This window comes from Phaseolus vulgaris, chromosome 9, assembly GCF_000499845.2.
Source record: "Phaseolus vulgaris cultivar G19833 chromosome 9, P. vulgaris v2.0, whole genome shotgun sequence".
NCBI lineage: Eukaryota > Viridiplantae > Streptophyta > Magnoliopsida > Fabales > Fabaceae > Phaseolus > Phaseolus vulgaris.
This window is the reverse complement of record NC_023751.2, coordinates 19,951,992-20,095,105: the sequence shown is the minus strand read 5'-3', so window position 1 is coordinate 20,095,105 and position 143,114 is coordinate 19,951,992. Positions and strand designations below refer to the sequence as shown.

General features: G+C 32.1%; 16 protein-coding genes and 1 pseudogene across 23 annotated transcripts; 4 read left to right on the top strand and 13 right to left on the bottom strand.

Annotated features, from left to right (window-relative positions):
- Positions 1–5,177: 5,177 nt before the first annotated feature.
- LOC137822878 (serine/threonine-protein kinase CDG1-like) lies at positions 5,178–9,274 on the bottom strand. 2 transcript variants are annotated; one of them, XM_068627894.1, is made up of 10 exons: positions 8,994–9,274; positions 8,661–8,797; positions 8,412–8,509; positions 7,832–8,181; positions 6,589–7,041; positions 6,349–6,509; positions 6,074–6,147; positions 5,823–5,970; positions 5,547–5,696; positions 5,178–5,393 (listed from the first exon to the last, which is right to left on the bottom strand). In XM_068627894.1, exons 1-10 carry the CDS (start codon positions 9,163–9,165, stop codon positions 5,316–5,318), a joined length of 1,821 nt encoding a protein of 606 aa, XP_068483995.1. In that variant the 5' UTR covers positions 9,166–9,274; the 3' UTR covers positions 5,178–5,315. The 2 variants fall into 2 exon arrangements, with proteins under 2 accessions (XP_068483995.1, XP_068483994.1); XM_068627893.1 differs by having other exon boundaries at positions 5,178–5,408; positions 8,994–9,240.
- A 3,500-nt stretch (positions 9,275–12,774) lies between these two features.
- LOC137821680 (2-oxoisovalerate dehydrogenase subunit alpha 2, mitochondrial-like) lies at positions 12,775–18,792 on the bottom strand. Its single transcript, XM_068626391.1, has 8 exons — positions 18,413–18,792; positions 14,602–14,739; positions 14,177–14,517; positions 13,974–14,073; positions 13,775–13,886; positions 13,462–13,601; positions 13,175–13,360; positions 12,775–13,071 (listed from the first exon to the last, which is right to left on the bottom strand). Exons 1-8 carry the CDS (start codon positions 18,641–18,643, stop codon positions 12,904–12,906), a joined length of 1,416 nt encoding a protein of 471 aa, XP_068482492.1. The 5' UTR covers positions 18,644–18,792; the 3' UTR covers positions 12,775–12,903.
- Positions 18,793–26,546: 7,754 nt separating this feature from the next.
- Positions 26,547–31,475, top strand: LOC137820379 (SWI/SNF complex subunit SWI3A). Of its 2 annotated transcripts, none has more exons than XM_068624444.1 (7): positions 26,547–26,797; positions 26,872–27,410; positions 28,003–28,497; positions 28,798–28,925; positions 29,036–29,082; positions 30,871–31,004; positions 31,117–31,475. In XM_068624444.1, the coding sequence occupies exons 1-7, from the start codon at positions 26,707–26,709 to the stop codon at positions 31,294–31,296; spliced, it is 1,614 nt and encodes a 537-aa protein (XP_068480545.1). In that variant the 5' UTR covers positions 26,547–26,706; the 3' UTR covers positions 31,297–31,475. The 2 variants fall into 2 exon arrangements, with proteins under 2 accessions (XP_068480545.1, XP_068480546.1); XM_068624445.1 differs by having other exon boundaries at positions 26,578–26,797; positions 31,138–31,475.
- A 3,744-nt stretch (positions 31,476–35,219) lies between these two features.
- On the bottom strand, positions 35,220–37,443 carry LOC137822763 (pentatricopeptide repeat-containing protein At1g43980, mitochondrial). Its single transcript, XM_068627756.1, has one exon. It carries the CDS (start codon positions 37,305–37,307, stop codon positions 35,415–35,417), a length of 1,893 nt encoding a protein of 630 aa, XP_068483857.1. The 5' UTR covers positions 37,308–37,443; the 3' UTR covers positions 35,220–35,414.
- A 779-nt stretch (positions 37,444–38,222) lies between these two features.
- LOC137821400 (putative pentatricopeptide repeat-containing protein At1g77010, mitochondrial) lies at positions 38,223–40,990 on the bottom strand. Its single transcript, XM_068625970.1, has 2 exons — positions 38,811–40,990; positions 38,223–38,640 (listed from the first exon to the last, which is right to left on the bottom strand). Exon 1 carries the CDS (start codon positions 40,974–40,976, stop codon positions 38,940–38,942), a length of 2,037 nt encoding a protein of 678 aa, XP_068482071.1. The 5' UTR covers positions 40,977–40,990; the 3' UTR covers positions 38,223–38,640; positions 38,811–38,939.
- Positions 40,991–41,574: 584 nt separating this feature from the next.
- LOC137821399 (pentatricopeptide repeat-containing protein At3g26540) lies at positions 41,575–43,865 on the bottom strand. Its single transcript, XM_068625969.1, has one exon. The coding sequence runs from the start codon at positions 43,771–43,773 to the stop codon at positions 41,692–41,694; it is 2,082 nt and encodes a 693-aa protein (XP_068482070.1). The 5' UTR covers positions 43,774–43,865; the 3' UTR covers positions 41,575–41,691.
- A 9,865-nt stretch (positions 43,866–53,730) lies between these two features.
- Positions 53,731–56,162, top strand: LOC137821193 (uncharacterized). Its single transcript, XM_068625667.1, has 2 exons — positions 53,731–54,767; positions 55,677–56,162. The coding sequence occupies exons 1-2, from the start codon at positions 54,022–54,024 to the stop codon at positions 55,741–55,743; spliced, it is 813 nt and encodes a 270-aa protein (XP_068481768.1). The 5' UTR covers positions 53,731–54,021; the 3' UTR covers positions 55,744–56,162.
- A 5,864-nt stretch (positions 56,163–62,026) lies between these two features.
- LOC137820217 (TOM1-like protein 4) lies at positions 62,027–68,634 on the top strand. 3 transcript variants are annotated; one of them, XM_068624165.1, is made up of 10 exons: positions 62,027–62,219; positions 62,697–62,851; positions 64,269–64,347; positions 64,581–64,679; positions 64,791–64,904; positions 65,350–65,495; positions 66,188–66,269; positions 67,224–67,309; positions 67,394–67,585; positions 67,808–68,634. In XM_068624165.1, exons 2-10 carry the CDS (start codon positions 62,742–62,744, stop codon positions 68,415–68,417), a joined length of 1,518 nt encoding a protein of 505 aa, XP_068480266.1. In that variant the 5' UTR covers positions 62,027–62,219; positions 62,697–62,741; the 3' UTR covers positions 68,418–68,634. The 3 variants fall into 3 exon arrangements, with proteins under 3 accessions (XP_068480266.1, XP_068480267.1, XP_068480268.1); XM_068624166.1 differs by having other exon boundaries at positions 62,069–62,219; positions 62,638–62,851; XM_068624167.1 differs by having other exon boundaries at positions 62,218–62,544.
- Positions 68,635–72,087: 3,453 nt separating this feature from the next.
- LOC137821897 (magnesium dechelatase SGRL, chloroplastic) lies at positions 72,088–75,664 on the bottom strand. The gene is made up of 5 exons (XM_068626691.1): positions 75,315–75,664; positions 73,696–73,872; positions 73,409–73,567; positions 72,785–72,931; positions 72,088–72,420 (listed from the first exon to the last, which is right to left on the bottom strand). Exons 1-5 carry the CDS (start codon positions 75,471–75,473, stop codon positions 72,316–72,318), a joined length of 747 nt encoding a protein of 248 aa, XP_068482792.1. The 5' UTR covers positions 75,474–75,664; the 3' UTR covers positions 72,088–72,315.
- Positions 75,665–79,827: 4,163 nt separating this feature from the next.
- LOC137820259 (probable methyltransferase PMT24) lies at positions 79,828–86,243 on the top strand. 3 transcript variants are annotated; one of them, XM_068624231.1, is made up of 10 exons: positions 79,984–80,167; positions 80,281–80,329; positions 81,105–82,234; positions 82,312–82,461; positions 83,221–83,491; positions 83,578–83,688; positions 83,778–83,952; positions 84,558–84,827; positions 85,499–85,699; positions 85,789–86,243. In XM_068624231.1, exons 3-10 carry the CDS (start codon positions 81,140–81,142, stop codon positions 86,015–86,017), a joined length of 2,502 nt encoding a protein of 833 aa, XP_068480332.1. In that variant the 5' UTR covers positions 79,984–80,167; positions 80,281–80,329; positions 81,105–81,139; the 3' UTR covers positions 86,018–86,243. The 3 variants fall into 3 exon arrangements, with proteins under 3 accessions (XP_068480331.1, XP_068480332.1, XP_068480333.1); XM_068624230.1 differs by lacking the exon at positions 80,281–80,329 and having other exon boundaries at positions 79,828–80,167; XM_068624232.1 differs by lacking the exons at positions 79,984–80,167; positions 80,281–80,329 and adding an exon at positions 80,876–80,988.
- Positions 86,244–86,703: 460 nt separating this feature from the next.
- Positions 86,704–89,884, bottom strand: LOC137820260 (wall-associated receptor kinase 2-like). The gene is made up of 3 exons (XM_068624233.1): positions 88,940–89,884; positions 88,450–88,623; positions 86,704–88,133 (listed from the first exon to the last, which is right to left on the bottom strand). Exons 1-3 carry the CDS (start codon positions 89,811–89,813, stop codon positions 86,929–86,931), a joined length of 2,253 nt encoding a protein of 750 aa, XP_068480334.1. The 5' UTR covers positions 89,814–89,884; the 3' UTR covers positions 86,704–86,928.
- Positions 89,885–93,511: 3,627 nt separating this feature from the next.
- On the bottom strand, positions 93,512–94,172 carry LOC137823137 (uncharacterized). Its single transcript, XM_068628280.1, has 2 exons — positions 93,758–94,172; positions 93,512–93,682 (listed from the first exon to the last, which is right to left on the bottom strand). The coding sequence occupies exons 1-2, from the start codon at positions 94,097–94,099 to the stop codon at positions 93,608–93,610; spliced, it is 417 nt and encodes a 138-aa protein (XP_068484381.1). The 5' UTR covers positions 94,100–94,172; the 3' UTR covers positions 93,512–93,607.
- A 646-nt stretch (positions 94,173–94,818) lies between these two features.
- On the bottom strand, positions 94,819–96,774 carry LOC137822291 (uncharacterized). The gene is made up of 8 exons (XM_068627177.1): positions 96,762–96,774; positions 96,195–96,674; positions 95,946–96,090; positions 95,850–95,904; positions 95,543–95,755; positions 95,371–95,463; positions 95,169–95,270; positions 94,819–94,962 (listed from the first exon to the last, which is right to left on the bottom strand). The coding sequence occupies exons 1-8, from the start codon at positions 96,772–96,774 to the stop codon at positions 94,819–94,821; spliced, it is 1,245 nt and encodes a 414-aa protein (XP_068483278.1).
- Positions 96,775–96,805: 31 nt separating this feature from the next.
- On the bottom strand, positions 96,806–107,238 carry LOC137822290 (uncharacterized). Its single transcript, XM_068627176.1, has 8 exons — positions 107,061–107,238; positions 102,425–102,484; positions 102,245–102,320; positions 100,891–100,967; positions 98,348–100,405; positions 98,139–98,223; positions 97,846–98,056; positions 96,806–97,498 (listed from the first exon to the last, which is right to left on the bottom strand). The coding sequence occupies exons 1-8, from the start codon at positions 107,236–107,238 to the stop codon at positions 96,806–96,808; spliced, it is 3,438 nt and encodes a 1,145-aa protein (XP_068483277.1).
- Positions 107,239–113,110: 5,872 nt separating this feature from the next.
- On the bottom strand, positions 113,111–116,755 carry LOC137820261 (putative wall-associated receptor kinase-like 16). Its single transcript, XM_068624236.1, is given in 4 exon segments — positions 113,111–114,355; positions 114,444–114,626; positions 115,836–115,892; positions 115,895–116,755. Coding segments are annotated over 4 exon segments (2,244 nt in total). The 5' UTR covers positions 116,709–116,755; the 3' UTR covers positions 113,111–113,165.
- Positions 116,756–118,051: 1,296 nt separating this feature from the next.
- On the bottom strand, positions 118,052–120,883 carry LOC137820262 (wall-associated receptor kinase 2-like; annotated as a pseudogene).
- Positions 120,884–131,611: 10,728 nt separating this feature from the next.
- Positions 131,612–135,230, bottom strand: LOC137821483 (gibberellin 20 oxidase 2-like). 2 transcript variants are annotated; one of them, XM_068626094.1, is made up of 4 exons: positions 134,996–135,222; positions 134,440–134,920; positions 133,843–134,164; positions 131,612–132,329 (listed from the first exon to the last, which is right to left on the bottom strand). In XM_068626094.1, exons 2-4 carry the CDS (start codon positions 134,913–134,915, stop codon positions 132,060–132,062), a joined length of 1,068 nt encoding a protein of 355 aa, XP_068482195.1. In that variant the 5' UTR covers positions 134,916–134,920; positions 134,996–135,222; the 3' UTR covers positions 131,612–132,059. The 2 variants fall into 2 exon arrangements, with proteins under 2 accessions (XP_068482195.1, XP_068482194.1); XM_068626093.1 differs by having other exon boundaries at positions 134,440–135,230.
- Between the last annotated feature and the right edge of the window lie 7,884 nt (positions 135,231–143,114).

Here is a 143,114-nt window from a genome sequence, read left to right as displayed (position 1 = left end):
CCAGTTTAACAGTTTCCCTTGAAAAGAACTCAATACCTTTTTATAAAAGATGATAAACTTATTACATATTTTTGGTTATAAAAGATTTTTGAACTGTTATGGTATTACTTTTAATTTTTAGTATGAACTCTGCCATATTAGTTTTTTGCATTAGATTAATGATTCAAGATGGACACAATTATTTGTCATTCTTAGTTCCATGGTGAATACTTACACAAGAGTGAAACAAGAAATATTATGAATCAATATCTAGATTTGTAATGAACTGCTATTGTTTTTTATGGAATAATTGATCAAGGTAAACGAGAAATTTGGGGTTTAGGTTTTTGTTTTCTCTGGGGAAGGGAAGATGGTGATGTCGTTTTCAAGGGTAGAGATGAGGGGAGAAGGAGGAAAAGAGAGACTTCCAATGGTTCAAGAATAAACCAGAAGTGTGTGTCGCTATCTTCACAATCTTGGATCAAGACAGAAGACTAACGATTCCTCTTCTATTTATGCCCAACTTGTGTTCACTCATGTTCCCTTTTTTTTTAAGGATGTTGTTCATCAGTCTCGCTTACGTGCACATGCCTTTTGGAATGACTGTGACACCATTTTCATTCTAATCAGTTGCGTCCTAATTATTAACCTATAAAATAAATTAGTATCCTATTATTCCTTATGTATATTATTCTTAATGCAAATTAAAAATAAATTGAAAGATTCTTCCATGCAAATAAAAAATAAAATTTGCTAGAAGTTAGTAATGGCTTTGGTTGGCACTAACATCAATTATTAGGCTTTGAGCATGAGATAACAACGCAGGAAGATATATTTTTTAAAGGTAAAAGGAAATCGATTTAAGATCTGATGTAAATGATACAAATAAAACAAAAAATAAAAAAATGAATTTATTTTAATAATATGTTTAAAAATAAGAAGCTGTCAATTATAAATTACCGTAAGCAAGTACTTTTCTTTTAATTAAACAAACTTAGTCAAATAAGTTACCTTCAATTTCATATGAAAAAACTTTTTTATTCGGTCATGAGTCCAGCTTATAACTAAGTAGTAAAATCAATTACAAACTGGTTTAAATATCATGCCAAAAGCAAAGTATTATTAATTCTTAAATAAGATTCCGTAAAAAATAATCTTAAATAATATAAGGTGGGGTCAAAATTGTCTTCAAGAGAACTAATTTGGCACGATAGCACGGTGCCTACTTACTCAACTTTTTGGATTTTTTAGTCACAGTTTATTTGATGCAAATTATGCCTATTTGAATATCAATTGAACTCATATAAACTCGCCTTACACTTATTCAATACTTATCTTAATTACTCATACATTATGTATTGAAGAGTATAAACTTTTTGTTCATTGATCAAATTTGTTTCCAAACACACTATAGTGGGTAATGAGAAAGTTGGGTTTATATAGGCAAAAGTCATAGCAATGTTTATTTGTCAATTTCTTTTTCTACCTCCATAATTTTTCTCACACCTCCATAAATCTTTTATTTTAAAAACTACCTTTGGTAAAATATGCAGGGTTTATTTTTTATTTTCGATTTATATAATTTGTAGATCTTTCAAATTCTAGAGTTTGAAAGATATTTTCAAATCCAAAAAATAATTTGGATTACAATTTTGTGTATTCTGAATTCTAGAGTTCAAAAAGGTATTTTTTGAATTCTAGAGTTCTAAAGGTGTTTTCGAACCCAAAATATACATTTCAAACTCTAGAATTTTTGGAATACAATTTTCTATCTCGAATTCTAAAGTTTGGAAGGTATTTTCGAATTCTATTTCAAACTTTAGAATTTGTAATACATTTTGTATTCTAAATTCTAGAGTTCAAAATGTATTTAGAATTCCAAAGTTGAGTTTTAAGTGACTTCAAGTGAATGCGCTTTGGGTCTTTAGGAAGTGACCTTCGCACGCAGTCTTCTACAACCTCCTTGATCATCTTCAACAACCACCACGACACTTTCCCTCACCTTCACTTGTCTGTCAATCTTGCTCGCCACCGCCGCGACTGAGTTTTGGATGGTGGGACTTTTTGTGCATGGAGAAAGCGGAGAAGGGAAGAGACGGTCAGGTGTTGCAGGTTTTTTTTATTAAGGGTCAGATGATAATTTCACAACTCCCATGGAGGTACATAAGAAAACATGGAGGTGAAGGAAGAAGTTGCCTATTTATTTTTGGCAAATTCTCCCTACACCTCAATGGTTTCTTCCTTTATCTCCATAAAATGTTGAAATGTCAAACATACCCTTGACAATATATCTTAGGGTTTTGTTTAAGTGGAGAGTTGTTCTTTGAAGGTTCTGATTCAATGGTGTTTGTGGGTGGTTCTTGGTGGTTGGAGGTGAAGGTGAGTTAATGGTTTCCGTTTTCTTTTTTATTTTCATTTTGTTATTACATACACCTCACTTTTTGAAGCACATACTGGATTGGTCCATTCGACATACAAAACTGAATCTAGTATTGTAAACCGAATGGATCAATCTGGTATGTGTTGTAAATTTACATACCAAATTGTGTTATTAGATATACAATATTGGATCCAATTTTGTATACCGAATGGACCAATTCAGTATGTGTTTAAAAAAATGAGGTGTATAATCTAGTTTGTTTAAAGAAAAATCATACCAAATTGTGCAAATGGGTATGTTTCTCAACAACGTTATATTTTCAGTTTATAGAGTTTGACTTCAACACAACACAACACAATTTTTTTTTACATAAGGTCCAAAAATGGTGGTGTGAAAATAAGGTGCGAAAATGAGATTTAAAAAAGAAAAAACTTAGCTTACCTACTCTTACACTAGTGCAGAAAACGTATATAATAACACCGGTTCTAGGAGACATATAAAACTCGTTTCATCACTAATGTAGATCTCAACGATGTAAAATGTCAACATCGGTTATAAAAATTGTTCTGATATGTACCAAAATCCGAATAAAATATTTAAAAATATGGGCTCTAGAGTCACATATTAAACCCTAAAACCTAAACTCAATACCCAAGAGTTCAACATATAAAAATTAAAAGAACAATTTAAAAATTAAAATATAATACATTATATTTCAAACATAATACACAATACACATTGTCGAGGGTCGATCACCCCCGGACCCAATACCAAGACGTTCAACATATCACAATTATCCAATTTAAAACATAATACAATATATTCCAAATACAATATAATAAAACTAATTATCTATATAAATAATTGTAAACCAAATAATAATTAAAATTAAAATTAAAATATTTAAAAATAAAAGACTAACCTAGAGCGTGAACATTAACGGAGTTGTGGCGACGACAAAGACGACAAGAGCGACGACAAAAGTGGCAACAAAATAACATAGAAGCGTGAATGGAAGAATTATGTTCAGTGTGGATGCTCTCACGACGAAGAGAATGAAATAAGAGAGAAGTAGTGGGGGGAGCAGAGGAGGTAGCGACTGGAAGAAGCAAAATGAACTCTTGAGCAAGAAAACTTAGAATAACACAAATAGAGAGTAAGGGAGCGAACCAAGAAAATAGGGTAAAAACATATATGACACCGATTATGAATAATAACTAGTGTAATATATCTTTTTATTAACTTAAACCTTTTTTTACTCTAAGAATGACATATAACACCGGTTGGATAGAGAAATTGGTGTTATATATCATTTTTAAAACTTCTCATTTTTTTAATCTGAGAATAACATATAACACTAGTTCATCTATCCCACAAATGTTATATATAATCCCAAAGATAAAATTCTTAAAAAAATTCTCTAAGCAGGACATATTACACCGGTTAGATAGTCCAACCGATAACCGATGTAATATGTGTCAAATATATTTTTTTAAAAACATCATTGTATTTTTATTTATACCAATTCTTATTTAATCAACCTAACATGTGAGTTGTAAAAAGTGGTATTTGCACTAGTATTATACAAATACTCTCGTCACATCGACTGCGCTCAAATCCTCTCTCAAATTCACTTTCATTGAAATTATGGAGTTGGAGGAAGAAGGTCTCCATCACAAGAATCAAACCCAAATATTGAGTTCCAGGAAGAAGCTGTCCATCACAAGAATCATAATTGGGTTTGGTGTTTGGGGGTAGTTGATTCAACTTTCTACAGTACCATCTCCCTCCACCAATCCTAATAGACGATGTTCCGTGAAAGCAATTGCATCAATGTTGATAATGGAATCCACAAATTATTCCCAAATGTTTGTAACTTTTGATCTAGTCAATTTTCACACTTCTCCTTCCACTATGCCAACACTCTTCCAAATCCTACAACTTCTCCCATTCCAACTCTCCTTAGAGCTCATATTTATCTCCATAAAAATTATAATAATATTATTAATAATTACAATTTCATTCTCATCTTCCTGCCAAAGTGACTGAACGAACCAAATAATAACTAGTTTTTGTTTCTCTGTCATTTGACTTATATAGAACCTCATCTTCATTTCTAATCAGATAATTAATCAATAAACGTTTTTGTTTTAACCACTCTACCAAAAGTTTCTCTTCCCTTGTGAGATTACAACATTTTCTTACAAACTTGGGTCAAGAATCGAATGAGAACGAAATATTTGATATGAAATATAATCACAATCAAAATGTTTTGTCTCTTTATATGTGTAGTGCAGAGGTCAAAGTATCTTGTCTCTCTAAAATGTGCTGTCTAGAGGTTAGTATCCTATGCACTTATGTTTTTCAAGTGACCAATCCATGGAGTAAAGAAAGCTCTCTTGGTATATATAATAAGAGCATTGATAATTTCACAACCCATTATAAGAAAACAACAATTTGATAAACAGTTATAATAAAATTTTAATTATATTTTTCTATTTTTTTAAATTAAATTCTTGATATACATTATTAAAATAAAACTGTGAAGTGAGTATTTATTCAGTATAAAATTTGAAAATATAATTTTTTATATAATATTAGATCATATAAGAAGTGGGATACCTTCTTTCTATCTCTCAAAATAATGGATGACATCAGTTAAAAATGGTTCTTTTTTTTTATTATTATTATTATGGAAAAATTGTTATCTTAAATAATAATAAAATATTAAATTAATAAGTTATTGAATTAAAGTATTGATTATAAAATTAATAAAATGAGTTGTAAGGTAAATGAGACGAATTAAACACACCACCAATAACATAAAAGACATTAAACTGGCGCATTAAATATCTCCGAAGCACAAAAAAATGGGAGAAACCAAACCAAAGTTTCTGCAAAGTACACAAAAAGAAAAAGAGAATAAAGTGACTACAAACACAGTATGCAGATGAGCTTAGCCGTTAAAATTAGGTACAAATTGTTCTTCCAAGGAGTGGAAGTGGCTACTTTCTCCCTCAAGAAGTCGCACAACCTGATGAAGAACAAGCTGATATTTATTGTAATTTGCAATATATTTGAAAGAGTGTGCAGATCCTCCTCTCTTATGAACATTAATGTTAGATGTTGATGTTGTAAATAAAAACAAAAAAGTTGGTGAAAGTAATAACGAGGTTGAATTAAGTACCTCTCCCATTGATGGACGCATCTCAGGCTTCCTTTGCACACAGAAGTATGCTGCTTTAGCAATGAGGTAGAGTTCATACGTGTCATAAGATTCCCCTAGACGAGTGTCAATCAGTTCATGTAAGGCCAACTTCTCTATCATTGGCTCAGCCTAATGTTTCCACACGTAATATTATTTATCAAGGTCAGTGATTGATGTTGATATTGATACTGCAAACATGTAAAGTTTCTTTCAATGGTTTTGAATATATCTAAAGACGTAAACAATCAAAGATACCCATTGTCGGAGAGATTGTTGTTGTTCTGGATTGTTGGAATTCCCAACCTGGCGTCCCGATATCAATTGTAACAGGATAATGCCATAAGAATACACATCTGTTCCCTCAGAAACAATACCATCCTCAGCATACTCAGGAGCAAGGTATCTACAATCACAAAAAGCATTCTTTCTTTTATTTTTTATGTTTTGAATTCAGAAGCATATGGTCAAGGAAGTTATAGTAAACAAAAACTTGAACAAATTCTCACCCTAATGTGCCCATTATCATTGTTTGAGGACTTTCATTACCAGTCTTCCATTTAGCAAGCCCAAAGTCACCTAGCTGCATTTATAGTCAACACACCACTTAATTGAAAGCTCATGCCATCAAAGCATTTTCAGTCAACATGCCACTTTAATGTGAATACCAAAAGGAAGCCTCTTATAGAAATGATAAAATATGGAATTACTGAGTTATGTGGATGTTGTGAAACCAAAACTTTTTATACACTATCCATGAACCTTCCCTTATATGGTGCCTTACCATGGGAACAATATCGTGGGTGAGAAGTATATTGCTTGGTCGCATGTCCCGATGAATAATAGGACCACCACGGCATTCCTCATGTAGAAAACGCAATCCCTTTGCAATTCCAATGGCAATAGCATACCTCTGGTGCCACTCAAGAACTGCTGCATCATTTTCTACAAAAATGTTCTCATAAAAATTAAACCTCAGGGTATAGAATATATTTTTGAGACTCAGAGTAAGATACAAACTTACCAAATAAATGCCAATGGAGAGACTTGTTGCAAATATATTCATAAATGAGGATGTTTTTCTTTTCTTTGCAACAATAACCCAACAGCATCACTATATTCTTGTGTCGAGCAAAACTTAAGACGTACACCTCAGAATGAAATTCAGAAAATCCTTGTGAACTTTCTTCTTTCCTTACCTTTGCCGCAATTTGCTGTCCATCTTTAAGCACGCCCTTGTATACGTGACCATAGCCACCTTCACCTAATAAGTTATCCTTTGAAAAATCATTTGTTGCAAGTTGTACGTCAGAGTAGCTAAACTTCATTGACTCTTTGATAGATAACTCTGTTCTTGTCCCACAGCCAGTACAAAGAAGCGGTGCATCTGAATGTTTTGGCAGAAAGCCACTTTGGTTTTGCTTTTGGTCAATCTGAGAACTAGTGAGATACCTATATTCTCCTTTAGTGCTTATGTCTGCATCACAGTTAAAACTCCTATTTATTTCAAAGAACTAACTTGAAACATCATAGACCATAAATGCGGTAGGAAAAAAATAATTTAACCAGCAAAAACACCGATCTCTTCTATATTCAACTTTTACACGAGATTTAAAATGGTACAACGAACTTAAAACAAACCAACAAGTTGGTTCATTTGGTATTGGAATCTGTCTTGATAGATAAGGTTTTAGGTTCAAATCTTCTAGATTAACAAATTGGAGAAATACTCTGTACCAATTGTAACATGGTTACTAAACATAAAAATACACAAATTATAAGTTTCTATTGAACAAAACAAAAAGTAATCATACTTAAGCTACAAAAATAAGAAGGATTAGTCCACGACTAATTACTACAGGAAATCATAAACTGCATTGACATTTAATCTGATATATAGCTGAAACAATCTAAATTTCAAACAGTTGTAGTTTTCTTTCCCCAATTTAGGAGTATGACATGCTATTAATTTATTATTCATCTTTCTATCCACTTCTCAGCAAGATTCACCCCGTGTCATATATATCACTTCATGTCGTTCCATTCCACACCATCCCAAGCAACCAAACAGCATATTAAAATATTCAACAAGGAGTGTAAAAAAGACTTTCAGAAAGAATTTTATGATGATCAATTTTCTTGAGAGCCAGTGAAAAATGCTCATTTTCAAACACTATGATTCCATACCACTACAAGAAACGATTGCATGCATAATTCCTAAAACTTGTAAGGCAGGCTTGAAAAAATTAAACAGGCTTCCTGATCACCTGATCTTTCTTGCTTAGAAGAGGATCCAAATTCTGATACGAAATTGTAATCGCGCGACCTGTTACCACTTGAATGCTTCGTAAAGCTCCTAATCGTACCACTGGTATCAGAAGAAACTATAGAATGGGGATAGCTTTTGTAAGAGACAATAGAGTGCTCAATGTCTTCAATGCTATGACAATCTGATAGCGACACAAACTTTGATAAAGAAAATACAAATTTTGTTGCTGTGACCTTTGTGTCTTGTGTATAATGAGATTTCAAAATCTCCAGAGACAAGTCATCTTTAAGCAATGCAACCTTACATGGCAACTTGTTAAGGTGGTATCTCAGGTCGCGCCGAAGATGTCTGTTCGAATTTACCCAATAAAGTTGACAGTCATCAGAGGAAAATAAGCAGGAAACTAAGTAAACTGATCTTTTTTTAAGTTTCAAATGTAAACCTATGCTCTACTAGATATTCCTATTGCCACATTAGGATAGGACAATTTTATTTGTTAATATCCCCATTAACTGATGGAAATCATTAATCTGTCAAATGCAGGATAACGGTTATTCACGAGCAAAGAATAATAATACCTGTCAAGTATTATCCAAGATGCATTGTAGTTTGTAATCTCCTGTAAAACAACCTGTTTAATTGGAAATCCTGCGGTGACTTTAACTTCAATTGTAGCCTGCACATGAATTGTGTAGTTATTATATACTTCAATCTAGAAAACAATATTGGAAACATTGTTCCAATTGCGTATAGTTATGCTACTAATTACAAGCATGCATTTGTTAAGAGTACTTTGGAAGCTCAGTGTAGAACATTTAATAATGTACCCCTTCACTTTGAAAATCTTCATAACTTGATAAAAGCTCACTAGCATATGTATCAACTTTCTTTTTGACTTCTTCCTCCATTGTACGAAAGTTGGTTCCAGCAAAAGACTCGGGACATGCTAACGTCTGGTACCCCACTATTAATCCAAAAGGAGGAACACAATAGTCATGCAATGAGTAATCAGCACATTGAAGGAACAATCTATATATACACACAAACTGATGCAGATCAACAAATGAATGAAGAAATAAAACGAGATAATATCTTCAACACATTAGTAGATCCATTCTCTTTCTCAAACTGATTGAAAAATATGCAATCTTAACACTTACTAGGGTGAGAGACTTTGTGCAATACACAAAGCACAAGCAGCTTGTCACCATTTGAGAGAAAGACACCACTGGACCGAACATGATCAACAACGAGTTTGATCTCGTGTTCAGTGCGGTCCCTTGTGGCATCACATGCAACCACGACGTAAGATGGAATAGGAGGGCTATCCATACTCAAACTATTATTCTATTCCCTAAGCAGCACTGTGATGATTGATGTTGAACCTTGAAGTTTGACACGAAATGTGGTGATGCAGAAAAACACATACTTAATAACATGATAAGTGGAATTGAAGAAACTATCGTCCAATTAATCAAGACAGAAGCATTCTCAAGCCTTGTCTGTCCAAAATAGCAGCACCAGTAATCTTTCTCTCACTGTGAAGGTTGAGACAATACCAAGATAATATGCTTGAGCATATTCGGAGAGAGAGATGAATATAATGATACTATGCCGCCTTGGACAGTGCCAACATGGGGAAGAGTACGAGGAACTTGAAAACAGAATGTGTTTACTGTTTGCTTGGACATGCTTTACAAGATTCTAGATTCTCCACTTTCTTCACTTGTAAACTATTTGAATATCTAATTTCTCAGCTTTATACTAATCCCTATTCCTGTCCTCTTCTTAGTTGATACAATCAGCATTCATTTATAGAAAACCAACGAACATAAACGGGTATTAAACAAATAAAAAAAAAGTAAAACAAGTATTCTTATATTTTATTTTAATATAATAAGAAAGTTATAGCCTTAATATAAAAACTTTAATTTTATTAATTTTATTTCAATTTTGTTAGCAGTTGAGTTAATTGAAAATGTATTTAATATTTAATAATTATTACGTGGGTTTATTATAAAAAATCTACTATTTATCCAATAAAAAGTTATTATAGTTTTACCTATTTCAATAATATTTTTTTTTCACTTTAATCTCATTATTTTTAAAGTTGAATTTAGTTCTAATTTTATTTTTAAAAAAGTCAAGGTAACATGGCAAATGATAATAAATTTTAGTTTCAAATATATTAATGAAATTAGTTATCTTTTTAAGAATCCCAAATATTTTAGATCATCTTTACAATAGTTCATAATTTTTAACATTTGCTTTAGGGATTCTCCCACCCTTTCTCCTTTTTCTTTTGTAATCACTTTTCACGTCATTCAATTCTCTATCAAGCAACTCGGCAATTTACACACCACTTATAATTCTTTGTTAATTTTGTATCTTCATCATAAAGTTATTCACATACAATATAGGATTCTCAAGTGGATCATAATTTGATAAGTTATTAGGATCCCCTGTCTAAGGAAAATCTTCATAAATCTTAACACTCTTATTTGGTTCGCTTTCCTTTTCTCATTCGGATTTTTAGTAAAACATTGTTCAACCTCATCATCTCCACCAAAGACCCTTGTCTAGTCTCATCAACACACCGGTCTCACCAGCTAAAGTCTCATCACTCATTTGGAAATCACCTAAATCATCACCAATTAAACACACATTAACTACACCATCATCTCCTAAACTCACCCCACATTATCTAAATCCACATCACCTAAACCCACCTTAGCTAAATTCACTGGTTCTTACCCATTACTAATTTCTAATGCCATATAGTTCTCTAATAAAATAATGTAATCTGAATCCATAGGCTCATTAACATCTTCTTCATTATATGACCTTGCAAAGGCTCATTCCCAATCTCAGCATATGATATTTATTGCACTTTGTCATTAACCAACAACTGCAACCTATATTGTGACACATCTCCATCAATAGATATCACAAATTCATTGCTGAAACATACTCCATTTCTTTAAGAATCCCTAATGTTTCAAAATAAATCCATTTATCTCGATCACAAGAACATGTAGATGTCTCACCATCATCTTTCATTATGTTCATATTACAAACTTTTCCATGGTAGACCACAACTTCAAAAAAATCTATCTTAAATTGCCAACAATAACTAAATAACCTTATCAAATATGAAAATGTTCAAATAAACTACAAATATTAGAAACAAAACCAATGACACATACACTAACAACACAAATAGTGAGACACTAACCAAAAAACATTTATGTGTGGACCACAATCCTAATTATGTCACAAAATGCACAAATCATAAACTACATCTCAAAACAAACAAAAATCTACCCACACAAGATTTTAATCACATCGTTAAACACTAAACAAACACCACAACATTACTCAGTTAATTACGAAATGTCACTGACTTTATGAAGTAAAGGTAGAACTAGTGAACTCCACCAATCCACACGATTAAAACACAATCTCAAACTTCAAGCAACGACCACCATTGTATTCTCCCAAAATCACGACTCCAAATCTCAGCAACCAACTTCACCCATTGTTTGCCCCTCACAATCTACTTTCAATGTGTAATTAATGTTCAATTAAAAAAGCATTGTCAAATGTCTAATTAATACCTCAATAAACAATGTTAAATCATTATCATGACACATTCTCTTACTCGTTAGCCAATGTAATGACATTAAGAAAATGGACTGCATTAACTATTTCTAAATAAAATTGAAATCAAATTAATATCTTTAAAATTGAATTGAAAAAAATGGACAAATAAAAGCACTAAAAACACTATTAAACATAATAATAATAATAATAATTGCATTTTTAATTCTATAACCAACATGAACTATATAAGAAAAGTGTAAAAAATAAAATTTAAATCTAATTTAACCTTACAAAATTAGCTTATAAGGTGAAGTTTACCCTCACTTATGTACTATGAAATATTCTTATAGTTGATATGAGATCTTCAACACAATTCTCTCTCGCCGGGATCTTTCAACTCGTGTGTATGTTATATATTTATAGGTGATCGATAGCGCGTGACCTGATAAGCATCACAAACCTTGTTATGGTAGACTATAAATGACTTTATACCATATTAAAAAAATAGACTTTAAGTCTAACTCAACCTTATTTTACAAGTTGAGATTTGCACCCACCCACTTATAATTGTTTTTAAAGTTTAATTTGTATTTTTGTTAATATATTTTTTTTTTTGTATTTTTATTAAAAGAATCATCAATTTAAGATTTAAAAAAGAATTATTATGAAATTTAACAGTTTTATTTCATATAGTACTTTTTTATTGGATGATAATCTAAAATATTTTAGCTTGTTTCACATGCTTACCTTTTTTTTCTTAGCATCTTAATACGAATGATGTTTTTATTAGAATATGATTTGCTTAAAAATATAACCAACATCCTAAATTATTATTTTGTTTTCATTATTTTTTATGATTTTGAGTCACTCATTATAAGTTTAAACTTATTTTGTTTTTTAAATAAATGAATATTATAATATTAGAACGAAAATATTATTTTATTTTATTTACTATAACTTTCTTACCATTCTTTACTATTTTCTTATATTTTTATACTTTAATTTTAGACAATAATTAATGAAAACTAGATCATCAATGGATGAACAAATAAATAGCCCAAGAAATCTTCTTTTTCTTATATATAACTAAGAAGTATATGGAATTTGTATAGCATCAACATCCAACTTCCTCCACTAGATTTACTGATTTTAAGATAGTATTACCTCTATATCTCACACTAGGGATTTTGATTCTTAATGCTTATCTACAATGACATAATGACTCATGTCCGTTTACAACGTAAGTTTACCTCCTTATGAATCGTAAGTTTATCTTCAACGATAATGTTATGTTCATTTTTTTTTATTGAGTTGAAAACTTATATTGAAAATTTCATATATTAAACTTAAAATTATATTTGACTTAAAAGTATATTTGACAGGTGTTTGAAAAGATGTAATGGAGTCTTTATTTTACATTTTGACAGTAAGATTTAGAATACAATTCCTTGTTTGAATTGGCCGTATCTACAAAGGAACATCAGAAGGGTAGTCTTTGGGATGCTTCTTGATCGATTTCCTAAGTAATCTCTCTTGCTCCTCAAGGTTTGGTGGCAGTTTGTCATAGACATCATTAAACATGTCCTCAAGTGGAGGTTTTTGTGCTTTCTCTGCCACCTCAATCGCATGTAATAGCTGTACAATAGTAGCATAAATCCCAAAACAAAACAAAAATGTGAGAAAAAGTTGGAGAGTGCAAATGGGACTAAATTTCAATATGCAAAATTAAACTAATAACCTGCTTCCTAATACTGCTTCTAAGCTCCAATTCTTCCTTGTCACTCCACCAACCATTCTTTTCCACCCATCTCTTGAATCTACTCACAGGATTCCTTCTCATCTTCCAATATTCAATCTCATCAATTGCCCGGTACTTAGTTGAATCATCAGATGTAGAGTGATGTCCTACTCTATAAGTGAGAGCCTGAAAGTTATATACCATTATCATAAGATTGGTGGACAATAAAAAAGGTTGTGTTATGGTATCAAACAATGATTATCTTAAGCTTGAAGGGAGCTTAATACCTCAATTAAAACAGGCCTTTTTTCTCTTATAGCGATTTCTCTAGCAGTGTGGACTGCACTATAAACTGCAAGAGCATCATTTCCATCTACTCTGATACCCCAGATGCCATAAGCTTTACCTTTCACTACAACTCCATCACCTAACCAAACAGGGAAAAACATTTTTTTCCATCTGAAATAAATCAAATACTTGAACTTGAAACATTTGATCAAGTAAAAACAGCATACTTGGATACACAATAAATACTTATAGGAAGGAAGAAAATGAAAAGTTTAATGTTTTAATTTATATAATGAATTTAATTAATTTTACTTCGAAATTGTTCTTCTACTGGTGTACTGATGGCCCACCCATTGTTTCGACAGATAAAAATAACAGGGGCGTCCATCACTGCTGCAAAATTCATGCCAGCATGAAAATCTCCCTGCAATTAATGATGCAGTCAGTTAATAGCAATAAACATGGTGGTGTTCCATTTTGGTACTAGTTACCATGGTTCATCACCACTAACCTCACTGGTCCCACCATCCCCACAATAAGTGACTGCACATGCACTCTTGCCATCCATTTTAAGAGAATAAGCAGCTCCCACAGCTTGAGGAAGTTGAGTTCTGGATTTCTTGCCAAACAATATCAACTTGTTCAGAGATCATGTCACCAATGAACAATTTAATCAATTTCAATTATTTAAACATATTGTGGAGTGCATCTTACGCTATGGGGGATGAGATTGTGAAGTAATTGTGCTGGTTTGATCCATAATGTATAGGCATCTGCCTGCCTTTCCCCAGATCATGAGTGTTTCCAAAGCACTGATGAACAAATTGTTGCAGTGTAAAACCACGCCACAGTAGAACTCCAGGTTCTCGGTACTGAGGCAATATGATATCATCGGGAGCAAGTGCAGCTGCAGATGCAATGTTAACTGCTTCTTCCCCCATTTGGGTGACGTAGAAGGAAATTCTACCTTGCCTCTGCACTTCATGGAATATGTTGTCCATAGTTTGAAGAGTGACCATGTCAGAATACATCTTCACACCCATTTCCTTGCTAACCTGTTCAGTTATCATTGTCCACCCATTATTCAAAATGTAAACCAAATTGGATTAGTAATGGCTAATGGTGGTGAACTGAGATACCTGCACATAGTTGCTGTCTTTAACCAGCTCACCATTGTCATCAAGAACACGATAACACGGCACCCTTTTGGAAGCAGACATGGAAATGAATCTCATTTCAGAAGTAAATCCAACTTTCCCTCCAGGAAAATCAATCTCCTGACACACCAAGAATTTGGCAAAATTCAGTATTGTATACTATTGTCTTTTTTTTTATGTCTTTATTATTTTAAAAACAAATATTCTTTAGATAAGTATTACAACCATCTATATTTGTTTTCTTTAGAAAATGGTGTGTTCTATTTAAGGTAATCTTATTTCGAGTTAAGTGAAATTATTATAGATAATGATTTATTTGCGTATTATTCGAAATCATAATTAATAATTAAATTGAAATATCTTTGTATCCATAAAATTATACATTTGGTAGGGTACTAGAAAAAAGGCCTTTTGGATTATTTTATATATTAGTACAAAAATTATAGGGTTATCATATGCAAATTCTTCCTACACAATATTAATTAATTTGAACATGAAACCCATTTTTCAGTAAAATATGAAAATACTCCTGAAAAATTATGAAAATAGCCTTAAATTAAAAGAGAATATAGATAAAAAAAATATTTTTAAAATGCTTTTTAAATATATTTTAAATTTTAATTTCCAGAACATATTTCTGAATTTTATTTTATTTTTAAATATATTTTCAGATTATGTTTCAGATTTCTTTTTCAAAATATTTTTTTTTTACATTTCAGATTTAATTTTCAATTTTAAAAAAATTGAAAGTTTTAAAAGTGCACGTCCATACCAAATTCGTCTTTATCTTATTGTGATACATGACAAGTTTTAAGTCCAGCTGATAGGTATGTATACAATACAGGTTGTTTATTCAACCTAATTTTTAGTTAGGTATATCTATTTAGTTAGGTGTACTTCAATGTAATAGGAGCATTCACTTTTTTACTTATTTATGTAAAATTTAAAATTGTGAATTTTAAATAGTTCTTGTAATTGATTTATATCAATTTTAAAATTTATATAATACCTGAACAGTAAATGTGATCTTTCCATATAATTACTTTAAATAAAATATAAATCTAAGTTTAACTTTGATCACGTGTTGTATTTTGATTGAAATAATGCAGTGCTTTAATAATTTGCTAGTGGAATGATAAAATTAATAAATTAATGGGGTTCTATATTTATTTTTACTTGGACAATGAGAGGAGTACAATAAATCAGAGGTCGTGCAGAAGGACCCACTGTAAGAACTTTCAAAATTGAGCCTACGTCACCGACAGATGTTTGTTCTTTAGTTATTGAAGTAAATTCTATGAACTCAATTTTAAACTTTTTTTGGGAGAAATTTGTTAACCTGATTTGAATTAATATTAACTTATTTAAATATATTTTACTAATATTTATTTCTTTAAATATATTTTATTCTTTCAATTATTTTATATATTTATTTCAGTAAAATCAACTCAACCCACCTATTAGTATTATATTTAAAAAAAATAAGTTTGAATTTTTATATTTAAAAATAATTATTATTATGATGAAAAAATTATAAAAACTATTGTTAGTGGTTCCTAGATCAACTGACCTTCATATATTAAATTGTAAATTAAATAAGTGGGTTCAATTTGACTTAGTATTATAATAAAATTGAGCACTCATTTCATCTTTAATAATTACTACACGTGTTTTTTATAAATTAACATTAATATACAATTAATTTTTAAAAAAATTACTCCTAACCATTTTAGATATAAAAGAACAAAAAAGTAAAAAATATGATGATAAAGTGACACTAACATTAGAGACAAATTTTAGTATTGCCTGAAATATATATTTAAAATGAAAATATTTGGTTGAGAAAATAAAATGTTTGTTTTCTAAATTATATATTTTAATTTATATTGAATGTGGGTTTAGGGTTATATTGAATGTAAACAAATTATTATGAATGGATAGATAGAAAGAAAAAAAAAATTAAGTTGAAGAAAAAAAATAGTTTTGAATTTATAAAATTTTAAAATGTATTTGTTTATTTTAGCTCTAATCAAATAAAAGAAAATATATTTTATTTTTGTGTATGCAAACCTGCTGTCTTCATCATGGGTTCAATAGTGTTTTTAATGTACAGTTTGTGAAATAAAAGTTGAAAAAGATAATAATGGTGATCTAGACGTGAAGCAAACATTAATTAGCCACGTCAATTCATGTACTTCCAAACACTACAATGTAGAGACAGTCTGAATGAATTCAAATCAAATCAAAATTATAAGCACAAAAGAAAACTTCAAATCCGTATTACATAAATTGATCTTGGTGAAATTTTGTACGAAAATCACGTTCAATTAATTATATTAGAAAAGAAATTTAGTAATACGTAATGAATTAATTATTAGAAGTTTAAATTAGTAAATAAAGAGGTAATATTTTATTATATCCTTGTTCCAGAATCATAAATTATTGAAATTTTAAATTATTAATAAAAGTACATTCCAAATGAAATAATTTTTCATTACATCATCCACAGTCCTAAACACCATTCACCTTTTTGGTAAGAACATCTTATGTATTGTTTTCATTTGAGATGATTTATTGTTTTCATTTGATATGATTTGATGATAAAATGCCAAAAAGAGTATAAGAGAAAAATTATGTAAATAATGTGATTGAAATTATATTTTTTAATTGATATAATTATAAATTTATAAATTTATTTTTGTATTTAAAAATTATTAAAAATTAATTGGATTAATTTATTTATAAATTAAATAATATTATTATTATATATATCTTTATTTTTTTATAATTAATATAATTATTATATAAATTTATTTTTTATTTAAAAATATATTTTTTATTATTATTTATATTTATAATTATAAATAATTAATTATGTTATTTTATAATAATTATTTTTTTACAGTTTTAATTATGTTTTTATATTTAAATTATAATCTTATTTTAAATAAAAATAATAATAATTTTAGAACTTTCGTCACAATTCGTTCTTATCGCGAACAAAGTTTTAAGAACGAAAGGTTTTTTAAGCACGGAACCCTTTTGGTTTTTCGTTTTTTCTGTTTGTGTTTATTATTTTTTTTTGTGTTTTATATTATTTAGTACCTCGTTTTTTGTGTTTTATTCTCACACACAATAAATCTTATTGATAACCTCACATGTTTTCTATTTTAAGTTTGGAAACAAAAGACTATAACGCATCTCTTCATCTCTCAAAAAACATGACTTCTTCTTTTACCTTTTGTTCTATTTTTTCAAGTGGATTATTTTATAACTATGTTTATTTTCAAATTTGTTGTCATTTTTTCTTACACATTACCAATTTTTTAATGCAAAAACAATCCTTCAACTAAGGGCGTAAATCGTTAATTACATACTACTATGCACAGTAAGTTTGTTATATTACACTTATAATAATAATTATCATAAATATCCCCTTTAAACTAGTCTTATCTGATCTCTTAAAATATGAAAGTTTTCTGCTATTGTCATTAAAAATAAAGTTTTATATTTTTTTTACAGAGAGTTGAATTAAGCTTAAACTCTCCCTTTTAATTTTAAAAAATTACAGAAAATAAAAAATATATATATTTTTGAGAGAATAATTTAAAAGCAAAAATAAATAGAAGTTGAAGTGAAGTGAGAAAATGGTGAATATTTGAGGAACTTAAAATTTCACTAAGAATGAAACTAAAGAGTTTATCCATAGATCCAAAGGTCTCACAGACTCCATAACTCAATAGACATACCAACTTCAAAGTTTGATAGTGTTTGGTTGACAGAAAGCAATTACCTGATTAGTGTGATCCTGGGTGAAATCATGCTCCAGTTCCAGTTGTGCATCAGCTTTGGTTGATTCATGACGTGAGAAGGAGAAAAGGGTAGGTGAGTTTTTGTGAGGCAGTGTTCTTGGTCTAGAGAAGGAAGAAGAGGTGTTGTTAAGAAATGGTAGTAAGAAGAATGGCTTGCTGTGTTGATGAGTAGAGAAGAAGATTCTAGACCTTTGCAAGAACCACGATGCCATTGCTGTTATGAGTGAAGAAAGATCGAGATGAAAGGGTTAGAAGTAGAAGGAAGATGACAAAGTTCCACTCACTCACTCATCATTTTTGCTTTGTTTTCTTAGTGTGATTGTCAGGGATGGGCATTGAGGTGGCTATCTAAAAAGTTCATATAAATAAAACCTTTCAAGATGTTATTATCCTTGTCGTGGGACCACGTAGGATTCTAGATTGGTGTTATCTTCACCTATACAGTATCCTTTTTTCTTTTTTTTAATTCAATGAAATTTTATATAGTTAAATAATATGAATTTTCTCTGACTTTACCACACTAATATTTACGTAGGCTTAAAATTAATTTTAAAACGTTTTTTTTACAAAATTATTATAATTTAACTATATTTTACTTTTTTAGCTTTCTAAAATGTAAAATTGTTTCTTATACTATCGTTTAATACTTTATAAGAGTGTTTATTCATTTTGAAATAAATTCCTTATATCACCGACACGTGTGGAAAGTTGCCTTTTTTAGTTGCAATGATTATTCGGATAAGTTTCGTAATAAATAACATATCTATACCCACCAACTAAATTTTGCAGTTAGTTCAAACAAGAACAACCTAATTCTAAAACATAAAATACCAACCAATTCACATAATTGAAACAACTTAGTCGTAACTATATACTATATTATGATCATTTATTTATTTTTTATTTCTTAAAAAAAATGGTATTCTTATAACATAGTCCAACCTCACAAGAAAGGATTTGAATCAATATTTTTTAATATCTTATCAGTGACGCCCCAAATTATTTTACTTTTTATAACACAATTTAAATTAATTTTCGTAATTGAATAAATAGATAATATTTTTAAAATTTATTAATAGACTCTGAAATAAAATTAGTATAAAATTATTTTAACTGAAAGAACATATTATTTTCATAATCTTATCTTAAGTATGATTATTGATAATGCATAAAAATTTAACTTTATTTATATAAAATATTAAATATAGTTATTTTTTTCAAAATATTTAGATAAATTTCGAAAGTAGTAAAATAGTAATATTACTTAATTTGTAAATAATAATTCATCAGATAGTTACATTTTCTCAATTTACATATGGGCATAAAATTTGTATCAGCATTACAATACTTATTTTTCAAATGAAGTAAAATGTACACTTATATTACCATAATTAACTTAAATGCATTATTGCAATAAATTATTCCTTTTCATTTGTATAATAGAAGAAAATTGTATCTTTAGAACTTATTCTTACTAAAGAAAATAAATATTCATATGAATATTTACTTTTAGATGTTATCATATGATTTTCTAAAACTTTAATTAATTATAAGGATAGATTTCTTTTACCGCTAAAATTCAATATAAAAAATATCATTCCATCATATATTCAACACTCAATTTAAAATAAATTAAATAGACTAATTATTGAAGATCTCACGTCGATTAGAGATTAAGACATTTTATAGTATATAAATGGGCACAAATTTAACCTTATAATCCGGTTTTATGAAGTTGAGTTAGGCTTAAAATTCACTTCTTAATATGATATCATAGTCATTTCGAGTTTATCCTAGTGATTGCTTGTTGGGTTTATCGAGTTATTCATTATCGAGTTGTTATCAGATCACCCATAATATATAATCTCACACACGTGTTGGTAGCCTCAGCATGAGGGAAGTGTATTGGAGATCTCACATCAACTAGAGATAGTGCAAACCTCATAAGTCAGACTTAAAGTCCACTTCTTAATACTAACATTATAAAAGTAAAAAATAATATTATGTTAACATGTAAACTAATTAATACTAAAATAAATAATTAATGTTCTAAATATTAAACAATAATATATATAATTCATAATATATTTCACCACATATATTTCATAACATACTTTAGTACATATTTCATAACACATTTCACTATTTATATTAATAACATTATTGTACTAACCTCAATAATCCAAGTATTTTGGGATCTCTCAAATTATGAACATGTCATTATAAGTTATAAATTATGAAAGTCTTATACTAATATAAATAATTGTAGGTTGATTAATAATGTATCCAATAATAAAACATGAACTCAACATAATTCATTTAACTAAAAGTATAGTAAAGAGTCACTACAAGAAAATCATGAAATATAAATCAATTTTTAGACACCAAAATAATTAGTTGCGATAGTAACTAAATTAGAGACAATTTTAGAAACTAAAAAAAAATTGGTTTCTAAATTAGTTTCTATTACTGTTAAATAGTTTCTAAATTAGTATCTAATTGTCAACCAATGTTTTTGCTACCAAATTTAGAAACTAAATAATTGGTGGTTAAAACCTTGGTTGTTAATTAAATACCAATTTAGAAACTATTTAACAATAATATAAACTAATTTAGAAACCAATATTTTTTTAGTTTCTAAAATGGTCTCTAATTTAGTTACTATTGCAACTAATTATTTTGGTATCTAAAAATTGGTTTCTATTTCATGATTTTCTTGTAGTGAGTTGAGTTGAGAAATGAGTATGAAGATCATAAAATTTTACTTACTTTTAACCAATAATGTACAATGATTTTTAAATCGTTTGCTACCTATATTTTCTTTAAATTATCACAATCATATTTTATCTCTCATACTTAAGTATATCTTTATAATTATCCTATACTACACAGTATATATTGTCAATACCACAAAGTGCATAGTTTTGTAGCACACACTTATGTTGTGTTTGGATTGGGGAAGAGATGTGTGGAGATTTGAGAGAGTAGATGTGTGAGGATTTGAGAGAAAAATGTAAAGAAAATGAACGTATTTTGATCTAGGTGGGTTAGAGTGGATGTGTAACAACCCTATTTTTATCCATATTTGCTAATATATTATGCATGCAATATCTAATTAACATATAAACATATATTACTTTCTCATATTGTATCTCAAAATATATCCCTCCTCTTAAGGATTTTAATATATACACAAAAGTTTAAAAACAAAACATCCAAAATAAAATCATCTCATCCTCTGGCTGCTCACTGATGAGCTCTATTACCTACAACTTCATCTACTCTCATGTAAAACACAATCATCATAGATAAAGAAAACAAAACACAACAAACAATAGGGTAAGCTAGCTATATAAAACTTTCTATATAATTTCAATTTCAATCTAAGAAACATAATTCATCAAGTCTCATACAATTTCTCAAACAATCAAGTGTCTATTAAAATTCATAATTCATCTTTCACATGTTAGACTTCTACTAACTCACAACACATTAACACTTGACTCTACTTCCATAAGACTCATGTATTAACATTAGCATTATGAGATTTGCACTTGTCATATTATTCATTGTGAATCCACACAGCCATGCGCATAAACATCCCAATATCTCATCGTCTCATCATTTCATATGACAGGGTAAATTCATATGACCAGAAAGACCGATTATATTTCAAACCGCAGACAAAGTCATGTGAACCTCATTCGACTCTCACCGACTGAATAACCTCATCTATGTGATTCCATTACATCAATAGAGTTATGATCGTCTAACTAACGGGACCTATCAAATCAATACACCCTAATAACAATCTCAACAAGGTATTTCCTTTCCTTAAAATACTATGTTTTAATCATGCTTTCACATCATTGCATACTTCATTTTACATATCAATACACCATTCAATCACATCATTTTTTAAACTTTACTAAACAATCCAAATATATCTCAAAATTTACTTAAACACGTAACTAAGTTCCTTTAATCATATTTTTAAATAACATTTAGAATTTCCACTTAAAAAAATAAGCATTAATTTACAGGCTACCTTGAGCGAAAATTGCTTGCTTGAGCGAGAATGGGTATCGCCCAAGCTAACATTCTCTTGCTTGAGCGAGATTCAACTAGAGAGTACTCAGAATTTCATCCCAAGCATCACCTTAGCGATATTTTTTCTCACTTGGGCAAAAACGAACTCGATAGCACCTCATGTTTTATTCTATTCTCCCTTGAGTGAGAATTATCTCGCCTAAGCGAGATATGTAGAAAAAACTACAAAAACTTATTATATCTATAATATTTATGAACCAACATTTCATTTAATTCATAATTTTATAAATCTACACATTACGTTGATAGTTCTTGCTCATAATTATTCAAGCACTCTTATTGATTCATTGAGTTATTATGTCAATCTATACATATATATAATTTCTAAACCAAAATCATCTAAAATCAAATAACTAATTCTCGTTAAACATTACATTTGAATTGATCCAACAAACTCTTCAAATACATTCATTAACTCATTTAATTCCAAACTCATGTACATTCTACAACATCTACCATATCTACAATTTCACATTTCAATTTCAATCAAATTCCAATCTACTCAAAAACAAAAAATCCTGCAAAAAAATTTGAAACTCGTGACCACATCACTCCCACATCCAGATCTTCTAGCCTAAGGTTCTGTTGGAAATTTAAAAATAGCTTCCCTTACTTGAGTTCCAAACCTACTAAAAGCTCAAGGGTAGCTTAACCTGCACCACAGGGTTCTGATAAAAAATCTAGCTATAGCATTAAAAATATGAGCTAACAAAGATTAATCCTGAAGCTAAAAGAGTCACATGCAAAACCTAGATTGAGGCAAACCTAAGAAGTTCAAAAATTGACTCAAAGAGAAGAGCAAAAATGAACTTACTCTATCAAATATTCTGAACGGACAGTCTTGTAGTATTCGTTGTCAAGAGTCTAATAGCAAACTCTGATCGTCCAACTGACGAGCGAGGAAGTCAGAATCTTAGAGGGAAGTGAGAGGAAAAGAAACTTATAGAGAGGGTGATTCTTTTAAAATGAAACCTGAATAATTTATTTTTTTTATTTACTTATATGCTCTTTTCATTTTAATAATAAAATATTCAGGTGTCATTTTACCGCTGGACGTGTGAGAAAATTTTATTGAAGTTTGTGAGTGATGAGATGATTGTGAGGAATTGTTTTTTTTTTAAGTATAAAATGTAAGTTTACAAATTTACCATTGTCTTTAAAAATATTTGAATAATGAAATATGAAACATTTTGATGTAGATTTGAGTTAATTAAAATTTTGTAAATTGTTTTCAATACCGTTGAATGATTATTTAAAAAAACACGAGTTTCTTATCATTCTTGGAACATGAATTTTTTTTCATAAAAATAATAAATTTGTAAGTGATATGTTGAGTGTGATTAAAATTTTAATTTCTTTAATTAATAAAAGATTAAGACTATAAATTTATTCTTATATTTTAAAAAACTAATTAATTAATTTATATATTTATTTTTTTACAATTAATAATAATAATAATAATAACATTATATAATTTTTTTTTATATAAATAACTATAATTATTATTATTAATATTATTAAATATTTGATAAAAATAAAATAAAATAAATTATTATTAATAATACTATTATTTAATAAATTTATTTAATTATTTTTATTTCTTTAATTTATATTTATTATCATTATTTTAAAAAAATATTTTAATTAATATTATTATTTATATTATTATTATTAAATTATATTAAATTATAATTAATTATATTGTAAAATTTATATACATAATGGATGAATAATATATAATTAATTATGTATATTAATTAAAATTATATAAATAAGTTATTATTATTAATATAGTTATACATAATCGATTATATATTAGTTATAATATATAAATTTTGTAATATAATTAATTATTTTTATTTTATTTTCATTAATATACATAATATTTTTTATTTTATTATAAATATATAATATTTTATTATAAATATATTTAATATTTTTATTTTGTAATATGATTCGATCTTTAATTTTTTTTCTTGTTTTGTTCACTTTTTACTTTTTTGTTTTCAGTCTATCAAAATTTGGGATAAATGGGAAAATCACTAGATGTGTCTTTCTGTAACAGTCTTTATATATAAGGAGGATATGAGTTTTACTCTTCACGCTAATCTTCTTCAACGCTAAACTCCTTCTGCGCACTTGCACACATCATTGGATTCAAACAATTGATATAAGTATTCATCCCCTCTTGTAAAGAGTCTTTCCATTAAAGTAACAAACATAGGCTTATAGATAATTTTAATCTTTGTGCATATGAATCTCAAGCCCATAAATTTTGGTAGTTAATATTAAATATCAATTTAAAAATTAATTTATAATTTTTTATTAATAATAAAAAATATTTTAAATATTAATAGTTTTTTAATTTATAAAATAGTATTTAACTTAGTTAACATAATAATTAATTATTTATTTTATCTTTATAATGTATTAAATATAATCTCACTAAAAGTTTATAACACCATATTCAAAAAAGTATTCAGTAACATTATTAAATAGTTGTGAACAAGAAAATACCTCAACAAAAGAATCAATATGATTTGTTTTAACATGTCTCAAAAAGAGAATAATCCTATTCATGATTACCCCTTCTTATGTGTGTACATGTATTTTGAACACCTTTACAAATTTGTTTAAGAAGAAGGAGTGTAATGAAATCTTTAGAGCATGCATTCCAAAGAATAATTTCATATCTAATTAAATTAGTATTAATACAATTTTCAAATCATAAAACAATTTAATAAAATATTTTTGTGTAGACTATTCTGTTTATTTTGTTTGTTTTTTATGATTTTTTTTCTTACTTTAAATCACCAACTACGGTTTAAATTTGAATATTTTATTAGTGGTAACTGCATTTCTAGTATCCGTTACTATAATTTTTTTAAATCTCCTTGGTCTTTTGTTGCTTTGTTTACATTAATATGCTATTTATGTTTATTTATGTTTGTAAGGCTTGATACCACTTGAACAAAATCAATCATGTTTTGATCGTACTACCATACTTAACTTTTAATTTTACTACACCTTTTTCTTCTTAAAACATGCCATGCCATATGCTTGTAATAAATTTTATTCTGTTAAGATTTCTCTTATTAGCATACCTTATTTTATGGAACTTTCATGAAGTGTTTGACCTCAATGATAAAGACAGGGAGAATTTATTGTTCTTAATATTTCAGACATAACATGATCAGTTTATTATCTAGTAAAGCCATATATTTTTAACAATTAGCCTTTCAAACCAAACTCAAAAGATTGCTTTGACTATACAATTACTTTCAGAGCTTACAAAATGATTTTTTAAAAATATTTTGATCTTGATTTATTTTACCCCTTCTAAATAAAACAAACATTTTTTAATAATGTTACATTTAAATTCTATTAGTAATATTTTTTCAATCATTGTTACATGCAATTCGCAAGTTAATTTTTAATTCCATTGTTTTATGTAAAGTAATCAAACTTATGTAAAAAGAAGAATTCATCAAACTTGTGTGTACTAAATAAAATTCAACTTACAACAATAATTCTTGATTAAAAGAAGAATTCAATCAATAAAATCTGATTAACAGAAACTAACATACAGCAAAATTTTAAAAAATTTCAAAATTATGTTATACTTTAAATTATATTTAATAAAATCAATTAATAATTAAAAACAAGGATTTTTTTTAAATACACAAAGTAGTTTAAATAATCCATTAACATGTGCTAAAAACACAAGTTAATAAAAATAGTTAAAGAATACATTATTATTATTATATATGGATAAATTTGTATATATTATTTTAATATATATTTACATTTCCTTCTATTTTAAAACATGTTTTAGAAGCTAACTCTATTTAAAATATTGATCAAATAACAAAACTGAATGAATTTTTTTAGGATTTTTTTTTTTTATCTCAAATGATATTTTTTTTCTGGCGGGGAGAAAAGTATTTATTTTAACAACAATAAAGCTGAATTTTATATTTATTTAATTATTTAAAAATACAATCCGATTAAAAACATCGGATGAAGTTATCGGGTCGGGTTAGAAGTGTGACCCTAACAGCGTGAATGATGGGTCATTGCTAAAGTGTCTGCCTCTGAAGTGATCACCAACGACGCGGAAACTGGGCGAAATATAGCCCACGCCACCGTGTTTGGGTCAGTCGTCATGGAAGTCTCAAAAGATCCTAACTCAAACCCGGGTCACTTCGAAGATTCAGATTCCGAACTCGAACTCTACACCATCCCAAGCTCTTCAAGTAAGCAATCTCTCTCCCAACCCTAATTTTTCCCTCTCCCCATTTCAACCTAACCGGCGTGGTCGTTTTGTAAGGATGGTTCGCGTGGGACGAAATTCACGAAACCGAGAGAACAGCGTTCAAGGAATTTTTCGATGCGAGCTCGATTTCGAGAACCCCCAAAATATACAAAGAATACAGAGACTTCATCATCAACAAGTACAGGGAAGAACCTTCCAGGAGGCTCACATTCACCGAGGTGAGAAAATCGCTGGTTGGTGACGTCACGTTTCTGCACAAGGCGTTCCTCTTCCTAGAGAATTGGGGTTTGATCAACTACGGCGCGCCCTCTGCTGCAGACGTGGAGAAGGAAGAGGAGGAGGAGGAACCGTGCAAGGTTCGCCTCGAAGAAGGAACCCCCAATGGGATTCGCGTGGTGGCCACGCCGAACTCGTTGAAGCCGATATTGGTGCCTCGCGGTGCGAAGACTGGTGGAAATGCGACCGCGGCTTCTCTCAAATTGCCACCGCTCGCCTCCTATTCGGATATTTATGGGGATTTGATTAGGCAGAAAGAGGGGAACTGTGGGCTTTGCGGTGGCAAATGTGGTTCAGGACATTACCTATGTACTCAGGTTATTACTTTAAAAAAAATGTTTTTTTAATTTTTGTTTGTATTAAGGTATTACTTTTAGTGATAGATTGTGTGGTTCTTTGGTTGTATTTCCTCTTTATATCAGAGTGAAGGAGTAGGGGTCATCTAACATTTTGTTTCAGGTAGTGCTAGCTGGTGCTTTGCACTGGGTTCGTCTTGGTTTGGATGTTTAAAATCTTCTACATTGGATTAACTGTATGCTCGTGTAAGGGAGGGATTTTGAGAACTGCATGATAACCTTTGCCTTTGTTTCACATACTCTGAATCGAGGATAATGTTTTCTGCTTCCTATATTTGTAAAACCATTTTCACCCTTACTTATGTATTCTGTTTATCTGTTCGAAAATGGAGTTTATGTACTTCATTTAACATCCCCATGGCCTCTTGAATGTATGCTGATAAAGCATGTTCGAAGTTAATTAATTTGGGGAGATTTGTTTATCTCCTTCTGTTTGCCTCTTCAGCTAATTTTATAAAATTCCATGCCATTAAACATTCTATATGGGATTTTACTTATATTTCTGAAACTGGTTTCATTGTTGGTTATTCTATTCTATTTTAATATCATGCAGGATAATATCATTATTTGTGCAAATTGTTTCAAAAGTGGGAATTATGGGGAGAAAAGGTCTTCAGAGGATTTCGTATTGAGTGAGTCAAGTGAAAATAGTGGCAAACATGACACTGTCTGGACTGAGGGAGAAATTCTTCTCCTTTTGGAATCTGTTTTGAAGCATGGAGATGACTGGGAGCTTGTTGCTCAAAATGTTCAAACCAAGACTAAACTTGATTGTATCTCAAAACTCATTGAGCTGCCTTTTGGGGAGCTCATGTTGGGCCCTGCTCACAGAAATGTCAACATTAATAGTGCTAATGGCGTTGTGGTGAACAATGCCAAACAAGTTCAGTCATCTTCGTCTGACAACCAAGAAATTTCAAAGACAAAGGATCAACCTCCTGAGCCTACAAATGAAAATGAGCAGAATGGGGATGCTGTGAAGGAAAGTCCTTCAAAAAGACAGCGTGTTACTCCCCTGTCAGATTCCAGTTGTTCACTAATGAATCAGGTAGTCTTGAATTTCATATCCTTTGTTATACGTGTAACTTATAATTTTTTTAATCTGTTGCATTCCCTTTTTGTTGACTCATTGTGGAGTTATCTTATGTGTAACATTTTTGGATTTTGTGAAAGGCTCATATCATACCTGTGTACACTGTGTAAATGCCTCTTGGCCCGTCTCATCTCTAGTATATGTGAATATTGGTTGTAATATTTTATATTTTATTTGAAATAAAGTTGTTTTTGAATCAGTTATTGCTTTCACCTCCTTCATTATGACCATGGGTTTTTTTATGTTTTGACTTAGGTGGGACTGATCTCTAATGTGGTTGACCCTCATATCACAGCTGCCGCAGCTGATGCTGCTGTTTCAGCTCTTTGTGATGAGAATTTGTGTCCAAGGGATATATTTGATGTTGAAGAAGATTCAGCAAGGTCTGCCAAAAACCTATTAGTTTATTTTCATTAATCACATTTTGCTGACTAGTAACTTACTATTAAATATGGCCTTTATACATCCTGATACTTGTTATTCTCTGTATCAGAGATCTTGAGGGTGAAGGTTTAGAGATGGAGAGGTCCTCTCTATCAGGTATTTTATTTTTTTATTATGTACACTAAGCTGGTATTCTGATATTCTTTTCACAATCCATATAATTTTATGTTCATTTTTTGCATACATTTGCCTCCCCTAAAACTTATCTACTTTATATGAAACGAAAAAGCTTTGGCTCCTTCGATGCAAGTTGTATAGATAATGGTGATACTTGTCCATTATTTTTCTTCATAACCTTTGCTGTTTTGCGTGGTATACTTCTCAATATTTACAATACCAGATTCATTTGTCAGTAAAGGGAGGCTGTGTAATTAGGGGGACATCGTATTAGGAAACCATATCAGGGAGGGCAATGGTTACTCAGAGGTAAGTTCATGTTCCTCGTCAGATGAAAGTTTGAGCCTGTACCTTGTGAAGGTGCATTATAAGGATTTGGATGGGATTAAGTTGCTAGAAGTTAAATTCCTCAATTGGCTAAGCCCCAAAGCCAAGGATCTGCAAGTATATTTGCATAGGCCCAAGACACCAAACACTGGTTAGAAAGGTTTGTTTTTTGGTCAGCAATCAAAATATATAGATATGGTACAAGGGGTACCAACCTTCATAAAAAAAATCAAGAGGAAGAATAACAATTCAGAGAGGGGGTTATATGTTATTTACAGCGATATTAATAAATAGTAAATAACCAAGAAATCTTCCTACTTGAGCAGATAACAACCATAAAAAACTGCAACTAGAGGCAAAAGAAAAAAGTGACTGTATATACATTTATGCCTACCCTGCCAGCTATCTGAACTAATTATAATTATCTTGTCTTCCTCCCCTTTCAAGCATGCTTCTTCTCACAATCTTGTGAGACTTAATCCTGGACTGAGATCCCATCGTATATACATAGTGTTAATACACTGATTGAGGCTATTGGTCTATAACCAACAAAGCATTTAATGTACTGAAGTGTTCTATGTATGTCAAACATCTTTCCTTGAAGTACACACCAGTTACACTCCTTCCAAAGGCTCCAAACAATTGCAAGCCACAGTAAGTTGGGGGACAGAGAAGGTGAATCCAATGCAAAAGGGAAAGAGTGATTTACGTGGGATTGTGATGCTATTTATGTTTTTCTTCATTTAGAGCTTGAGCTATGAGAGATTTTCCATAGCTTGGGATCGTTCTGCTTATTTTTCTATTTCTCGCTCTCTCAGTTTCCGTCTCCCCATTTCCAGATAGGAAACATTTCATATTTGATTTCAAGCAACCCATTTTAGGGCAAGGATTGCTTAGTTAAGATGAAGTATAAAAGTCGAGCATGAAGTATAAAACAATTGAGAAAAAGGGCATAGGTATAGGATAGGATAGGACTGCTTAAAAATAATAAAATACTGAAGACACGAAATAAAGTCAAGAATAAAGAATTCAAAGTTTAAGTGTGCTATTTTCGACTTGACAATTCTTTTTACCTGTTGCTTCTTACTGGGGGTCATTTATGGGCATGGTTTTGCATTTTTCTTGCTCCGTATCATGAAACTGTTCAGAAATTACAGCATGAAAGATTGATTTCTTACGTATAATATGATTTTGAAGAATGAGTTTGCCCCCCCCAACCATAGCACTTATTTCAATATCAATCACTAGTCCTTTTCAGATGCGTCAATTGAGGTTTACTTCGGACAAGAGAAATAAATAGAGAGCTTTAATTTTTTTACTTTAAATTAACATGCACGTATCCTATTTTTTTGGGCATCATTTGTTGATATATGTATTTGTGTATAAACATTGTGTATGTAGTAGCTGCTTGTCACCTTTAATCTGAGCTTGCTCTTGCAGAAATACCTTTGCCACTGCGTGTAAGAGCTGCCACTGCAACTGCTCTTGGAGCTGCAGCTGCTCGAGCAAAGTTGTTGGCTGACCAGGAAGTCAGAGAGATTGAACATTTAGTAGCAACTATAATTGAAGCTCAGGTTCCTAGTTCATGATTTTTTATATCTTCAACTCCTGTCCGCACCCTAATTTCTCTGGTTCATGTCTCCATTTAGGGGTTAACTATTTTTTATTTGCTTATTTGTTAACTAGATCAATAAATTGCTGTACAAGGTTAAACATTTTGACGATCTGGAGCTGTTGATGGAAAAGGAACATGCTGAAATGGAAAATATAAAAGATTCTATCTTGACTGAACGGATTGATGTGTTAAGGAGAACATTTAGATCTGGAATCACTAGATGGAAGGATTATTCTTATGTAAAATCTTAGACCATGTATAGTTTTGGTACTCGATGGGTACGATTGGACTGCCATTTTACCTAAGGGCCAACGAATTACTGTAAGATTTAGTATTCAATATCATTTTTCATCAGTGCCAATGTAGTAATGTAAAATTGATTATTTATTACACCGTAATCCAGTTATCAGCTAACAGCTTTGAAAAGTTATATCTTTTATACTATCTAAACCTTTTTGGGTAGCGCTTACGTGCCATTGATATTTCTAATTTTGGCTTTTGAATTGGATACTATATATTCGTTTAACTTCTGTTCTAATGTAATTAAATTGTACAAAATTCAAGTTCTTTCACTTATAAAGTTTCTTGTGTAGACTATTACACTGCATCATAAAAGATGCCCAGTTGCAGACTTTATGAGTTTCACGTTGAGTAGAATGAACTACTTAAGTCTTGAGGTTCTTCTCACCTAGGGTTGTACTCTCTTTTTGTGCTTAATTCCTATTAAGTGATGTTTTTATTGAGATTTAAGTCCATAAAAGGGTTAGTTATATAGTGGATTAAGATGCAAGCCCATTAGTAAATGATTGGCACCTGAATGTGATCATTATGAGTTCATTATATATGAATCTCTGATCAAGCATGAGTAACTTGGTCCCCCCTCCAAATATATAATAATTTAAAAATTAATTACTGAAAAAACTATATAATTAAAATAAAATTGTATAATGCATTATATAAATTTGCATGTTCCTATTTTAGTCTTTATTCTAAGCCTCATGACTTCGCATTCTTTTATTCTTAACGGGGATTAAATTTCGTCGAGTGAAAAGTCACTAGAACAACACATTATTCCAATGTGCATAAATTTGTATGTGTGAATGTTCGTATGTTCCCTTTCTATGTTTGCTTATAGGATTGATATTTTTGGTGTCAATGTGCTTTCCTGATGGTCGTTTTGTTGTATGATAGAACGATGGACCTGGAGTAAGAAAATGTGTGATATGTCTTCATTCTCTGTACTTTCATTAATCTTATAGTTCGGCTATCCTAAAAGTAGCTAACACGGCAAAAGAAATACAATTCTACAGAAATATAAAAGTAAAACAATTTTTCATTTATTCAATTCTCCTCTAGGTAACATGTGTCTATATCATTTGATAGCCCCTACAAATTGAGAAGGAGACCTAGCTTGGAAACAAGATAATGAAATTGTTGGGGGTCAAAACTTTGTTATAAATGTTAGTAAATTGCCAAGAAAATGAAATAGGCAATAGTTTCGTTAGCCTACGTTGAGTCCTTTCTATGTGACAATCCAACTCTATATACTTTGTACATTCATGGAAAATCAGGTTGACAACTATATATAGAGCAAATTGGTTGTCACAATATAGTAAAGACTGTAAAGATTCACTTTTGAAAGGAACTTGAAGATCTTGCAAGAAAAAAGTAAGCCATTGAATTTCACAATTTGTAGCTGTCATGACCCTATATTTACAAGAACTTTTGGAGCTTATGGTTTGCTTATTTGACTTTCATGAAATGAGTGAAGAGTCGAGATACACACCATAACATGTAATGGATCTCCTTGTGTCAAGATAATGTTAGAATGTATGGCCAAAACAAGAGGGAGGTGAATTGTTTTCACAAGATTTTTGTAAAGATTTTTGTAAAGATTTGAAGTATATAAAGATTTGAAGTATAGTGAAAAGTTATGTAAAATCAATCAATTGATTTTCTGTCTAACTTGATAAAATAACAGATTTATAGTTCTTTTAGAAAAATCAATCATTGGAAGGGTTTTGCCAGTATATGTAACCGAATCGAAAAACCTGAAAGTTATTGACACTTGGTTGGAAACATGACTATTATTAGACATGTGTGAGTGATGTAAGAGAGTTATAAGGCTTTGATACTGCTATTTGGTGAAACCAAACTCTTGTTGACCTTGATTTTCCTTGAAGGGTTCAAATTCTTATTGCCTTATATCAGATTCATCATTGCAAAAAGTTGCATTGGCAAATGAATGCTTGGGGTTATGCTTTGTGAACTTAAAATGCAGCGAGAAACTGTTTCTTGTAGCAGGAGTCCACAATGTGACCCATCTTACCACAATGGCTACAAACTTTATTACCATAACCATGACCAAGGTTTCCATTTCCTCTCCCACCATAACCTGAAAAAGGTGTATCCTCTTCCTATGTTATTTCTTTGCCAATAGCAACCATGACCTTGGGGTGTTCCACAGTTTCACCAAACATTTGTCTTTCCTGCTAAACGAGTATGGAAAAAACACGATTCAAAAGGAGGTAAGGTGACCATGAACATGATTTGGTACTTCATTCACAATGGAATATCCATCATTCAATCCTCAAAGAAACTTGACCACTTGGTCTTGAGTTTTACTTTTCTAAATATTAACGGAGGCTACCAAAAAAACTCAAGTTCATCCCATAGAGTTTTTAGTTCACTAAAATATTTAGTGACACTTAGCTCTTGCTTAAGAGAAGTGATTGTGTCTTAAAGATTTGCAATGCGAAACAAGTCTCCTTTAGAAACCGCTCTTCAAGATCAAACCGGATGCTAGAAGCAATGTCTCTCCATATGATACTCTGAGCTATGGAAGGAGAAAGAGATAGCAGAAGTAAAGACACAACCATTATGTTTGTCCTATCCCAGATCGGGTATATATGATTGGTGCGAGTTGGAGCTGAGATGGTTCCATCAATTAAATCAAGTTTATTTTTAGAGACTAAACTCATTCAAAACGATTGTGACCATTAATGGTAATTAAGGGAGTTGAGAATAGAAGAAACAAGGATTAGGTATGGGTTTTCAGATGAGTGAAGATAATATGGTGATCGGGATTCTTAAGATGGATCAATATCCTTAATTGAAATATAGGAAATCAAAGCTCTGATACCATAATAGAAAACTTAATAAAAGAGATGACGTATTTCTAAATTTGCGTATGCTTCATTTTTCACACTCTACGAGTTGTAGGAACGATAAATAGGTATTAAAAAAACTGACATGTACAATATTGAAGTGTTTCTAAGCAAAAATTGATGGGTTCCATATTGAATAGTTGTATTTGTGGTTTATCAATGTGAATCAAGGAAAGTGGATTTATTGGATGGATTTGTCAAAAGTAGGTTGGGGGAAGTATACTGTTAACATTCCTTTAGTTTTCATCTAACGGAGTATATGTCAAAGGAAAAATATAAGTAGAAAGGTAACTCGCATGATAAATAAAATTAATCATAAATTATAGTGAACTGCTTTATTCTAGGTAAGGAAAACTTTGAGACTATTTTGAACAAGACTAGTCAAGATATATATAAAAAAAATCAAGATAAATAAATTTAGATAATTTTTGCTATAAAAGATAAGAGAGAAAGACTAAATAAACTTTTTCATAAACTAAAACTAATTTATGCATTAATTAAAAAACATCTTTAAAAATTTTACGTATTTTACAAATTAATTAATACATAAAAATTAATCTTAATTTATGGAAAACATTAAATTTTTTCTTGTATTTTTATTTTAAAGTGCCCTTATGAGAAATTTGTTGAAACAAATCCTTAGTGATGTTATGAGAAATATGGCCTCCCAGAGCATACAATCACTTAAACATATGCCTAACATACCAAATATTTCATTAGCCCCTGATTTGTGAATGTATGAAGGAGAGACATAAAAATCAAGTATTTGTAATGATTTTAATTTTTATTAATGTATAATTGATTTAGTTATTATTGAATCCTTAATATACCATCTATTTATGACATTCTATCAGTTATAGTTGATCTATCTTAAAACAACTCAATATTTCATTTACATTATGCTGATAAAAAAAATCTACTTACATTAGAGAATGTATTAAAAAAGTGTGTTACAGTGTTCCTACCGTTCTTGTATTATATTGAAACTAAACGTACTTTGAGATGGATTAACGATGAATGAATGAGTATCGTGTAAATAATTTCTTATGAGAACTAATAGAAATAGCTGATTTAATTTGTACTTTGTTACAGCTAAATCATATATTTTTCTGTCTCCTTCCCCTCTTCCTCTGGCACTATCACTTCATATATTCCTTGCCAACTGCTACAACTTTTCTTAAATTTATTGGCCTATACAATTTTTAGACAAAACCTTCAGTCTCCATCTCCCAGTCCAGTAAATTCAACAGCAAATAAAGATCCTTGCCACCATAATGTTGTAATTGATTTGACTCAAAAGTGTATAAGTTGTTTTTTATTCCAATCCAACTGCATCCGATGACCTCTTTAGTACCTTTAGTTTCCACAGCCTTTCTCATTCGAACCATGGTCTCCCATCTACCCCTCATTTGATATGTTTGAGCCAAAACCAAGTAGGGTAAGGATGTTTGTGTTTCCCTATCGATTATTTTCTCTGCAACTCCTTCTATAATTTGCAGGTCTCCATAAACTGCACATGCAAAAAGAATTGACCTCCAAATGCCAGAGGTACTTCTATACGGCATTGTTTCTATGATATCAATGGCTTCTTTGAGTTTACCAGCTTTACTCAACATTGCCACAACACATTCATAATGTTCTTCTTCTGGTTTTACTCCAAATTTAATCTCCATTGAGGAAAATATTTCAATTCCTTCATCAACCAATAACCCATAGTTGCATGCTAGTAGAACTGAAGTAAGTGTTATTCGATCTGGAAGCATGTCCTCTCTAGTCAATAATTCCCTGAAGAGGTCCATGGTGGAAGACACTCGCCCATTGTAAGTCAGACCCATCAGCATAGTGTTCCATGATACCAAATCTTTTATTTTCATTTCATTGAAGATATTCAAGGCATCGTCAATAAACCCAAATTTGGCATACATGTCAACAAGTGAATTGGCAATAACTGCATCTGACTCAAAACCTAGTTTAGGAACCAAAGAATGGATTTGATTACCCATTTCAACTGGTAACAAAATTGAAACAGAACTCAGGAGAGAGCTAACCATGTATTCTGTTGGCCTGATATTCTCCCTCAAGGTCAGCACAAAAAGTCGCAGAGCATCTTCCCCTAAATCATGTCTAGCATAGCCTGAAATCATGGAATTGCATAGAGCTGAATCCCATTGATCTTGTTCCTTAAAGAGCTGAACAGAATCCTCCAATCTGTTGCATTTGGAAAAGAGGTCAATAGCAGCACTGGATACAATGCTATTATAAACAAATCCCATCTTGAAACAATAGGCAAAAACCTGCTTACCCTTGTCCAAGTCTCGCAAGTTAGAAGAGACACTCATTAACATTGAACATGTAAACTGATCGGGTAAAAACTCGACACCTCTCATCTGATAGAACAGCTCCAGAGCCTGCTCATGGTGCCCAGCTCTTTGACAGGCCCAGATCAAAGAGTTCCAAGATATAACATCAAACTGTTTCATAGTCATAATCACACCAAAAGCATATTCAACCAGACCAAGCTTTCCATACATTGTTATTAACGAATTCCCAAGAACTACATTATCCAAATCCATCTCACTTCTGATCATCCTACAATGTATCTGCTTAGCATGGGAGGGACTTGACACGAGTGACATCACAATGGAGAAAGTGAACCCACTGGGCCTCACATCAGTGCCTTGCATTTCAACAAAAAGCTCCAATGCATGACTTAAAAACCCAAAAGAAGCATAACCCGAAATCATGGAGTTCCAAGTAACAACATCTCTAGCAGGCATTACATCAAACACGTGGAAGGCCTTGCAAAGCTGGCCACTTTTCAGAAACCCCTTTAAGAAAATGTTCCAGGACGTGGAGTTCTTGTGTGAAATATCGTCAAACACCTTCAGTGTGTCATTGATGTGGCCGAGCTCTGAGTAGAGATTGAGACAGCGATTACCCAGATAGGTGTAGGTGTTAAGACCCAGTTTGAAGAAATGGGCATGCACGACTTTGACAAAATTAAGAGATCTTTGAGATAAACAGTGGTTTAGGAGAAGAGAGCAATAGGAAAGAGGAAAGTGAGGACCTTTCGTGTGCTTAAAAAATGGGTACATGCAAACGCTATTGTCACGCTCACAGGTACATTTGAGAGTTAGAGATAACACTCAAAAACAAACGCACGCTGAATTACAGCTTTCTCAAGTTTTCATCTCTGCCTTTGATGATGCAGTGTGATACTGATACCAACTCAACGTCAATCTAAAAGTGAACATTTTCTTTTAGTTATAATACATGTTCGAATAAAATTGTTTAATTTTATAAATTTAAAAGAATAGATATATTATTAAAACTCTAGGAATTAAAATTTAATCTTTTAAACTATGGTGACAAAAGTAGATTTAAATCAAAAAGTTATTTTGAAAGAAGAGAACAACATATTAGAAACATAAAAAAGAGAGTAACATATAAATATTATAGGTAAATGCTAATTTGCGTAGACTTATTTAGTCACCTTGTTTTCATTTCTTTTCTACTCGATTGCATTTGTAATAGCTCTCTTCCACCTCTTCTTATTTTCAATTATTACTTGTACTAGATTTGTTACCACACTTTTTTTAATTTTTTTTTCATACAGTTACATTGTAGTAATGAAAAATAACAATTTGAATAATCTACGAACTTGATTTTAGAATAAAATTTCTAAAATGAAAGAAAAAATTGGAAAATTTATTTCAAAACGAATGGAAGATTATGAAAAATATGAGCTGTGTACTCTTAAAATAAATAATAGAAAGAGGCGGGTTGTGGATCGATAACATAGATTAACCAGCAAAAATCTCAAGTTTTATGGATTTTATTTACAGATTTAATTTGGGTTTGATTTAGTTACAAAAGAAAAATCTTTAAAACTATTCATCTTTTTTCTTTAATTTAAAAAAAAAATATCATTTTTGGACTTGAGCATGGATCGTTTAAGCCAACTAATAAATTAGATATTTTTCAATAAAAATATGTAAGCATGTGAAACATGGATACAGAAATTGAGTCTGTTTAATTGTGGGCTTAATTGGAGCGATGCACAGATGAGCAATTTACACATCTAAGTCCAATACTAATAGCAAGGGAATGTAGATATTTGCATAAATATATATAATTTGATGGGAAGAGAGGAAAGGGAAGGGGGAGATCTTTCTGTAATATCTTGTTTTGTTCGAATATTTGGAGGTAATGGTAGGGTCGAAGAATTATTGGGATCAAACTCCTTTTCTTCTTGCTTTTACTTCCGATGCAATCCTAGAGAGGCTTAACGTCCCAAAACTTTTGGCTTATGATAAATAGCTATAGAACCAATCCAACCACAGCATTTGCCAAATATTCCCGGTCTGCCAGAAGAGAGGTTTTGTTCCAATCAGCTAGACTTCTAAACCTGTGATATTTTGCAACGATCTGCACAATTGGGTAAAACGTGATGTTTCATAAACAATTTTTTCTGCCAATAGTCTAACACTCATAGTGTCATGAATTTTGGGTAAAAATATTATGCTCCAGTCTCCTACTAGACACCCACAACTGTTAGCAAGAAACGAAACGGACTCGATCCAACTTAAGCTACATACTTTGAAGCTGCTCATTGAATCAGTCTCTTGAAATCAGTAAGTCAGCTGAATATAGGCCAAAAAACTTTGAACGGTAACGTGGTTCCAAGCTTTTTCTATCCAGAATTGTCCTCCTCAGATCGGTTAATATTAACAATCTGCCCAACTGCAACCAGGAATTTTCGGAACATGCTTGTCTCTCATCAGTTCTCTTACTAGTGCTGACCCTTCCCAATCCCCAGAAGATGCAAGTATGTTAGATAATTGTATATAAGCACCTGAATTTTCAGGATCAAGCTGAATGATTTGCTCTGCCGCTGTCTTGCCAATAATTTTGTTTCCATGAGCAATACAGCCTCTCAATACTGACAACCACATGTTTGCATCAGCCTGAAAAGGCATCTCTGCCATAAGATCCATTGCTTCCTCGAAGCATCCAGCTCGAGCAAAAAGATCAACCATGCAAGAGTAATGTTCAATTCCGGGATTTATATTATAGTTATGTGTCATTGTGTGGAACAGATATCTTCCTTCTTCAACCAGACCACAGTGATCACAGGCTGAAAGAACTCCAGTAAAAGTAATGGCAGAAGGCTTGACACCACAGTACCTCATTTCGCTAAAGAGTGTTAATGCTTCAATTCCATGTCCATTTGCGGCATACCCCATCAACATTGTGTTCCAAGAGACTTCATCAGTTTTTACCATTCCATCAAAAACTTTACGCCCTATCTTAACAAAACCACATTTACAGTAAAAATCAACAAGGGAGGTAGAAATAATCTGGTCGGAGTCGAGTCCAATGGTAACAGCTTTACCGAATACCTGCTCACCAAGTTCAAGGGATGATTTGCTGGCACAAGCACTGATAACACTAGCAAAACTAAACTTGTCCATTTTTAAGTCCAGCTTATTCATCTGACAAAAAACATCTAACGCTTCAATTGGACACGCATTCTGGGTCAGGCCAACTAGGATTGAATTCCATGAAATTAAGGTTTTCTTAGGCATCGTATTAAAAATCCATTTGGCATCTTCTATCCTTCCACAATTGGAATACACACTGATCATAGTATTAAGTAAAATGGTATCATAAGCTTTGAGCTCACTAAACAACTTGCAAGCTTCACAAGGGCTTTGACATTTGGAGTAGGCATCAAGCAGAGCACTAGCAACCACAATATCATGAGTCGCCCCGGCTTTAAAACCGTAGGCATGCATTTGCCTAACAAGTTCTACAACAAGTAAACAACTGCCTGCACTCAAAATATTAGCAACAGTAGACACGTCTCCCCTCACACCATTCCTGAGCATTGCAGAGAAAAGATTCACTGCTTCCATCTCCTCACCGTTGGACACATAACCCGAAATAATCGAATTCCACAGCACAACACATGGATCAACCTTAATATCGAAAACCCTTCTCGCCTCCCTCATTCTGCCAGCATTTGCATAACCAGATATCAAAGCTGAAAAAGAGAAATCATCCACTTCCCTCACGGAACTAATAACGCGAGCAGCACCATCCAAATCACCACACTTCCCGTACAAGTTAATCAGCGAGCTGCACAAAACCCTGTCAAGATCCAACCCAAGACCATCAACGAAAACACGTGCATGAACTTGTTTCCCGCAGTTGAGAGCCAGCAAGTCAGCACAAGCGCCGAGAACAGTGGCCAGCACAAAAGCATCACGGTACATTATCTGTGCAGGGTCAGAGTTCATTCTCTTGAAGAGGAAAAGCGCTTTCCCAGGATGCCCATGTCGGGAATAACTATGAATTATGGAATTCCAGACAAGGTGGTTCTTTGAGGGCATGGCATTGAATAGTGAGTAGGCTAGTTGGAGGTGTCCGGACTTGGCGAATGAGGAAACGACCATGTTCCATGAGAAGTGAGTCTTGTGAGGCATGGCATTGAACAAGTGGAAGGCATTGTGGGTGTGGCCTGAGTTGAGATGTGCTTGGACGAGGGTGTTCCAAGAGAAAGAGTTTGTACTGGGCATTTCGTCGAACAAGTGAGACGCATCACGGAGAAAACCGCAGCGGGTGTATAGCTGAAGAAGACGGTTTGCGACGGTGACGGAGTAATTCAGAATGCCAGTTTTAAGGAATGCCACGTGGAGTTGCCTCCCTTCACTGATGGTGGACCAGGACTGAAGCGTTCGTGCCAGACCATGCAATTCCATACCATTGTATTCACTTTCTTTGTAATATAAGGTAGCATGATATACATATGGAAGTGTAATCATATTACCACAATTCTTATAATAATATAATATTTAAATATTCTTTTATTAGTTAAGGTATTTATATTATCATAATTAATTCTCACGTAATTTATTTTTAAAATAAAGATTTTCAAAATACTTTTATTTTATCTAATAATGTTTTCATATTATTAAAACTGGTAAGTAGAATCTAGACGGAGGTGGATATGACAAGAACCATTTAGTTAAAAATTATAACTCCTTCATTTAAAAAAAAGGTTTTATAAAGCCAAAGTATAAGATTTTTAGGTTTTCTTTTCAAAAAAAAAATATGGTTTATAAGTTATTCGGATGAATATAACGTGAAAAACAGGCAACTAGACGAAACAAAAGTTAACCTCCTTGTACTTTTTTTTTCAACTTGCATAAACTTATAATGAGAAAGCTCATTAAATTTCGTTTCAAAACTTACAATTAGATCTTTAAAAATTCTTTCCAAATGATATAAGGTCATTCGATCTGATAATTTCAAGATTTTTAACGCTTTATTTCAAAATATTTTTGGATGATTCCAAAGTTTAGAAGAAATCTTTTTAACTCTTTTTTCTAATAAAAATGTTCTCCAATAAGTTTGTGGATTAGTACACAAAGATCCTCTCTCCTCGCTGCTGCAATACATACAAGTTGAAATTAATTAATATTTGAATGCATTAATTTTTTCTGTAATCCATTCTCCCAATCTTGCCCACTCATTTTTCTGGCAAGCATCAAGAACTCTCTCCAACATTGGAAGTGTGGGCTCAATGGTCATTGTCCTCATAAAATTGTCAAGCTCATGCATGGATCCATGCCGAATGTAGAGTTCAATCATGCAGTTATAATGCTCCAGCCGAGGCAGGACATGGTATTTACTGCTCAGTGACTTGAAGCATTCTGTGCCAAACTCAATTAGGCCTTCTTCAACGCAAGCAAGCAGAATGCCCTTTAAGGTCACATGGTCTGGCTTGACGCCTTCTGCTTCCATCATCGCAAAAAGTTCAAGCGCTTCTTTACCCCTATGATTGTGACAACATCCCAAAATTATGGTATTCCAAATTATCACATCCCTAGAAACTGCTCCCTTGAGAACCTCAATAGCATACCCAAGACAACGGCATTTACAGTACATGTAAACCAGAGCGGTTCTCATTATAGTATCTATCTGAAATCCATGTCTAGTGATGAATCCGTGAATTTGTTTACCGTGGTGAAGAGCAAAGGTATTTGCACATGCTAACAAAAGGGTTCCGAATGTATATTTGGTTGGTTTTGTCTCCCACTGCATCTCTGAAAACATTGTTAACGCCTGTTCACTTAACTGATGATGGCCATAGCTAGCCAACAAAGCATTCCAGGAAACCCTGTCACGCCAATCACTCATCTGGTTAAACCAAACCCTGGCCATGTTCAAGTTCCCACACTTACCATACATGTCAAGAAGGGCATTGCTAACCCTAATGTCCAAGTGGAAGCCATGTCTGTAGGTGTATCCATGAATCTGTTTCCCCGTTTCATGATCCGAAATACCCGCAGAAATATTTAACATCAAACCGAGTGTGACATGATCCACATATTTAATCCTATCAAGCATGAGATACATAAAATCTAACGCCTCAGACCATTCAAAGCACCGAACATATCCCGCTAACATTGCATTCCATGAAACCACATTCCGTTCAGGCATCTTATCGAAAAGCTTTCTTGCCTCCAAAGTTTTCCCACTCATTGCATACGCCGAAACAATGGAAGTCCAAGACACCAAATCTCTCGAACCAAGCAGATCAAAAACCCGAGAACCATCCTCCAGCTTGTGACACTTCACATACATGTTTACAAGCGAACTCGAAATGACATTATCCTCTTGGAGGCCTAACTTCACAACCACCCCATGAATCTGCATCCCCTCCCGGAGCGCAGACACGCTGGAACAAGCAACAAGAGCGTTAGAGAAAGTAAAATTCATCGGCTGAACCGCCGTGGAAAACATCCGCGAGAACATGAAAACCGCTTCCTTTGCATCACCGGCATCAAGATAACGCCTCACGATCACATTCCAAGTGACAGCATTAGGCTGCGGAATCTCATGAAACATCCTGCGAGCATCAACCATAACCCCGCACTTGGCATACACATCAACAAGTGAACTCCCGAGTATGACGTTACCACAAAAGCCAAACTTTGTGACCAGCCCATGAACCTGCTTGGAAAGAGGAAGCTGAGAAGCAGCAGCACAAGAAGCAAGAACGCTAGCAAAAGTAACCTCAGAGGGCCAAAAACCGGACCTAGTCATCAACAGGAACAAGGAAAAAGCCTGGTTGGGGAAACCCGATCGGGAGTAAGCAGTGATGAGAGCGTTCCAAGTGCCGCCATCTCGTCGGGGCATTTCGTCGAACAGTTCGCGGGCGTCGCGTAGACATTGGCATTTGGCGTAAGACTCGATGGCGCGGTTTAAGAGGAAGACGGGGGGATTGGGGGAGAAAGTGAGCAAGTGGGACTCGACCTTGCGAGCCTCGACGATGGCGCGATGGGAGGTACATAGGCGGAAGAAGAGGGCATAGAGAGAGTATGGAAAGGGTTTTGGGAAGGCGAAGAGAATGGAAGTCGCCTTTCGGATGCGACCCGCTTTGAGGTAAGTGAGGATTGTTTTTATCACTTCGTTGGTTTGGGGCTGTTGCTGTGGATTCAGGTTTTCCTTGCGGAGGAGCTGGCTCACTACAGAAGCGGCACTCACGCCCATGCAACACGATTATCACCGACACCATTATTCCCTTTTCCATGTCTTTATTAACAATGGGCTTCATCGGAATACCTTTCAACCACCCAAATGCTTGGGCCAATATCTACACCCTGTTAAATTACATAAAAAGTTACTTTTGCGAGTTTCGGCCCAAAACAAATCACGATGATTTTATTTTTAGAGAAAAAGGGAAATCAATATTTTAAATTGAAAACGAGGAAAAAAAGTAAAACATTATTTAAATGAATGAAAAGCATGGATAATAAAAAAAAAGTTGGAATACGACATTAGAACGAAAAACATAGGAGATATACAAAGTGGTGACGGTGAAGTAAGAAATCCAAATAATTCCATAGAATTTGGCCACAGCGGTCTTGGAGCCACTCGTGGGGATTATAATTTGTCTCTTTTTGTGCCTTCAGCTTATAAAAATTATAAATAAAAACGTTTTTGACTTTTAAATAGCCTTCTAGATTAGCTGCATCATCTTCTCTAGAGCTTTTATTTGTTTAATATAATTTGGGTGCTAGATTTCTCCAAACTTGTTTGGTTCTGTTTGTTGGCCCTGCCACAAAAAAGAAGTTGATGAATGAAAGAGAAGCATTTGTGTGTTAGTTTATTCTCCCTCCTAGTCTATCTCCTATTGATATCGTGAGACACACGTAATGCACGTTCCTAAAGTCCACGAAGAACATTTTATTTTTCTAAAGGTTGTGCTTATTACAGGGTGTAAAAGAGAATAGGGAAGTGAGGAACAAGTTGTCACTTCTAGAAAGCGAATTAATGGAAGAGAAAAGGAAATTCAGCATGTTAACCAGATAGTCTCTAAAAATTGCTGTGTTTATAAGAGGCTGCTACCACAGAATATGTTTGCTCAACACTCATACACGTGCATCAACATTCATTCAAAGTAAAACTACAACCTTAATGAAACAATAACATCATTAAAACATAGGAAGAAGATACAAATATGAGCAAAGTCAAATATGAGTCGTCAGGTTTACAAATAAATCCTTTGGCTGCGGTTCCGGGGGCTGCTACTCATGTAATATATCTAAGTATATTTTTTACATTTTCTAATATAATTATGTTTTGTTTTAGTTCTTTTGAAAATATTTTTTAAAACAATCCACCTAGTATTCAATTTTTGTTTTAATTTTAGCTGCTAATTACCTAGTTATTGAAGTAATCAATAAACAATAAGATTTATTTGATACTATAAATAATAAAAACATATACTTAACACCATATTATAATAATATAATAATATTTAAAATTAAAAATAAATTAAATATAATTAAAATATTATTTTATTGATTTATAAAGTAAATATTTTCTATTGTTTGTAGTATTAACATATCACCACTCATCAATAAAAGTCTGTCTAAGCATATGATGTCACAGATTACTTGATTTAGTTTTTATTTCAATGTACTTATTATTTTCATTTTAATCCCTCTAAATAATACTTTGTTTCTATTTTAGTACACGATTCCACCATATCCCTTTAAATTGTGGCTATAGCAACTATTTTCACCTACTTTTCACAGTGAATCCTTTAACAATGCCAAAAGTTCACATGATTTATTAATGCACAAATTTCTTCAACCCAAGGATTACACTCTGTGATTTAGGGTCACAAATTTCTTCGAAGGTGAAAAGTGTGGAATTAAGGTTATGGTTTGGTAACTAGATATTTGTTTATAAATCAAAATAAAAATAACATAAATTTATACGTGAGCTAAATTTTATTAATGACATTAATAAAAAATGGTTAGAGTTGTCAAAATTATTTCTAACTTGTAAATCAATTTAATCAAACCTATGGTAGAAACCAACCCACCTCAATTATAATAGAGAAAGGGGATTTTTCATTTCCAACCCACCTCATACAACTTTTTAATAAAATGAAATTCACTTTACTATTATTTAGTATTATCCTCTACCATTATAGGTAACAGCACTAAAAAATTTAACAGGTTAATTGCTGCGATACTATCATAAAAAAAATAAAACAATAATGTTTAAATTGTCTAGGTAACACATAACTCGTTTAATCCACCGCTTTACGAATCGAAAAGACTAGTTTTTTTATTCAGTAAAATAATATTATATATTTAGTTTTTATGCATTATTTTATTGAAAATTATAAAAATATTTAAAAAGAATAATATCATTAATCTACGATAGTATACTTTTAGTACTATTTAATTATTGTAATTTTATTTCTAGAGATTCTTTAATTGAATGTAAATTAGTATATTAACCATTTAAATGACTGGTCATCAGGCTTAACTGGAACATCAATTTCAATTACAAAATAACCTTAATAGATACCATTATTAGTTCATCACAAACAACATGGAGTTGGTGTGATCTTATTCTTTTGGAAAAAAATGAGTGTAGATTGAAAAACAAATAAGTCAACATGTTATTAATTGCATATAGCAAGAGGGAGGGCCAAATCCCAAATAATGCCTCTGCTTATAATTGTTGCCATTCATTTTTCTAAGAACATCTTATAATGCAGAACAGAACACGGCTGTTTGAATATGAATTATCCGTAAATGTTAAAAAATGATAAAAAAGTAAAAATAATAATTAATGTAAGTGAAATAGTAATAATATTATTAACAACTGTTCTTTCAAGTATCCCACAATTATTTTTAACAACGGTTTTTCATGAAACTGTCGTTAAAACTGTTTGTTATTGTCTTTTTTTAGCGACAGTTTTTTACTAATAGTCTTTATATGAAATCGTTGTTTTGATATTTTGTATTAGCGTAAAATTAACTTATAAAGTAAGATATAAAACTAATTTATAAATTAATATTTGTATCCGTTTGTATATTATGAAATATTTTTATCTCTAATTAATGTGCAATCTTTAAAATATCATATTACATTAAAGTAGTTAACTCGTACGTAAGACTATATAATAAGTAGCTTAATAGTAGATGGTCTTATTAATGCAGTGAACACTCACTAGACTAAAAATAATTATCATATCATCTTAAGAAATAAAAGTTAAATTCAATTTTATAAAATAAGATTTATATATAATTATATATTATTATATATTATGAATTATTTTTATAATTAAGATTTGATATCAAACACGTATAGTATATGTATTGGTGGTGTATATTTTCAACAAAATGTGAAGAAAAGGAGTTAAATATCATATGTTTCTCTTTCAGGTAGAGTAATGGAAACAGACAAGGGCAGTGGGCAATTTATGAAACTTGAAAGTAGCGGTGCAGAAAGAAGACAAGAAACTCCCAAATCTCCAATAATTCAATTCATCAAATCAAATCAAATCACCCACTCTCTTCTTCAATCTTCTCTATTCTGTTTGTGGTACACCAGCATCTGCATGTGCATGTCATGTACTATACTATTTAATGTGCCATGTTTGTGACAATTTCTTTTTAAGGTTAGTTTACTTTTAATACATACAACACCACTAAATTCTATCTCACCAATTAATAGAACCTACTTTCTATAAAAATATATATATTTTTTGTTAAATAATTTTTTTATTTTTTCTTAAAATATTAAATACCAACTAGAAATATTCCTGTATACAGTATTTTTAGGAATCAGATTTTTGGTATTAAAACAATTCACCTTTAAATAAAATTTCCCGTACAATAATAAATAAATAAATAATCAAATGTATGAGTTGCATTTTTTTTTCTCTCACTTTCGATTTCGACTTCCTATCCACGTGTTGCTGTATCATAAACTCTAGCTACCTACCTCTTGACATAAAGAGGTGTTTTCATAAAATAAAAGACATTATTGAATGAATTTGCATTCTTATCAATTTATATATAATTTGATTCTTTTACTCATAGTAATAACATTATTATGACTATTTGGTGCAATAGTTATTTAGTTACAAGAATTATCATTTAATTTGCATAAAATATAACATAATATTGTCCTATCTAATACCAGAATGAACGGTAAAGTGAAAAATAAGGAGAAAACATGACCAAACTTTGACATCATATAAAAATTGATATTAGGTTTGGTAATGAATTTAATTAATCCCAGCCTATTGTGCCTTTTTTAGTGGGTTCCTTCGTGTTTTATAACAAGTTTCATAATTGTGGTGAAGAAAAAGTACTCAATAAATGAAGTGAGGTTTTGTGGCCACTAAACAGTAAGAGAGAAATAAAGACTTTAGGCTATAGAAAAACTTACAATATCTTTATCAAATGAAAATGTGACAGACAGACTTGTATCCTACCAAACACCTACTTGTATATATCTGGAGTATGGTTCATCTCCCTTATATCTTTGGTTCGACATGCAACGTTCTTGAATTTATAATCACTAATGTTGGAGATCTCACACCAACAATTAGAGATGGGAGAATATTTTAATGTATTTAAGTGAGTGTAAATTTCATTCCATGAACCGATTTTATGGAGTTGAGTTAGGCTTAAAGTTTACTTTGTAATATAGTATTAGAGTCATTTAAAACTTATCTTAACAAGTGTTTGTTGGACCTATTGTGTCATCCGCTATCGGATCGTTATCCGACCACCCATAATATGTTATCTCACGCACGAGCTGTCATTCTCGGCGTGAGGGGTATATTGGAGATCTCACATCAACTAAAGATGAAAATATTTCATTGTATTTAAGTGACTGCAAACCACATCTCCGATTTTATGAAATTGAGTTAGACTTAAAGTATAATTTGTAATAACTAATACTATTGCATATATTTGTCAAAAAAATGTATGGGTTTAGCCATTTTGTCGATAAAAATTACTCAAATATGTAATCAAAATTAAAACAAAAAACAAAAATTGGAAGTCTTGATTGAAAGCTAACACTTGACTAGGGACCAATAAGGCTCACCGAACCAACGAATGTGTTTTAAAAGCTACAAGAAGCTTCAATTGTGGTCATATAATGATCTCTGAAAAGCAATTATATGGGTTGGAGAGTTTGATTAGCACTCACTCTATAAGAACTATATTTTGATATACCAACTGCACATCCATGATGGTATGTACTGCTACCACTTTGCTTGGGAAACATTCAATATTATTTGTTAACAATCAAAATGATAAGCATATAATGATCCTTGAGCAGAGATTCGTAATGGGGAAGGTTGCTATGATTATCTGTTGACAATTAATTGGAAAGAAAGGTTTGTGTGGGTCTCTCACATGCCGTTTTAGATCATCTTTGTGGCGACATTCTTCACTGTCCCAAACAATAAATACTTATAACTTATAACCGACAAATAAATAACTCCAAAGTATCATGTCCTTGTATAAAACAAGATAACGTTAAGAAGAAATTACCTTTGCAACAATTTCTTAAGTCACTGCCTTTGATCAAGTAGGCTTCTTGATCTTTTCCTTTTTAAATGATAGATTTTTCATTCAATTTATGTGTGATATATCTTTCTGCAACATTTGCAACTGTTTAATCGAGTTGGATCCATAAAAATAATCTTATTTTAATAAGGTGTTAAATAATAGATACTGTTTAAATTTATCATCTAAAGTTGAAATATTAGTAAAATTTGTCTTCTTGTTGTAAGTGTAGTAGTATGTGGTTTAAAAGAGGAGATGTTGATAAAAAAGTGATGTGTGGTGAGAGAATTGTGAGGTTGATTGCAAGGACCGATGTTGAGGAATGTGTGGTAGATCCATTTGGTAAATCTTATTGTAGAATTGTGGTATGAAGTTAGGTAAGCTCACCGGGGAATTTTTACACGTAATTTTTCTCATAAATTACATAAATTGCTAGATTTTTCAAAACATTCCTTATGTCGTATTTGAAAATATGATTTTAAAATAAAAAAGTAATGCTTTCAAATATGAATTTACTTTAAATGATAAGATTTTTTTTTCTCATACAAGTCGTGCATGTATAAATACTTTTAATTTTCATTTTGTTTTTAAGTAAAATCATGTTATCAATATTTTTTAGTTTTTTTAAATTTAATATTTTTTTTTCTGATTTTTTGTTCAAGTAGTAATTGTTAGCATGTTTTATAGATTTATTTAAAGTCGTATTCGTTAGTACGTTTTTCAATAAAATAAAATAAAATCGTGTTTCATAGCATGTGTTTCTTTCCTTTTTATTTTTTATTGTTTATTTTATTTTTTAGTATTTTTAATTTTATAAATTTAGATAATGTAATTAATTAGCTATTTATATGCTAATTGAATGTATATTGAATAATTTAAAATATTAACATAGTCAAATATATTTAAATAACTTTTTTTTTTCTAAAAAGTAGTTAAATATATTTAATTAATGAAATTACTTATGTTAATTGAATGTAATTTTGGAAAATTTAAAGTAATGTCGTTAAATATATATTAGTGAAATCCAATAAATTGAAATGAAAATAAAATTTGGTTAATAATAAGAGAAAAAATATTTATCTATGAGAATTAGTGTATTTTCTGAGTCTATGTTCTCCATGTTTGGTAGATGGGTGAGATGGTAGTGAAACTCGTGATTCATGTTCATTGTGATCATGTCCCTCTTCATCGTCCCCGTTTTTATTATCGGATGTTTGTGAAGATATGGTTGGTCGGTAATAATCTATAGATGATATTGAATTGTATACAAAGAGCGGGTGATTAGATAAATATATTTCATGGAGTTCAACAAAAAATCGGTTGAGATGAAAAAAAATTATATGTGAGAGGGACTTGATATTGTGATGATGATTGATCAGACCTGGTGTGAATTTTATCCATCCCATGTATTAGAATATTAGAGGTGGTTGAAAATTAAAATCAACAAGATATTATGGTTGAAATTGTTAAGCGGTCCAATATGTTGATATCATGGTTGGGGTTGAGTTTCTTCAAGGTTCTAGGACGTGTCATCCTGTTGGAAACGTAATGGTTAGTTGGGTGTGATTAAAAATTACATTATGAGATGTAATAGAAAATGAAGTTACATCGTCCTTTGACATAGATGTTTGTTGTGGTCTTTATACTAGATACATTGGATGCATTACGAAAAAACTAAAAAATTAGTTGATCAAAATGAAAATTACCGATGGAATTTTGATAGACAAAAAATTGTCGGTAATATGTTTGTTGGTAACTTACTAACAGAATTTTCCGTTGATAACATTCATCGATAATTAATAATATTCTCAATTATTATTATTATTATTAATATTAACATTATTATTACTATTGTTGGTATTATTAAATTTATCGATGAATTGTGTTTGTATTCAATTATTCATGAATTTTATCGACAGATATTGATTTGCGTTTTTTTAATATCATATCTGATGGTAACAATTGTCGATAATTATTGATGGACAAAAATCACCGGTAGTTATCAAGGGACAAAAATTCGTCAGTAATATTCATGGTAATACCATCTGTCAGTGAATCAAAAAATTATTGTAGTGGATGTACCATTGCATATATTGTGCAATGTCACACAAATGGTCATTTCTGTCTAACTGATTTTCTTGAATTAGGCAGTTATGTCTATTGTTCCATATTCTGAACCTTTTATCATGATATTGTGACAAAATATTTATTTTTTATTCTCCTCGTGTCTTCTTTATAAAGTTGATATAAGTTTAACAGGTCCGTAGGAATACATTGATGAAGTCTAAATTGTCTCATAACCATATTAGCTTAATGAAACTCTACTGTGAAAAAACATGTAAGAGGAACATTTGCATGACTCATATGAGAGACGTCAATAGTGATCAAACAACTGATATTATTTGGACGATAAGAAATCCATACAAATCTGAAACAAAATTGTTGTTAGGGTGAGTGTGACAAAATACCTATATGGAGAATAATGTAATTATTGGGTTTAGGAATAACCTTCTTTGGTTGTAAGTGGTCAAATGTGCTTCCTAATAGATGAAGTGCATATGTAGGTGTATTTGTTCTTTGTGCTATACGAAACCACTTATGATAAAAAATAATTAGTTTATTAAAAAAAATAAAAAAAAATAAAAGTGTAGCATTCAATTATATTGTGAAAGACATACAAATTAACATTTTCATTTATAGAAAGTCAATATCAACTTCAATGTCTTCAATAGTTAAAAGTTCAACAGTGGAAAGAATACATGTAATGTGATCTCAAGCTCATGACTACAGTAGTAACATGCCACCTCTGATGTTTTGAAGTCAACGCGATGATTTAGAGAATGATACATATATATACCAAAACAGTTAAGCTCTAACTATAATTTGACATGTAATTAATGTTTGGCAATAACAGTAGATACATTAGATGAACTCTACTAGTTGATGTATGACATAAAAAAACTTATAATTAGTGTCAAAATATGTGTTCATGTATCTTCACTTAGAATTAGCTCGATTGCGTTATCAAACAACTGTCAAAATACAATATTAAACCAAGAGAATTCTACTACATTTCCTTCAACTACTTTAGGATGGTAATGAACCGAATAGTTGCTCATAAATATATCTAACTAATTTAATATTTTAAATTATTCCAAAACATTCAATTAACATATAAATAAATAATTAAATACATTATCTAAATTTATAGAAATTAAAAACATAAAAAATCAAATAAACAAGAAGAAAAAAAAAACAATAAAACGTGTTAGGAAGCATGATTTAAAAAAAATACATGCTAAAAACACAATTTCACCAATAAAAATCAACAAAAAATTATAAAACAATTTAATAATCACCAACTCAACCAAAAATTAGAAAAAAATTATAAAATTATTATAAAAATTATTAAATAAAAATTAATTTTAAATACTAAAATAATTAGTTATTATATGATTAAATTATAAATTATTTTATAAATTAAAAAATATGTTTGATATCTAATGTAATTTCTATTATTAATACAAATTTATAAAATAATTTATAAATTGGTATCTAACTATTAGTTACCAAAATTTTAGTTTTTAACTACATTATATTTTAAATTAGTCTCTTGATCTTTTAAAAATTAATTTAAAATATAAAATATTAATATCTAAAACCTTGAGAACTAATTTAAATACTATTTTACAAATTATTTTATAATTTTTTATTAATAATAAAAATTACTTTATATATCAATAATTTTTTATTCTCTAAAATAACATTAATTTAGTTAATATAATGACTAATTTTTTTATTTCTAAATTTAGTTATTATTTAATAAGTTTTTGCAATAATTATTTAAATTAAAAAATTAAAAAAATGTGCTTAGCAGCACAACTTTACCAAAAAAAAACAAACAAAATTCGGAAAACATCCATGCATGCACAATTTTGGATAAGTCAATTAAAATTGATCATTCAAACTGAATTTTGTTTCACAACTTCTTTATTTTAAAATTGTGCTTAAAAACTTGACTTATTTAAATATATAATTTTTTTTAAAATATGTTCATTCTTATATATAGAAAAGATATTTTAACAGTAAATAAATATTTCAATATATATATATATATAAGATTTATATATTATATTTATGATAAATAACTTATATTATAATACACTATTGTTATTATTATCGAATTAAGTTAAGTCAAGATAAAAGAAAGGAAAAATAATTTGAGATGATTAAGAATTTTTTAATTAACTGTTAAATTAATTAAAAATACATTTCAAATAAAAAGATTATGCTCCGTCTATGAAATTTGATTAAGATTGACTCTAGATATTTATAATTACTAAAAAAAACATTTCAATTTGAAAAATACTCAATAAAGGTTCTTTTGCGAAGAATTGCTGTCAAAAACACTTGTCAAAATGATGATTCATTTATAATAGAGTATATTTATAATAAATAAATAAATGAATATTTAAATTGAAGAATACAGAGAAAAAGGAGTAAAATTGAAATGACAGTAATTGTTTGTTCTTTCTTGAGATTGATAAGATATTGTTAAATGTATGATGCAGAGGCAGCTATAATAATAAAAAGGTGTATAACTGAGATAGATGTGAAAGGAAGTGCCTGCAATTACAATACATCCTCAACAATCTAGAACCCCTTGACTTTTTAGACTCCCTCTTAACTCTCTCTCTCTCTCTCTCTCTCTCTATATGTGTCATTTTAAATCTTCCTTACCAAGAAATTAATAGCATCACCCCCACCTCCTTCAGCCAAACTCTGACGTCCCTCAACACATCATCACGCTCCATCTCTCTTCCAACACACACATATATTCATTCATTCCTTCATTCCTCTTTTTACTCTAAAACATTACAGAACAGAACAGAGAACCAAAGCCATGCTTGATCCCAGGACACACCACCCCACCAATTCTTTTCATCTGTACGACGACACTCGACACAAACCTCACACCACATGGGAACCCACCAACTCTCTTATGTGGCCTTCCAAATCTCCTTTTCAGGAACTCAACGTGGATGATTCTGGAATTTGTTCTCCTCCCATGTGGACTACCAGCCCCCCACACACCAGAAACGACCACCGGGGCCTTTCACCCACGTCCAGGACCCAGGCCATAGTCAGAGGGCAGAGGGAACTCATGGAAATGGTGAAGAACATGCCCGAGTCCAACTACGAGCTCTCCTTGAAGGACCTCGTCGAACACCACAGGCTAGAGAACGAAGTGGAAGATCGGAGGAATTTGACCGTGTACAAGAGGGACAAAAGCGGTGGTGGTGGTGGCGGCGGCGGTAAAAGGGTTGGTAATAAGATGGTACAGGTGAAGAAAAACGGGAACATTGACCGTGGAGGTTTCTACCTCAAAATGGGGCTTCCTTTTTCTCTGGGGTCTAAGGAGAAGAACAAGAGCAAGAAGAAGAAGAATGAGTCCTCTGGGAATAGCAGTTCAAGAGTTACCCCTAAACCCGATGGATCAACAAAGGGTGGTGTTGACAAGGAGTGGTGGAAGAAGAGTCCTTCAGCGTGTAAAGGGAGTGACAGTGGTGAATCCAGTCTCAATAGTGGTAGTTCCAAAAGTTCTGGTAGCAGTAGTAGCAGCAGCAGCAATAGCCGGAGTAACAGCAGGTATGTTCCATCTTCTCTTGTGATTTTATTTGGGTGCCTTGTTTAATCAGTTACTAATTAACTGCAAAGTGGATGAGTTATATCAGAGGAGTAGACATAGTCCTTTACATATGTTTTTTACAAAATTCTCCAATCAAAACTCCCGTATGACATAATTTATGCTGCCCTTTATGTAAATCGCAGAACTGTACTGAAAGCATATATGAAATTGCATGTTTTGTACGAGAACTAAACAAAAATGCTCAGACATTGAAAAGTAGCAGATTAAAACTACAGCGATAGTTTCTTAGTTGAAAGTTGAAGCTTGCAGTTTATTCGGTTGTTTGGTTTTTGTAACTACTAGATCAGAATATTCAGTTGTCTATCATTCAATTTCTAAGGAAGCATATGTAAATTTAACCGTTTCTAAGAAAGCATATGTGCTTGAAAGATGAAAAAAATAACATGGTGTCTCGATTGTTGCATTCCACCCCAATAGGTGGATGACTTAAAAAGTCAAAGGACAATTTCAACCCACAAAAAAAGTGGGAACGCTCATGAACTTGCCTTGAAACGGCATCTTAAATATCAATCCGTGACTGTCACGGGTCAAGAGGCTATGGGACCTTTTTCAGTCCTTCTTTTAAGGACTTTATAAATATGAAGAAGAAAAAAAGAGAGGGTTTAACAACTGGTTGCAAATATTTTCGTCCAATGCTAATCTGATTGAGCACGGCATTGGAGTAAAACAACCTAGTATAGGGTGTTTATTTTGAATAAGGAAAATAGGGTAACAATTATGTAACTGCATTGTTTAGGAATAGTAAATATAAATCATGACTTACCAAATATTCACTTGCTTGTGTAATTTATCCTAGTATTGTGCCTGTAATCTGATGAGTTAGTATTTAATTTTTGGATGTGATGCAGGCGTGAGAAGGGTGGTAGACTTTGCTGGGGTTTCATTCGCAGACCCAAAAGCCAAACACGAAAGTAAGATATGGTAGTTTGTGATGGAACACGGTGGTCCATGATCCTCACAAGTCATTTGATAACTGTAGCATGTAAATTTTTATGAGTGATGAAATCTCTTAAAAGTGCATTGTGGGGATGGAATCTGTATAAATGTGAGTGTGCTTCATGTAATTACAGCTTTTCTGATTTCAAATCTGATAAGGCAAATACAAGCACGCCAAGAGAAGATTTACTAAGTTCCAATTTTTTACTTATATCCTCCCATCACTACCAAACTGCTTCGAAACATTTTATGATGCCTTGGATCCCACAATTGAAGTGCTCCTTACTTTAGTGTGATCCATAAGTACCAATTAACATGTTTATGCTGCTATTTGAATAAACAATTATGTACTTCTTTCTTTTTATTCATATTATTTAATCTACTCTCTATTTTTAAAACTTGATATTTTGATTTTAAAAGAATATTTATCTTTCTATTCAAAATGGACAAATTCAATTGTATAATAATTAATAAAATAATTTATATCTATGAGTAATATTTAAATTATTTTTTATTTATCTTAAAATCATTTTAGATAAATAAAAAATATTGATAATAAAATAATTTTTGCCTAAATATCCTAATTTTCTTAGGGTTCTGAATTGGTTCAATTGATTCTTAGCAGCTCTAAGAAACTATTGACAAAGATTAAATGAATTAAGATTGGAGCATTTAAGGGTATTCCAATTGAAAAAAATGTTAGGCTAATTGTATTACACTTGATTTTGGTCTTATACTTAGTTGACCTTAGTTTTATGTGTTACACCCTTTAAAATCAACATTTGTTTGTTTTGAATTATTTATCATTTCACAACATTCTATTTTTGCACTACATTTGTATGTTTACAAATCTCACATGCATACAAAAGTTAGAGAATATTTTGTACAATATTTATTCTTGTACAAAAAGTGAAAGATTATAATAATTTTCCCCTATACATACATAAACATTTTTGTTTAAAACTAACATTTTATTTTATCAATGTTTTTAAATACATAGTTTAACATCTACATCAATCTGAATAATCAAATTGAATAAAGAAATAATTACTTGTTAATTTATGTTTCATCTATAACCATGTGTTCAGATACATATCATAAATTTTATTAATGTTAACTTTCCTCTATTTAAACAATTCCTATGTTTCCAATTTATCTCCCTCAAGTTAAAACATATTAACAATTTGTTTTATTGATATATAAATCAAATTGAATTATTTAATCAAAGTCGCAAAATGATGATTAAAAGTGAATAGAATCAATTAAAACAAACTTAATCATGTTAACAGGATTATGGTAGAGGGCAAATTGTGTATTTGAAATAGAAAAGTAAAATAAAATAGTCATAAAAGAAAGTACGAGTTATCAAATAAAATAAAATATTAAGTAGGCAAAAGAAATTTAAAATATATCTAGATAGAAAAATAATGATAAATTCCATAAATGAAAAGGTAATAGCTTTTCAATAACGAGTATAATTATTAAAAAATATTCTTACAATGTAAAATTGGATTCTCGTTCATAAACTATTGTATTTAAGAGTTATTTTATTCTCATTTAGATTTTTTTTACGGAGTATTTTATTTTATTCTTATATTATTTTTACATTAATTTATCATAAAAATATTATTCAGATAATTAAAATTTAAAATTATTATAATCTTAATTAATTTCATTTTTAAATATTAAATTTATACCATTATATAAAGATGATACATTTTTTAATAATTTTATCAGAAAAAATATTTTTAATAATTTATATCATCATTATCATTATATTATATAAAGGCGATGTATTTTTTGCACTATTCTTATTGCAATTTTTAATCATTTTATAATTTATAATTTATAATTTTATTTTTTTATTTTATTTTATTAACGTATCTTATCAAATAATAGATTAAATCTACGATTCAATTAGACCAGCCTTTAAGAATCATACAAAATTAATAATTAAATAAAATTGGATTCTTAAAATATAAAGATTAAATTAGGAAAAGAAAGAATTCTTAAAATATATCTATCTACTCAAATTCTTTTCTTTTTCAATGAAACAATTACACCAACTACAATATTTTTTTCTTCTTCTTATTTTAATGTGAATAGTGTGGAGTATTAATGACCAACCAACGCGCCGATTTCACACTAACAGTAATCACATTCGCACCTTTTTTTTCTTCTACATTTTCTTGTAAGTATCATTTTTTTTTTCAGAAAAAAAATGCTAAAGTCAAGAACCAAGTAAATAAAAAAAATAACTAAGTGGAAATTGTTATTTCAAAAAAGCTAGTGGATCTTATTTTCAATCACAGAAATATAACATTTATTTATTTTTTTTTAAATGTTATAAATTTCAAAATTTCTAAATAATGTTGTTATTACATCATTATTTATAAATTTTCAATAATTTCAAAGTTTCAAATTTACAAAATTATCACATCATTATTTATAATAATGGATGAATAGTGTTGTTATTAATTTAAACTTTATTAGTCTTAAATTATTTATCGTTAATATTGCAGTCAATTTATATGATTGTTAGTATTTATATTGTATAATTTTTACTGATTGTAATTTTATTATATATATATATATATATTATTGAAGTGAATCAAAATGGAGGTATCAGTTCAACAATTTTACAATTTTATACAAACGTTCAATTAATTTCTACAATTTTTTTTTCTATTATTTTTTTCAATTAGTTTTTACAAATATTAAATCACTATAATGTTTAATTTTTTTATTCAAAATTTGAAGATAAACAAAAAGTTGTAGAACTTTTAAAATTTGAAAGTAAATAGTCAAAACTAAATTAGAAGGAAAAAAAATAACTTGTACCAAGTAATAAGGTATATAATGTATAATGATATTTTATTTTTCATTGTTGCTAGCTTATTACCCAGAACAATACTATAATGATATTTATTATTATCATTAAACAATGATAATAGTAATAAAGATAGTGATAATAATAATAATAAAGATAATAAGTCATAGAATATAATCTTAAGGCTGATTATCCAAAAATAAAAGTTATATTATCCTATATATTTTATAAATATAACTTGATTTCATGGTATCAATTTTCATAAGTAAAAAAACTAATTTTCAAAGCAATTAAAAGTATTAGGCTAGTTAATTTTATTTTAAAGTTAACCATTTAAAATTTTGTCTCATGTTAAATATTATTGTGAGATAAAAAAATTTATTGACTACTAACGTAACTCATATGTTAATATACTTAAATAAATGCACACATGAGATATGAGAAATGATAATTACAAATCTCAACTGATATAAAATATAATATTATAAGATGGTGAAAAAGATGTTGGTGTTCTTAGATGGCTGAGTTTAGTTCTGAAGTTATATATTAGTTAAATCATGACAGTACATTGAGTTGGGCTACTAAAATGAGAGGTGTGGTGCAAACAGCATATTGGCTACCTTGGGCCTTCAAATGTCCTTCACTGTCAAATCTGTTAACTTTTTTTATCTCTCCGTTTCATGCCTTTGTTGGAGATGATAATGTCCATAAGTAATTGGGCTTCGATGCCGATTCACCTCCATTACCATCCTTCTTCACCTTCAGCCAATTACTTTCTGCACCCAATTAATTGCTTCCTGCACCCGATTTTTTTTTTTAAATCCCATTATTCCCCTGTCTTTGTTAAACACTCCGGATATAAACATCCGTAAGCAATTAACATTTGCATTTGAAGCTCCCGGACACGTATGTCCGTAGTAGAGAAATGCGTTACGAATATCATTATCCAGAATTGGGTTTTGTATTCTGGATGTACATATCTGAAATTGGGTTTTGAATTTCGGATGTACATATCCGGAATAGTTAACTATGCTCTGGATGTGGGCATGCGTAAGTATATTTTTTGACTTATGGATTTCTATATCAAGAAGTTAAGTGATTTTTTTTTTCTAGCATTCTCAATGGATACAGCTGCCTCAGAGGAGAAATGCGAACGGAAGAATGACAAGACGACACTGCCCGCTGCGTTCAACGTGAAAACGAAGGTGACAGTGGCGGTGGCGGTGCGGCTGCTGCGCAAACACGAAGGTGGCCGTGGCCGTGACGACTACTCCGCGAAAACAAAGGGGTGTTGTGATTGGATGCAGATCTCTTCCTTAACCTAATTTCAATTTTAGTAAAGTTATTTTCATATTTTAAAAAAATTCAATAAAAACATGATTAGATGATCAGCATAATCAACCTCACCATCACCCTGCTCCTTAATACAATTTCAAGTTATCGTATTTATATACTACAAACAATTTATTTTTAATCAATAGCAAATTTCTAACATATTTTCCTACACTTTATATCAACATCTCAAATTATAATATTATTTTATAGTTAGGAATATCTCGTCTTTCCGTTATTAATATTTTTGAATTTCTGGTGTCTGCACTTAATAGATTTCAAGTATTGATTTTAGGATAACTATAAAAGATTATTTGATGTGAAATTAGTTAGTATTAGATTGTTGATGATAATAAATAATATTAAATATATATTTGAACTTCATATTAGTCAACATATTTACATGTGTTGGACCTTTAAGTTAGTAGAACTAAATTCTGATATCACAATTAATCATTATATTAATCTGATATTAAATATTTTTTTTCTTTTAAATTTATGTTTAAATGACATTTATCTTATATGTTCAAAATATTTTTAAACATGTATAAGACATTTCGATCTTATATATATCATAGATGTTTAGGGTCATGTCTAAGGCTTATTTTATGTAGCAAATATAATCAGATATTTTAAAATGATTGCATAATATTAAAGAAAATTATGGATTATGAATAGGTTTTTAATACATTAAGAATCAACATGCTCATTTATGCCATTTTGTCTTTAGTTTAAATTTTCAATTCTTCTTACTTTTCTTTACACACTTTTCAACCAAGTATATACCACTGTTTGAAAAGAGGAATGAAGGAAAAGCAGCTCTTTCTTCATTCAGCAGTTGGGAACCTTTTAAAAGAATTTAGCTCTTTCAAAGTAGAAGGGTATTCTAATAAACAAAAGAATAGATTAACAATCGCTCACTACAAAATCAATAATTAAAATCTGTGGTAAATAAAATACACATAAAATTATTTAAGTTATAAATAAGTTAATCTCAAGTTTAATATTTTTTTAACAAATTAAACTCATTTTTTTAAATAAAATCGATTAAATAAATAAGACAGAAACTAATAGCTTTTTTACATTATATATATATATATATGACAATATAGTTTTAAAGATAAAAGAAAAGAAAAGTTGTTTTTATATGATATCATTTTTGTGTATACTTTTCTCTTTTAGTTAATGTATTTATATATTTTTTTTTCATATTGTATACAATTGCTATTATTAATTGCTAAATAGCATTCTTTCCAACAAGGAAAAAACTTATTTATTTATTAATTATTAAATAGCAGTCTTTTTAACAAAAAAAATAACCTACAAAATTATTTTACTTCTACTTTTTTTTTTTTTTTTTCAATACGCAAAGTGATATACTTCACGAATAAGAATAAAATGGAATACTTTATGAACAAGATGATTTGTTTCTTAAAAGTCAAATAGAAAAACAGTACATTTGATCTGACCCATGAGCGGATTCGTGGAATAGCTTTCCAGAAGAATAATATATAGTATTATTTCATTCCATTAATATATATATATATATATATAATTATATTAAAAACCGTGCATGATTAATACATGTTCTTCATATCGTAAATAAAATTTGTTACAATATTTAATAAGAAAATAATAATTTAAGTAAAAAATAAAAGTGACTCTATTAAAATTAATTATTTATATTGATGGTAATATGCTTTTATATTTATAGTTGGATGTTAAAATTGGGAGGCAACAAAGAAGTACAAATGTGGTTGACCCTTCCAATTCCAACGTCACCCGTGATTCCCAATCCAATCCAAACAGAGACAAACAGAGAAAAGATAGAGAAAACGCGCTTACGACTTGGAACCGTTTCTTCCATTCTCTACCAAAGTCATAATAGAAAACCTCGCCAAATACTAGTATAAACAATTGCTTAACTACATTTTTTAATCAACAGGAACAAATCATAATTAATTTCTTAATCTTCCTAATTTCTCTCTCCAGATGTCATTATACTAATCAAAATAAGTATTATCAATTATGGCACATTTGGTTAATATTCTGACAACTAATGTCAAAATATATTAATAATCAATTTCCTTAAAAACAGTTGTAAAAAAAAGTTTTGAAAAAAGCAGGAAATAATAAAGAAGAGGAGTGGGCGGTGACATACAAAAAGCGTGGGTTGGGTGTTGGTGTAGCTCTTACAATCCCAAATTCACTGCTATAATCACTTCCTTCTTCATTTCAGTTTCGTTTCTGATTCTCAATTCTTCTTATTCTTCTCTGATTTTGTCACACACGGGTATTGTTTCTTTTCCCTCTTTATCATTCAGTTTAGTTTCTCTTTCTTGTCAACTCTCTACTATGGCCTTCTACCTTCCTTCCATCTCTGCATAAACCTTTATCTGTTTCTTCTTACTTCTCTTCCCTTCATCTGGTCCTTCCTACCCACTTTTTTGATTTCGATTCAATCATTGTGATCTGCTTTTTTCTTCTTTTCTAAATTTTCCACTCTATCAAACGATTCAGCTTTGCTTTTTACTTCCCCATAGGGTTTCTTTGCCATATCTAGATTTCGATCATCTGCTGGATTGAGTTCCTCTGCTGTCAATTTCGATGCTGACCTCGTTGCATTCTTTCTCTCTCTGTTAACACCTGGACGGAATGATTTTGTTTTTTAATTTAGATTGCTGATCAAATAACTGTTAATTTTTTTGTAGGATGCACTCTACATTTTCGAAAGGGCTTTATTATTGATATTGTTTGGTTGGGTTTGCAGAAAGGTTAACAGTAGAGGGACTTGACTTGCTGGAGATAGATAGAGATGGCTAACAACGCTGCTGCCTGTGCTGACAGAGCAACTAGTGACATGCTCATTGGCCCGGACTGGGCTGTCAACATAGAGTTGTGTGATATCATTAATATGGACCCGGGGTATTGTTTCTGATGCTTTGCTTGGAGATTCAGTGTATTTGCTGTATGAATACTTTCATACATGATTATAATTTTATTTCTCTAATCAGAGTTAGATGGTTTCTTAGGGTCTGATTGAACAAACTTCTGAACGACATTTCTAAGAAAAAAAAAATATGAACAACAAGATGAAATGAGTTTCTGCCTTAGCTAAAATTAGCTTATGTGCTCTTAAAAGAATTTAGAGAAGTTATATTATATGAGAGAACTTTTATGAATTAACTTGTACGTACACTAATTTTAACTTTATGGAGAAAATAATTTTAATTTTTCTTCATATTTTTTTCTCCTAAAAGTTCTTCTGAAGAAGCTCGTCCATACACACCCTTAGTTATGTTGTATTTAGGATAACTGCCTGTACTCTGTTTCAGTAAGTCCATTTGTAATCTTGCATCTCAAAGAAGTTAATTTGATGTACATCTTTTACCCTCTTATATGTTGGTTAAAAGTGTTTGTGTTGGGGGTTACTTCTATCTTGCACTCTTTCTGTGCTAGAAAGAGTTCTTTGTTGTTAGATGGTTTGAACTAAAATTGTCTGGCCGATCATATTTGACAAAGTCACCTTTTATTGGGCATCTGTGGATCACTACATCATTTATTATTTTCTCAAGTTTTGAGTTGCCATGTTCCTGTTATGCACTCATACAATTGTGAATAAAAGGGCAGTGTTAAGGGCTCTTTTCTTCCTCATAAAGCAACGGCTATGTGTTCAGGGTTTTCATTGAAAAGGGAGCAATGGAATTTCTATCAATGTATCACATATATATCTGAACTGAAACAAGTATAGGTTTTCATTTTTGAAGGATTATTGAGTTGGAAACCATAGAAAGTTCTTACCACATAGAACACAATGGTAAACTGTCTTAATTGTGATATTCAGTTCATTGAGTTGTATTTTGATGCTTAATCACACCTTTGGTGCCTTTTTTAATTTCAAATTCCTTTGGTGCCTTTTTTAATTTCAAATTGCTGCCCCCTTAGTTTTCGAAATGTTGCAATTGAATCTTCATTTATCATTTTGCCATTAATGTGACACTCTTTTGCTGCATATAATATTATAAAGAAACACATTATTACAGTCAGCAAAATTGTGCACTTGAATACAGATGAAGCAAATGGACGAGGAATTCAATTGTATCAATTTGAATAATTTGCACATTATGTTTTTTCATTCAAAATCAGGGGAATAAAACCAAAAATTGATGAAAACAGGAGAACTAGAAGTGAAATTAAACCACTTTTGAATTTGATCCTGCATTTTAGTTTTGGATCTCAAGTATGTAATTCATTTCATTGATCGTTATTTTGATTTCTCATGGGTTTTTTCTTTTTTAAATTGTTCCTGATCTTCTGTGTTATAACTAATTAAATTTTACAGGCAAGCAAAGGATGCATTGAAGATACTCAAAAAACGTTTGGGCAGTAAAAATCCAAAAATACAGCTTCTGGCACTTTTTGTCAGTATTTCTGAAGTTTTACTTTTGGATAATTGTGAATATTTCATTACTTGGATATAATGTGTTAAATATGTGTTTTGAGTTATTACTAGATTTATACCCTTTTGAAAGGTACAATATGAAAAGTCGCCATGATTAAAAGTTTTTAATCTGCCGTTATAGAAAGAGATTAGGTGTAAAATACTTTAAAAAAGCAATGATTACCTGACTCAGGTGCTTTGTATTTGATATAGGTATTGGAGACCCTCAGTAAAAATTGTGGTGAAAGTGTATTTCAGCAGATAATCGAGCGGGATATCTTACATGAAATGGTTAAGATAGTGAAGAAGAAGGTATTTACTGGTTTTGACACTTTATATTTCATTTTAAATGTTCCTTGTGCAATTGTATTTTGTATTTTGGAAGTGGAATAGTTTCTTATCCATTGCTGTCTTCTTTTACAGCCAGATTTAAATGTGAGGGAAAAGATACTGATTTTAATTGATACATGGCAAGAAGCTTTTGGGGGGTCTACTGGGGTTTATCCTCAATATCATGCAGCGTATAATGAATTGAAGGTCGGCTATTCTTTATCTAGACATTACTTTCTGAAATTAATTTATTCTATGCGTTTGTACTGTGAAATTCTTTCCTACTAGAGTCATATTAGTTTTTTCTGCCTGTATGCAACATATTATTATAGTCGCTTTATTTATCCAAGGTCGACTTAGGTCATCATTGTTTCTTTTTGTATTTCTATTTAGTGGGTTAATGGGTTATATTGTTACGTGAGCTGCACCTGCATCCAACTGTGAGTTTGCGATATTCATATCCAACCTTGGAAATCCCACCCTCTCAAATGCATATGCATATATAATTAATAATGTATAAGCAATCACTGTTCAATTCTAATATGTCATTACACATACTATTAATATGTCAAACTCATTATTCTAAACTAATGTATCATTAAATTGTTGCTTTTCGACTTAGAGCTAATGTAATGTTTTTGATAATTAATAGTCTGCTGGAGTTGAGTTTCCACCACGAGATGAGAATAGTGTACCATTCTTCACTCCTCCTCAAACTCAGCCAATTGTTCATTCTGCTGAAGAATATGATGATGCTACTATTCAGGCTTCTCTCCAGTCAGATGCATCTGGCCTTAGGTGCTCTTTGAACTTTATCATGTTCATAATGTTCTAATAGTTATTTTTGTTTTGTGAGTTGAGGTTAGTTAACATTGTTTTATACATATCACATTGTGCAAGGAAATTAACAGGGTATTTATCACCTTGTAAATTGTTGGTTTCTTAATTGTTGAATTTATGCATTTTTGCAAAAGCTCCCTGCTTTCTGTGACTGATGTATAGTTTACTGTAGTTCACCATTGGTAAGAAATCTTCTCAGGTAACATGTTAATGAGGTTATTTGAAAATGTTCATTGCTACCCTATACCACACATTCTCACTGTTAGCAACTATGTTTTGTGGCCAGTAGTTATGCTGTCATTGATGGCTATATATCATGGTAAAGTTTATAAATTTTATTTACCTTGTTTTCCCTCGCAGAATTTGTTCTATTGCAACATTGTTGACAATCACATTGGCCTGATGCATTTAGGATTATTAATTCCTATAGGTTAAGATATGCTGGTGGTGTTAATTTATTTAGGGATTGCTTACATATTTACAAGGGGTATTTTGAAGCTCTTCTAACTATTGTTGTCATTGTTCTTATTTTGGTTAGGAGTTTTTTGGTAGCCCTGTTTTTCCTCGTAATTAGTCATTCTTGTATGAAGCATGCAAAAGAACGTTGGTGTTTGCTTTATCCTTCTCATACTTGATTTGCTTATAAGCAGTTTGATAGAGATTCAAAATGCTGAAGGACTAGCTGATGTGTTGATGGAAATGCTTAGTGCCTTGAATCCTAAAGACCATGAGGTGATATTATTATTATTATTATTATTATTATTATTATTTCTTGTTCCTTTTCTGCTGGCTTCTTTCTGGAACCTTTGTTCCGTTTTTCTTGTCTATGGAAGTATGTATAGGTTTGAGCTTTGAAATTGCTGTCTTTTGGTTTCCGTGTTTTCATATCCTGCTTGTTGTTTGGTGGTACTGTGGAATTCGGGATATGGGTTTCATTCCAATTAGCAAATTGGAATAAGTAGGTTGTGACAATTATTAGTAATATTCTGATCAAGTTAAGACTTTAAGAAGGACCCCTTTCCTCCCCACTCTGGCACAACTGAACGCCTGAAATGTGTCATATTTAGGTGAGACTCCTATATGTTTTTGTGTGACTCAAGGGTTTCTTGTTGGTCCACCTTCATCCTATAACTTTGCTAGCAGATATAATTTTCCAGTCTCAATATCAAGATCATTCATGACTTAGAAAACTTAGTGGGCCCAGATCAAGTTACTTATTTTGTAGTAATTGTATAAAAATAAGCATAATATACCATCCAGAAGAATGAAAAAACTGTCAGGCACATTTATAGCTTTGAACAGATCACTAATTGTTTTTTTCTAGTTTTAAAAGTCAGAATTTTGTAAGTTTTGCTTGCCCTGGTGTTCTGAATGCACATTGTATTTAGCTGAGATTATTAAGTACCTAACCAAGAAATGGGGCATGATAGTCCAGTGCATGACCGGATCTATGAAAGCATGCCTTCCAAGTGCAGAACTAAGATGTTAATATGCTGAGTTAGCCATGAAATGTTTGGGGCATTATAGTCCAGAACATGTTTGGATCTATTTGCAGAATTAATTAGGATATAATTCAATCTTAATGCTTTTGTTTGTTTTGCTATTAACTTTATAGTTCAGTACAAAACTGTTGTGGCAAGTTGTCATTATTCATTTGTTTCTTATTATTCTGGACAAATGTTTCAGGGTGTGAAGGAGGAAGTGATTGTTGACCTTGTTGACCAGTGCCGTTCATACCAAAAGCGGGTCATGCTTCTTGTGAACACTACTACGTAAGTATTTTTTTCCTTCAATTACTAAGTCTCTTTTCTTTTTGCAATTATAAAGAGTGACTGTAATGGTTTCTTCACTTTCAGGGATGAGGAGCTTTTAGGTAAGGGATTGGCACTGAATGACAGTCTTCAGCGAGTGCTCTGTAGACATGATGATATGGTGAAAGGAACTTCTGATTCAGGTGCTAGAGAAGCAGAAACTACAGTTCTGCCACTTGTAAATGTAAACCATGAAGATGATGAATCAGAAGAGGATTTTGCTCAACTAGCCCATAGGTGAAACCCCAGAAGTTCTTGTGTAGTTACTTCATCTTTCTTAGTGCGCACAATTGTGTTGAGGGGAGTCATAGGATAGGCTTGACATATTTTCAAGATAATTGATATGATACCCTTTGTAGTGGATATGTCTCCCCTGTAACCATGCCAATTATCCTCTATTCCCCTTGCGTTTTTCTCTTCCTTTTCAGTTTCATAAACATTTAAATACTATGATTTCAGGTCATCACGTGATTCTCATGCACAGAATAGGAAACCAGTCTATGACAAGGCAGAACCAGGGAGGATAAACCCAGTTATTCCCCCACCGCCAGCATCAAAGAAGCCTGTCTACTCTGGCACTGGTGTGGTTGACTATCTCAGCGGTGATACATACAAGACAGAAGGATCTCCTCAAAACTCAGAACGCACTTCATTTGCAGCTCCTGTCCATTCTAGCCCTAATCCAACCTCATCAGTGTCTTCATCTCGTCCCCATGCCGTGAGTACCTCAGCACCTATTTTTAGCAGCCAGCCTGTGTATGATGAACAGCCATCTTCTGAGAGGCTGCCTCAAGCTCCCTTGGATACCCAATCTTCTGGCATCATTCCACCCCCACCTTCAAAGTATAATCAGAGACAACAGTTTTTTGAGCAACAAGGTGCATCCCATTCAAGTAGTGGATCCAATTCCTCTTATGACAGCTTGGTGGGACAAACTCAAAATCTCTCGCTGAATTCATCCACCCCAACCAAAGAACAGAAGCCAGAAGATGCCCTTTTCAAAGATCTTGTTGATTTTGCGAAATCCAAAACCTCATCATCTTCCAAACCCAATAATAGGTCATATTGATATATTGTGTTTGCTTTGCTTGTGCTGGTACGGTTTATGAATGTTGTTTATCTTGTTTTTTTTTCCAGATCAATGAGAGCGACCTGTTTGTGGTTGTTTAGGACCCTTCGGATATGAATTGATCATGCGTGTATTTTACATATATTGCGTATATTCATGTATATTGTTCATATTGAATTTGTTGGCTTATGTTTTCAATAATATCAGATTCTTTTAAGCATCAGAGTCATTTCAAATACGCTGGTTACAAAAAGGGAGTGGGTGGTGGCTATTGCATGGGCAAATTTTAAGCTCTTGCGTAGCTTCGGGGTCCAAGTGCTGAGATCCTAGTTGATGATCGACAATTAGAAGGAATGTTCAAGCCCAAAAGCACGTAGGCTGATAACATCATTATACTGTAAACAGTAGGAGTCCGTGATAGTCAGAAACCTGGATAATGCTTTTATCAGTATCTGCTCCCTTGCTTAGAGAATTAAGAAAACTTGCATTGGAATTATAGAATTTTTCCTTACCCAGTGGTCATAGCTAGAAAAGCCACTAGATCCAGCAAACAAGACCTAGGTGCAACCTCTGAATAATATTCATTATTGAGGTGGCCGACAAATTTAAATATTCAGTATTGATAAAATATTTTATTTGTATAAACATGTGTTATGTATAATTTACATGAAAAAGGTTACGAAATAGCTGTTATGCTTTAAAGGTGGATCGGATATGATCGGAGAATTATACTCAGACACTCGCTAAATGAAGTTAAATGTGGGTCTCTTTACCTTTTCATGGCCCCTCGTCAATTTTATAACAATTACTTCTACATATAATACTGTTGGGAGTTGGGATAGAACTCGAGGAACCTTCGTACTTCTGCAACTAATTTGTCCGTTTTAGTGGATTTACCTTCGCATACATCCAGCCCCCACCCACATCGTTAAAGCTAACCATCTCTTCCAATTCCCTCTTCATTAATTTCCCAAATAAATGTTACTAAGTTTGTATTTGCTAATACCATAAATCTTAAGATCTAACAATTAATTCATTAGTTAATCAATTAAATTAGTTACCGATTTCTAATTTTATATTTAAAATCTGAATCGCAGTCCAAAATCAAATTTAGAGAAGAAAATTACAAACTCTTAACGATTTGCATAAACTCAATTATACTTGTTTTGATATTTATTCCAGGAATTTAAGAATTAGAACACAAAATGAGGTTAAAAAAGAAAGAGAAAAAGGCAAAATGAAAATTAAAATGAGAATAAATTAAATTTGATATTTATTCCAGGAATTTAAGAATTAGAACACAAAATGAGGTTCAAAAAGAAAGAGAAAAAGGCAAAATGAAAATTAAAATGAGAATAAATTAAAATTGAAAATTAAGCAAAATGACTTCTTTGTACATGTTTAGAGCATATTTAGACAATAAACGAGTCGAATTGTGAATTCTAATTAGGTTGATAAGTTCAATTCCAAAAATTTAAGAAAAAAATAAATATGCATGAGTTTTATTACAAAATTTGTCTAAACTTATAAAAACTTACCGAACATGGCAGAAACCTCAAAATTCAATATACTATATGTTGATTTCGACGATTTGGAAATAAAATTTAGAATCTGAGTGTAACTCAAGACAAAGTTAAAACAAATTCAACCCAATTTATTTATAGTAGAAGAAAATAAATTAAAAAGTGTTAGAAATTGCATATCGACTAGAGTATTTCATTGTATATAAGTGTGTGCAAACTTCATCTAATGAACCAGTTTAATGGGATTGAGTTAGACTTAAATGTACTTCGTAATATGATATCAGAGCTAAGGTGGCTACCATCATAATAAAAAGTGAAACAAACATAATTACCATATTTTCCGGCAGCAGACAAGTGAAATAATATTAAACGAGACTTCTACTCTGAGATTTGAAATGCATGAAAAAGGAGAAATAACATTTATTTATTCAAAATATTACATGTTGGATGAGAGACAAGTGGTAGTGTCCAGTTTGTGGATACATGCATAATTTGTAGTGGATGATGATATGATACATACGTAGTATTATTCGTTTTTAAAATTCAGAAACAAGGAGAATGGTTTGCTGCTATGTTGAGGCAACCAGATAAGCAAGAATGCGTTGCTTTATCCTTGCATACATGAAGATGAATATTTTTCTCTTGATGCTACTTCTCCTTCTAGGGAATGACTCTTTTCTTCTGCTCTTCTGTGATGCTTGCCTACTTCCATGCACCCATTCCATCTTTCTTTACCACAAAGAAGGAGATGATAACCTCTGGTTTATCTTATGAGAGACTGAGACTGAGTTTGTATGAAGTAAGTGATACTTGCATATATATATATGAACATAATATGTGCTGTATAAACTATAAAGTTAGAGTAGGAACCTTCGTGGTTCGTAATGGCTATAAACTTCCGATAATAGCAAGGTTCATGCAAGACCAACTATTTTCGTACAAGCTTTTATTTTATGCAATCACATAACAATAATGTACGGTCACCACCACTCTATGCTTCAATAGAATATCTTCATCTCTTAATACTCTTTAATTAAAATTCTGTTTTTAATGATTTTTCTATTCTTTGATATAAAGTTCCAATGAACGACATTAAAATAAATTTCGATTATTTGTGTAAAAAAATTTATAAATAAAAATAATAAAATTAAATGATGTTAAAAAACAGTTTTAGTCAGCACTAGTTAGTTTATTTTTGTTTATATTTTATATTAAAAAGAGTGTAAGTTATCTATAAACTATTTTCTGATTTTATTTCAATAACTTTTTGGATAACTTGCTAAAGTAACACTATTATTCATTCCTATATTTATAAATTCCTCAAACCCTTTGAAATTAACCATTATTCGTTTCAAAAAATAAGTAAATATATAAAAGTATCGGGTGACTAAATACATAATTTATTATATATTAAATATTCTAAGATTTTTTTTCTATAAATTGAAAGCGTTAATTCAATAGGAAAAGTAAAGTTTCTTTTGGCTTCTAATTGAGTGTGTGTGTGAGAGAGATAAATTATTAAAGAGACCTTATGATTTTTATACAGTCGTCAAATTCACAAATCATGATATAATAGATATATATATTTTTTTTAATTTTAAAAGTTCAATCTTTATGCATTTTAATGTAAATTTATTTATAACTTATCGTTAGCATACATTGTTGTCGTAAATGTTACAAAATAAAATTTTGTGTATCTTTATAAAAACCTCATACATAGTTAATGTAACTCAATTTTTTTGCTATGTATATACCATTTATTCATATTTTTAAAAAATTATTTAGACTTAGTTTGACACCATGATTTATCAAAGAAAATGAGAGAAAGAGAATTGAAATAAAAAAGTATACCAATTTCACTAATTTATTTCATGAGAAATGAATATTGAATTTTTCAAATCAGCGCAGGATCCAGATAAAATTATAATACAAAATCTTTCAATTTTATTTTTTCAAACCAAACAATCTCATTTTTTTCATCTTATTTCTCTTAAAACCAAACAATTCATATTTCTTTAATCTCTGCTAAACACAAATTTAATGTTTTTGAAAATTATCCATGTATCATTATTTAATTTTAAAATTTAATGACGAAGATAATGTTTTGGACAGTTGTTAGTTGAGTTGGCAGATTGGAAGTGGTCACATAAATCAGAAAAGCAAATTAATTGCCTTGGTGGCACAAGAATTCTGCTTTTTGTGTAACTTCACATTTTTCTTTTGGTTTTGAGTCTTCCCAAAGATGCATAGTTTGGTTTTGGGATTAGTTTCATTCCTGCAAGCTGAATTTTGCTTTTGTCTTGCCCACCTGAAATTCTGAGCTGTGGGAAGAATGGGATAAAGACAAATAATTCAAGTTATTGATTTGATATAGTTCAAAGAAGAAAAGCAAAAAGAGCTTGGAATATGGACTTTGGGCTCCGCCACTTTTCAGGACTATCTCTTCTTATTGACCCTTGGAACTTCTCTGCTTGTTTTCCCTGAAGAAACAAGAGACATCATTAGAAAATACATATCCTAAATGTTATGAATGTGTTTGCATGAAAGGACTAGAAAAAAGTGAAACATGTTTGTTGCAGTATATCAGTTACTCATTTTTACTTTTCGAATCCTTGCTGTTTTTTCTTTTCAAAACATGAATGGTTATGTTATGAGACATTGGTGACAAATACCACTGCAAAATACTAAACAAAGTCAAAATTTCTATTAGAACATTATGTTCATTAATTTTATTAATGCAATCTTGATGGTTGCAAATTTGTTTTCTGTATAGAGACCGAAATGGCAGAGTTTATAAGCAAAGAAGTAAAATTACTATTCTAAAACCATTGTTCATTTCAATACCTCCATTGCATCCTTGAGAGGTCCCCAACATTCCATTCTGTTGTAATTTTGTGAGCTAGAGTGAAAATATACTCTAACTATAGAATCCAGCAATTCGGGATGCTCATGGAAAAGTGCAGAATCTCCAAAATGAATTGCTTTGAGAACCTGCCATACTCAAGTCATATTTCGGCATAGGCATATGGCTATAAGTTTTTTTCTCTCAAAACTACACCTTAGAAAAATGAGAGACTCATCCTTGTAAATAATAATAATACGAGAACATGGCATAAAAAGAGCTGAGAACTTATACAAGGTTGTAAATATGATCTTCAGGAAACAACCTCCTCAATATTCAATTGAAGAAACGAGTTGAGCATATGGCAGATAGAACACTAGTTAAACAAACATGCATGATTAAAAAGTGGAAGTTTAGCCTGTCACTTTTTTCCATATGATTTAATCGTGAGTATTCTTTTGTGAGATTTAACATACACTTTTTAGCAATGGCAAGCAACTGTTCACCCACACACAAAATACTTGTATCTAGGTTTTTGAGGAGGTTGTCATGAATAAAACTTAGATCAGTCATAGAATTCAGATTTTTATGTTTTGATGTGATCTGTAAGTAAAATGCAAACATACCAGAGGCATTTCCTTGGAGAATATGTGATATCTAAATTCAGCAGCCAGGTTCGAGAAGGAATTGGGACCACTGACAAAGCAATGAACATGTAGGCACATTTCATTTTTCACTTTCTTCCATTCAGCTACAACATCATCCTTCTCGTACCACCCTCTCAACTGCCAGTCACAGAAGGAATGCCATACATAAAATACCTATTAACTAGGGAGCTAATGTTCTTGTTCAAAACACAAATCAGGCATAGGTTTCCAAGCCAATCATGAAATAATGAGAATAGAAGCCAAACCTGTTCTAGGCGGATCACATTGGACACTGCTAAAGTCAGATTAGCTGTAAAGTCACAATGGGAAAGAATGTAGGTTCTGGGAAGAATACTTGCATATTTGCTTATCTGATCTTCCAATAGAACAACCTTCAATTTGGAAGCTTCAAATTTTGCTGTCGGAACCAAAACCCTAACAGCCTAAATAAGAATAATAATAGATCCCTCTTATACAACTTATCAGGAATATCAGTGAAACTGATAACAAATCAAATAATAATCTTTTGGTATAGCTATATCAAAAGTTGTAAGCTTAAACTGAATTCAACAACGAGAAGGAAGGTATTTGATGGTCTCTTCATTTCTGATTATAATCATTGACTATTACGAGAAATCATTTGGATGGATCTCAAATTGCAAATAGTTATCTCATGAAGCATATTGGTTTTGTCCATTAATCTAAATTTTGTAAATTGGAATTACAGATTGAAGATGTTTACCCATAATTCAGTGACGACTGTAACACAGCCAATAGTCACAGAATGCAATAGCAACAGCCAATATCTTGAAATACAGGAAGCATAATTCCTTCTACACATTTCACATATGAGTAATAAGAAATTCAAATAAATAAACCATTTCAGGAAATGAGGACTTTCTCTTGCATCTGGGCTAAGAAATTCAATTTCCTACTTAATCATTAGTAAGGAAAAACAAAATGCTGGGTCTTGGGAGTTGAGCTCAGGTTTGCATACTGCCTTCTTTAAAAATAATTGTCACTTTTGGAGTATCAGTTTATTTCAAATTATTTGTTTCTGAAAAGAAAAAAACTTAGATGCAGTTTCTTAAATACTTATTTCCAGTCTTGTTTTTAATAGGAATGCCAGTTTTATCTAAATAATTTGTATGATAAAGGGTTCCATTAAATATCAATATAGATTACAGAGGTGAAACTCTAATTTTCATTGAAGAGCAATACCAAAAACACTTAGGGACTTGCATCTGAGTTTTGTTTTTTTAGATAACCGAGAAGTCGAATGAAAGCATAATGGCGTGAGATAGGGTAATGTGGCCAAATGAACCAAGAGTTCCCAAAATTGAGAGTATCTAATAATTAATCCTTGTGCATAATCTTAAGGTGACTATTATATATATTCATGATAGCTTTAAGATCCAGCAGGGTTGTTATTGTGCCATTAAGCAATTTCTTTCACCTTTTGGAAACAGGACAGTTTATTATGGTAAGGGGCTGAGTCACGAATGCAAAAGCTTGAACTTTAGATGCTATTATTTTCTGCCTAATCTGAACTACATACTTCCTTGACCATATTCTTGAAACAAACAATTGATGGATGAACCTCTAAAATTTCAATGGCAGATGGTAAGCTGAAACAGCACTAAGAGACTAAAAAAAGAAACAATAAAAATACCCATTTTGCCATGAGAGAATGGAATAGATAGCAGTAATAAACAAGCAAATTGATAACCTTAAAAAGCTACAAAAACTAGTGAAATTAACCATATAGTTTATACATAACAAAAAAACAACAATTTCCCTTTATGCCAGCCATTAAATTCAAAATGCAGGCAGATAACAGTGAATGCAAGACATTGGCAGGACTCATGAAACTAAAAAAGGGCACCTCAGAAACAAGGGTGTTGTAGGATGGTGAGGCATTGGTGATGGACAAGAGAAAGGGTCTGCATCTTGTGGATGATGGTTTATACATGATGTGGTTGTTGGTGAAGAACTCTCTGGTTGGTGAAAATAAGAAGGCATTTTGAGCACAATGACATGCCATTGAAGATGCTTAACACAGTGCTGCTCTTCATCTTTCACAGGCCACCATTGTCTTCTTCTCAAGGCTTAAGGAAAAAGAGCGATGGAGAAAGAAAGAGAGTAAAGTGATGTGGAAAAATTAGTGTTGTTGGTTTGGTTCGTTCATGTGGACTGTGATTCAGACCCCACACTCCAAAATCTCCATCACTCCATTCCTTCCACACGATTTTTTTTCTTTGTTTTTAATAAATTATAGAAAATAAAAATTGAAACTTGCAATATATATATTATATATTATAAACACAGGGCATGATTTGAGAATGGAACTGAACTTTGTGCCACGCCCTCAAAGAGCTCAAATTCTGGATAACATGTTATGGATAATATAGTGACGTGGCATTACGTGGGTCAACAGTTTGGTGTGAAGCGAAATGAGATCTGTTTGGGGTCTTTCACTTCAACTTCCCCTTATTTTTACTCCTGCCAAATACAAATCATAAAAAAAGATACAATGCAGTTTAGATTTAATTTCTTATATGAAATTTGTTGTTCTATGACCTTGTTGATACATTAATGAGGCAATTTCATAACTAATGCAAATATAAAGCATAATAATTTTAAGACTGACAAATTTAAACTCAAGAATAATTTTGAAATAATGAAATTATATAAGACTGAAATAGATGTAGAAGAAATCAAATTGCGCGAATATCATTTTTTTAAATGTTACACCATTAATAATTTTATATAAATATAAAATTTGTTTGTCCAACTGTTAAATTATAGTTTTTTATCATGGTAATTATTCATCTAAAATTTTATTAAAATTGAATAAAAATATAATCAAATAATTTATATTTAACTTTATATAAATGAGATATTAAATAATTTTATATTAATAATATAAAATTTTGTATATATAATTTAGTAGGAAGTCATCACTTTAAAAACTATCCCCTATGTTTAAATTTAGTAATTATTTTATTTTACAAACAAAGAAATTAAATAAATAACAACTAACATTCTTAATTTTAAATTATATATAAGTAAAAATAGGCTTAAATATGCTATATTAATTCATCTAATACTTTTTTATTAATTTTATCTCAATTTTTTATTTATTTTGACTATTATATAAAATTTTACTATTTTGATCCTTACTTTCAATATTATAACATCCCTATTTTTACTCATATTTCATAACATATTATACATACTATATCTAATTAACATATAAACATTTACTACTATCTATTATCTCATATTGTATCTCAAAGTATATCCTTCTTTATAAGGATTTTAATATATACACAAAGTATTAAAAACAAAACATTTAAATAAAAATATTTGTTTATTTGACTGCTTACTATTGAACTCCATCACCTGCAATTATGAGATAGTTCTATATATTAATATGTTAATTTGATATGGGTTGTTTTACTTTTATTTTATTATATGTGGGTAAAAAATTAGAGATATTACACTCTTCCACTTCTCCTTGTATCTAGTCTAATTATTGATTTTATTCAGTATCTCTTTAAGGTTGACTATCTAAGTTCCCTTGATTTGTGCTGTTCATATGTAATGTAATATCAAACTTAACTCATGACACTACAAATATTAATCAAGTCTAAATTAAAAACATATTATAAGTTGTTTAACGTTTGTTCCATAAATAGGAGTATAAAATGTTTATCAATAATGATGTGGTAAAATATGAGCTACAACATCTTCAATTTATAAAATAAATCAGGTAAGTTACTTTTATTGAAAATGCTTTGGTATTGAGGATTATATTACATAGAATACAAATAGTAAATTATTACATTACAAAACCAATAAATGAATAAAGAATTATTTTCATACTTAATGTAAAACTATTTTTATATGTTTTCAAAATATTATATTATTTATATGCAAAAATACTTTTGAAAACTAAATAGTATATACATTTTTATTTCATACCTGATTATACTGTAACACCAGTTAAGAAATAATGTTATTTAAACTAAGTTAATATTCTTGACTTGCTTCTACAACATCATCATATGTCGGCAAATTTTCGAAACTAGAGTAATTTTAATTCAAAGTTCTGCAAATGTACAGATTTGTTTTTAATTCTAGAATGGGGTAAATAGTATATATGAACTACGATCAGATCTAAAAAAAATCACTAACCAACTATAAGATTTTTTAAAATTTTAAAGAATTCGTATATACTACATACAAATTTAATGTAAATTAATTCAAAAGTAATTCATTTATGGAGAAATCGTATTTGGTAAATATAGTTTTAATTAGAAAATCTTATATAAAAAAATATTTTTTAAAAAATAAATTGAGCTAAAATCATATATATCATGTTTAATTATACAGAAATTGAGCTGGAATCGTATTTACAATTTATAATATACAACTTCAACTTCAGTTTAATATTTTTTTAAAGAAAACTTATTTTTTTTAAATGATAAAATAATTAAAAAAAAAATAGTTGTTTTATTTTAATTGAAAATGATATATGAAAATTAGTAATGGAGTAAAATCCTAAATTCGGAACATTAAAAATAAATTGAAAACTTTAATCGGAAAGTTAAAAATTAAGGCTAAAATTAAGAACATTAATTCAAGACTTTAACCAAAAACTCCAATTAAATTTTCTGAATTTTCAGTTTATGTTTAGCTATTCAAATATAGGATTTTATTATTGTTACTAATTTTTATAATTATTTAATCAAAATAACATAACTAAATATTTTATAAATTATTTTTTTTATTTAAAAAATAGTTTTTTTCCTAAAAAAATACTCACTCAAATGGTATATTGTAAATATAATTAAAGTTGTACAATTTTAGTATAATTTTAATATAATTGAAGTTGTATGTACGATTTCAACACAATTTAATTTTTAAAAATTATCTTTTAGATGTAGGAGTTTTTATAAAAGAGTGAAATCTTATGTTTCAGTATTAAAATAAAAAAAAAAATTAAGTGCAACAACGATAAAATGAATATATTAAAAGAAATTAACAATATTTAAGCACATATTTTTATGTAGTACTCATTCCCACAAGGATTCCAATTTTAAGATAATGTCTGCTATAGTGTGATGTGTTAAAAAGTGTAATATATTTTAAAAATGACTGATAAAATTGTATGATATTGTGTTTCAGTGTGACATGTAAAAAGTAGATCTCCAAGATAAATTAGGATTGTATAGGTTCATTGAAAATTTAATCTTAATGGGAATTAATCGATTAGGTTGTGCTTTTACTTCTCATATTATTCATAGGGTTTTCCATTTAAAAGTATTGGTGTCTTCTTTTTATAATTAATAGTGTCATTTTCTGTTCACATATTTATGCAAGTTTAGAGAATTATTTCCACCAATGAAAGGTTTTATGGAAAGATGTTTTATTTCTAAACCCTTCTCTCTCTCCCTCCGTGTACAAAAATAACATGTTAGGTCTCTTTTATATGTTAGTATGCTCTCAACAATTGTCTTTTTCTAAAAAATATGTGCGGATCTGTATATCATAATGTTTCTAACTAATAAGTTATTTTTTATCAAAGTATTTTATAACTTTCATAAATAAGAACATCTATGATAAGACTTTATATACCATGGAGACTCCAATTTCTCTCACATATTGTATGATAAATAGGAACACTCATACTAAAGAAACTAGACTGAAAATTTAGGGAGAAGTTTGAAATAATTTTGAAAAACTAATATATATATATATATATATATATATATATTTACTCTTAAAAATATAGAGAGAAAATTTTGGGGTAACTATAGCCCTTTGCACAAGATTTGCCACTTATATATATATATATATATATATATATATATTATTTTAGTTTTTGAAATATAAAGTTTTACTATTTTTGATTTCTTTTAATTATAACGTAACTTTTTTTGTTGTCTATTTTTATAAATAAAATAGTAAATTAATATATTAGAAGAATGCTTATAATATTTAAGCCAATCAAATTCTCATGAGGTGATGATATTTCTCATTTCTTTTTGTTTTTAACTTTTTCCACCCTATTCTTGTTAAGGACATGCTTGTTAATAAAGAACCATTTTTTTTTCAGATTTATAAACAAATTAACCATCTCTTAAGAAACCTATTTTAAATGATCATCAAAATACATAGATTAACGAAAATTTTCCAATAATTCTGTAAAGAAAAACATTATAACTTGTAATAATTTGATCGTAATTTTTCTGGTAGTATATATTTATTTATTTTCATAGAATAACACTCCATAATAATAAAATGAAATACATGATAATGATGTTAATATAGTAAAAAAACTCATATCTATTCCAGAGATATAACTGTCTATCCAAAATAAATAATTTCTCATAAAGCAAACCCCTTTGTGGAATTCTTCAAAGTGTGTTTATTTGGAAAAAGAAATTCGTTGTTGTGTGAAGTCCAAAAGGATGGAACATCTGAGTAAACTAAAAAAATCATGAATGATCTCCATAACAACTGTTTGTCATAATCAAATCCTGAGTGACAAACAGCTCTGTCAGCTTGATATTTTAGTTAGTATACTCTTACTCATAAGTATTAGACCGCACAGAAACAGTGTTCAGTGTTTCAACTGTTTAGTGTTTGGCCTAAACGACCTTCCTCTCAGACCAGTTCTTGTAGGAATGTGAGCAAAGTCTGCTCTAGGGATCTCACCTGCCCAGGAAGGTACAGTTCTAAACCCTCCCTACCCTTTCCTTGTTTTCACATTTTGCTTCCTTTCCTTCCAGATTATGATCTAAGGACCTTGCATCTGTGTATTGATGATCTTGCTTTTTCAGAAGAATATGCCAACAATTGTGCGTATGTGGGTTCTGTTTTTAGGGGAATGTGAGTTAAAAGCTGGATACTTTACCTCATCTGCTTTTTTCTTGAACCGATATCTTCATTTCTCTTATTTGGGAACCTCATCCCAGTTTTCACTTTTAATGTTTTGGGCTTTTTTAGTAATTTCGATTTCTTCATGGTTTCACTCATAAGGTGTGTTCTGGGTCTTTTGTACTAGATTTTGTTCAGTTTCAGCTCATATACTCGCATCCTCGGGTGAAATGTTCCTTCATTTGTTGGATTGTTGCGAGAAAGCTTTGATTTTTCTTTATAAAAGTTTATACTTTATTCATGAAAGGTTGATTTTTTTTTTTAAAAAAAAACGAAGAAAAAGCGAAGTATAGAATATTCCTTTTATAAAGCTTGAGCATGTTTTGGTCGCTAATATTGAGTAGGTACTTGTAAATTTCTGGCTTCTTATTTCATGTTCTTTAGCTTAATTCATTGAAACTTTGAAGTAGACCCCAGCTTGTGTTATTGCCTACCTTCATTCGACCCGTTTTTGGAGTGCTGGGGACGCTAATTGCTCTCCTCCCTTCTTTCAACCATCAAATTAGGAAATTCAGGAAAAAAACATTTGTTGCCCTCAAGGGTTTTATTTGAATAAAATAGTAGAGCTACAACATGATTTTCCTTTCAATTTGTATAATGGAGATATCCAGGCAAGTTACTTTCCCTGATTATTGTTTTCTATATAAAAGAGAAGAAATCATAAACATGTAGCTGAGTTACAGGATTTTTTAACAAGTTCGATATACTTTATTACTCCCTTTTCTAGGTACATTTATCTTGAAATAGCAGTAATTAGCAAACATGGTGCTGGGGAAGAATTCCCGAGGCGAGGGGAGGAAGTTGTCAAACTACTGTTCAACGGTTTCTATAGCTGTGTTCGTTGCATTTTGTTTAGTTGGTGTATGGATTGTAATGTCAACCATTGTTCCAATTCAGAATTCAGTCATTCCGGTCTCTGAGACCCTTAATGATGTAAAAAATGTACAGAGTGATACCAAGCAATTCGAAGAAAGATCTGGTGATATACCAGAAGAATCAACAGAGGGAGATAGCCAGACTATTAAACCTCAGAGAGATAACTTTGCAGAAAACCGGGATGAACAAAAGGAAATTGAAGAAGTGTCTGATAATATTGCTAAAGAAAACCAGGAGGTTGTTAGGGAGAACACAGATGAAAAGAATGATTTGGAGAAGGGTCCTGGGAATACTGCTGAGGAGAATGATAAAACCAGGAATGTCAAGTCGAGCACTGACGAGGAGGAGCAAGAATCAGATGGAACCTTAAATTCTGAATCTTCAGAACCAGAAACTTTGAATGGTCAAATTCATAATGATGAGCTCAGAGGATCAATGGAAACTTCAGATGAAAAGGAGTCTGACAAGAGTGCAAATGATAACAAATTCGGGACAGAAAAGAGTATGGATGAAGTCACACAACAAGATAAGATAGTTAATGATACTGAAGAGGAGAAAATAAAGATAAATACGCATTCTGAAACAACACAAAGTTCTGGACAAAGTAACACAGATAGCCATAAAAATAGTCAAGCTTCAAAAGAAGATTTTATTACTGATACACCATCAGAAACTTTGATTGAAACTAGCACTGAAAATGGAACTTGGTCAACTCAAGCTGCAGAATCACAACACGAGAAGGAATCACAGAAGTCTTCAGTTTCTATTGACAACAGAAGATATGACTGGAAACTTTGTAATACAACTACCGGATCAGAGTATATTCCTTGCCTTGACAATTGGCAAACAATTAGAAGGCTTCAAAGCATAAGCCACTATGAACATCGCGAGAGACACTGTCCTGATGAAGCTACCACTTGTCTTGTTTCTCTGCCCGAGGGCTATAGAAGCCCATTTAGGTGGCCCAAAAGCAGGGAAATGGTATGCGATATATGACTGGATGAAAACCACATCTTGTTACTTGATAATGAAATTCAATATTTTGGTGCCTCTTGCAGATATGGTACAAGAATGCTCCACACACAAAGCTTGTAGAAGATAAGGGTCATCAAAACTGGGTCAAAGTTACTGGTGAATACCTTACTTTTCCTGGTGGTGGAACTCAGTTTAAACATGGCGCTCTTCATTACATAGAATTCATTCAGAAAGTAAGCCTTTAAGTTTCTTTGTTGCAGTGCTATTGTTATCTTGCAAATATGTTGTTTTGCATAACCAACTACTCTTAGAACCTGATTCTTGGTAATGGGAAAACGGAAACCTCTGACTTAAGTAACATATAACATGCTGTGCACATCATATGTTGACATTTTTTAGAGGAAGTTACATTATTTATATTTTTTGTGTTTTTGCTAAACCCTTTCTTTTCTAAATAGCAATAAAGTCTTTATGTAATAATCTCTACAGAAATAACTGAATGGAAGGTAAAAAGGCTTTGAAAATGAGATAAAGCCATTCCTAGTACATTTTTATTATTCCTGATTATGGTGCTGGTGTCTGATTCAAACATTGTAAAAATGTGAAGTACAATAAATCTATATTATTCCTACTATAACTGTTTTTTCCCTTTCTTTTATTCATTGATTTTACTCTCTTGTAATACAGGGCACATGAGTTTCTTGAATATTTTATCATCTTAGACATAGTAATAGCTGTCCTAAATTTGAACTTACCTTAGTCATGTAACCTTTTTATCTTTTGCACCTACTTTATTTAGCTTTTCTTGTTCTTCTTTTGTCATTGACTCATTGCAATATCACATCACGCTGTAAGCTTGTTTGATTACAGTGCTTTTCAAACTTGTAAATTCGTTGTCTTGAAAATTAAGCAGTGTCTTACCCATCCTGCTCATATTTATTATGATGTATATGTCATTCCCCACATAAATGGGTGTTTGTATAATGATGCAGTCTCTTCCTGAAATTGCTTGGGGGAAGAGAAGTCGTGTGATATTGGATGTTGGGTGTGGGGTAGCCAGCTTTGGAGGCTATTTGTTTGAAAAGGACGTGCTGACCATGTCATTTGCTCCTAAAGATGTGCACGAGGCACAAGTTCAATTTGCTCTGGAACGGGGAATTCCTGCCACATTAGGCGTCATGGGCACCATAAGATTACCCTACCCTGGTTCTGTCTTTGATCTTATCCACTGTGCTCGTTGTAGAGTCCCTTGGCACGTAGAAGGTGTGATAAACATTTCGATGGAATTTTCTTTTTCTCACTTACGCATGGCTGTTATAGTAATGCTCTATATTTGTTGTGCAATGCAGGTGGGAGGTTACTCTTAGAGCTTAACCGTGTCTTAAGACCTGGAGGTTACTTTGTATGGTCTGCTACTCCAGTGTACCAAAAGGATCCAGAAAGTATTGAAATTTGGAAAGGTACTGCTATTAAACCCAAATTCATGTTCCTCTAATAAATGAACTGATGAGTAGATGTCACACAAAATCTGGAAACCATTTTGTTGCAGCGATGGGTGAAATTACAATGTCAATGTGCTGGGATCTGGTGGTAATTGCAAAGGACAAATTGAATGGAGTGGCAGCAGCAATATATAGAAAACCAACTGACAATGAATGCTATGACAACAGAATAAAAAACGAGCCACCCATGTGCAACGAATCTGATGATCCAAATACAGCCTGGTACATCTATTTTTTATATTATGGGCAATGGGCATGAATAGGATTCTCAAATACGGTGGAATAGAAGCACCTTTTTGAAAATTTCATAATAAGAATTCGATGAAAAAAAAAAGGAATAACAACACTAATCCAAATGATTGGGAGTCTTTCAACCAAGAAATATGAATTTATAATTGTTTGTTGATATATAAGTAAAATAGTTTTTTCCTTGTTAAATTTTTGGAAGCTTTCTTTTGTTTGGATATACATAATTTTTTCTTAAAGGTTTTGTAACAATAATTTGTTGGTATTTGGAGAGTACTGTTATGTATGCATGCACCTAGCAATTTGTGTGTGAAGCTTGAGAAAAAGAACGAGAATCTTTCTAGTTACTACTCAAATAAACTGAAGTATTCTTCTATTCAAATCCGTGACATCCTTTTCTTCTGGGCTAGAATTCCTAGAGCTACTTATTAAGCAAAAAAAGATAAAATGGAATTGAACATCTAAAAATTAATCACTCAGGTTGAAATTGCCCTGAGTGTTCATAATACATTACTTGGAGAATTTTCCTTTTTGAGAAAATTTCTATCTTTTATGAGATGTTCCAACTTGCATGTCTTCAGGAATGTATCGCTGCAGCCTTGTATGCACAAAGTGCCCACTGATGTATCAGAGCGTGGATCAATCTGGCCTGAGCAATGGCCACTGAGGTTGGAGAAACCCCCTTACTGGATTAACTCTCAGGCTGGTGTTTATGGAAGAGCTGCTTCTGTGGAATTCACTGCTGATTACAAGCATTGGAAAAACGTTCTATCCCACACATATTTGAATGGAATGAGTATCGATTGGTCATCAGTAAGAAATGTGATGGACATGAGAGCTGCTTATGGAGGGTAGGAGTTTATTTGTACTCTTGCATATTCCTGGTTCCTCTTTGAAATAGAAATAAATTACTTTTTTGTTCTTTGTATTTGATGTAGTCTGGTGGAAAATCATTATTTTGTATAATGCATCTCTTTCTTTTCTTTCCTAACAATGTTTCCACAAGCAGAGTAGGAGGAAAACACCATTTGGTCCTTGAAAGATTGGAGGTTGGGCACATTAGTTCCTAGCAGATGGGAATCACAATTTTCATTTCTAAAAGATGAAAAAGTCGATCGATTTAATCCTTTTGTTACATCAATAAAGTTCCTACAATTGACTAAATTAATTGAAATTTTAATCCTTTAGGGTGGAAATGGTGATTTCTATTTTTCAACTACTAATCCGATCCTAATACTTTTAAAAGCCAAAATGATGTTTCATTCGTCCGAAGGATTATCAGCTTTTTCAAGTACACTTCAGTATTTAACTCTTTTCCTTGTCTGTTTTTATTTTTATTTTAATCCTTTAGAAAATGATAATTGTTTGTATATTCTGTTCTTTAGATATTCTTTTAGTAATATATCAACGTGTGAATAATTCCTTGTCTTATACTAGTAAGACATTATTTGGATTTATGCTTGCAGGCTTTAGTATCAAATAATTCACAGTATTACTTTTTGCTTTTCTCTCGTGTCTTCAGGTTTGCTGCAGCACTCAGAACCCTGAAATTCAATGTTTGGGTCATGAATGTGGTTCCAATTGATTCTCCGGACACACTGCCTATAATATATGAGCGTGGATTGTTTGGTATCTATCATGATTGGTGTGAATCCTTCAATACATACCCAAGATCCTATGATCTTCTTCATGCAGATTCTATATTATCAACACTTAGGAAAAAGTATGTTCAGTAACTTCAAAAGTTGTCTACGAAGAAATCTCCTTAGTCCTTATGCATCCTTCTGATTTAACTGACATATTTGGATTCAGGTGCAACATAATGGCAGTGATTGCAGAAGTTGATAGGATCCTGAGACCAGAAGGATATTTGGTGGTAAGAGACAATGCTGAAACTGTTGGTGAGATAGAAAGCATGGCTAAATCTCTACACTGGGAAATTCGGTTGACATATATAAAAAGTGGGGAGGGATTAATTTGCATTCAGAAGACATTCTGGCGTCCAACAAAGGTTGAAACAGTTGCATCAGCCATTGCATGATTAGGATGCTTCACTATCTCAATTTCAAAGGTTGAAATAGCTATACGTTTGCTTCTGTAGTTATATTATTGAAGAGTGTCTCATTCACTTCTCTATCTAATATTTATTATTGTTTAATGTAAATTATACACACGACTTGCTTCGTAGTTCGTTCGTACTCACTTTATCTGCACAGTAGTCTGTCAAAACACCATTTTGGGGGCAATTTTACTTGAGATTACCATTACAGCAATTTTTTTTTAAAATTACAAGTATGATTTTAAGTTTTTTTTTTTTTTAATTTTAGGATGAAGTTATGCTTGTAAGTTCGATATTAGTGTTTTTAAATTTACATGGAAGTCGTGCTTTTGATTGTATAATTTGAACTTAGATCTTTTTGATTTAGGTGGAGTGTTATTGAAGTGTTGTTTTTGTGTAAATTATATGAATTTGAAATAAATTCTGGTGAACTTAAAAGACAAAATATGTTTGATTAGACATAACAAAGTTTCTTGAATTTCCTTTTTCATGTTATGATTATGTGTATCTTCGGCATTATTATTATTATCTTCCTCCCATAAAATTCCAGCCAAGAAATTAATTAAATATTAGTGATACTTTTATAGAAAAAGCATCTCATATAGTCTACACAACATTTCATCCAAACCACAGTTTCCACTTGAATATTAATTGTAAAGCCAATATAATTTGAGAAACCATTCATCAACTACGCACAAAATCCTGGATAAATCAACTAAAAAGTATATCAATAGTACACACCATTTAATCATATAAATAATGTCACATTGTGTAATGAAAAAAGAGAATGCAACATACAATGTATCACATATCCATTACTCTGAAGCTAGATTGACATCTAGTCTTGAATAACGACAGTCTTGAGAATCATGATAATAATATCAGCTAATCAATCATCTTCCACTAGTTAAGGACAAGGAAATTCGGTTTGAAATATCAGAGCCAGAAGGAATGCTTCTTCTGTTAACACCATCAATGCTAAAAGAAGATGATGGTATTGCTTTGAGAAGATTTTCAGTCTCCTCTGACGACAAGTTGACTTTTTCCCATTGGTGCTTCTCCACAATGTTTATTCCTTCAAGTTCTATTGCCACTTCTCTCATGGTGGGCCTTTCCTCCCCCTTCAACCTCAAACAGTGGCTTGCAATATTGGCAACATCCATTAATTGCTCAACATTTGCCTCATCTATTATGCGGCTATCTACAATGTTAAGTAACTGACCCTCATTCATTGAAGAATGGAAGTGAACCGCTAAGTTTCTATGAGCATCTGGCCTTTCAAAAGAGAGTGCCTTCTTTCCTGTTAGTAGTTCGGCTAGGACAACTCCAAAACTATAGACATCACTTTTCTCTGTTAACTGGCTTGAGTGGAAGTATTCTGGGTCAAGATAACCCAGTGTCCCCAACACCAAAGTGGTTAACTCAGTTCGATCAACAGGAATAATCCTTGAGGCTCCAAAATCAGAAACCTTTGCAGTGAAGTTGTGATCAAGTAGTATGTTTGAAGTTTTCACATCTCTATGTACGATTGGTGCATTGGTAGCAGAATGCAAGTATGCCAGGGCCCCAGCAGTTTGTGTTGCTATTTGTAATCTTCTTTTCCAGGTAAGTCTTAAAAATTGGCTTTGATCGTATAGATGGTCGTAAACAGTTCCGTTGGGAACGAATTCATAAACAAGTAAGGGAACTTCTGTCTCTAAACAACATCCCAAGAGTTTCACCACATTTCTGTGATTGATTTGACAAAGCAGAATCACCTCATTGATGAAATGCTCAATTTGGTTTGGGTTACTAATTTTGGACATTTTTATTGCTACAATCCTATTATCAGGTAATATTCCTTTGTAAACTGTTCCCTGCCCACCTTCCCCTAAAACCATGTCTTCATTGAAATTGCTGGTGGCCTCTTTTAGTTCTTCCACAGTAAAGATTTTTGTCATTTCAGATGATCCACCATACCTGCCTATCTGCTGTTGTAATAACAGGCCACCGTTTAGTTCAAAAAAGTGTTCTTTAAGTTTGTTGAGTTTTCTTTTCTTTAATGCACAGTACACGTATAAGGTTCCCCCCACAAGTGCCAATATACTTCCACTCACACCTGAACATCGATAAGTGCAAACAATTATTTTCTCTCTTATGCTCAGTTGTCGATAAAACATTTAATAAAAAGTAAGTGCCATATTCTTCAGATATTTCATGATGCATGGACAAACTCAACTTGAAGGCATATATACAGACAAAGGAAAAAAATGTTGTAATGGAAATATTCAAATAGAGAAGAAGTCATGTATATTTTGAGAAATAAGTTTGATCTCTCCTGTGTATATGTTACACGCAGGCTTTAAATTCAACTTGCTTGTTAAAGTTATTATGTAATGAGAATAGAATGTTTTAACAGACAATAGCATACTTACTGAAAGCAATTATGATTTTGCTGTTACTCTTGCGAAGACATCCGGTTCCATTGTTTTTCCCATCTCCTTCATATCCCTTTGGACAAGAACAACTGTAGCTCCCGGTTGGACTGTTGCTGCATGTTGATCTCCCCTTTAAACAGTCGTGCAATCCTTCAGCGCATTCATCAACATCTAGAAGAAAAATAACGAGTTTTAAAGAAAAAAATGTTCACAATTTGTGTGTAATCTGTCATTAATTTTTACACTTGATAAGCAAAAAGTAGTTAGAACAAAGAAATACGAAATAATTAACACTCCGGTTTCAAAATAAATGATATTTTAACACAACAAATTTGTTATTTAAATTTTATCCTCAAATAAATAATTAATAGTTTTTTAATATTGTGTGCATAAAATTTGAAGCCCTTGATAAAGGTAATTTTATAAGATTGATTCTAATATAAAAACAGAATATGAGTTATTTTAAAAAGGAGGAGAATGTACAGACCTACACAACCATCATGTAGGTATGCGTTTCCACGAAAACCTCTGGAGCATTTACAATGGTAACCAGGTCCCTCCTTTGCATTGTCACATTCACCGTGGTTTGACTTACACGCATAACTGGAAGCATTATTCTTAGCATCTAGGCACGTGTTCCCCACTGCCCAATCCATAACCGCAGGAAACGTGCTGCTGCTGTGAAAATTGCGCAGGTTTGCCATGGAGAAATTGTAGGCTCCCTCCTTAACCAGAAATGCATAACCACATGGGTAGGACTGGAATGTTTTGTTCATGTTATTTATGGAGATATGTAGAGAATAAATATCGAATTCCGATAGCCTTTGTCGAATTGGAGTCTCGCAACAAAAACGGCCGGAGCATGACTCGTCATGTGGTGGCTCGTCCATCATACTACTGTACACAGACACGCACAAACAAGTAGCGTATTCGAATGTTGAATCTACAGCTTCTACTACTCCTGCAGTGTTAGCGCCCAATACAGTTAACTTGTTTTGCTTGGATGGAAGGTGAAAAGGTGTGTAGAATTTGTACGACCAGAAGTCGTTCTTTAATTCATCTGTCTTGTTATTGAAGCAACTTGTGGCAACTGGCAATGAAACGTCCAGTTGGCCGTCGAGTGAGATGTTAAGCATACGCACATCTTGATGAAAAGTTTTCAAGAATGGAATGTTATGGTTGCAAGTGATGAGAAATGAGGTGTTGAGAGAACAGAGCTTTGTGAGGCCAAAGGGAAAAGGAATGGTGACGTTGCCACACTTTGTTATGCAGTTTGGCTTTGACATAGGTTGAGTTTTAGCTGCTGCTGCTGCTGCAGCCAGGAGCACAACAAGTAGCAGCTGCTTTAAACGGACACGCATCTGCACTTGTTTTTTCTTTCAACTTAATTTGGTCACCACTGTGCTTCTATCTTTTAATAAGTGTATGGAATGAATGATTCAGAAGACTTGGGGTCAATGATAATTCCCCTCCAATGGTTTTCCTAATACAGTAATTCTTGTCAAATATTCAGAAAAGATGTAAGAAAATAAATATTAGAATGATTATTGCAGGGAAGACTCGGGGTCAATGATTACTTTCAAATTGGAGGAAACAACTTTGCATCTACAATGTATAACAAAGATAGAAGACCACTGAATAATGATAAAGAGAACAAGGTATAACAACCAACGCCAAGGATCCACGTGCTTCAGAAAGACAACTACACGTACTTTTTTTTCTCACTTTCTGGTAAACTACGACAAGTATATACGTGGCAAATTTTCCAAACCTATGTCAAGAGAAACAACTTGACAAGATTCGGATTGGCAAAAATACATGTTAATTGGCCAAAAGCCGAAATGAAGGAGTGGCTGCAAACGGAAGCACATAAGGAAATGTGAGGATTTGAATATGCGTCACTGTATTTGGATTCAAGACTATACTAGAAAGAATGTGTTCGAAAAGTTGTGAGATCTAATTCGTTGTGAAAATGTTTTGAATATTTTTTAAATATATATTTTTTAAATTTAATAATAATATAAGATATTTTTGAGTAAAAGTATATAAATTAAATATTTGTAAATTTAAAAATTATGATTAGAAAATAAATTTGTATTAAATATAAATAATATATTTATAATAATAATGATTATATATTTTATTTATTATAAATAACTATACATTAGTGTTATATTAGAAATTTTATTTTATTATTAATTTTATTTTATTAATAATATCATTAAAATTTATGTTAGTTCAATTTAGGTAATAATTAATATTTATATTTAGATAATTTTAATATTATTTAAGATATTTATATTATATTATATATATTTTTAAATTAATTGAATATTTAAATATTTTTTTTAAAAATATTATGATATATGAATTAGTAACATAAAAATTAGATTTTATATTTAATATAACATTATTTATTTTAATTTTTATTGAAATAAAACATGGAATCAACTTCAAATTGTCTATACAATATATAAAGTCATTACATTCAATCTCAAGACTAAATTAGAATATGAAGTAGTAAGTAACTAAAATCTTGGTAGCTAATGGTTAGATACTAATTTAGAAACTATTTTATAAATTTTTATTAATAATAAAAACCGTTTTAGATATGAATAATTTTTAGTCTCTAAAATAATATCTAATTTAGTTAATATAGTGACTAATTATTTTTTTATCTCTAAATTTGATTGATATTTAATGATTTTCTTGTAGTGATGGTGAGATGAATATTAAGCAATGTGCATGACACATTATCACAAAAGAGTATAGTTATGTCAATTGAAACTTCAAAATATTTGAGTAATCGTGATAGGCAACCTACTCTAATGACCATTGATTATAAAACACGATATTTTGATTATGACGAGAACTTGGACATAATATCTTATTTGATAGACTCATAGGAGATTAGAAAATCACCAAGAAAAACATAAAAGCTATTAGTTGATTTTCTAGTATCTAAACATTTGTTAGTCTATATTAGCATTGTTGACTGGTGTACTAGTACGACTGGATGACCCAATGGGTCGGCCAACGCTCGAATCAAGTTATCATCTAAACCACGGTGAGAAGGCCACACGATGACACGTGGCCGACGACCCTTGACATTTAACCAAGGGTTGACCAAGTCAACAGGGTTAATCCATGGTTAAGGGTTGTTTAGCGTAACCCTAAACACGAACCAATTCCATAATCCGGCCCACCAACGAAGGCCCACTAAGGTAATATAAATAACACGCATTTCAAGGAGAAATGTACGTCATTATCTACAGTACTTTGACACCCGAGTGCTAACACCCCGACTGACTTGAGCGTTGGAGTGCCTTCTACAGGTACCATCCCCGCCTGTAGAGCCAAACGACCGAGAGAACGGAGGTGTAGCTGAAAGCTTGGAGCATCGTAGACCGACCGAAGGTGGAAACAAGAGTAATCGTTCTTTAGGTACTAAACCCGTTCGAAAACAACTGAAAAAAAGAAACCTTGACTTGGAATGAGCTGCAAGTAATCAAGTACACATGTCTTCCACTACTCCTATATATAAAAATATAATATAACTTATGCATAAGTAGTATAATATAAAAGTATTAGTAAAATAATTATTATCAATATCTTATGTAATAAGCTTATAAGTGAAAGACGAAAAAAATAGAATAATAAAATCTTACTTTATATAAAAAATTAAAAGAAAATTTTAAAAAATTAAGAATAAAAAATGAATAAATACAAAAGTTAAAAGTTAATTTTTAAAACATGCCAAATATAGAAAAAGGGAGATTTTTAATTGTGTATTAATTTTTTTTTTGCAGATTTTTGCAAATATCATCTAATGATACACAATCAAGCTATAATTTTTAACTTGACGATGGTCTGTCAAAGATCTTCAAAAACTTAGTTTGAAAACTATCATTCTTAAGTTAGTGTAGATTTAATAACATGCAACTTAACAAGATGAAATAAAGAAGAATTTACTCTCAAATTTTTATATTTGTTCGTCTGATAGTGTAGACTACGTCCTCAATCAACTAATTGAGTTTCACTATGCAAACTACTTTTGCAAGTTACAATTGAGTATTGTTTTGAGTGTACCTACTCTTGACTAAGTCATTGAGTATTCTTTTCTTGATAAACCCGTCAAGTATTTATTGAACACTTAATCACATCTGACTAGAAACTCGAGTATTATTTTAGAACGTAGCTACTCTTAGTTAACCCACTAAGTATTATATTACACATAGTCGCTATTGTCTAGACATAGATTTTTCTAAAGATGTGATATAAAAGATCACAAGGATTTGCTCACTAGAGAGGCTAGTGTCTTACAACATATACAAGGTTTAAGCACTCTACTAGTTTGCTAATGAACACAACAATCTTCTTGTAAAACTTTTTTGGGGCACAAAATTAATATTTCAAAAGTGTTTTACACTACAAAAAAACGTGTATAATGCGGCGGTTATTTTCGTAAAAACTGGCATTTTTAACCGCCGCATTATACGTCTGTGGCGGTATTGCGTACCGCCAGAATTCTTGCCGCCACAAAGTTTAATGTGGCGGTCAAATGAGAACCGTTGTAGCAGACGCCATAGTATGCATTGTATAATGTGGCAGTTTTAAGCGTGCAATTGACGTCAGTTATAAATGTCGTAATTTTAAAACTGGGTAAACCAATTCTTACGTAAATTGTGGCAGTTTTAACCGCCACTTAATATAGTATAGTATGACATTTATAATACACTTTATAACTGTCATAATTCGAATATTAAATATTTAATTTAATTTTTAATATTTATAACAATTTATTTAATTCTATTTTATAATTTGATTTCATAATATTATTTAATTTGATATTATAATTAAACTTTAATTTTATTTTTAATATTTATAATAATTTATTTAATTCTATTTTATAATTTGATTTTATAATATTAATTAATTTGATATTATGTTTCATAATATATATAATTAAGTTATAACATAAACTAATTTCATAATATATTTAAAATTGAGAAATATAATAATCAAAAGATGAGTTCATTCATTCATTGAAATAACAAAGTTGATAATGTCAAACTAATCCAAACAACAAGTAAATTAAATTGTCAAAATGTAAATTGTTTCATTTTCTAAACATATTACAAGTAAATTCTCAATCCTAATTTGTCTTACTCCCTCCACTTGATCTTATATTCTGGTTTGGTGATGGAGCACCACTAGCAACATCCAGTGCCTGGAATAAGTTAAAATATGTTTAAAATAAATGAAAACAATATTATAATAAAATTTTAAGTATAGTAATTTATACCTCATTAATAGATGCTTGTACCAAATTTGCTGCCATTGCAGCAAAATGTTCCGGCACGTCTGGTCTAGAAGCAATGTAGGCTAGCATAGTATGCATTTGGCTCCTTACAACTGCAAGTTCAGTTGCCATCTTTTCTACCTTTTCTTCAACATTTGTTGAAGACCCACCACTAGAGGAACCATTATTCATATTGCTTACCCTTGTTGTGGATTTCCTGAAAGCAAGGGTAGGACAAGCTCCATATGAAAGTCCTCTGACCCTCCCTGGATGCTCCTTTCCAAAAATGACACCAACAGGATCATTTGGAGATATATGTGATGCAGTTTCTGGATTTTCCAGCATTAACTCATCAATTTTATCCTACATAAAAATGGAAGCAACCAACTTTAATGTTCGTCTTCCCAAAACAGTCCAAAACAGTCCAAGACAGTATCCAAAATAGCCCAAAACAATCCAAAACAGTCCAAAACAATATATACCCATGGTAGAGACAATATGTTCCCAAAACAGTCTAAAACAATCCAAGACAATATCCAAAATAGCCCAAAACAATCCAAAACAGTCCAAAACAATATATACCCATGGTAGAGACAATATGTTCCCAAAACAGTGTCCAAAACAGTCCAAGGAAGTATCCAAAATAGGCCAAAACAATCCAAAATAGTCCAAAACAATATATACCCATGATAGAGACAATATGTTCCCAAAACAATCCAAAACAATTCAAGACAGTATCCAAAATAGCCCAAAACAATTCAAAACAGTCCAAAACAATATATACTCATGGTAGAGACAAAGTGTTCCCAAAACAATCGAAAACAATTCAAGACAGTATCCAAAATAGCTCAAAACAGTCCAAAATAGTCCAAAACAATATATACCCATGATAGAGACAATATGTTCCCAAAACAATCCAAAACAGTATCCAAAATAGCCCAAAACAATTCAAAACAGTCCAAAACAATATATACTCATGGTAGAGACAAAGTGTTCCCAAAACAATCGAAAACAATTCAAGACAGTATCCAAAATAGCCCAAAACAGTCCAAAATAGTATATACTCATGGCAGACACAATATGTTCCCAAAACAGTGTCCAAAACAGTCCAAGACAGTATCCAAAATAGCCCAAAACAATCCAAAACAGTCCAAAACAATCCAAAACAGTCCAAAACAATATATACCCATGGTAGAGACAATATGTTCCTAAAACAGTCCAAGACAGTGTCCAAAATAACCCAAAACAGTCTAAGACAGTATCTAAAATAGTCTAAAATAGTCCAAAACAATATCCAAATCAGTATCCAAATCCAAAATAGTATGTCTCAAAAATAGTATATACAAAAAACAATTACTCTGTTCAACATAAAGAAGAAAATGAGAGGTTCAAAACTGATATAATTAGAAGTTACCCCAATCTCCATAGCTTCATCATTAACATACGTGCCATTCTTCCTCTTGTGTGTGATCTTCCACATCTCAGCCCGGCCAATGTTCCTACCAGTCTCAATTTTCTATACATTCCAAAAAGGATAATATAATTACAAAAATACATAATATATTATAAATCAAAATATATGCCAAATTCACAAAGCTACATATATGTAAATATACCAGATTATCCCTCCTTCTTGACAATGCCATAGCTCCACCAGTGTGAGGAATAGTTTGTTTCTTTCTTATCTCTCTATTCCTGTTACACAGTTTCTACACAATAAAATGAAATCAGTTTTTGCAAATTTAAAATCATGTTGAGTGAGAAATATATGAAATGAAAAGTATGTACCACTGTGGAAGGCTTGAGACGATAATCCACAAATATAGCCCACTGCTCCATGTTAAGACCATCTGGAACATTCTTTATCAAGTCATTTCTGCTTAACACTGGGTCATAGAATTCATTCCAGAGCTTGCATCTATACTCCCTCCACAATTTGCCAATTTTGAACATAACATCTCTCTTAGCGAGATCTTCATTTACCATGAAGCAAAAACGACTCTTCAAATAATACAATTGTTAGTCCACATATATATTCAAAAGCTGAAATAAGAATGTACATATTTAATGTTTTATTGAATGTAGGGTCAATTACCTTCAGTTCACTCTCCCATATAGTATCCTTGTAAGTATCAGGCACAGATGACCAACTTTCAAAACTTATAGGCAACAATATATGATTTGCTGCTACTGTCCACAAACTCCAGCAAGCAAACCACATGCTTCTCCAATGGGTTGAAAGTTATCATCATAGTTGACAACCACACGTATTCCAATGGGCAAATTATGAGCATCCCTAACCTTGAGCTTCGTTTTCTGAGTAACTCCATGCTCATCTATAAAGTATAATAAATTAAGGTATCTGCAATGAAAGTAATTAAATGAAAAAGAAAAACACAACAACAAAATTAACATATGTTTACCTATAGTATCAACAAACCAATAGTGGTTTGAATGTCTGCCTTTTTTGGTGCCACCCTTTCTGCTTCAAATTCTAATGTATGCGGTTGTGCAGATTGAGGGGTATGTGGTTGTGTAGACTCGGATGTATGTGGCAGTGTAGACTCAGATGTATGTGGTAGTGCAGAGTCAGATGTGTGTGGTTGTGCATACTCAGATGTGCCTTCAGGTTGTGCAGATTGTGAGATTGGTGGTTGAGCAGACTCAGTTTGTGGTAGTGCTGCTGATTGAAAAGTAGGTTGTAAATCTCGTGGTTGTGCAGATTTTGAGATTTGTGGTGGTGTATGTCCAGATGCTTGTGGTAATGGAGATCCAATATGTGGTTGACCAGATTTAGTTATTTGTTGACGTGTAGTTTGAGGCGTGTCATTAGGTTGAACATAGTTCCTCACAGATGTGTCTGAACTATGTCCACCAATTGCCTTAAGCAAGTTCTTAATCCTCTTAGGCTTAGGCATATCTGCACATAAAAAGGAAAGAATAAAATACAAAAACAAGATATAACAATGCATATCAAAGTACATAATCAAATAGATGTGCAACTAACAATAACCATACATGTGCAGTTTTATTAACAAACCAAGCTTATTATTACTCTGACATTGAGTCATTTTCATGAAGTTCGTGATCATTGTTGTCCTCGTTTAATAATTCATCATCTTCATCATCCCTAAACAATGGCAAATGTTCAGACTCGCTGAAAAAATGGTTTAAATCTTGTTGTGGACATGGTTCCAGTTCACAAACTTCATTATCTCCTTCTCCCATATCATACAAGTCTCGTGGTTTCAAGTGGACGACAATTTTCCAATCCTTGTTAACTTCATCATTAACATAATATACCATTTCAGCTTGTGAAGCTTCAATATATGGATCATGCTCCTCACGATCTCCCATGTGAATTAATCTTGAAAAATTAATAGAAGTAAAACCCCACGGATCCTTTCTAAGCCCCCTATCTCTTGTGGTGTCAGCCCATTTACATTTGAACAATGTCACTTTAAAACGACCATAGTAATTAAGCTCAATTATATCTTCTAATTTTCCATAGTATGCCAAATCCGCTTCCCTAATGTTTTGATCAACCATACTTGCAACACATGATGTTGATGAAGTTAAGTAAACTCCACTGTTTTGGGTTTTTAACCCATGTTCTCGACTTTCGGTCCTAAACTTGAATCCATTTACATTGAAGGCAGAAAATCTTCTAGCATGTGGAGTTGGACCTTGAGATAGATACTTAAGATCATTTGACACTGTACTTGAAATGTCTGGGTTATTAATCTACAAAAATAAGGATTGAATGTGTGAACATATGTTACAAACTATAATAAAACAACTATAAAAACAGTTCATGAAATCCTTATTAACAATCCTTTCTATCTCTATATTTGAAATTCTTCTCCCTCTAGACCTCTTTCGCAAATGACTTTTAAATTCCCTAAGAAAATAATCATAACCAATGTGTTACTAATGATTCCATTAAGGACACATTTTGAATATAATTAAATTTATAGTTGTGTTAACACTCACTGAATGAAAGGGGTAACTTCAGGGCAATTAAATAACACATATCGATGTGCTTGAGTTCTTTGCATGGTTGACAACTCAAAAGTTGAAGAGGCACTTACTACTCTACCAATTGGTGGGAAAATGGTACTCAATTGTGGCATATTTGTATTACAAGAATGATCCACACGTGAAGGCCTGTTACTTCTTGTCTCAACCCCTTCCATATATTCAGAGGTAAAGGTCAGAACCTCTTCAGCTAGGTATCCTTCGGCAATGGAACCTTCAGGTTGTGCCTTGTTTCGAACATATGATTTTAAATGTCCCAAATACCTATAAAATAATTTTTCAATTAGGATAATCAAATATGAAGCTTAAAAAAACTTCAAAATCTATGTGTGCCAAAAACATTTACCTTTCTATGGGATACATCCAACGATAATGAACCGGGCCTCCAAGTTTGGCCTCACCAACTAAGTGACAAGTTAAGTGCACCATAACTGTAAAAAAGGTAGGAGGGAACAACATTTCCATGTGGCAAAGAGTTTCAATGATGCAGGACTGAAGTTTATCAAGTTCGGTTTGGCTTAAACTTTTGCCACATAATTGTCGAAAAAAATGAACATAGTTCTACTATCACTGCAGTCACATTGTTTGGTAAAACATTACGTATGGCAATGGGTAGTAAATGTTCCATAAGAATATGACAATCATGACTCTTGAGGCCAAAAATCTTTCCAGCTTTCAAATCAATACACCTTGAAATATTACTTGAGTATCCATCTGGCATTTTCACATCTTTCAGTGTTTGTAAAAACGTTTTTTTCTTTGGTTTTGACAATGAAAACACACTTGGCCGAAATCTTCCTCTTTCATCTGGCCAAAGTTCATTCCTTATACCCATTTCTTTAAGTACCTTTCGGGCTTTTAAATTATCTTTTGATTTCTTAGGGTCATTGAGTAATGTATACAAAACATTGTCACAAACATTTTTTTCAATATGCATGACATCTAGACAATGGTGTAACAAGTTCGTCTCCCAATAAGGAAGATCAAAAAATATACTTCTCTTTTTCCATTGTTCTGCTCCAACAACTTCAAGAACATTCTTTCCCCGACCCCTTTTACTTGTATCCGTAGGTTCTAATGGTTTTCCAAATGTAACATTGATACCCTCAACTTCTTTAAATATGTCTGACCCTGACAAATGTTCTGGTGCTTCCCTTAGTTCAGTTCTTCTGTCAAAAAGAGAACGACTCAATCTGAATCTATGTTCTTTATGTAAAAATCGACGGTGTCCCATAAAGCTGTATTTGCCCCTATACAACAAAGAAGACTCAGTGTCAAAGTTACAAGTTGGGCAAGCAAGACCAGTGTGCGTGTTCCATCCAGATAAATTGCCTAGGCCAGGGAAGTCACTAATTGTCCACAACAAAGCCGCTCGCAATGTAAACATTTCTTTTTTCGAATAATCAAAAGTTTGCACTCCATCGAACCAAAGCTCCTTTAATTCTTTTATGAGTGGTTGTAAGTATACATCAATGTCGTTTCCTGTCATTTGATTTCCAGGAATTATCATGGATAGGATAAAAGAGGTTTGCTTCATACACTCCCAAGGAGGACGATTGTATGGGATGAGGACTACTGGCCATATACTATAGCTTGTACTCATGGTTCCGAAAGGGTTGAAGCCATCACTAGCTAAGCCCAGTCGTACATTTCGAGGATCATTTGCAAATTCTGGATGTAATACATCAAATGCTTTCCAAGCCTCGGAATCTCTAGGATGCCTCATCCACCCATCCTGGTTATCCTCTGATGCATGCCATGTCATAGATTCAATTGTCTTAGAACTCATAAACAATCGTTGCAATCTTGACTTCAATGGAAAATAACGCAAGATCTTTGCATATTGTTTCTTATCTTTATCTTTCCACTTAGACGTTTTGCACTGTTTACATTCTTCTAAGCTTTCATTCTCTTCACCCCAATATAGCATGCAATCTTTTGGACAAGCTGGTATTTTGACATAATTAAGACTAAGTTTGTTAATCACATTCTTGGCCTCATAAAATGAGTTAGGAAACTTAGCATGTTCAAATGCGTCCTTTAGCAAGTTTAGAATCATGGTCATTGCTTTATCACTCATTCTACACATGCATTTTATATGATACAACTTCAACATGAATGATAACTTTGAATACTTGGTACAACCTTCATATAGTGGTTCATTATTGTCCTTCAACAACGCATCAAAGTTTGTATTTCCTTCACCATGCAACATATCATCTTGTACACCATCATCTTGAGTACCCTCATCAATGTGATCATCGTGGTGCCCCACAAACCCAAATGCATCGTTCAACATGTCTTCCATTGGATTATGAGATTCTATGACATCTTCAATGACATGCGCACTTGGAACAACCACAGACTCATTTCCACTTAGTCCTTCACCGTGCATATACCAAGTTTGGTAGTTTTGAGGAAAAGTGCTACATGTTAAGTGTTCTTGAACTACATCCCTTGTTTGCCACTTATTGAAACCACACTTTGAACACGGACACTTTATGACAATACCATTAGCATGTCCAAATGCAAATTCCAAAAATTCATTCAAACCATTTGCATATTCAATGGTGTTTCGTGGTTTAGAAATCCAACTTTTATCAATTGGCATGACTACAAAACAAAACACCATAACAAAAAATTACTTACATAAATGTGTTAACTACATAAAATAGTTAATCAGAACCTACATTTACCAAACTAGCTTTTGGTAAATTTTATGGGTCACACAAACAAAATTTTAATTATACAACCAATCTATACGCTTCAAAACAGATCTGGATGGTTGAATATAAAGTTAGATCCAAACCAATTTGCAAGTTGGTTTGGATCAATTGTTGTCTCTATGAATTTCTTAATCATTCTATAAATAATCATTATCAAATAACCATTATAAATAACCATTATCATTCTATAAGCTAACACAATGCAATCAAAATTTAAGTACGTGCAGGTCATCTTCAAATTAATGAAACTAAGTCTGTAAAGGCTAATATATAATAAAAGTTGAAGTAAGACATGAACCCTTGCTTTTTGTAGTTAACCATTCATATAAAAACCGACTCATGCTTAAGTAGAATAAAAATAAATGGCTAAACCTGTAATAAATTCCTGGGGTTGAACCTGAATTTGCAATATTATCCGGGAACAGTATGGTGTAAGAAATAAAATAGACCTGTAAGAAAACAAAAAAAAATAACACGTTACACATTGAAAAATACATAAAAATAACCTTTAAGATATAATTTTTAAACAATGCAGACATACAAGAACAAGTTGAGATAATTCATTTTATAGAGTTCAATGGTGTCAATTGATCCAAATAAAATACTTTTTGTAACGTAAATGTTTTTTTTGTTCAATGTTGTTTATTCATCTTATCTAAAGACCAAATTTGAAGCTCCAATCCCAATTACGCTGCAACATTCTTATCTAATCCCAATTACGCTACAAGCCACTTAGTTAGGACCATGCATGGCTTCTCATTTGTCCTATTTTCCCACTTTCTTAGCTTTTCATCGTGGAAAGCAAGCCACTTAGTTAGGACCATGCATGGCTTCTCATTTGTCCTATTTTCCCACTTTCTTAGCTTTTCTTCACCCAAATTCTATCTTAAAGGATCCAATCAATAATCCATAACTCACATTCATGTTCCCTTCATGTTCCTATACTGCTTTGGGACCAAACCCAACACAAAAAAACCAATGGATCACTGTCACTGTTTAAGCAAATTCTCGTGAAGCAACTTATCACATGCACAGAAAAAAAAGTCATTGCTTCCAAGTTGTTTACATCTAGTTTATTCATAAATTTATTTGATGGAGCATTTGATGGGCATATACTTTTATCAAAGCATAAAACTGATTGATTCTTCCACAGGAATATTACGGGCCTCTTCCTTTTACCCCGATCATTACCAACCCAAAAACCTACACATATGGTCTAAAGAAACTATTGTTTAAGGTCCCCTCAATACCACAATTCAGCACTCATTATGTTACTTGTGCAGTAAAACCAAGTATAATAAAAATGATGGTGGCAGCGTCTAAGAATTTGAATCCAAAGCTGAACCTCCCTTCCACACGCTAGTTTACTGATATGTAGTGACTTCACATTCTTCATCTTCCATGATCCAGCATGAACCAGCAACGGTTGTTGACATCCAATATACCTTACATGGCCACCTGCAGGGTTCATTAACAATGTTCCATTCCTTATTTCATCTGCATACCCAACACAAACGCTCTACACCCTTGCTACCATTCTTTCAACCATACTTCCATTCTGTTTCCATTCTTCTATATTCTACATTCCAGCAGCAGACCACAATTTGATTTGTGTACTTCTACATTCCAACGTATACACACCAACAAATTGAATGATTAAAACAAAATTTCTGCAACCAAATTCAAGATCCTTTCTCCATGTAGCTCCCAAGGTGATCGTGCATACCACTTGCTCTGCTCCACACACAAAACCTCATAATTAAAGCTTCTTGCAAATGCTGCTACCGCCACTCTACCTTGACCTGCACAAACCACACCAGCATTCTTTGTTTAACATCAAGCAACTTCAAACCTCCCTTTTACACCTCCAATCGGCTTCTAGCTCCAAGTCTGGCATCAGAGTTACCTGGAAGCCACCTAGCAAACCCGATCACCCTTGGAGCAGCACCTTCAGCCAGCACCTGCTCTGTTTAACTCTCAAATGAGTGATATGGAAACTCTCAAAGTGAATTAAGAGATCCTTGTGCTAAACAAAACCACAAAATCCAAACCAACGAAGTTATTGGTTTCTAAAGAAGAAAAAGATCTCATTGAGAGATAATGAGCATTCCTTCCACCAACGAATCCCAAATCTGCTAACGATTTTAACCTATAACAATTTCAAACAATACACTCCCAAGACAGAGGTTTAGGGTTTCGTGAGCACAGACCTGAAAAACCTGGCGCGAAGGCGGCAATGACGAACTCAGGGTTTCTTGAAGGTCAGAGGAACAACCTTGAGCGGAGCGGCAATGGCGGACAGAGGGTTTCGTGAAGCTCGCCTGAGGGTTTCGTGGGTCATGAAGGTTGCGTTAGCGGAGAAGGAGAACATAAAACGGTGCTGGTTTCATGAAGACACTACAAGACGGTTTCCAAAGTGGGAGACAATGTTGGTTTCCAAAGAAGAGGAAGACAAAATGCTGCTGGTTTCATGAAGACACGAGGGAGAAGAAGTTGGTTTCCAAAGTGGGAGACAAGGCTGGTCCAAAGAGTGGGAGACAAGGCTGGTCCAAAGGCTGGTTCAAAAACAAAATTAATTTTTAACAAATTTTTTATTTATTTTTTTAAAATGAAAATAAAGAGGAATGGTATAGGAGGGAAAGCAAACACGGGAATTTTATTTTGGAGGATAATTATGGCGGTTAAAAATGCCATATTCTAAAGGATCATTGTGGCGGTTACTAAATGTCGTATTATACGGCAGATTGTGGCGGTTATTAATAACCGCCATATTAAAACCGCTGCATTATACAAGTTTTTTTTGTAGTGTTAACACTTTGCATATCAAAAACTCATTGCTCTTCCTCTTGAAGGATGTCTTTATATAAGTGTTGAAGAAAAGGAGTTATTACAAATTATTTTTTGGCCGTTAAGGTTCTTCAACTCATTTAAACGTCTTCCTCGTGTCTGATGAGCTGAACATAGATGATGCATTAAATGTGATACATGCATGCATTAAATGTTCTTCTCCTCTTAAAGTAACATCTCGATAACTAATAGTAATTATCGATCCTTGGTTAGAGTTTCTTTACTTGAAATTGTGTAAAACAAGTCGTTCAAGTCAAATAGTCTTTTTTAAAGTGGACAAAACTACCACTAGGGTGTTGTTGAAAGATAACTTTAGTTCATTTTCAAAGAGATTTTTGATGTGACAAAATTTTACAAATCATATTGACAGAGGAAGGTAGCAAAATTTCCTTACAATATAAAATAAGCACAAATAAAATTTCGTGAAGTACAACGTTATGTGACCATCTAAGCAAAATATTGCTTAAAAGATGGAAAAAAAGATTTCAATGTTCATTTATTAAACAAAATACTTACGTTTTACATGATCTGTTATAAAGGAAAGTCTTTCGTCTTCCATACGAAATATGATCATGTTTTATACTTTGTTTTTATTGATATTTAATCAAAAATGGATTTTTTTTTCTAACATTAACATGTCACAAAACATGATTTCAAGCAAAATTTTTTAAAAAAAAACACTACATTGCAATAAAGGAAATTGCAAGCTAGTAAAAAAAAACGTGTTTGTTAGACACTAGACACTAGCAACAAAGTTGGACAAACTCTTTTACCAGGAAAAGAAACTAGAAGGTACACGTGACAAACATAACTTCAAATATGAATGAGTTTTCAAGGAATCAATCCAATTCTTTACTCGGTCAAAGTCTTCATCATGATCACACTAGTGTAGAACAATGCTTTAACAACGGTTAAAAATGCTATATAAAGACGATTTAGAATCGTCGTTATTTTGGGTGTCGTTGTAAATCAGTTGTTTATAATGACGATTCTAGAATCATCGTTATAAAACCACATTAACGATATGTATAAAAAACTGTTGTTATTTCTCCAAATAGACAATGAAAAAATAAAATAAAAATGTATTTTTAAAGACGGTTCCTACTGAAATCGTCCTTATAATTGCTTTTTAAAGACGATTCACAGACGAACTCGTCGTTAAAAATGTTTTTTAAAATGTTTTATTATTATATATATACACTAATTTGCATAAAATATCAAATTTCCAGAACAATAATGCATGTAATATCATAATTTAAATATGAAAGTCTACATACAATAAATTTGTACATATAACATTTTATAAATATATGAAAAAGTTTGACATGGTTACCTTAAGGTGCAACCAAGAGAGTTTCTTTGCATTTACACTTCCCCTCCCACTCAACGTGTTATATCCAGAATAAACACTAAAACAATAAGATTTCATGTTAGAACACATAACATTTTGTAATGTATGAGTAATAAATTTGTGAATGTAATATAATCATAATGGTTTGATAAATCTCTAATTTATACTAGGAAACATCATGCAAAATTTCAGAATTTTCTGACAAATGAAAGTATTGGAACTAAAAGCTTAAAATACCTTAAAAATACGTAAATAATACTTATAAATAAAAAAAGAATAGTAAACAGTGGATTTTTGGAATTTTAGTTGATCCCAATCCTCTTTGGTTTCCCACGTGATTCGTTACCTTGTTTCGAGCAACTACGCGTCTCCATCCGACTTTTCTATTAAAAGTTATGACCGTTTAAAGTTTTTTCATGCTAATATTTGACAACTCCAAATCTATCACTCTTCTCTTCAATGTTAGGACTCCTCCATCAAATATCTAGTAAATAAAGTTTCCACAAACCCTAAACCACTAACTAATCAACACATACATGTAAATATTTATTATAAAAATAATTAAAACATTAGGGTTTAGGGAGGCACCGTGCACTGATCTTGGCAGCGTGTGTGTGGTAGAGGAGTTGGCGGCATGCGGAATGTGTTGTTGCGCGGAGGTGAAGGTAGGTGCGGCTTAGATACGCGCGAAGGAGAGATGCACACACAGAAGAGTGATGCACGCGCGGGGGTTTGACGAGCAAAGGAGGGCTAGAGCGGAGGAGGGCTGGAGCGACGACGAAGGAGGTGTTCACAAGCGACACTGGCAATGACAAGAAGGACCTGTGCCGATGATAGTGGAGAGAAGGAGCGGGCAATGGGAGAAAGAGAAGGAAGTGAGTGCGCAAGTGAAGATGACAACGTGGATGCGCGTGAGAGTCAAAAAACGGGTACAAATAACGACGATTCCAGGACAATAATTATTATATACCCCTCAACAATAGATATAACGACAGTTCACAGAACAACCATTGTTATTTAAGGGCCAAATTGACCTATTATGACGATTCACATGACAATGTCATTAATTTATTTTTTTTTGAGATTTTATACTAGTATCACATTCTACGTGTCATTACAATTTGGTTCTTCCTTGTAAATTTTTGTTTTATTCTGGGTATCGTGGTTGAGGCAGTGGAAGCAAAAGAAAGGAAGAGCCTAATTAGGAGCTATGAAACTAGCTAGTAGCCACTAATTAAACTTGAACAAACCTAGCATATCACCTTCATTCTTTTATGCATCTGTAGAAGATTTTAAATGTATGAACCTTCACTAAGTATATGTGGCCTAGACGGCTATAGCTATTAACTAATCAAAAGGGACGCAATAACTCTGACATAAATGATCTTAAAAAGTATGCACGTTTCACTTACACCACCATTGCATTATGCTCATAAAAAAAAACATTGCCATTATCTTTCTATATTACTATTTAATACACCATGCTGTCGGGAAATCAGCATATAATGTGCCATGCCACTTTTCTTTCTGTGGACACTTATTCACAGATACCAACTTTTCCTTAGTTAAACCAGTTTAACGTTTGATCTATTCAGAGCTACTAAAAAGTTTGTCCCTAAAAGAGAGGAATAAAAAGAAAAAAAAAAGCAAATTACTATAAAGGAGCATTTTCCTCATGTTTGCAGCTCCATGATCTGTAAGGATAACAAAACTGAGGTTGTAGGTCTTATCTTAGTTAAGCTAGACTGTAAGGACTTCAAAATGTGAAAAAGAAATATTATGGTTTTATTTTAATATAATGTTGGCTTGATCAATGATTCATTTGAATCTATAACTAAGAACAAAAGTCCTGTCAGCAAATACATTATTATAAAAACATACAATTTATAAGGTGTGTTAGTAAGTAAAAGATTGGCTACTTCTTGAGGTTAATTTTCTGTATTTTGAAATATAGGTTTAAACTAGAGGAAGTGAGAAATAATAAGAAAGACGGTGAATTAACTATTAGCATCTAACTAATAATGGTCAAAAAGTGATTGCTTATTATTTATTCATAAAATTTCTGACACATGCACACTCACATTCAACTAGTTTATTACATAATGAGAGCAGCGACATGGATTGCTTAACAGCATAGAATTATCAATAATGTCTGCCATTTACGCATCCTATCCCAACCAAACGAGTTGGCAGCTTCCGTACATTACTGAACATGTCTGCTGCAAGAAGCCCTCTAAAGCTTCTCTATTTAAAGCCAAGTGAAGGTTCTGTGCAGTTCCTGAGTAGTGAGTAGTAATAATAATATCAGTAGTCATCATGCCAGGTTTCTGGAGGCACCACTTACTGTTCTTGACTCTTCTTGCTTTTGTTGTTCTATCAGAAGGGTCAAGATTTCCCAAGAATTTTTGGAAACAGATGCTTCCCAAGAAGCTACATCCTCCTTCTTCTTCTCCCTCCGGAGGCACAAACTCTGTGCTTGCCACTTCTTCCACAGCTTCCAAATCTGATATCAATCCCTCCATAGAAGGAAAGGTCTAATGTTAGTTATGGTGATTTAGATCCGTCGAACTGTGAAAGAGTGCAGTCTTGACTTGACAGAGAATGAGTGTTGATCTGGGTCTGAAGATAGTCTCTTGTAAAGACATTTAATCGCAGGATAAGTTTATGAATGACAATAATTAGTTACTTGTAAAATCTTTGGAGAAGCATTTCAATTCTCATGCAACATCGTTATTGGTTATATTTTCCTTAGCATTTTGATCTTGTTAATAAGTAGGTATTTTCAAAGTAATTCATGTTCAGTTCAGCAGTGTGCTTGCTATTGAGAAGGGAAAAGCTTTTTGTTTTATACACTGGCTTCATGCATTAATTCTTAGTACCAATAATATTGAAACTCAAATTTCAGTTAACGTAGCCAGGGGGTGCGAGGAGAGATATTATTGTGAGATTTCATACTTCACGGTTTTTTTGGGTGGTTAGATAGTCGGGAGGTTTGACATGTGGACACATCTATTTTATTTATGTTTTTTAGGGTGTTCTACTTTTTACAATATTCCAAGTATTTTCATGTTTATATTTTTTTCATATCAGCAATATTTCTATATATGTTTATATTATTTTCTTATCAGCAATATTTCTATGATTATATTCTTATCGGCAATATTTTCATGTTTATATATATAGTTTTCGATAAAAAGCTTATAAAAATTTACACATCACTATTTAACATAAAATTATTTTTAAATAATAAACTTGCCAATATTTCTATCATTATTATCTGAAACTTGTCAATATCTTTCTTTTAAGTAGAAATATTTTTTAAACATGTATACTTATGCCATCATTTACAACAACAAAACATGCTTACTTCAAATCTCATTAAGAAATTTTGATGCAAAGAACCGACGAACTTATTCATGAAGATGGTCATGCCATTCTCTTCATATCCCACACAATAAATACTAAAAATAATTTGTCTATTTACATATTGATTATTACTTACGGATATAAATCTGTATATAAATTGAGCATTATATACGATTATTTACATACGAATTTAATTCAGTGTATAAATACACATTACATATGGATTTTTTCTTCGTATATAAATCAAAAGTAATTACATACGAACATAATCCGTATGTAGTTTTAGAGCCATGAAGCAGAAATAATTACATATGGATCATATCCGTATATACAACATTACATTTTTAATTAAAAAATAAAAATTATTATATAAGGATTTTATTTGTATATAACACATTATATATTTAATTTAAAAAATGGAAATAGTTACATACGGATTTTATCCGTATATAATGTATTACATACGAATTTTTAAAAAGTGAAAATAGTTACATATGGATTATATGCGTTTGTAAAGTTGAGACATTGATATATTTAATGTATTAAAAAAATTAATTGTTGGTTGCTATTCAGTTAGGGTTAGGACTTAGAAAACGAGAAAGAGAAATAGAGAAGAAAGAAAATTGAGAGCAACGTTGTCTGTTTCTATTGTTGAATCGGAATAATATTAGATTGGAACAGCGTCGTCGCCCCTTACCGGAGCTAGTGGAGGAGGAGAGACCGACGAAGAGGCATGCGTCGCCTTATGCGATGGTCGTGATGGGCCTTTGTCAAGACTGTTCCGTCCTCGATCTTAAGTCTCGCTTCAAGATCTACGGCACTATCTCCCGCATTCGCATTGACCACGATGCTGTCGGCTACATTACTTATCGGTCAAGGACTTCACTGATGCTGCCATAGCCGCCGGTGTTGACCCCTCTTTCGGAATCACTATTAACTCCAAAAAGGTGCTTCCTTTTACCGTTTTGTTACCTAGGGTTTTGATGTTCCTGTTTTTTATTATGATTCGTGAATGTATAGGTTTTTCTTTTCTCTTTTTTCAATTAATATTATTTTTTGGTTGGGTATTTTCTTGCAGGTGGGATCTATGGGATGCCCCAATTGTTGGGTTGCCTTTCCGGTAAGAGAGTAAGCGTATGAAGAAGAGTTCATAGACGTAACGCAAGATTTCCCCTCGCTTTTCTCGTGTCTGTTGTATGATGACTTTCTACGGCAATAATTTAGATTCGTTGAACTCTGAAAGAGTGGAGCCTTGTTAGAAGTAATAATTTGTCCCTAAGGAAGGATATCGATCCCACAAGGAACAATTGAATTATCAAGTACAATATTCACTAAATATAAAAGAAAACAATAAAAAGTTGTTGAAAGTGGTTGTGTTGGCGATGATTAATGAGAAAACAGGCAAAGAATTGGTTGCTTTAAGTTGGAAAAATAGGGATTAGGTTTCATCTGTTCTTACTCTTATGTATTTTGATTAGCATGTTAACATTAAGTTCTTTGGTTGAAATTGATATCCGTATAAAAATTCATTTATATCGATCTCTCGCATATAAAATTATTAAGAATGTTTCTTAAATATCGATATTTCGCATACTTATAAAAACAACTTAGAATCTCGCTCAGACATTAATAACAATTAACATTTCAAGTCTATCTTTAATACTCAAATATGTTAAGTATTGTTGTTCAGGTCACAACCCCTAAAAATACCTCTCAGTTAGATTTAAAATTCTCAAACATGTCATAACTATACCAATAATCAATCAAGAACAGAATATTATTTCATATTTAAATATCACCTCAATACATAAGAGTTCAAACAAATTACTCTCAATCCCAAAGGGTAGAATTAGCCACGCATACTTCTAGCACCTTCCATTCTCCCAATTGGTTACAAATCACTCAATGTGTTTTCCTCTCAATTTGGCACACTAGGGTTGAGCCTCTAACCCCCCTTATTTAACATAATTTACTAGGGTTAGGTGACTTTTCGCGTCGCGCTGATGAGCTTAATGATAAAAACATAAAATGATCTAATTTGTTTGACACATTCTCACTCAAGCGAGAATATCGAGAAAGACAGCGAGAATGGACTCACTTGAGCGAGAATCCCTACTGCTGAGTTGGACTTTTTTGGCGCTTTTATGAATTTTGCGACCTTCCAACTTTCTTTTTTTTAGCTTATATCATTCCTCTTTAGTCCAAATCTCCTTTCTTCCCAAAAAACCTGAAATTAACACCAAATTTGGGAATAAAATGCTTTTATTCAAATAAAGATCATAAAAAAATGTAAAAATGTATGAATTCATAAATTAAGGATTATTTTATATGTAAATTAGCAATAAATCCTCATAAGTGTCTATATTTTAATATGAAATATTACTGAAATTAGACACTTATCAGCAACACACAGTTTCTTCAAAGCTAAAATTGTCTTTCTTATATGAATACATGACTTTCTTCATCATTCCACCTTCACATGCGAGGATCGTGTTTAGCACTTTCTTCGCTTTTCCAAGCTTCCATTTACGCGCCAATCACCTGAAACTAACAAAATCTTTCTTCTCAAATCAATCTAGGAACATTGATCACTCGAAAACAAGCACATCATAAGTGTATTTGCCTCCTCGTTTCTCCTAAAATGGGGACACAAAGTGGATTCACATATTATTTTCTACTAAGACGTGTTTAAAGGGTGGACCCTATCATCTCCTATGCGTCCAAGAACTGGATTGTGTCCATCGTGTCGTTTATGTATTTTTTGTTTATCCATGTTGGTGACATGTCTGAAGTGTGGAAATGTAACTTTGGAATCATGTTGAAACTACATAATTTTTAGTTGATATAAGATCTTTAACATCCCTTTGTACTCAAAACATCAAATTCAAGGATAGAGGATGTCCAATAATGAGTGATACGATAAATCTAGCTAATCCGGACTAAGATAGATTTTTATAAGAACTCTAATAACATATTAAAATAATAAAATTTAAAACTAATTCAATATTAATAAATAAAATTTAATAAGAAAGATTTAGACTTATAAATATATTATAACAGTTAGGGTATTTTAATAACTTTCATTTTTTTTTTGTACTTTTTGAAACACATTATACAGAAGATTTTATGTCTGTATATGAAGGGGCAACACCAACAAATCTGGCAAAATATTCTGGGAAACTATAGTGTTCCAGCTAACAAAGTTTTGTCTAAAAGTGTTATAAGACAACGAGTCTTGAAGACATGTACAACAAGGAATACCCTGTAAACGCACTTTCAAGGGAGAGTGTTTACGGTGAACGCTTGGGTGCTTTCCTTTGCTAGTTCTTAATGTTTCTTCACATTTGGTTGGTTCATCAATTAACTATACAGGTAAAAGAAATATTGACAAGTTTAGGTTACATTTTACTTTTAGTACTTTAATTATTTTAATTAGATCCACCGTTTTTTTTCCTTTTAAGCTTTTAAAGGTCCTTATATTTTTTTAAATAAATAAATAAAAATCTCACACTTTTATTTAGCATTAAAAATCAAATAATCAAAACTATTATGTTAATTAATAGTTAATAAGTTCCTACTTTGTAAATTCGAAATTGTTATTTGATTAGAAATATTTAGTAAACTAACAAATAAATTAGTTAGTTGTAAAATGAGATAAAATGATATGTCTATATAAATTTTATTCTATAAATGAAATTTATGTTTTTTGGACAAAAATATATTATTAAAATTTATGTCCTTTTAATATTTATAATTATAATAATATATTAAATAAAATTAATTTTAGGAATTAAAATAATTATTTATTTTGATTAAATTAAAGACCATTTTAAAGATTAAAAAAATATTTTATTTAAAATAGTTTCTATTATTAATAAAAATTTATAAAATAATTTTTAAATTAATATTTAAATTTGGTATTAAAATTTTAGTTATTAATATTATATATTTTAAATTAATCTCTAAAATATATTCTGTACTTATGTGATCACTCATTTCTCACTTTAGCCTGATTTCTCTTAATACTCTTTTTCTTCAAAATCTCAACCGAAATTCTGATCCCATTTATTGGAGAAATAGAAGAATAATGATAAAAAAATTGAAGAAAGAATTCAATCCATTGATAAATAACTGTCACAAAATAACTCTCAATTAATTACATAGTACCCTTCTATTACATAACACACCTTACAAAACTCTCTTGTGTTTATTTGTAATTATGTTTCTCTCTTCAAGTACTTTACAACTTTGAAATATTTATATAAGTGTAAGGAGAATCAAGAACATATAATAAAAATTGTTATTATCTTAAATTTAAGCATATGAATTGGTAAATCATATATTACCCTTTAGCTTCCTACGGCTGAAAGTAGCTTTATTCAGTCGTTGCTACATCGATTCATAACTTTGAATTTGTTATGGATTCAACTCTTAATTGGTTTGGTATGATTTTATAAATGCTTTAACTTATTGGAATGACAAGTTGAATATTTTGGCTAGAACAAATTGAATGGATTGAAGTGGTAAATCATATTTAAGTAATGATACATTTAGAATTTCATATTTTTTTATATAATTATATTCCAACTTCTAATATTATTATTTTAATATCATTTCATATTACTTAATTATATTATTTTTATCATATATTTATTTTTAAATTCATCAAATAAAAAATTATATACAAAAATTGTAAAATATTATTTTTCATTTGATATTACGGTCTCAGCATAAAAAAAAAGTCTTTTTACACTAACTTTTTTTCTCACTTCGATTTTACAACTCCTTTTAATAATAAAGTATTATATTTTCTAATAGAAATTAATATATATAGATAAAGTTTTCAAATAAAATAATAATATATTTATCATCAAATAAATGTAAATGTCACTTAAGAAAGTGAATCTATCATTACTCATGCCTTAAAGCATCTTATTTGTAGTTTAAAGTGAAAAAAAAATCTAAATTGATTTACTTGGGATACTTGTTATTCTCAATTTAGACATTAGACATGTATTATCACCTAATTCTAAGTGAGAAAAAACTTGTCCTTTAAAATAATACCACAATTACTATCAACTAATCATCTTCCACCCCCCAAAGACGTAGAAATCTGGTTTAAGCTATCAAAGCCTGAATTAATGCCACTTTCAACACTAAGAATGGATGGTGCCGAGTTTAGGAAGTTTTCGGTCTCTTCTGAAGATGAACTAACACTTTCCCATTTGTGCTTTCCCATAATTTGAAGTCCCTCAAGTTCCATTGCCACTTCTTTCATGGTGGGTCTTTCCTCTCCTTTCACCTTTAAACATCGATTTGCAACATTGGCAACTTCTGTTAGTTGCTCAACATTTGCATCATGCAGTATATGGTTGTCCACAATGTTATGTAATTGGCCTGTTTTCATTGAAGAAACAAAGTACACTGCAAGGTTTCTATTAGCCTCTGGCCTATCAAATGAAAGTGCCTTCTTCCCTGTTAGTAGCTCTGCAAGGACAACCCCAAAACTATAGACATCACTCTTCTCTGTCAATTGGCTTGTATGAAAGTATTCTGGATCAAGATACCCTAATGTTCCCTGCACCAGAGTGGTTAGTTGAGATTGATCAAGGGGGAAAATCCTTGATGCTCCAAAATCAGAAACCTTTGCAATGAGATTATGATCAAGAAGAATATTTGTAGTTTTCACATCTCTGTGTATGATTGGTGTAGAAGTAGCAGAGTGCAAATAAGCCATGGCCCCAGCTGTTTCTGTTGCTATTCTCAACCTTGTTTTCCATGTAAGTTTTAGAGAACAATTATGATCATGAAGGTGCTCATAAATAGTACCATTGGGAATGAATTCATAAACAAGCATGGGAACTTGTGTCTCCAAACAACAACCCAAGAGTTTTACCACATTCCTATGATTGATTTGGGAAAGCACAATCACCTCGTTAATGAATTGCTCAATCTGATTTGGATCACTGATTTTAGACTTCTTAATTGCCACAGTTCTATTGTCCAGCAATACTCCTTTGTAAACTGTTCCTTGACCACCTTGGCCAAGGATCTTGCCTTCATCAAAGTTGTCGGTGGCGTCTTTTAGCTCCTCTACAGTGAAGACTTTAGCCGTTTCAATTGATCCTTTATGCTTGATTATGTGTTGTTGTAAGAAAAGACCACCATTTTGTTGAAAAAATTGTTCTTTAAGTTCAATGATCTTTCTTTTCTTTGATGCCCAATGCACATAAAAGCTTCCCACAAGTAGTGCCACTAGGCTTACACTCACACCTGTATAAGTACACAAGATGCAATATTATATATATGTTCTTAGATAATTAAGGATAAAATTTATTGTAATTTCAGCATATATACTCACTCAAAGCAATTATGAGTATGATTTCTTTCCTTGAGTTGATGGTAGATTTGTGAGTGCATCTTGTTCCATATTTTTGTCCATCTCCTTCAAATCCTTTTGGGCACAAACAGTTATAACCACCAGGAGAGTTACTGCATTTGGCCCCATCTACGCAATCGTTGGATCCCATGCATTCATTAACATCTACAGGATAACGACTCAATTATGCATTCATTCATTATTCTTTTATTGTGTACTTTCACCTTACACTTTTTCTCCAGTTTTAAGAAAAAAAACTTGTTTCTATTTATTTGTTCATTTACGAGTTCAAGTAATTATAAGTGAGACAGAAATAACAATGAGCACCATATTAATTAAAAATATTTTTCATATAAATTAAAGTATATATTAATTTAGAGCACACTTGGCTAAAATAAAGAGATAAAATTTTTTTAAAAAAAATCTCAATCATGCGATAGAATACAAAGACCAAAGTTATATTTTTTTTAAAGTGCAAACGAATTTAATTAGCTGCTTAAAAAATACTAAATAACGTAAACCATTTTAATTTTTTATTTATATAATTATATTTTACACTTCATAATACATACAGAAAGGAATGAAACAAAAGCTAATAATAACAAGTTAGTTGGCGGGTACTAGAGCTTACATGGAGTTATTTAATTTAATATTTAAAATGTTTTTTTTAAGAATAACATATTCAAGCTTTATTTTAATTATTCATTTCAATGAAATTAATTTATTAAATATTAAAACAAAATAAAGGAATTCCTAAATGATAAAACGTTGCCGTAATTTTTAAAGAAAACTATCATATCATAATTCGGAATATATATATATGTATATAAACACTACAAAAAAAATTATTAAATAAAAAAATCATTAATTAAATTAGAAAGACTAACAAAACTATTTATATTAACTATCTTAAATTCTAAAGTTTGGTAGTTAATTAAATATTAATTTAAAAACTAGTTTAATAATATAAACTATTTTAAATATTAATAATTTTTTTAATTTTTATTTAATGATTTTTTTAAGTAAAAGTGAAAAGAAAAGTATGAAAAAACAATTTTCAGATTGACAACCTATAGATGTATACACTCTTGTGTAATTTTATATGAAAAATATGGGTTCTGTATTATTTACCTTTTAGTCATTACTTTTTACTTAGTTGCTTAAATCTCATGAAAATAAAATAAGAAAGTGAAAGTAGCAGTATTTTTTATATTTGTTACTATTTATTAGAATATATTAAAATCTTTATTTTATTTAGCTTTATTAATGAGTTTCTCATTATTTTTATTAATGAGTTTCTCATTATTTTTATTAATGAATCAAAATAGATAATTTAATGAATGGTAAATAGGTAGATAAAGATAGTAGTAATACCTTGACAACCATGAAGAAGATAAGGGTTTCCCTGGAAACCATTTGAGCAGCTGCAAAGTAACCAGATCCCTCAACTGAATGGAAACAATCACTGTTCTCTGCCTTGCACGCGTAACTGGAAGCCTCTTTCTTAGCTTCTACGCACGTTTGGTTCTTAACCGCCCAATCCACCACCACGGGGAACGTGGTTTTGTCGAACTTGACGAGGTCCGTGGAGGAGAAATTGTAGGCCCCATCTTCCACCAGGAACGCATACCCGCACGGGTTGAACTCCATTACGTCCGTGTGGTTGAACAAACTCCCAGAACCGTAGGAGAAACTCGACAACCCGCGTGGGATCGAAGTCTCGCAACAACCGGTGCCGGAACAAGTCCCGTTTGTTTGGATGTCTTGGAGCCTGTTGCACAAGGAAATGCATCCCATGGTGTAGTTCTTTCCCTCCAAATCGCTTCCCACCACTATTCCAAACGTGTCACACCCAATTACAGTCAACCTGTTTCTGTTGGAAGAGACTTGAAAAGTTGTGAGGTTTAGGTCTTGAAATGATTCCCTCACGAGTTTGCCTCTGTCGGCGTAGCAGTCGCTGGCCACAGGCCATGAAATTTGCATGTGGCCGTCGAGTGAGATGTTAAGCACAGTTATATTGGTTTGTGGCAGGAAAAGGGTGTGTGATGAAGGAGACGTTTGGTTGCAAGTGAGGAGAAAAGAGGTGTCTAAGGAACAAGTGTCGGACATGCCGAAGGGGAAGGGAATGGTGACATCGCCACACTTTGATGAACAGTTTGGGTTTGGTATTGCTTGAGTTTTAGTTTTTGCAATAAGGAGGGCAACAAGAAGCACCTGCAGTAGCAGCTGCTTAGAGTGCACTGACATGCCTTTTCTTTTTCAAGTCTATTCTACTGGTGGTTGCATGCCCATACAATTTTAATATATCAATGATTCTATAGAATATTTTTATTTTTCATCTTTTTTTTCTCATTTTAATTGTTTTACTTTGTTTTTCTCAGCATATTTTTTCTTTCTTTATTCTATTTCCGCCCTCCTAATTTGTGCATTTTTTTTTAAATGTACAATTTTAAAATACCTTGATTGTGTCGATTTGGTAGCTAAGAGCCGGACAGCCGGCTCTGGGAGGCATGAACCGATGAAAGAAGGTTTCTGTTAAAACACAGTTAATATAATTATCTAATAATTTGTACATATATATTTAGTTCTTATTTTACTATATATTTTTACCTTTCGCACATTTATTATATGTATGTATATATAATTAAATATATCGAGTAAATTTTATTAATAATTATAAAAATTCTTGTAAATATATTCTATTCGCGGTTCATTTGTAAGCAACATTGACTATAATTCTATGAAGTTATTTTTTTTAAAGAAAAACTGACAATTTTTAGATAAGATAACCGAGTTAATAAGTAACTTGTAAACGTACCAACAAAATAAATTTCATATATTGAAAGGTATTAAAGGAGAATTGAAATCTTTCATGAATCGGTTATCTTAAATTGAAATGCTGGATAAAAGGTAAAAGAAAGGAAACAGAGGATGAAAATAGATGGATGTTGAAGAAATAGACGTCACTCAAGAATATTTACAAGCTTTGCATGGAATTTTCACCAAGATGTGAGCAACCTTTAAGATTCATAACAACTGGTTCAGACTACGAATCCTAAAGAGGAGAAAGGTCCAAAGCTCATTCAAACAATGGTTGATATCTCAGTCCGGATATTTCAAAGTAATAGCCTCCTAAACACAAATTCTCTTCAACTTTATTCATTTATTGAAGACTTATATTCCTTTTAACAGTTAAGCCAATCAGTTAATTTAAAATCGCAATATGGAAAAACTACTGAATTTTTCACCTTTGATTATGTCGATTTTTTCTTTTGAATACAGTAATTGGTTTCTTTATAAATCGTACTAGGAAAAGTGTTAGGAGAATGTTTTGAGAGAGCAAGCGTTGCTTAGTTGGAAATGATATTTCCATTCAAATTTCCAAACGGGAAAACATTTTCATTAGTAATAATCTGAACAATGGTGGCAGAACATTAAATGGTACATTATAGTTTTTGTCAAACCACTTTCTAACGTTTCTGAAAATAAGACTCATCAACAATACCTTATTACTTTTGATGCAGAACTCAAGCATGATGAAATTAAAAAACTTTGATATGTATATATTGAATCTTCGAATTGGTCCATAGACAAAGTACCTCCAAGCAAGCACACTTCATCTACCATCCCATAACGGTGACATCACATCGTTGCAAATGGCATCATCCTCAGGCCCAGCACATTTAGCATAAGTATAGTGACAATTAGCAGTGTCTCTTTCTGCTGAACCTGATCTTTCACCAATAACATATTCTGCTCCATTTGATGTGACATTAATCAATGAAGTTGTTGTCATCGTTTTGAGACTTCCCAATTCCATAGCGACTTCCTTCATGCCAGGTCTTTCCTCACCTCTAAGCCTCAAGCACCATTGAGCAATGTTAGAAACTTCCTTCACTTGCTCACTATTTCCCTCATTGACACAATCCTCAACAATTTGGAACAAGCAATCATTCTTCACAGCCGAAAGAAAATACAACGCCAAATTCCTCTTCTCCTCTGGCATGTCAAAAGAAAGTGCCCTTCTTCCAGTAAGCAACTCAGCAAGTACAACACCAAAGCTATACACATCGCTTTTCTCAGTTAGTTGACTGGTCTGAAAGTATTCAGGGTCAAGGTACCCAAGAGTTCCCTGAACCAATGTTGTCAACTGACACTTGTCACGTGGAACCAAGCTAGAGGTTCCAAAGTCAGAAACCTTAGTTGTGTATTTGTCATCTAGACATTTCTGTCTCTAGACAGCAACCTAGGAGTTTGACCACATTTCTGTGGTTAATTTGGGAAAGTACAACCACTTCATTGACAAATTGTTCAATTTGGCTGTGATCTACTAGTTTTGATTTTTTTATTGCAACAACTTGGTCATTTGGAAGAATCCCCTTATAAACTGTGCCGTATCCTCCTCTGCCAATGATTCTGCTTTCGTGAAAGTTTTCAGTGGCTTTCTTTAGCTCTCTTGCAGTAAATATTTTAGCTATCTCGAATGATCCCTCCATCTTTGAAATTTGCTGCTGTAACATTAGGCCACCATTACTCTTAAAATATCTTGCTGTGAGACTCACCCGTTTTCTTTTACCAAACACGTGGTATAGCCAGCCACTACCAAATAACAACAGCACAAGGCCTATGCCAGTTCCTACTATTAGGAGGTGGACTTTAAGCTTAATTCAACCCCATAAAACCGGCTCAATGGGAAGGTTTGTACCCACTTATATACAATGAAAGGCTCTAATCTCTAGTCGATGTGGGATCTCTAACACCTACATTGACAAAGTTGCTTGTTGGATCAGTCTTTAATTTTGTTATGGTTTTGCAAGCATGTCATTCACGTTTATCTTCGAATTACTTTAATTTAAGGGTCACCTTTCCTCGAACTTTCTTTTCGGTAGCGGATACTAATCATTACACTACATACTATCTATTTGCAAACAAATATCACTTCTATTTCTAAGATTTCAAGAGCTGTGAATCAAGATTTCCCCTATGGAATATGTACTGACATAAAGTTGCAAAACTCCAAAATTTTTAGCTTCAAAGCAAGCAAAAAAGAAAAAGCAATAGACTACAAGTGAAAAGAAAAATAAAATCAAACAGATCAAAGATCTTAAAAATAATGGAGCAAAATGCACTTTTTTCACATGCCTTGCTTTTCTTTTGTATTTGTCATGTTAACTTGTTTTCACTGAGTACTATTTTGCAAACCAAACAAGTAATGCGTACCTATCACAATCTCGTTAACCACACGTTGTAGATTCGAGACACAGCCACTTCCTCTTTTTCTGCCATCTCCCAGGTACTTCCTGGCCTTGGGACAGGAACAATTATAGCTCCCTGGTAGGTTAATGCAAATGTCTGAACAGTCATTTAGACTCGGATCAGCACACTCGTCAATATCTAGTGAAGAAATAGGTAAAAAAGAAGTTAATATTTCATTCCTTTATCAAGCAAACAAATCACATTTAGTGTGGGAACATAATCCATACCATGGCATCCACCATGAAGGTATGCATTTCCCACGTAACCTTCAAAGCATCCGCAGAGGTACCCGCGTCCATTTTGAGAATCAATGCATACGCTATTTTCTTGGCAAACATAACTAGTCAAATTATTCTTAGCTTCTTCACATGTTAGATTCCCAACAGCCCAGTCAAGCACTGTGGGAACTGTTCTTCTCTTCTGCAGTTTGATGAAGTCATCCGTGGAAAACTTGAAAGAGTCTTCTTCCACCAACAGAGAGTAGCTACAAGGAATATTCATATTCCTATGCAGCATATTTGATTTCATGACACGAGCTTGATATTCCAAAATGTTTTTTGGGATAGAGGTTTGGCAGAAACCAATGCCAAACTGGGATCCACTGGTTGAACTTTCTACACTACTACAAATTGAAAAACACCCTCCAGCAGAGTAGTTTTTCCCAATTGTTGCATTGATGGTTGAGAGGGTGTCGCATCCAACTCCAACGAACTTGTTTTGGGTGTAGGAGAAAGGGAATGCTTGTAAAGTCATAGATGAATTCCCCGAATCCACTAGCACACCCTTTTCATCATAGCAGACGTAAGCTACAGGGGATTTTACCCGCAAATGACCATTCAATAACACCTCTAAGATCTCAATATTTTTTGTCACATTCCACAGAAATAGTTTGGGAGGCTTGTGACTTGTGTTACAAGCAACATAAAAGTTGCTGTTCAAGTAACAGTCCTCCCTTGTACCAAATGGGTACGGAATGTTAACGGTTCCACATTTATGTTGGCAGCTAGGGCGAATTGTTTGGGACGCTGCTGAGATCATTACAAAGCAAGCAACTAGCACAACTATTGTATTGTCTCGTGCTGGAGCCATTGCTGCATCCAATTCATCAACAAGAACTTTGTGATTAAGTAATAGCTGACACGGCCAAGAATTTTGAATTGCTCAAACTTCAGGCTATAGAAGTCAAGCTTCAATTGCTACTTTTTTTAACAATAGTTGGATTTGTCTTTTGGTTTGGGAGAATAAATCTCTTTGATACCTTCTTAGCTAGGCTTCAATTGGACCTACAATTCTATTTTACATAACTACTATGTAGAAGAATCACTGTTGTGGATTGATAACTTCTGTATTAGTGATTTGAGAAAGTTTGTGCTAAGTTTTTATATTGGTAAAAGACTAGAGAGGGGGACAGGGGTTGAAATTTTTCTCTAATGTATTTTGGAGTCAGTAAAGGTCATTCGAGAAGTTGAATATCCTTTGGTAATATGGTAAAGGCAATGTTGAAATCTTCTATTGTTCCGTTGTCCTATGAAATTTTCAAGGCCGTTGCTATTTTAAACAGACTTATTCTTTCTGCACCTCCATACCTTCTTCTCTCACCTTCATAAATTTTTGAATTTCCAAAAATATTCCTCTATAATATTCTGGATTATGTAATCCGGAAGTCATTTTTCAAATTGTTAATTAGCTTTCGGATTACATAATCCGGAAGTCTTATTTAACTTCTGGATTATGTAATCCGAAAGTCTTTTTTCAAATGAGTTTTCGGATTAATCCAGAAACTACTCTATAGGAGTGACACAAGAAAAATAAAAATGTATTTTCATGTTGTGTATGGAGGTGGCAGAAGAAATATGTCTTTTAAATATTGGCCTTAAAAGGGAAAAAGAATGAATTCTAGGATCCAAGTAGTGACTCTTTATTCCTACACCTCCATACCTTCTTGTGCCACCCCCATGCTAAATATGAAAATACTGTTTTATCCTTTTTTTCCACCCCTTGGATTTGAAATAATAAGCCTATGGATTATGTAATCTGGAGATATTCCGGATTACATAATCCGGAATTCAATCTCATATTTAGAAAAGACTTCCGGATTATGTAATTTGGAAGCTAATCACACATTTGAAAAAAAAGACTTTCAGATTACATAATCCGGAAGCTAATTTTGGATCTAGAAAAAAACTTCTGGATTATGTAATCCCGAAGCTAATCATAAAAGACTTCTAGATTACATAATCCGAAAGCTAAATCTGGATCTAGAAAAAAACTTCCGGATTATGTAATCCAGAATATTAAAAAGAGTATTTTTGGAATACAAAAAACTTATGGGGTGACACAAGAAGGTATGGAGGTGTAGGAAGAAGCAGCCCCAAGTAGTTAAGGTAATTGGCCAGTTCAGTTGCTTTTCTGTCTAAGTTGGGTTCGTCTTACGGTCCAATACACGAGAGAAAAATGTTTGGGCTCATAGAAAAAGATATGTTGGCATTCCATGCCAATTGTTTTTTAAGAGATTTTGCTCCATTTACGGAATTGACGAGAAATGGGAATGAATTTCCAATTTTAGTATGTAAGTAAATTTCATTCTCTGACCATTAACAGTTTCACTATGTCAAAATAAAATAAAACTGTTTCTGACTTGCCTCTGACAAGTTGTCACAATTGATTGGGTCATACCATGGCTCCCCTAGACCTTGCACTTCGGGCACTTGAGATGATTGAGATATGTGAGGTTTTAATAACAAATGAAACATTGTCTCTAGAAGTCCTCTTTATTCAAGAAACACCAGTATAAAAAAGACATTTTATAATGACTTTATAGGCGGTCAAACGAGATCTGGTGCAAACAAAAAAATATGGTGAGATTTTTTTTAAATATTTTATACATATTACACGAGTTGAATGACGCAGACTAATCGGTGTAATATATTCTGCCAACACTTAAATATTTTAAAATTTTTTTTTTCTAGCAAGTGTATATTACACCAGTTAGATAACTCAACTGGTGTTATATATCATGCTCTCATTTACGTTTAAAAAAAAATATTATGAGTATGATATATTACATCGGTCGGGTCTTCAAATCGGTATAATATATGGTGCCTAATTTAATTTTTGACAACATATATTACACGGTTGGATGACCCAATCTGTGTAATATGTATCATTATGAGTAAATATATATATATATATATTTATTACTAAGAACCGATGTAATATATAATTTTTAATATATTTTCAAGCTCGCGCTTCACTGCTCATTCACGCTACTACTCTTTCTTCTCCATTATGCTCCTTTGTCTTACATCACTGCTCATTCACGCTACTACTCTTTCTTCTCCATTATGCTCCTTTGTCTTACACCACTGTTGTTCATTTGCCCCCAACTTCATTTGCTACTCTTCGTTCAGCACCCCTTCAAAAATTTCTTTCTTCTCCGCAGCCACTACTTTTCCTCTTCGGTGCCACAAATCCTTCTGTTGTTGCATGTCCATAGTCGTACCACATTGCTTTTGTTCCACGGCCACAACTCCTCCATTCTCACTTAGAGGTGAGTTTTTATTTTCAAATTTTCAATTTTTATTTTTAATTTTTAATTTGTAATTTTAATTTTAAATTAAAATTAAAGTAACAAAAATTGATGATAAAACATCGGTCATGCGTGGGCCAAATAGTGGACCAAAAAGTCATGGAAGCAAAGTGAATTTTTCGTCGACAAATGAGAGGATGCAATTTGCATGGACCAAGTCGGCGTACAATGGACGCAATTTGCATGGGCTAAGCCGATGTAAAACAAACGTAATTTGTGTGTGTGGGGGGAACCGACATAAAACCAACGCAATTTGCATGGCCAAGCCGATGCAAATTAGTGACGAAAAACTGTGTGAACTAGGCCGACGCCTAAGAGCTGGTAAAAAAAATATTTGTTGCGCCCACATAACACTCTTCTAGTGAGTGAGTAAGAATTAAATAAGTCATCAGTTAACTTCTTCTCTCACACTCATAGTATAAGAAATAATCAACCTATTTCACTAAAAAAATTTATATCTAGTCGCCAAATTTTAATCTAACCTGGTTCAAACTACAATTTTAACAGATGTTGATCTAAAAAATTGATTAAACCAAAACAATTTATTTAACAATCGAAACTGAAACTTCAATATAAAGTTTCGCCTGAGACAATAAATGGAAATGAAAGGAAAAAATAAATACATAAGTTATTTGTTTATTGTTGTGAGATCAAAAGAAAAGAAAGATGGAAGTTGCAAGATAGGAGAACATGTCATGGAGAGGAAGCGACAGAGAGAAGGGAGGGACTAACGAAGTGACAGAGCAGAGGGAGCGACTAGGGAAGTGGCGTCATAGAGAAGAAGCGGCAGAGGGAGGGAGTTGCACAGAAAGAAAAAATTAGGTTTTGAACTTCGGGAATTTTTTATTTTGGGGAAGAATGATCGCGCGCTACAAGAATAACATGAAATAGAAATCAATTTTAAAAACCAAAAATAAATATTTGCTATAGTAAATAAATTAGAGACCATTTTAGAAACTAAAAAAAATGGTTTCTAAATTAGTTTTTATTATTGTTAAATGGTTTCTAAATTGGTATCTAATTAGCTACCAAGGTTTTAACTACCAATTGTTTAGTTTCTAAATTTGGTAGCAAAAACTTTGGTTGCTAATTAGATACCAGTTTAGAAACCATTTAATAATAATAGAAACTAATTTAAAAACCAAAAAAAATTTAGTCTCTAAAATGGTTTCTAATTTAGTCACTATAACAACTAATTATTTTTTGTCTCTAAAATTAGTTTCTATTTCATAATTTTCTTATAGTAGCGAGAAGAGGAAGCTGACATTTATTAATAATTTTACGTTGATTCAGACCGACGCAAAACGACGCTAAAATCAGACACAAAATTTGTGTCGGTCGCTAACACATGCCTAACAACGACTATATCATCGACTAGGCTAACCATATATCTTCTTTTATTTAATTTTTTTAACTAAAATCAAATAATAAATATAACTTATCAACAAGACGCAATTGCGTGGACCAAGTGGAGGGGTTTTCTCTTACTTAGTTGTTTGTCTTAATGTTTTAACCATTATGCTTTCGAACTTTGGCATGTTAGAGTTAGAAACTCCCTAATAGAAATTGCAGAACTCGAGGATAAATACGAGAGTTGAGGGTGAATATTTATTCTTTTTCTTGTCCAAGATTCCTAATAGAACCATAGAACACGAGAGTTTGAAACCCCTAATTATGATTCTGTTTGAGCCAACACATACTAACTTGTACTCTATTTTACTAAGAAATATTTTTCTCTCTAACTTGCAGGTCTCAATGCAGTAGTTTTGATTTCATTGAGTTTCTAAAATTTGGTAATTAGTTTCGTGTTTGTTACTTAGATGTTTTATGTTGCTTTGTTTTTTACTTTTGGCTGTTTTATCCCTTGCTTTCTTTTTGTGCATGTGTTTTTACTTGCTTGGTGATCTTCATTACTATAGATTCCATGTCAGGCCTTTGTTCTCATGATGATTTAGCTAGGGTTGCGAAAAAAACAGTTCAAACCGAACTTTTTTATGGTTGAATCTAACTGAATTCGTTTAAAACTAAACTGGTTCTAACAAAAATTGATCTGGTTTTAAAATTAAATTCAGTACGGAGTGAACTGTTTCTTTTAAACAAATCTAGATTATACCAAATCCATTATACTTTTACTGCCTCCTGTCAAATGTATCATAAAAATCAAAGAATAAAAGCAGGTCCCTCTAAACCTATATTTCTGTGCATTATTACATTTAACTTATTAGAGTAATTTATACCATATAAATCAACGGAGAGACGAAAAATATTGATTTCAGAGACAGAATATTTGGGTCTCTATGTGAGATTTTCTTATTGCCAGACTTGCCTATAAAAAAAATATGTTAATCAATGTTCCAAAAACACTAAAGCATAAACATTGAAGACATTGATTATCAACAAAACATAAGATAAATTGAAAAGATTTAAAATATTTAAGGAATAGTTCAATCATTTTATAACAAAAATGGACTACTTATAACTCAATCCTGTCCAAGCAATTGTCTATTACAAAAAATTTGCATATCCTACCAAGGTGTATCCTTAACCAGCCATGTATTCTACACATTTTGTGCAGCACTCAATATACAGTAGAGAAATAAAAGAGAGTGATGGTTGAAGATGTTTAGACTTTCGTGATCTCCAAAGACGTAAGACTTGTAAGGATTTGTGCTAAAGCCATAAATCAGCAAGATGTTGTTAAGAATCAGGAGTTAACAAGTTACAACCAAATTTGTACTTTAATTAGGTGGTTCAACTCACAAAACACAATGAGTTACATTGTTGACGACAAAATCGAAAACGTTGATTAATCACACTGGGGACGTTATATTGATCCTTAGCCATCACAATTGAGTCCATGATCTATCATAGTCATAATATCGCATGAGTTTTCTCTTCAAAGGTATATATGATGGAGGCATGTAAAACCGTAACAAAGATCTTTGACCCTCCATTACTATGTACAACCTATGGGCCCTATTGAAAAAGGCATCATGCCCTCCAATTACTGATGTCACTTTTTGTCTTTTCCTTACAATTATTGTACATGTAAATGCATATGCAAAGTGGTCCATGGAAGTATGATGTTTTCTATATTCTTGTTAAGAAGGTGGCCTTCAGGTGAGGGAGTCCCCTACCAACCAAGCCCCTTTAAAAATCAATCCAAACCCTAACTTATCAATCCCCCAAAGAAAAAAAGACAGTGATTTGTCTTTCGTTATCATCCAGCTGACAAATTATCAAAAATTTGCTGCTGTTTGTCAGTAGTCGTCTTCTTATCCTATCCTCTATAGGGTCCTTCCCATGGGTATACATATGGCCTATCGTGTCATTGCTAGTTCTCTATGTTTCTATATATTTTGTCATTTTAATTCCGATTTCCATGTAACGAAATCAAAATAAGGTGAAAATTCACCCAAATGTATGCAGGATCCTTCAACTGAGAATGAAATATCATCGTCCACAGATGAATACAGGAGAAAAAAAATGTTGTGAAGTAATTAAATATTTATTTTATATCTTCTTACACATGAAAAGTTTCTTATAAAACTATTCGTCCTAAAATTTATGAATAAGATAATGAAACTTATTAAAATGATCGAAATCTCAATTAGAGATAATGTGAATATATGAGGATAATTCTCTCCTTACAAACTACAAACTACATTTTTAAGATTGAGTTTAGTTTAAAATTTATTTTTTTACCAAAATCTATTTAATCAAGTGGATATAGACTTAAACTCTTCTGAATACAAAATAAGTTAATATACCTTATTAACTTTATAAAATTATTCAATCCTTTTTGTAAGTAAATGTAAGTTAATTACCGGTAAAAATTAGTTTAATTCATCATTTATTTATTATTATCAATAATGTATCTGAAAATTGTTTTACGTAAAAGTGAGAAATCAGACTGTGTATATAGTTACAGACAAATTCTACTCTTCATGTAAAAAGAAATTGCTGAGATTTATTGTTTGTCTTGGAAAAATGTTAAAGCTTTTGAGAAGAAAGGCATAAGAAGAAAATATCACTACAAGAAAGTAATTGTTCTTGTCAGCTCGAGATCAGTCGGAATCTGGATGAGCTCCTAGTAGTCACTTCAAGCTCTAGTGAATCATCAACTTTCCAGAAACGACGAGGTTCCTTCTGTGATGACACTCCGACGCTCAACTTAGTAAAAGCACAAAATATAAAAAGTATCTGTAAAGCATAAAATATATAGACTGAATTGTAATATCTTCGCCTTTAGTCATGATTTTGTCTTAATTGAGTGGTTAAGGTTAATTGATTGAAATCCATTGACTTGTACTCCCTCATAACGTTCGATACATAGGTCAGGAAACGACCATAAATAACCAACTATCGGGTCAGACCCATGACCTAACATGCCTCCATTTATTATATTCCATCATATCAGGCCCATGAGTTAACAATAACATATTAGAGTCAGGCGAGAACCGATACAATGAGGAAGAAACTGTCACTAATGTATTATTTATGACCAATAGTGTTGATCAAAACTTTCACACTAAAAGATTAGAAGCTATGTCGGTCATGCACTAAGACGCTAGTAATATCTATCAAATAGACCCAAAACAAAAGAATAATATTTACTTATAAAACTTTAGAGTGAGTTTAGAGAACACTATTTGTTTTGAAAAACAAAAATTAAAAGAAAACCTTTGTGTGAGTCAAGATAAAGTTGGAAAAAAAATATAAATATATTTGAGAGGGTTAAACAGGTGTTAATCTTAGTGAAAAAAGTGAAAAAAATAACTTTGTGTGGATTATACACTAAAAAATAATGTTATTATTTTGAATGAGTTAGGCGAACACTGACCTTAGTAGAAAAAATAAGAGCAACGTGAAGAGAGAGATAACAATGGTTTGGGGTTTAGTTCTCTCCAACCAGCCAGAGAAAGAAAAGGAAGAAATAAAGAGCAAAAAAAATAACCACGATCAACATTACGTACACGACAATGCCACCACTCCACCACCTACTCTGCCACCACCTTCAATGTTTCACAGCCTATTCTGAAAAGGATTGGCAAGAGCAAGAAAATTCACTCAATGTCACAGCCACTTCATCATTGTCGAAGAGGTGGTCAAAGCCCTAGAGCCCAATCTCTCCTCTTTCTCCGTCATCTCCTCCATGACACCGAAACATCGGTCGAACACAGTTACCGAGCATAAACATCAATTTCCACAATGAGATTGGGACTTTGATTTGAGGTTGATTTTCGAACTTGATCCCTAAATCATAGTTAGGGTTTGTGTTCTACTCACCAATATAAAAATTAGGTTTTAAAAAATATTTACCTTATTAAAATAGTCATTCTTCATCACCATGAATGCAAGCCAGATGTAGGATTAGGAAGAAAACGGGAAGAAGCTCAAGATTGAAAAAAAAAAAAAAAAACAACAAATGAAACTAAGACGGGAAAAACGAAAAGAGGAAAGTTAGAAAATGTCATGCAAGTTTCGAAAGTTCTGGGTGCCTTTTTTTCATTAACATTATGAGTATCGACAAAGATGATGCTACCATGTCAGCTACTTTTGGGAATGGAGGATTGGGTAAATTTTTTGAGAATTGTTGCGAGTGGAGAGTGGGAGACGGAAGGATATTCTGTTTTGGAAAGATGTTTGGGTGGACAATGAAAATCTGAAAAGTAAATTCCCAAGATTGTTCTCTTTGTGGTAATAAAGAAGGTAGTTTACAGTCTTGTGGGGAGTGGGTTAATGATAGATGGGAGTGGAGGTTAATTTGGAGGAGAGGTCTGTTTGATCGGGAAATGTACCAAGAAGTCCAGCTGTTACAAGAAGTGCATGGAAATAGGCGGGTTTGGAAGGCTGGTAGGGATAATGGTTTCTCGGTAAAATCTGCCTATGCTCTTTTAAGAGGCCCTGTGGAGGGAAAAAATGTGTTTGTCTTCCTCTGGAAGACTACTGCTTTGCCCTCAGCACAGATTATCGCTTGGAGGGTGTTGATTAATTCGATTGCCACAAAAGCTAACTTGGAGAGGCGTGGGATTTTGGTGGATACCAATTTATGTAGTTTTTGCAGGATGGCTGTGGAGTCGACAAAACACATGTTTTTTTATTGCAGGATTGCCTGGTTAGTCTGGAATCAGTGCTATACATGGTTAGGGATTGCGTCGGTTGACCATGTTGTCCCAACAGCTCACTTCTTGCATTTTAATTTGCTAAATGCTCCTGTCCAGGTTAATGTAGTCTGGAATTGTGTTTGGATTGCTGTAGTTACTGAATTATGGAAGCATAGTAATAAACATTTATTCCAAGGAGGGGTGATCGATCCTTTGTTCACTTTGGCACAATTAAAGGCTTGGTCCTGGGTAACTTCTAAAACTGTTTCTGCTAGTTTTACTTACTCTGAGTGGTGCATTGATCCTAGAGCTTGTATGTTTTCAATAAAGTGAGTTTTTATAAGAGTTACTCCTTCGGTTGGGTTGTTTGTTGTTCTAAGCTTCTGTTGTTCTTTTTGCCCCTTATTGTGGGAGATTGTATTGGGTTTGGTTTTGAGTCTGTTTGGATTTGTACGGGTTAGATTTGATTTTGTACGGGTTAGATTTGATTTTGTACGGGTTAGATTTGATTTTGTACGGGTTAGTTCTGATTTTGTATGGGTTAGTTTTTGAAATTGTACGGGCTGTACGGGTTTTTTAGTGGTAAATCTGTTTGTCTCTATTTGTTGGTTTGGGAAACCAAAAGAAATTGTCTCATTTTTCTTTTTAAGTATGTATAAGGTTGAACCACCCCTTAAGTGGTTCCTGTTATTCAATTTTTATTGCTGATAAAAAAAACAAAAAAAAACATGTCAGCTATTTCAACATTTGTTAAGCTGACATTACTACATTTAAAAAATAGTATTTTTGTATGGGCTTAACCTACTCGAACTTATATCATTTCTGTGGGGACTTAGTCACATATATTCTAGATTTGGTTAGTTACCTAACCAGTGAAGAATAAATAGCTGATAGATTTTTCTAAATTATCACTAATAACTTATCTAACAATAAGAATACATTTATAGATTAAGCTATCAAATGTAGTTAATTTATTATGTAACATCCTCTAAACAAAAAAAAACAAAATGAAGGATAGTGTTTTAGTATTATGTGATTGCAGCTGTCAAGAATTTGTTATCCTCCCCGACAAATGGTAGGAAAATCTATGTTATCCAACCTAATGTTAATATTTTCATGTTTCATTTTTTATTGCTAAAGTCTCCTTCCACTATCCAATTTTATTCGTGGGAGAGAGAATCAAACGAAGGAAGAAAAAATTGTTAAAAAAAGTTGGGAAAAGTGATAGAAAAGAAAACGTGTGTGAATGATTATATCTATTAATGATAAAAGGTAAAGTTATAATCTTAGGAATTTGTATATATGGACAAAAACTCTTATCAATGCAAAGGTCTTCGTTTATTTTTTTTTCAAACAGTCCTTGATTTTATGTAAGAGGGTGTATTTTTTATTTTGATAGGATGTTGAAGCAATAAAAGTTAGACACGAGTCTTCATACTGTATTGTTGCATATATGAGTCCGATATAGCATTGGTGTTGGAAAAAATGTTTGATGATATTATTGCATCATTTATAAGGCTTCCTATTGCTATATCTGCTGGCTAGACAGAAAAACTGGAGTACACTAACGAATTCTATAGAAGAATCTGTTATTTTTGTACGTAAAGCATTGATGTTTCAATCAATCAGCATTGCGCCTATCCCGTTCCGTTATTCTATCAGTCCATATATAAAAGGTAAAAAGTACGGAAAAAAGGTTTCAGATTGGCAGCAAAGTGTCTGTTGGCAGTTTGTGTTTCAGATTGCAGACAAACACTTTTTGGCGTATAATGGAATACAATGCTCACGCCAAAATGGGCTAGAAATGATTTCTATGAAAAGTATACGTATACTGTGATGTGTGATATGATATCTGCTTCAAAGTAATAATTTTTTTATGGCTATCAGTCCAATTTAAACTCTTTTCTGCTTATTACCTCAGCGGACTTGGAACTGCTTCTCGGAAAAATTACCATTCAAAAGCACCACGGGCCAAAGATTTATCACTTAAAGGGCAGTGATTGAATTAAACAAATTTATAGAAGATGACAATGAGCACACTGTCATGTAGAATATTCAAAATGTACTATTTCGATTTGCTTTGTTGCTTTTGGCCAAGAGTATCTTATGCAGAATATATAATATCTCATGTTCTTGGCGGAGAGCATTGCTTATATGCTTCATTCACTACGACTTTTCTTATAAAAAAAAAGTGAATATACACAATCAACCATTACGGGGGTAATGGGTTACTCGTAAAACAAAGCCTAAGTACAATATATAATATAACAAAAACATTGATCATAAAAATAATAACGCTGTCATTAATAATTTAAACAATATTAAATATAAATAGCCATATATTATACTGATTTAAATTCAAGATTAGTACCAGGTAGCGAAATACTAAGGTTATTATACATATTATTATGTGAGAGGAGTAACTTGAATCCAGCGAATATGTAGGTGCAGAAAAAACTGGTAGAGAAAAGATTAAGGCGAATGGATATGCAAAGTGCAAGAGACATGGATATGGTGATGGGATTGAAAAGTTTTGGAGTGTAGGTGGGAAAACTACAGGGAGAATTTAGATGAGATAGTGTGTTGAAGAAGATGGTTGTAAAAGTAAAGTAGGATGTGGGAATGGATTTGTTGGTTAGCGAAAAGCTAGTTTGTGGTTTTGGAAGATAGCAACCAGTTGATGAAGTTTGGCAGAGTAGCTTGGTCTGCTCTGTAGTGGTTTTGTGTGAACTGAAGCAAATCTGACCATGTAAAATCGGGATACTGTTTCGTTCCATCCATGCCGACAACACTATCTGGGGCTCTCAACACCTTGTCTTCTTTGGGGCATAGAAAGAACGCCAACGACTTCCTCTCCTTGTACTTGTTAACCACAGCCCTATGCAGGCAACTTTTGTATCTCCCATTTGATAATGCCTGCACAACCAACAACAACTCCATCATTCCTCCCTCTGCATATCTTCCATGCATGCACCATAATCTAATGCATTTCCACAGCAGATTATTCAATTTAACATGTTCGTAGGTTTTGGTTTGAAATTTATTTTCTGGAATAAGTTTTAAAACCCTGTTATTGATGTATACTTACTACATCTTCCTCATGCTCTAGGTTACTATTAATGACCACGTTAAGGGGTGGCGCAAAGAGTGAGGAGCATCACCGCAACTTGTTTTGAAATGGAGCTATTAAAGAAAATTAATTTAGATACACAATGCAAAAACACGAAGAAGCTATATTCCCTTCTCTATTTTTATAAACAATATTCACAATTGAGTCCAAAACAGATCACCAAATATTTTTTACTAAAAAGAAATTAAACATATATTAATATCACTTACTTATAGGCAGATACACATTATCACTTACAAAATGTCAAAATGGACATTATAGAAAATATATAATATCATACATATCAGAAGTGCCTAAACAATTCAATATTCTTTATATTAAATATTATATTATAATATTTTTATTTTATCATATTTTAATAGTCAGACAATTCTTTTTATATATATTATATATAAACAGTTTATATTCTTTTAAAATTATTTGATTTATTTTATATATAATTAAAATCGATATTATATATTTTTTTAAAAATATATTGCAATATCCTTTAACCATTTTCTTTTAGGGTTCAACTTTGACAATATCTAACATAAATAATTATAAAATTATAATTGAACAACAAAATGGACAGAATCTATTTTTTATATAAAATTATTAATAATGTAATATTTAATAAATTTACGGTTAATGTAGCGTTATTCTTTCAACTTCCCACACATATATCAACATTTAAAAAATAATAATAATATTTTTATTTAAGAAAATATATTAGAAAAACTTAAAGAACATAAGATAAGACAGAGAAAGATGAAACTGCTAGAAAATTTTAAAGAGAAAATATTGAAGTCAGAAATTTATGAATTTAATAGAATACATATAGTTAGCTAAATAGTGATCTACATTAGTTATAGTGGATCAGTCCCATGAATACTCAAGTAATCGTGGAGTTATATTATAAAATATTACATATAAAAAAACGGCCAAATTAAATGTTAACAGTCTCTATAATTGTTTTTAAAAAATTCTAAATGCAAGGCCCGTGGTATTCAATTGTCATAACCACTGTGAATAAATTTGGCCCGATCTGTAACTTGGTCAAAGCAATATCTTTAACATTTGGCCATGAAATCCTTTAATCAAATCGGCTGAAGCATGTGTAAATATTTAAGTATATATTTTATCTTTATATAAGGGGTAAAAATACATTAGTTTAATGAAGTGAATAGATTTAAATAGAGACTAAAAGCAGAATGAGTTATACTTTTATTCATAAATGAATGTGAACCTTTTGAGTGTGGTTAATGAGTAGTCGAAGGTGGTAATAATATAGTGAATAGTGGAAGTGTTTATAGGGCCTACCGTGAAGGTGTCTCCAATGTTGACTACAAGGGCATCAAGGCGAGGTTGAACCGTCTTCCACTTCTTGTCTGCAAAAACATGAAGCCCCCCAACAAGATCTTGGTGAAGTATGGTTATAGACGTTGGATCACAATGTGGTCCTGTTCCCAATGTAAGGCTCGGTTGTTGGCAAGATGGGTAGTTGTTGCATCTCATGATGGAGCATCCATCTGAGAACAACTCTCTGTAATGCAACCGATCCACGCCTAAGCTTATGGCCAATAGCTCCACCAGCTTCAACCCCAACTGCTTCATACCATCACAGTACTTCTGGAATATCACTCTGGAAATTCCACAACTCTTGCGTTTCAATGTCATCCATAGAGCAAGCCAAAGTTTATATAAAAACTAGGTAAAGATGACTTCAAAAAGAAAAAGAAAAAAAATGCATGGATCATGAACAACAATCTGAACGTGACACGTTTGATAATGTCTCGAAATAAAGAGATAAAAAAGAATAAATGACATGATGTGAAAAAAAAAATGATAAAAATGACAGATGTCATGCGTTACTAAAAAATAAACTGTTGCAGGAGTCAGAGTGCATTAGTATCTTACCCAGCTTGTTCAAAGTCTTCTCCAATGGTGGACTTAAAGTAGTTGGTTACAACGTGTTCTAAGGTGTTTTCATGGTAGGGGAAAGAGAGGGTTTCCTTCCATGGCAATTTGGAGGAGAAGCGATGAGCATGTGCACCAGAGTAGCCCCACATGGAAGCTGGTGTCTTCTGAACACTCAATTTCCTGTGAATTGGGAGCTTAAAGAAAGTGTCAATTTGACTATGTGCTTCACGAATGAGACGTGAATCAACGCCATGGTTGATCACTTGGAAAAAACCATGGTTTAAGCAGGCTTCCCTTATGAGTTTGGCAGCATACTGTGTGGCCTCTTGGTCCCCTCTCAGAAACCCATCAAGGTCCACTACTGGTGCTTGGAGCTCGCCTTGGACATCCACCAAGTACTCATTAGGCCAAATGAAATTCGTGGGCAAGTGGGGCACAGCATCAACTTCTGATAGCAATAAACTTGAATCCATCTCACCTTAAAAAAAATTTGTAAGTAATGTTTCAATCAAGGAAGGATTCAAAGAACTCTGTGAGAAACACTAGTAAATACCAAGTAGTGAACTTAGACTAGGAAAAACAGTACACGTTGTTATGTGCAGTGCATATGGAGTGTACTTATATAGAGTGAGAGCTGAATAATGAGTCACCAACAAGAAAACATTTTGGAATCAATGACACAGAATCTTTGAACAACATATTCCGAAAGCATTGCTGTGAAACCGATTTCACGGTCATGGGGGCTGCATTTAGAGGTGTCAAAATGGTCAACCGGTCCGTAAAAATACAGACGGGTCGGTGGCCCATTTAAGTTAAGTTAAATACTAGTTCAAATTGTTAAACTGCCGTTCGCTCTAATCTTTTTTTAAAAGTGAAAAATTCTTTTTTTATTTTACTTTTAGTTTTTTTAATCTATTTATTTAGCTTTAGTTATTAATATAGTATTTTATAGTTGATAAAATAAAAACAACAACAATAAAATTAAATCAAATTTTAATATTATAATAAAATAAAATTTAATACTTAAAAAATAAGTAAATCTCAATAATATTTTAATAAATTAAATAATATATAAATAAATTAATATAAATTAATTAATATAAATAAATATAAAATATTACAATCAATTTTAATTCTTAAAAACGTAATATTCTTAATTAAAAAACATCAAAAATAAAAAGAGCATACTTTCCTTAGCTACTTGAGGCATATAATAGGAAGGGAGGAAGCGGATTTTGTGTGCGTGCAAGAAACGAAAGCTAAAGAGATTATGGAAGCTAGGTGTTTTTCCTTATGGGGTGCGAACAAAATTGGTTGGATTCATAATAGAGGGGATGAAGGGAGTGGAAGCTTGCTATCCATGTGGTACAAAGAAGCCTTCTGCTACGAAAATCACCTTATGGGTAGAGGGTATATTGTGGTTTTTGGCCAGCATTTAAAATCTTCGTTCAGGTGTGCCGTGGTCAACGTCTACTCACCCTATATCCTGAGTGCTAAGAAGACTCTATGGGAGGAGCTCTCTAAGGCTAAATTAGACTCTCAAGAGTTAGCTTGGTGTGTCTGTGGTGACTTTAATGCCGTGAGGAGTAGAAGTGAAAGAAAAGGTATTGGTAGGGGCGATCAGTCAAGCGAGATGAATGGCTTTAATAGTTTCATTGAATCTAATTCCTTATTAGATTTACCCTTGGTAGGCAAGATCTTCACATGGTTTAAACCTGACGGAACGGCCAAGAGTAGAATTGATAGAGCGCTTGTTACAGAGGAATGGTTACAGCAGTGGCCTATGAGCAGACAATATGTTCTGAGAAGGGAAGTTTCCGATCATTGCGCTCTGGTAATTAAGTCCGTGGAGAAGGATTGGGGACCTAAACCGTTCAGGTCTATTGATGCGTGGTTCTTGGAGAGGGGTTTCAACAACATGATCAAGGTTAAATGGAAGTCGTACTCAGTCCAGGGAAACAGTATCTTGAAACTTAAAGAAAAACTAAAGCTCCTGAAGTTTGACCTGAAATCATGGAATAAGGATGTGTTTGGTAACTTGCATACTACTAAGGGGAGGTTCTTACAGGAACTGGAGGTGTTAGATTGTGAAGACTGCAATGGGGATTTAGAGGAAAGTGCAAGGTTAAAAAGAATGGAGCTAACAAGCCGCTTGGTAGAGATTGATAGAAAGATTGACTCTTTCTTATGTCAAAAGGCTAGAGCAAGCTGGTTTAAGTATGGGGACTCGTGCACTAGATTCTATCACTCATCTTTGAGGTGGAGAAGGCTTAGGAACGAAGTGAAGGGTGTGCAGGTAGGAGGTTTTTGGTGTGAGTTACCAAGTACGGTTCACATAGAAGCAAAAAAGCTGTTTGAAGCCAGATTCAAAGCTACGAAGGATTTCGGGGTACGATTGGACGGGGTAGATTTTAAGTGTCTAACCAGGATGGAAAACGAGAGCCTTGTAGCGGAGTTCACAGAGTTAGAGATAAGGGAGGCAGTGTGGCAGTGTGATGGAGCAAAGAGCCCAGGACCAGATGGCTTTAATTTCAACTTCATCAGGAAGAGCTGGGATTTCATAAAAGATGAGTTAGTAGTAGCAATGAACTTGTTTCATGAGACTGGGAATATTCCGAAGGGCTATAATGCTTCATTCATAGCTCTTATCCCTAAGGTAAAGGACCCCTCAAAGCTTGAACATTATAGAGCCATCTCTTTAGTTGGAGCCTCATATAAGATCATTGCAAAGGTGTTGGCCGGAAGATTAAAGAAGGTGTTGCCTGCGATCATAGGTGAAAGTCAATCAGCCTTTCTTAGGGGCAGAGGGTTGCTAGACAGTGTGCTCATGGCCAATGAAGTGGTGGAGGAACTTAGAAAGAAAGGGATAAGTGGGTTGTGTCTCAAGGTGGACTTCGAGAAAGCATACGACTCGGTCAGATGGGAATTCCTATATGAAATGTTACACAGGATGGGATTTCATAATTTATGGATTTTATGGATTAAAGGATGCCTTGAATCCGCATCCGTGTCTGTGTTAGTTAATGGGAGCCCCACGGAAGAGTTTAAGTCATCTAGAGGATTGAGGCAGGGCGACCCCTTAGCACCTTTTCTCTTCTTAGTGGTTGCAGAAGGCCTTGCTGGGATAGTAAGACAAGCTTTAAGGGCCAATATGCTGACGGGTCTAAAGATTGGTAGTAAGGAGGTAGAAATGAGTATTCTCCAATTCGCAGATGATACTCTTTTCCTTTGTGAAGACTCCCTAGATAATGTGATTACCCTGAAGGCTATTTTGAGGGGGTTTGAGCTAGCCTCAGGCTTGAAGATTAATTTCCATAAATCAAGGCTAGCATGCATTAATGTACAAAGCAATGTCGTTATATACTACTCGAAGATTTTGAATTGTACACAAATGGGAGTGTCGTTCAAGTATTTGGGTTTGGAAGTGAGAGGAAACCCAAGAAAGAAGCAGTTCTGGGAACCAGTTTTAGCCAAGCTAAAAGCAAGACTCAGTGTATGGAAAGGAAGGTTTTTATCCATGGCAAGGAGAATCTGTCTTATAAATTCTGTTCTTACTGCTATTCCGCTATTCTACTTATCTATGTTCAAAGCACCGTCCTCGATTTGTAAAAAGATTGTAAGCATTCAATCGAGGTTTTTGTGGGGATGGGGGAAGGTAAATAAACCTATTGCTTGGGTCAGCTGGAAAGACGTTTGTAAAGCAAAGGAGGAGGGCGGTTTGGGATGTAGGGACATAAGAAGATTCAATCAAGCTCTTCTAGCCAAATGGAGGTGGAGATGTATATTGGAAGAGACTGGGAGGTGGAAGCAGATTTTGGACTTGAAGTATATTCTGGGGTATGAAAGTGGCCATACACCCCTCAAATTCCAATCGTGGTGGTGGAGAGATTTATTGAAAATATGTAAGGAGGGAGGAGGTAAAGGGTGGTTTCAAGCAGAGTTAGGATGGGAGCTAGGATGTGGTGACAAAGCTTATTTCTGGGAGGAAAGATTGTTTGGTAGGACGGATTTAAAGACTTTGTTCCCACGTCTATTCTCCTTGTCTTTGAATAAGGGACAAAAAGTAGGCGAGGTTGGTGAATTGAGTAATTCGGTGTGGAGGTGGAGGCTAAGGTGGAGACGTGACAGATTTGTATGGGAGTCAGATTTGGAACATGAGCTTGTCTTGCTCTTATCCAGGGTCAATCTGAAATACAATGTTTCGGATATTCAGGTGTGGGGGAAGGAAGAATCAGGGCAGTTCTCCGTGACGTCTGCATATGAGATACTGTCCAATCAAGTTAGAGGTCACCAATCTGAGGTGTACAAACTCTTGTGGAAGGCTAAGGCATTTCCAAATGCAGTTGTCACAGCATGGAGGGTGTTGTTGGACAAACTTCCTACGAGAGTGAATTTAAACAGGAGAAGGGTGCAGTTAAATTCCATGGAGTGTCCCCTATGCCAGCAGGAGGAGGAGTCTTCTCAACATCTCTTCATGGAGTGTTGTCACGCACAAAGGGTGTGGTCTATGTGTTTCCGGTGGTTAGATATCTCCTTTGTCCAGCAGAATGACCTGAAGTCACACTTCCTCAGTTTCCACATGTTCCAAGTTAGTAACAACCAAAATCTGATTTGGAAAGGAGTATGGGTAGCTGTTGTCAGATGCATATGGGATCAAAGGAACCAAATCATCTTTAAGCAAGGAGTAGTAGACGCGGAGGAGATTTTCCAAAAGGTGCAACTTAAGACATGGATGTGGATGAAACATAAGATGCAATCCTTTAATCACTCCTTCGTAGAATGAGTTCTCAACCCAAATATCTGCTTTAAAATCTGTAATAAAGGAAGGTGGTTGCAATAAATCCAGATGGAGTAGTGATAAGAAAAGTCTATGGATGATGTTGTCTCGCTTGCACAGATTCTGTTCGTAAGGGAGGGGGTTGGTGATCCAGAAATACAAGTCCGTCTGCAGTATATCTAAGGGTGCAGTAGCCTGGAAGCAACAGATGCTCAATTTGGAAGATTTGGAGGCTTGGAGGTGTGGGTTATTTTAGAGGTGGGGCGTGTGATAGCAGTATGTTGAGGTTCTGTCGCAGCTGCTATCTGGTTGAGCTGGTGTATATCAATCCCTCAAGGGAAGTTGGCTGGGGTAAAACTGGATGGAAAAGGCTTCTGTTAGGAGTGAGGGTGAAGGTACATTGGTAGTGCAGATAGTGGTTTGGACCTGTTTTAATGCAGGGTTGGGAGTGGGACTGGTGATGTTTCTGGAGGCATGTATGCGGAAACCTTAATCTCTGGGTGAAGCAAGGTGGCCTAATAAGTAGCTGGTGGGGTCACTAGGCACATGGTTCTCTGTGGTTTTGTTGCTTTACCAATATGTCTGCAGCTGCAGTATTTTTTGGTTTGTTGAGTAGAAGGTGGGGTTGATCTTTGCACGAAGATGTGATCTGGGTTGCTGCACTTGTTTATCAAAGTTTTATCATTTGTGGTGTTCTGTCTCTTACGGCAGTTCAATCTGATGGTGCATAAGGTCAATTCAAATGGAAATCCAGAATGAGGGCAAGCAAGTTGGGAATTGTGTTACAAGGAAGTAAAATGGTCTTGGAAGTTGTTGGCAGCAGTGGCAAGGAAATTCCAAGTTTGATCCAGTGTGATTTATGCTGCTATGGTTGGTTATGTTGTAAAAGGAAGAGTGCATTTCTCTGAATTCAGTAGCAGGCCTCTGTTGGTGTTTGTAGAAGTAGTGGCTGGTTATGGTTTGTGAAGGGTCGGGGTAGGATGGTCTGGTATGGAAGTAGCTTACATCATGGTGTGTGGGTGGATCGGTGTTTAGGTGGTCCAAGGTGGGTTTGCTGAAGCATGACAAAGGTGCAGGAGTGTACATAGGAAAGTTAGAACTCACGTTGTGGAGTTGTCACATAGTCTGGCACGGCCATTTGCTTTAGATAAATGATCCTGCAGGTGGTTCAATTGGTTTGCTGCATAATAGAAGGGTTATCAGTCTATGTTTGCAAATTCTGATTTGTGCTGCATAATTTGCGGATGTTATGGCTTGGTATGCTTGCTGCCATATACATATCAATTCTGTGAAGCTGATTTTTGGATTTTTTGGATGCTGATCTATGTAGTTCTAGCTATATGCTTTTTCCTTCTCTAGGTTGTTTTGCAGATGGGGTGAAGGTTATGATGGTGCTCATGGAATTATGTATTTTTTTGGATTTGTTTCTTGTATATGGGTTGAGATACCCCTGAAGTATCCCTTTTAATTCAATTTATTCATTGCTGATCAAAAAAAATATACTTTCCTTATTTTATGACAACAACAAAAAGAAATAGACCATACTTTCATCCTCATTTCCTTCCCACACCAAGTATCAAATAAAGTAAGTTTCATTTCGATCACTCTCTCCAATTCATTTCTAATCAATCACTCTCTCCACTCCATTTCAAACAACTTTATTCTTTGGTACGTAAAACCATCATTCATTTTGTATCTACCATCAAGTGAATTCTAACGTTAACCTGAACATCATCACACTTTTCAATTCCAAAATTACCAATGGAAGAAAAGAAAAAGCTTAAAAAATAAGAGAAACTCAAACCATAGGAAAACAAATGTTGATTAATCAATTCATCATTTTTCTTTTACATGTTATTCTTTGCTTTTCAATTTTGATTGATCCAAAATTATTTATATATATATTTTAAATTTATATCATAATAAAGATTGAAAAAAGGATGTAGATGCACAGACACACAGTAACATTTGTGTTTCTGCTAGTATATATAATAGTAATGATCCTTTATTTTATAAGAAAAGTGTTTAAATATTTTTAATGACTTTAAGTATTTTATTTTCTATCATCATTAATAATTTATTAAATTAATTTTTATCTATTATAAATGCTAATAATAGATTTCCCAAAACTAGACTCAAAAGTCAAAGATATTAAAGTATTATGTTCACTATTTATATTAAATTTAGTGAACTGACTATTGGTACTATTTAAAAAAGATGTTAAGAAACATTTCTTTCACATAATTTATTTACATTTATGCCAATATAAACATGTGAATGTTTCTTTTCGTTTTAATGTTATAAAAAAAGTCTTACTACATTTTTTTTTTCAGGAAAATTATACCTTTTCATCTATACAATTTTTATTCTAGTTTAATAAGTATAAGTAAGTTATGGAACAAAATATTTTGATACTTAATAATTTTTACACTCACTTTATATTTATTATTCTATCCTTAATCTATTTTTTTTTTACAAATATAAAATTTACTTTTTTTAAATGATTACATTACCTTAAAAATAGGTTGTGAAATAGTTAGGGATGACAAAGCGGGGCGGGCCATGCGGGCCGGCCCACGGCCCGTTGGTAAAAAACGCGGGGTGGCTAACCTTTTCAACCCGCTAACCCGCATTAGCCCGCGGTCCGCGCGGGCCAACAGCAGGGTGGGGCGGGCTGGCCCGCTAACTCGCAAGAAAAAAAAATTGTCATTGTTTTAATGTGTGCAGATGACGAGGAAGATTATAATTATGAAAAAATAGATGAAAGTTCTTCTAAGACGACATCCAATGTTATTGAAATGGAAGAATGTTAATAATGTTTATGTTTAATGTTTTTGAATTAATGTTTATGTTTATGTTTAATGTTTTGGAATTAAGTATTTTTAATATTTTGGAAGTGGAAGAATAGTAATATTTGATATTTATCTTAATGTTTAATTTCTTTTATGTTTGACTATGTTTGAAAAGGAAGAAAAAAAAAATTAGGTTTGATAGTAACAAATATATAGGTTTAATTTGACAATTTTTTAAGAACAAAATGTAAAATAAAAATATTTAATCTAAAAAAAAAAAAAAAGAATGCGGGCTGGCCCGCAAACCCGCAGGCCAGCTCTTATGCGGGACAGGTCGAGAATTTTAGCCCGCAATAATTTTGCGGGGCGGACCAACCCGTCTCGCATTTTTGCGGGCCAAGCGCGTGGCGTGCTAGCCCGCTTTGCCACCCCTAGAAATAGTTGGTAGAGTGTCAAAATATTATTTTTCTACTAATCACTTCACAACTCACTTTTAAGAGTAATAAATCACTAAAAAAATAAATTTTTATAATGTAAAAAAAGAAAAAGATAAAGGGTAGAATAACGAGTGTAAGGTGGGTATAAAAATGTTGAATATCAAAATATCATGATCCATAAGTTATATTTCATAAGCACAAGGGAAATTACTTTCTACCATTCATTATTTTATTTATTTATTTTAATTAATTGAGAACCTGAAAAGTATTTCCAAGAATAAAAAAATTACCAAATGTATTCTTAGTCATGTTCCTAAATAATTTCCTAATTATATCATTCACATAAATTACATTCTTAAGAATATAAAATCATAACTTAAAATAAATACCCTCTTAATCGAAATTATTTGTGGTAAAATATATAGGAAAAATTTTAATTTAGCTTTTATAAATTAATACTTTAAGAAAATCTTTCCATAAAATATATAAAGGTCAATTTTTAAGCCAACCCCTATTATTGTACTTTTACTCATTCTTTATTTAACAACTTTAGTATTTCTAATTATATTAATCAATTTTTTAACTATTATAAATTAGTTAAAAAATTATAAATATAGGAACATGTTACATAATTTTTAACTTAAAAATAAAAAACTATCATCCTTT

Excerpts from the sequence above, each read along its gene's own strand:
- LOC137822878 (XM_068627893.1), bottom strand. The coding sequence starts at position 9,165 with ATGGATAGCCCTCCTATTCCATCTTACGTCGTGGTTGCATGTGATGCC. Across the intron at positions 8,798-8,993 it reads GCACAAAGTCTCTCACCCTA|TGGGGTACCAGACGTTAGCA; the intron begins GTAAGTGTTAAG and ends TTGGATTAATAG. Across the intron at positions 6,510-6,588 it reads TCTCCATTGGCATTTATTTG|AAAATGATGCAGCAGTTCTT; the intron begins GTAAGTTTGTAT and ends ACATTTTTGTAG.
- LOC137821680 (XM_068626391.1), bottom strand. The coding sequence starts at position 18,643 with ATGGCATCGTGGTTCTTGCAAAGGTCTAGAATCTTCTTCTCTACTCAT. Across the intron at positions 13,887-13,973 it reads GGGATGGTGGGACCAGTGAG|GGAGATTTTCATGCTGGCAT; the intron begins GTTAGTGGTGAT and ends CATTAATTGCAG. Across the intron at positions 13,361-13,461 it reads AAAGGCCTGTTTTAATTGAG|GCTCTCACTTATAGAGTAGG; the intron begins GTATTAAGCTCC and ends TATAACTTTCAG.
- LOC137820379 (XM_068624444.1), top strand. The coding sequence starts at position 26,707 with ATGGAAGTCTCAAAAGATCCTAACTCAAACCCGGGTCACTTCGAAGAT. Across the intron at positions 28,498-28,797 it reads GTTGTTCACTAATGAATCAG|GTGGGACTGATCTCTAATGT; the intron begins GTAGTCTTGAAT and ends GTTTTGACTTAG. Across the intron at positions 29,083-30,870 it reads GGAGAGGTCCTCTCTATCAG|AAATACCTTTGCCACTGCGT; the intron begins GTATTTTATTTT and ends TTGCTCTTGCAG.
- LOC137822763 (XM_068627756.1), bottom strand. The coding sequence starts at position 37,307 with ATGTACCCATTTTTTAAGCACACGAAAGGTCCTCACTTTCCTCTTTCC.
- LOC137821400 (XM_068625970.1), bottom strand. The coding sequence starts at position 40,976 with ATGGAATTGCATGGTCTGGCACGAACGCTTCAGTCCTGGTCCACCATC.
- LOC137821399 (XM_068625969.1), bottom strand. The coding sequence starts at position 43,773 with ATGGGCGTGAGTGCCGCTTCTGTAGTGAGCCAGCTCCTCCGCAAGGAA.
- LOC137821193 (XM_068625667.1), top strand. The coding sequence starts at position 54,022 with ATGCTTGATCCCAGGACACACCACCCCACCAATTCTTTTCATCTGTAC. Across the intron at positions 54,768-55,676 it reads AATAGCCGGAGTAACAGCAG|GCGTGAGAAGGGTGGTAGAC; the intron begins GTATGTTCCATC and ends GATGTGATGCAG.
- LOC137820217 (XM_068624165.1), top strand. The coding sequence starts at position 62,742 with ATGGCTAACAACGCTGCTGCCTGTGCTGACAGAGCAACTAGTGACATG. Across the intron at positions 62,852-64,268 it reads ATCATTAATATGGACCCGGG|GCAAGCAAAGGATGCATTGA; the intron begins GTATTGTTTCTG and ends TAAATTTTACAG. Across the intron at positions 67,310-67,393 it reads CTTCTTGTGAACACTACTAC|GGATGAGGAGCTTTTAGGTA; the intron begins GTAAGTATTTTT and ends CTTCACTTTCAG.
- LOC137821897 (XM_068626691.1), bottom strand. The coding sequence starts at position 75,473 with ATGGCATGTCATTGTGCTCAAAATGCCTTCTTATTTTCACCAACCAGA. Across the intron at positions 73,568-73,695 it reads ATGTGATCCGCCTAGAACAG|TTGAGAGGGTGGTACGAGAA; the intron begins GTTTGGCTTCTA and ends TGTGACTGGCAG. Across the intron at positions 72,421-72,784 it reads CTCTCAAGGATGCAATGGAG|GGAAAACAAGCAGAGAAGTT; the intron begins GTATTGAAATGA and ends TTGTTTCTTCAG.
- LOC137820259 (XM_068624230.1), top strand. The coding sequence starts at position 81,140 with ATGGTGCTGGGGAAGAATTCCCGAGGCGAGGGGAGGAAGTTGTCAAAC. Across the intron at positions 82,235-82,311 it reads GGCCCAAAAGCAGGGAAATG|ATATGGTACAAGAATGCTCC; the intron begins GTATGCGATATA and ends TGCCTCTTGCAG. Across the intron at positions 83,689-83,777 it reads AAGTATTGAAATTTGGAAAG|CGATGGGTGAAATTACAATG; the intron begins GTACTGCTATTA and ends ATTTTGTTGCAG.
- LOC137820260 (XM_068624233.1), bottom strand. The coding sequence starts at position 89,813 with ATGCGTGTCCGTTTAAAGCAGCTGCTACTTGTTGTGCTCCTGGCTGCA. Across the intron at positions 88,624-88,939 it reads CCTACATGATGGTTGTGTAG|ATGTTGATGAATGCGCTGAA; the intron begins GTCTGTACATTC and ends TTTTTCTTCTAG. Across the intron at positions 88,134-88,449 it reads CAAAATCATAATTGCTTTCA|GTGTGAGTGGAAGTATATTG; the intron begins GTAAGTATGCTA and ends ATCGATGTTCAG.
- LOC137823137 (XM_068628280.1), bottom strand. The coding sequence starts at position 94,099 with ATGCTGGAAAATCCAGAAACTGCATCACATATATCTCCAAATGATCCT. Across the intron at positions 93,683-93,757 it reads TACAAGCATCTATTAATGAG|GCACTGGATGTTGCTAGTGG; the intron begins GTATAAATTACT and ends AACTTATTCCAG.
- LOC137822291 (XM_068627177.1), bottom strand. Across the intron at positions 95,464-95,542 it reads GTCTCAAGCCTTCCACAGTG|AAACTGTGTAACAGGAATAG; the intron begins GTACATACTTTT and ends TTTATTGTGTAG. Across the intron at positions 95,271-95,370 it reads CAAGAAGGAGGGATAATCTG|AAAATTGAGACTGGTAGGAA; the intron begins GTATATTTACAT and ends TGGAATGTATAG.
- LOC137822290 (XM_068627176.1), bottom strand. The coding sequence starts at position 107,238 with ATGGAGGGATTGATATCAGATTTGGAAGCTGTGGAAGAAGTGGCAAGC. Across the intron at positions 102,485-107,060 it reads AGCAAGAAGAGTCAAGAACA|AGCAGGTGCTGGCTGAAGGT; the intron begins GTAAGTGGTGCC and ends AGAGTTAAACAG. Across the intron at positions 100,406-100,890 it reads ACCCCAGGAATTTATTACAG|TCATGCCAATTGATAAAAGT; the intron begins GTTTAGCCATTT and ends TTTGTTTTGTAG.
- LOC137821483 (XM_068626093.1), bottom strand. The coding sequence starts at position 134,915 with ATGGATTCAAGTTTATTGCTATCAGAAGTTGATGCTGTGCCCCACTTG. Across the intron at positions 134,165-134,439 it reads GAAGACTTTGAACAAGCTGG|AGTGATATTCCAGAAGTACT; the intron begins GTAAGATACTAA and ends TGGAATTTCCAG. Across the intron at positions 132,330-133,842 it reads ACATTGGAGACACCTTCACG|GCATTATCAAATGGGAGATA; the intron begins GTAGGCCCTATA and ends TTGGTTGTGCAG.